This window comes from Dermacentor albipictus, chromosome 3, assembly GCF_038994185.2.
Source record: "Dermacentor albipictus isolate Rhodes 1998 colony chromosome 3, USDA_Dalb.pri_finalv2, whole genome shotgun sequence".
Taxonomy (NCBI): domain Eukaryota; kingdom Metazoa; phylum Arthropoda; class Arachnida; order Ixodida; family Ixodidae; genus Dermacentor; species Dermacentor albipictus.
In genome coordinates, this window is record NC_091823.1 from 192,594,142 (window position 1) to 192,738,320 (window position 144,179).

Below are 144,179 nucleotides of genomic sequence, written 5' to 3' on the forward strand. Positions count from 1 at the left end.
CTTGGTATGCGAGTTTAATACGAAGTGAAGAGTGCCTTAATTTCTTATGTCAGTGTCAGTGATTGCTTTAGAAAAACTATATTAGTGAGAAATGGAATGTAGTTGTTAGCGGGTACGAATACGGGCTGAAAATACCTGTTGAAAGTATTCGATATTACTGACGGATCACTGATGACGTGATTATCAATATTGAATTAGGTGGGTGAAGCATCGCGAGGTAAAATACAAGACCAAATTTGCAAGGGTTATTTCTTAACGGATGAGGCAGCTGAACGTGAAAAAAGAAATCTTTGGCCATTCGCACTTTCAAATTAACTTCATTTTTCACCTTGTGAAACCTGTCCAGGGTTATGCGATCATTGGTCGTTTAGAACGCCTAAGCCTACGGACACGACGAGATAAATGCAAGATGTCGCGAGTCATCCAGGGAATGTTGGCATTACTTTTCTTAGTTTTAAAGGAAACAAATTGTTGAATTACCGACTTGACAAGATCCTCAAAGTAATTAACAAGAAAATTCACATCTTGTCTGTCTGACAGAGAGCACACCGTATCGAAATGATCAGCTAAGAGATGAATAATGGAATTGTCGTCCTCACGAATGGATAGGCAAATTAGTAAACGAACAGGGGGATTGGAAGTCCGACAAGAGAGCGATAACAAAACACCTTTATGACCTCGCAGCTCGTTAATTTCTTTGAGAGAGAAGTCATTTTTCGCTAGATGAGCGCTTCAGAAAACCATGTCGACGAAGAAATTGAACCTAGTTGGACTAGAAACAACTTGAGTGAGCCAAAATACAAGTTAATATACAATAATTCATTACAAATTGCTACGTCATGACATACCGTATTTATTGGTGGCCAGTGAATACCAGGAGCATTCAAATTGCCTATGCAGACAAAACGTGATCAAGCAACGTTAGTGAGGCACATGAAATTTGCAATAGCATGGAGGACATCAAGGGAAGAACCGAGCGGACGATATATAACGCTAATTACAATACACTGATTATTCAAGAAAATTTTACACCACGCGGTTTCTGTGTCCAGAGGCGAGGTCAAAACTGAGAAATGAAGTTCCGAACGGAAAAGCAGTACGACGCCGCCGCCAGTGCCATGGATCCTGTCTACGCACACGACAAGAAAACCGGGTGGAGTAAACTCGCAGTCATAAATATTAATATGTAACCATGCCTCAGTGATGCTTATAAAGTGAGGGGAATAAATAGAAGTAAGAGCTAGTAAGCCTGGAAGTTTTTAACAATACTGCGAGCGTTAATGTTCAAAAGGACGAGGTTACCGATATAGCCAGAGCGATGTGAGGCAGTGATGAGCCGGGAGTAGAAGACACAGGCACGCAAGGCAATGGTCGAATAGGTACTTTTAGTGATATGTTAGAATTGTCGTTCCAGTTATAACGAATCTTATCAATGAATGCACGATTGTATTCTTACTTTGCAGCAGAGCCATTGGTAAGGAAACGAATTGATGCTTCCCAGATTTCTTTCCGAATCGATCTAAACCATGCAGAGAAGTCTTCTGTAATTAATATATTTGAGCTCTTGGGTTTGTAATTGTGTTTTAGAAGCACGGTTTTATCGTTGAAGTCAGAAAGTTTTAGAATAACAGCAGGAGCAGGACGAACGCGTGCTCTAGCAAGCCTGTGGACGCGTTGACTGTGAGAACAACTGAATTTGAAGGTCTTGATAAGTAGAGACGTAACGGTGGACGACAGTATGTCTGCGTTTTCTTTGAGGTTTTCCAAAATACCGTGTATTATAATATTATTCTTTCGTGAAAGATCTTCTAGGTCATCATTTTTTAAGACCACCTTGGTAATTTGAGAAGATAAGGAGGTGATTTCTGCACCCATTTTACAAATTGAACTAGAAACGTTAGATGAGGATTCAAATACACCAAAACACGACTCTAACACATCAATATGGCTGGCGACTGTCTGTTGAAATGACTTGATGTCATCAATGTCACAATGCAGCTTATTTTGCCCCATCAGTAATGTTGAGAACATTTCGGATACAGAAAGATCGTGAGTGTCATGGCATACAGGAGGAGAATGTGCATCAGCAACCTCGTCGACAGCGGAGTTGGAAGCAGTCGCACTCCGGGCTCCAGGTTTATTACCAGACTGATTGCTTTTACTTGTACAGGCTGACTTGGACTGGGGGCCCGGATTGAGTTCCAGATCACGGCTCACGATAACACGACTGTGCAATATAAAACGTGCAAACACCAGGGTGCAAGAGCATGTGGGCAAGAAAGCAATAGCAAAAAGCAATCAGATTGGATACATAGAGCGTGGGAGTATTAACGTACCTGCACGAAGAGCAAGCAATGGTTGACCATTGTACTGGGGTTGCTAAAACCTGGCCATTTGAAAAATGGATCGATCCGCAGGATCTTTACCTCATGGTGGCTTACGTCACAGACGGGCAGCTGTCGGTAATTGGCTGATCAAGAGGTAGGTCGCCGGTATGGCTTACATACAGACGTTTGAAAAATACACACTGGAACTATCACTTATCGCAGTGATAGGGTAGTCCCAGGGCAAGCACTCGGTAGAACTCACGTGCCCGTCCAGAAAAGACGGAGAGGTACAGTCAGAGGGTGGAGTAAAATGGTAGGAAGAGAGGGTTAAATAACTGCTTCGGCGCCTGTACAAGAAAACGCACCGTCTGAAGTGATTATTTCGGCAGTCATTTCACCCCTCGTCATTTCCCCCTTTTCTCCCCCCATCCCCCAAGTGCTGTACTTATATTCCCGTGATCTGAGCAACATACCTCGTTGTTAGTGCGCGCTCTGCGATGAGGCCTTCTTCCTTCCTTCACACAATTTGTGCACTAAAAAGCATTTTTACTTACCTAAAGAATGCTTTGGCGTCCAGCCACCATTTTGTAGGCGACAAAACCAGATTGGCCACGTAGGATCATGCAGAAGTATGCCCATATAATTTCAGCGCTCATACGATTGTACTGGGCGTACCGTATCAGCAAGGGCCTTCTAGAAGAGTCAGCACGTGAATTCAGTCATGCACGTACAACAGAGCAGTCGCTAAGCGCTCAGTACGGTATGAAATTAAGGCTGGAAAACAGGCCATCGGGATACTTTAATAAAACAGTGAATACAACGGGGGTCCGACAGCCAGCGACACTGGTTCGGGCATTCTTTGAGGGCCAGCGTTGTTCTGTGAACAACCTACAGAACGCAGGACTCCGAGGAGGTCAGAACATCCATCAGCCTTTCAGGAAGATATTGGCCGATGACAGAGATTCGGGGCGCTTGTATCAAGCAAAGCAGTGAGCGGAACACGAATACATGTATGCGTGAAAAATTTTCTATTCATCCCGCAGAGTTAGTAGAGTCTTTCAGGCCAGGATCGTTGCAGCAGCGACCCTGTAGTTCTTCCAACTTTTCACCAACGTGCGCTCGATGAGGGAACTTGCCCGTTTCCAATCACCAGAAAAATATGCCTCACGACAAGCCGCTATTGCGGTTTCTATATCTCTCAGCGAATGATGTGCATATGGTTCTCGAATGCGGTTGGCTGATGCGCGGACTGAAGGTCCCCGCGCCGATCTAGCAGCCATAGTTCAAAGACAGATTAAGTAGAGCCCGATGCGACAGTCTTTGCTTCAGAAAGCCCCGGCATTCATTGATGATTTCCACAGTAAGAGAAGTACTGATGTGAGATACAGCTAAATGCGTGTTCTGCTGTGGCCATCAGTACGTGGTTCACCTTGTATTCTGGTGTCTTCACGCCCGTCTTGTGGAAAAGGGGGAGAACGTCCTAGATGTACAGGCCCGTCCACTCTTAGGGTGAACACGGCTCACCGTGGCCGCGCTCCGCGGGGCGCCAGTGCGTCCGGCGCGGCGGCGCATCGAAGCAAAGCGGCGCAGGCGCACACGGACCCAGGGGAGGCGTTTCGCGTCGTCTGCTACAGCGCTGTAGCGCGCCGCTCTGGCTTTGCTGTAAAATACGCTTCGCTAAACCCAGGTGACTGAGCGACCGAGGCGGCGTGGCGGAAAGGCGCCCTTCACTTACTGGAGCATTTTCCAGCTAGTTCAGTCTACAGCTTGTGAACAGCCTGCTTAATCAATATACATTAACAGAAACAAGCCTATGACCACATAAATCACTTAGCATGTTTTTATAAGTGATGATGGTAAAATACAGTCATTTTTTCGAGCTCTTTATTAGGCTGGGGCGTAGAGGCGACGCTTGATAGTCGTGTCAGAGACGTCACCCAGCCAGAGGCTGTTCCTAATTCTTAATTTCCCGAGCGATAAAGGTCGGCTTTGCAGCAGCCGCCGCAACAATGGTCATGTATTCAGCTTCAGTGGTCAGTGTTTGCCGGGCTTTACGGGGAGCATCCGCAATTCTTCCATCCTTCTTGTAAGCCTGGACTATTCGATTCACAGTTTTCAGTGGCCTAGCAGTGGTCTAGCGAAGCGTACTTCACAGCAAAGCCAGAGCGGCGCGCTCCAGCGCTGTAGCAGACGACGCGAAGCGCCTCCCCGAGGTCCGTGTGCGCCTGCGCCGCTTCGCTTTGATGCGCCACCGCTCCGGACGCACTGGCGCCCCGCGGAGCGCGGCCACGGTGAGCCGTGTTCACCCTAAGAGTGGACGAGCCTGTACGTCTCGTAGGGTTCTGTTGGCGTCTAGACATGGGACTTCAGCTGCTTATTCATTGCGGCTTGTAGATGAACTAGCAAGCTGTGCAAGGTTTTGAAAAGTTTGTTTGCATTCCTCTTGCATGGTTAGCTTTTGAAGGTCCTAAGCGACACCTCTGTAATTCGAGTAGAAAATTATTTAGCGTGGAAGCTTGGGCTTGTTGGTGATTCAGTAGAAAAAGGACACCGCGCAAGAAAGACAAGGACACGCACACAACGCTGACTTACAACAGTTTATTCATGAAGCCATGAAGGAATAAATATATAGGGTGCTACCATGCGCAATATGTAAATGACCGACAAAAAACAAAAAATTCTTTGCAATGCTGATAATGATAGCCACGCACCTACAGAGCCTACGGAGTTCTTGCCATTCAAACCCTGTGAAGATACGCTGTTTCACGAGATGAAAGTGCAATCGAAGGAGAACTGACGCCCGAGCTATCGAACTTCCAAATGAAGTCTGCCTGAATGATTTCACCTGTCAGCTGTGAACTACGTTTAGCCAGCACTTCGCATTTTTTCCAAGTGGGGCTTACACCCATTGCCGTGGCAATGAATACCCAGATGGCCCTCTTCCTTGTTGTACACATTGTTATGGTGCTCCCTGAGAGGAACATTTGAGCACCTTCCTGTCTGCCCCGCGTATCTTTTCCACAAGAGAGAGGAATCACATACGCCATGCCAGTCATGCAGGCAATTTCTCATTGAATGTCTGGAGGAGGTGTTTGAGCACGCTGCAGGAAAAGTGTTATATATATTCAGAAAAAAACCTGCATCCGTTAGAGCTGACGCATGATCTACCCGAAAATATATTTTCGGGTAGCTCTTTGTTTATGTGTTTAAGTTGTTTAATGTTTAAGGCAAACCAACTGTTTAACGTTTCTGGACGTCGGGCTGTGCATGCCCAATAGACATTTGTGCTGGTCTTTCGAACCAAGTAGCGGGAAGCCGCTTTTTTCTATCCAGTCAGCAAATTTAAGATTAGTCAAAAAAGAAATCAATAATATGTGCCGCGTCAGTGCCTTCGGAAGGTCATGTCCGCATTCTGTGCAAAAAGGTTTTGATGCTTGGCTTGATCGCATGTTGTTTGCTAGATACAAAACGGCCTTAGTCAGCTGTAGAGGAAAAGTTTTTCAAGCACGTCAAGCATGGCGAAGCTGATTGAGCACCGCGAGCGCCAGTGGATTTACGGTACTTCCGTACATACCTGATGTCTCCCACGAACTGAAGAGGGTAGGGCAACGTGCTGGTGTCGTGTTGGTTTTCCCGCTCCGTAAAAACTAGCAAAGCTTTGCAAGTTTGCTTCACAAGCCAGGCGTGGACATTGTACCAGGAAACACGGGAATGGTTTAGTACCTTGCATCACGAGCGTGGTGTCTGCGATTCCTTTCTCTTGTGGAAAAAAGTACGTAGAGCAGACAGGAAAGTGCTTAAATGATCATCTCAGGGGGCACCATAAAAATGTTTACAACCTGGTACAGGGCCCTCCGGGTATTCATCGCCGCGAGCACGGGTGTAAACCTTACTTGGAAAAAAGCGAAGTGTTGGCTAAACACAGTTCACATCTTACAGGCGAAATCATTGAAGCAGATTTCATTACGAAATTTATTAGCTCATGCCTCAGTTCTTCTTCGATTGCATTTTCATCTAGATAAATTTGTATCTTGACAGCGTTTAAATGGAAAGTGTTCGGTGTGCTCTGTAGGCACGCGGCTATTATTATCAGCATTGTAAATGATGTTCGAGGTTTTTTGGCCTGTCATTCACATATTGCGAATGGTAGCACCGTATATATTTATTCCTTCATGGCTTCATGAGTACACTGTTGTAAGTCAGCGCGGTGGGCGTGCCGCTTTCTCGTGTCCTTGTCTTTTCTGCGCTGTTCCTTTTTCCATAGAAAATTATGTTGGACAATGTAACAATGTGATTCATGTGTTAATGCGTGCCGACGAGCTCATAAATCTGGCAGTGGCCCTCGATATCAACATTCTCGAATGCGTGTGTATGTGTCCCCTTCCGGTGTGTGTGCTTTCTCTGTGCCAACTCCTATCATTAGCAACACCGTGAGGGCCGGTAAGTGTCTCATGTTCCCCGGACTGAAATACGATGCTAGTCGGCATCATTTTAGCCGCCGCTAAATTGATTCCCTCGATTGGAATCGTTATGCTGTTCAAGCTACGATGCTGCACCCGAGTCTAAGCGTTCCATGAGAACCTAGCCAAGAGACATATCAGGTTACAAAGTACACAGGCATAGCAGGTGTCGTACCGTCGTCGTCTTCAGCACTAAGCTGGAGCTCTGTTCCGTACATTTCAGCTGCGGTTTAGCTGAAAGTGGCAAGGTAACAATTCATGAGGCCCTCCACTCTGTGAAGGTGGACGACCAGCGAAGCTGATGTCATTGCCGTTGAGCTTCGGAAGATGTGCCGGCAGAGCCGGCTTCACGTAACCTTTCGTGGTCGAGAAACGTGCAACCGCGCTCTTTAGCCGAGCCTCTGCACACGCGTTGTACTGAACCGCGACGTGTTACACTTTATCAGCGCCTCCTTACGCATGCCGCAGACTCGAAACTCCCCATGTTCTCGCCGGGAATGCACCGCGTCTGCACATCCACTGCCTCCTGATGTTGCTCTTCCGACCGTATGCCATTGATTTCCGAGAGGTCACTATCAAAGCATCGGCCATCACATAGCTGGCAGCTTGATCCGTAGTTGCAAACGAGACAGTTTCTTTGAAACTTTGCGTAGGCGCCGTAGGATACGAGCACCGGGCCCTCGTGACGTTGATGTCTCTTTGCGGCATTCTCAGCGTCGCGGTATACGTCGTTGGCTCTTGCACGTCGATTACGCATCCCAGCGCGTGCTCGCTCTTTTCCTCGGGCCGCCGGGTCGGCCAGACGTGTACGGCCCTTCTCCCAACGCTGCTCTCACTGTCGCTTCTCGTAGATACACTGCTCTTCAGGCGTATGATCACGCGTGGCCTTCCTACTTTCATAGCAGTGGTTGAGCGAAACGGTACCGAAAATTTCCCTTGGTCGCCTTTTCAGGCGCACACTACGTCGCACACTAAGTCGTGTACTACGTCATACATTCACCGAGACAAAGCTGCCATGAGGCGTCATTTTAGACACAAGTGGTCGTTAAACTGCGCTCCGACGTTACTGGTGATTAACGTTCGCTTTTGTTGCTGCCTCTTACGTTTTCACTTTTTAGGGGAGAGCTTTCAGGAGAGAGCTTTTCTGCACGGATGCCTTAAAATCCCGGATCCTAGCTTCGCTCTAAAATGAGAGGCATGAGAAGCTCGACTTCAGTAACAATTAGAGGAAGCTGTCAGACACCGGTGCCGCCGAATTCCTCGTAAAAACAGCGCCACCAAACAGAATTAAGCGAGAATCGCGTACATACAGCACATATAAACAACGATAGCGCCGCCTTGGTATACTCCACGTACTGCCCCGTCCAAAAGCGCAGCTTGTAGTCGTGAAGCAACGAGCCTTTCAGTCAATCTATTCTGAGGGCCAGAAAAAAGCTATATTGTCAGGATCAGAATCAGTTTCTTCACGGCAAAAATGGGGATAACTACAGGATAAGTATATACACAAGGAGGTCCCGTAATTAGAAACTGAAATGGGACCTCCTGTGCAGGAGGGCTACAATTAATAAAACAACAATGGCAACATGGGAAATTTCCGATAATAAAGGTTTCAGGAGACAAGGCATAAATGAACAGACAAGCAACAGATGACTGTATTAAGCAATAACAAGGCTTTTGATTAGCCAACAAAATGTGAATCTACAAAAAATAGCTTAAGAAAAAAAAGAAGTAAACAAAATGCGAGAGATATATAGAGAAACAAAGTGAAAGTTAAAAATATAACACATAGTACACTCAAATGGAAAAGTCGTAGGAAGCTAAAAGAAAATACTTAAGTTCTGTACGAAACCTGGGAGCTTTGAACAATTTTAAAGGGAATGGTATATGTTCCGCAGAGATAAAGCTGAAAAATGTAATGACTGCTTACCATAGTTGGCGCGAACGATGGGTCAAATGAAGTTCATATTTCCTGCAAATCTAGTATTATTTACATTAGTAAGGGATGTCTTTGGTATGATAGTTACGGGAATATCATCCTTTAATGACCTAAAAATAAATATGCGCAGGTTGTATTTAAGAAGATCAGTCGCATTCAAAATATTATGTGTATATACAGCTGATTTGCGTTAACGCTACGAGGTGAAAATGTTATTAGTCGAATAGCTCGATTCTGAATGACTTGCAATGAAGTTAGGTGACTGTTATAAGTGTTTCCCCATGATTCAATATTATAGTTAATATGAGAATGAACAAAAGCATAATAAAGCGACTTGAGAGTTTAAAGTGAGAAATATGGTCGTGCTTTGCTTAAACCGCGTATTCCGTATGCCATTTTCTTTTTCACATTAGCTATGTTAAGGTAAAATTTATTATGACGATCAAATTCCCCAGCTTAATAGGTGGGGAAACAGCGATGATCGACTTCATTGACTAGACGATTGTTGACGGAAATAGATTGATGGAGCTCAAGCGATCGCTTGATGTGAGGCAAAGACGACAAAATTGGTCTTTTTATGGTTAATCTGCAACTTGTTAAGTTGGCACCATGTGGAAATTTTCACGAGATCATCGTTTAGTTTACGTGTTACCGTTGATATTGTCACGTGGTGGTGACGTTGAATAACACAGTAGCAGTACTGTGAATGACAAAACTAACTTTTATTGGGCGAACCTGTGCGCCCAAAATAGACTACACTTATAGCACAACGATAGCGGCGAACACGCTCGGCGATCGTCGAAAATCTGATCAGCGGGTAAAGCGCGTCGGCTTTTATATATCAGCCGTCGAATGTTCCAGATTAACCGACGGGACCCGCGTGTCTTCCACAAAGTTCTAGACTATTCGCGTCACGCATACATGCAATCAGATTACGCTAGTTGCGGTGAACGACAGTGGACGGAACCATCGATAACATGCCAGAAACTTCTTTTACATGCAGGCGCGTCCTGCGCTGCACGATAACATTTGTTAGGCGGCCAAACGTGGTCGCCCGATGAAGATAAGTACACGTGTCATTACCCCCCTCTTAAAAAGCATCGACCCGATGCTGCAAACAAACGAAAGTAACAAATAAGCACTCGTAGCAAAGAAAACAACAAAATAAGGGAAGTTCGTTAGCGTCCGAAAAACGGTTTAAGATGCACCACGTGGACCACTTCAGGTCGTGCGCGGCGCCGCTGTGAATGCGAAATGCCGTCTGGCACGACCTTATAGTCCAGTGCGCCAATACGTCGGATGACCTTGTAGGGTCCGAAATAGCGTCGCAATAGTTTCTCACTCAGTCCTCGTCGGCGTATCGGGGTCCATACCCATACACGGTCGCCGGGCTGGTACTCGACGAAGCGTCGTCGGAGGTTGTAGTGTCGGCTGTCAGTACGCTGCTGGTTTTTGATCCGTAGGCGGGTGAGTTGTCGGGCTTCTTCGGCGCGCTGGAGATAGGTAGCGACGTCAAGATTCTCCTCGTCAGTGACGTGCGGCAACATGGCGTCGAGCGTCGTCGTCGGGTTCCTGCCGTAAACCAACTTGAGCGGCGTGATCTGTGTTGTTTCTTGCACCGCCGTGTTGTAAGCGAATGTTACGTACGGCAGGACGGCATCCCACGTCTTGTGTTCGACGTCGACGTACATCGCTAGCATGTCGGCGAGGGTCTTATTCAGCCGCTCCGTAAGACCATTCGTCTGCGGGTGGTACGCCGTTGTCCTCCTGTGCCGTGTCTGACTGTAGCTAAGAATGACTTGAGTGAGCTCCGCTGTAAAGGCCGTTCCTCTGTCGGTGATGAGGCCTTCTGGGGCGCCATGTCGCAGCAGGATGTTTTCGACAAAGAATTTCGCCACTTCGGCTGCGCTACCTTTCGGCAGTGCTTTAGTTTCTGCGAAGTGGGCGAGGTAGTCCGTCGCCACGACGATCCACTTATTTCCGGTTTTTGAAGTCGGAAAGGGTCCCAGCAATTCCATCCCGATCTGCTGGAATGGTCGGCAAGGCGGCTCGATTGGCTGTAGTAATCCGGCTGGCCTTGTCAGCGGTGTCTTGCGTCGCTGACAGTCTGGGCATGTTCTGACATAACGGGCGACGTCGGCGGTCAGGTGCGGCCAATAATACTTTTCTTGTATCCTCGATAGTGTCCGGGAAAATCCTAGGTGTCCAGCGGTCGGATAGTCATGTAGGGCGTGCAATACTTCTGGACGAAGTCCTGACGGGACAACAAGAAGGTAGTTGGCGCGGACTGGTGAAAAGTTCTTCTTCACGAGTAGATTGTTTTGAAGCGTGAAGATAATCCGCGCTTAAATGCCCTGGGGACAACGTCGGTGTGCCCTTCCAAATATTCGACGAGGTCTTTTAGCTCCGCGTCTGCCCGTTGCTGTGCAGCGAAGTTTTCCGCGCTTATCATTCCAAGGAAGGCGTCGTCATTCTCGTCGTCTTGCGGCGGCGGGTCAATGGGGGCGCGTGATAGGCAATCGGCATCGGAGGGTTTTCGTCCGGACTTGTAGGTGACAGTGATGTCTTATTCTTGTAGTGTGTGGCTCCACCGCGCTAGTCGTCCTGAAGGATCCTTTATATTCGCTAGCCAACACAACGCGTGATGGTCAATGACGACTTTGAATGGCCTGCCATAAAGATAAGGGCGAAATTTAGCTGTAGCCCAAACGATGGCGAGGCATTCCTTTTCGGTCGTAGAATAGTTGCCTTCCGCTTTTGACAGCGACCGGCTAGCGTAAGCTATCACCTGTTCGACTCCGTTTCTCCTCTGGACTAGAATGGCACCGAGGCCTAAGCTACTGGCGTCAGTATGGATTTCTGTATCGGCGTACTGGTCGAAGTGCGCAAGTACCGGCGGCGACTGCATGCGTCGTTTGAGTTCTTCAAATGCGTTGGCCTGCGGCGTTTCCCACTTGAACTCAACATCGCATTTAGTTAGACGTGTCAAAGTCTCGGCGATGCGTGAAAAGTCCTTGACAAAGCGCCTGTAGTAGGCACACATGCCAAGGAATCTACGCACTGCCTTCTTGTCGATGGGTTGCGGGAACTGTGCGATTGCAGCTGTCTTTTGCGGGTCTGGACGGACACCAGATTTGCTGATTACGTGGCCTAGGAACAGAAGCTCATCGTAAGCGAAGCGGCATTTTTCCGGCTTCAGAGTAAGCCCTGACGACTTGATGGCTTCTAGTACTGTCGCAAGGCGCTTGAGGTGATCGTCGAAATTTCCGGCGAAGACGGCGACGTCATCCAAGTAAACGAGACAGGTCTGCCACTTCAATCCTGCTAAAGCCGTGTCCATCACGCGCTGGAACGTTGCAGGCGCCGAGCACAGTCCGAATGGCATAACTTTGAACTCGTAGAGACCGTCTGGGGTGATGAAGGCCGTCTTCTCGCGATCTCTTTCGTCGACTTCTATTTGCGAATAGCCAGACTTGAGGTCCATCGATGAGAAGTATTTAGCATTAAGAAGCCGATCCAATGCGTCGTCTATCCGTGGGAGGGGGTATACGTCTTTCTTCGTGATTTTGTTCAATCGACGATAATCGACGCAGAAACGTAGGGTCCCGTCCTTTTTCTTAACTAAAGCTACTGGAGAGGCCCACGGGCTTTTCAACGGCTCGATGATGTCGTGGCGCAGCATTTCGTCGACTTGTTGCCTAATAGCTTCACGTTCTCGCGTCGAAACTCTGTAAGGGCTCTGGCGGAGTGGTCGAGCGCACTCTTCGGTTATTATGCGATGCTTTGCGTCTGGGGCTTGTCGAATCCTCGATGACATCGAAAAGCAGTCTTTATATCGTCGAAGCAGACTTCTGAGCTGTTGCTTCTTAATCACGGGGAGACTTGGATTTATGTCGAAGTCTGGCTCGGGAACTACGGTCGTCGGGGTAGATGCGACACAATCCGAGAGGACAAACGCATCGCTGGTTTCCTGAATTTCCTCGATATATGCGATCGTCGTGCCCTTGTTGATGTGCTTGAACTCCTGGCTGATGTTTGTCAGCAATACCTTCGTGTTTCTTCCGTGCAGTCGAGCGATCCCTCTTGTGACGCAAATTTCACGGTCGAGCAGTAGACGTTGGTCGCCTTCGAGGACGCCTTCTACGTCAGCGGGTGTTTCGGTGCCGACCGAAATGAAAATGCTAGAGCGAGGCGGGGTGCTCACTTGATCTTCGAGCACCCTCAAGGCGTGGTGACTACGAGGGCTCTCCCGCGGTATCGCTTGATCTTCCGACAGCGTTATTGACTTTGACTTCAGGTCGATGATTGCGCCGTGTTGGCTCAGGAAGTCCATGCCGAGAGTGACGTCTCGTGAACACTGTTGGAGGATAACGAAGGTGGCAGGGTAAGTCCGGTGATGAACGGTAATTCTTGCCGTGCAGAGTCCAGTCGGCGTAATGAGGTCTCCTCCAGCGGTTCGAATTTGAGGGCCTTCCCATGCAGTTTTAACTTTCTTCAAATGGGCGGCGATGTGTCCACTCATTACGGAATAATCGGCCCCTGTGTCCACTAAGGCGGTAAGTGCATAGCCGTCGAGAAGCACGTCGAGGTCGGTGGTTCTTCGTCTGGCGTTGCAGTTACGTTTTGGCGTCGGATCACGGCTGCATCGTGTTGAACTAAAGCTGGAACGGTGCGTCAAGTCGTCTTTCGTCGGTGTAGTCTTGGCTTCCTGACTTCGTCGGGACGGCGGCGTGTCGTTATTATGTCGTCGAGATGGTCTCTTCGTCGTCTTCGTCGGCGGCGGAGGATCTTCGTCAGTTCGACGAACAGCAACCGCACCTCCATCGGTTGCTGCTTTTAGTTTTCCGGATATGGGCTCGCAGAGCGGCCCCGGGCTGGGCCGCTGTATGGTCGGCGCTGCGGTGACAGGTAGCGGCCTGGTGACGGCGAACGGGATGGTCGTCGAGGGTTCCACTGGCGAGGTAGTGGGTGATATCGCGAGGTCGTTCGCCAATTTGTGGTCGCGGCGTGTTAACGGCGAACCCTCGGAGTCCCATATCCCGGTATGGGCATCGGCGGTAGATGTGCCCGGCTTCTCCGCAGTGATAGCAAAGGGGACGGTGGTCGGGGGCGCGCCAAACGTCAGTCTTCCTTGGAACGCCGCGTGAGGGGACGGCTTGGCGTGCTGGTGGCGGGGGTGGTGGTGGACGACGGAACTGTGCCGTCACTGGGCCCTGGCGTGGGCGCGGAGGGGGTACGTGGCGGCGGGCTACAGCGGCGTGTCATCGCTTGCGGCTGAGGTTGCGGCAATTCAGCGGCTACTCCGAGTTGTTGTTGGACCTCCTCAAGTACGGCGTTGGCAATCGACGCCACTTGAGGCTGTGATGACGGGAACAGCTTTTGCAGCTCCTCCCGCACGACCGCTCGGATAGCCTCGCGCAGGTCGTCGGTGGCCAGTGACTGAACTCCGGCGTAGTTTGTCGAGTTAGAACGGCGGTTGAATTGCCGGTTCCGCATTTCCAGTGTCTTCTCGATGCTGGTGGCCTCGCGAAGAAACTCTTCGACAGTCTGCGGTCGGCTCCGTACCATTCCGGCGAAAAGTTCCTCCTTTACACCACGCATCAGTAAGCGGACTTTGTTCTCCTCGGACATTTCCGGGTCGGCGTGGCGGAATAGGCGGTTCATTTCTTCGGTAAAAATTACTGTGGTCTCATTTGGTAGTTGCACCCGGGTTTCTAATAGCGCTTGGGCTCGTTCTCGGCGTACAACGCTTGCGAATGTCTGCAGGAAGCCGCTTCGGAACAGCTCCCAGGTCGTTAAGGTGGCTTCTCGGTTCTCGAACCACGTCCTGGCAGCGTCTTCCAATGCGAAGAAGACATGTCGCAGTTTGTCGTCGCTGTTCCAGTTGTTAAAAGCAGCGACCCTCTCGTATGTCTCAAGCCAGCTTTCCGGGTCCTCCAACAGAGTTGAACTACGGAACGTCGGAGGCTCCCTGGGCTGCTGCAGCACGATGGGGGATGCTGGGGCTGCCATTGGGGTGGACTTTGTGGTGATCTTCCTGGTCGTCTCGGGCAAAAGTCCGTGCTCCGGGGGCAGTGGTTGAAGACGGCGGCTAGCTCGATGGTCCGGGACTACGTTGGTGTTGTCTTTGCGTTCCGGGCTTGGATCTCGGCTTGTCGGGGGCGTCCGGTACATGAACCAAAAGCACCTCCACCAGATGTCACGTGGTGGTGACGTTGAATAACACAGTAGCAGTACTGTGAATGACAAAACTAACTTTTATTGGGTGAACCTGTGTCCACAAAACAGACTACACTTATAGCACAACGATAGCGGCGAACACGCTCGGCGATCGTCGAAAATCTGATCAGCGGTTCAAGCGCGTCGGCTTTTATAGATCAGCCATCGAATGTTCCAGATTAACCGATGGGACCCGCGTGTCTTCCACAAAGTTCTAGACTATTCGCGTCACGCATACATGCAATCAGATTACGCAAGTTGCGGTGAAAGACAGTGTACGGCACCATTGATAACATGCCAGAAACTTCTTTTACATGCAGGCGCGTCCTGAGCTGCACAATAACATTTGTTAGGCGGCCAAACATGGTCGCCCGATGAAGATAAGTACACGTGTCAATATACAATTGTTAGAATTAAATATAGTAGTATAATCAGCGTAAAGAATGCACTTCGATCAGGAGAGGCAACTAGGCAGATCATTAATATAAATTAGGAAAAGTAGAGGGCCTAATATGGACCCCTGTGGTACACCAATGTTAGCAGTACCTTCTTTAGAGTAGTACTCAGAAGTGCTAATGACTTGTTTTCCATCTTTTAAGTAACTGCGGATTAGAAGTAGAGGCGGACCTATTCCGATGGCCTCAAGTTTAGCACAAATAATTGTAGGATTAGGTGTGTCGAAGGCCGTGGATAGATTAACTAATATTGACGCTGCAAAATTACCATCGTCAATCGCTGTTTTAAGATAATCAGTAAGAGAAATAAGTGCTAGATTAGTTGAAAAGCCTGAACGAAGGCCAAACTGACAAGGGGAAAGAATATTGAATTTATCTAAATATTTTGTTAGACGCTTTTCGACACGTTTTTCAATAACTTTATTACAAAATTGAACGCAAATGGGTTTATAATTTTGTGTAAGCGCGCGATCACCTTTTTTGAAAACGGGAACGACTCGACCGCGTTTAGGTTCACGTGAAAAACACCGGTTTTAAAAATGAGGTTAATGATAGCTGAGAGGATGTTAGCGCTATGTGCCGCGATCATTCTAATGTGGTAGACATCAAGATTATCTAGGCCAGCACTAGTGGCTTTAGGGGATTAATTAATAATATTACTTCATCAAGTGTTGTTGCAAAAAGGAAGAATGAATGAGGTAAGCGCCTAAAGGACATGATACAGCATGAAGCGGAATGAGAGGTGTTGTTGAAGAAAGCATCGCAAAAGGCATTTGCAATATCAAGTGGATTAATGTACACCATGTCATTGTGAGTGATTCTCGAAATGACGTTCTGAGAATTACGGTTTCATAAGGTGTTAACTATTTCCCACTTTTTTCTAGTGTTATTACCACATTCTATAATTTTTTGTTCGCTCTAATTTCTCTTCGCACTTCTCAGCTGTGCAGAAAGTGAGTTAGAAATGTTTTTATAGCGGGCAAGTAATTTAGTATTCAAAGGTTGCTTCTTTGTTTTCTTATACAAATTTTCACGTGACCGCATTGCTTTCGGAACGCTATCTCTAAGCCACGGATTTTCTGGCGATGATACCTTCTTTCTGCATTTTATTTTATGAAAATGGCCGTTTAAATTCGATGAAACTGTCGTTAAATACTGCGAAAAAGCTTTTTGAGGTTAATTAGATGATACAACTTCCGACCAGTCAGTTTTAGTTACGCTAGCAAGGAACATTTATTTGTCAAGTATAACTCTGTAAAATGACGTGTTAGATATGGCTGAGCGATTGCGCAGGCGTAGAACGATGGGATAGTTATCGGTAATATCGGTGGTAATAATGCCAGCCTCTGGTGGATCTGTTAAGTTCGATAATGCGTAAATCAATTAAGGTGCCATCGGCAATGTAAGGACAACGAGCAGGGAGAGAAATTAAACATCCATACACAAAACTATGGAAGATGCTTGAATAACTAGAGGAATTAGATGAATTGGTATCTATGAGGTTAATGTTAATATCACCCATGATTATTGCGTCACGATTAGCGCATGATATTTTTTCCATGGTTTGATCAAGGGCACTACAGAAGTCAGTAACTACAGAAGGTGAGCGATAAATGCAGCCAAACACTAAGTTCTTTTTGTTATACTGAACACGGGGGAATCAAATTCAATAAACACAGATTCACATTAAGTAATATTCAACTATAAGTTAGGCCGTCGTTTATATGGAATGTTAGATTAGACAAATATAGCTGAATCGCCGTGATTACTCGTCTCCCTGTGAGAATACTCAGAAGTGTATGAGTTAAAGCAGAATAGGTCCTTGTCATTATTACTAAGCCATGTTTCAGATACACATATTGTGGAAAAGGCGTTATAAAGTGTCGAAAACAGGGGCTGAAAATCGCCGAAATGCTTGTGGAGACTTCTAGCATTGAAGCTAATAACTGAATGGTAGTGGCGTGACATGAATTTATTCAGCGCCGATGTTGAGAGGTAAGAATCGATGGTGGGTGTTAATGGCATTTTAATTCTAAATTAGGTTTTCTATTTTTGCACAAATATTGAATTATAATTTTAAAAACACGATACCTTCAGATTAATTGCAACTAGAAGACGATGTACCCGTGTATTTAGAGGAACGGACCCATAAGTGGCCACTTCTGATGACGACGACGTGCTTGGATGGAGGTTGCCTGCCTTGCATGTTCACCAGTGCTTTCTACCCTTGTAAATACACCCTGTAAATAGTTTCGCTACTGTGCTTTCACGAACATGTATTTGGTGGAGGTTAGGGGAACTTCTTCTCTTGCGGTAGTTTCGTAGCGTACACTACTTCGAATCTACCTCCTCGGCGGCATCCCTCGCTTCTGGTTTCTGACCCACAGGGACGACCTCACTAGCTGGGACACGTTCAAGCAGCAGCTCCGTAACCATTTCGGTATCCTGTTTGGTCGACAGCTTGGCCACAAAAAACAAATGGCGTTACGTACCCAGATGGTAGCTGAGCCTTACTTGTACAAGCAGGAGGTGCTGGCCTTGTGTCTACAAGCTTACCGGAATATATCGAAGGCTGACAAGGGCGCCCACATTTTGTAGGGTATTCCAAAGAACGCGTTCAATCTGTATTTCTTCACGAACTGATGACCGAGTAATTAAAAAGTGCCGTCTTCTGCAGGTGCATCTCGCCTCAGTTCGAGCATCTGCCGAATACAGCTGCAACGTCGTTTTGCGAGGCACCTCCTTGTCGACCCCCCACAACAGACGATGTAACGCGCATCGTCCACCAAAAACTCGAGGCCGCCCTATTCGGCTTCTTTTAAGCCTATGGTACCCGACACCTCTACGTCGGCTATTTCACTGATCCAGGCCGTTGGTCGCCAGCAATTTGCGAACCTTCGCCTCTGCTTTACTGTCTGAACACTCCTTACTGACCACCTCCAGTCTCCACGGACTGGCGTCGTCACGGACCGTGCACCCTTCATCGTTCCAGAAACCCGTCGGAATGGAGAACAGCCGATGATAGACCTATTTATTTCTGCTGTAGGCAAGCTGCACACATTGCTGCTTATTACCTCAGCCAGTGGCCTTCGCAGACCCCCAGCCGATCTTCTCTTACTCATGTCCTTTCAGTACTGCTAGCCACTATCCGCCCCGCACCAAACCGTCAGTGTCCACTGTCCCTGAGGAGGGTACCCGCTACGCCCAGACACCTTCGCCGTATCGCTGTCCAACCCGTTCTCCGACTCACCGCCACTCTCCTTCGCTGCCCTTTAGCCGTCGCTTCCACCAGAAAACTAGACGCACAGCTTTGCAGATAAAGCTCCACTGTCAACCTTGACCCAAAGGTCCTCAGCTCGCCTTACGTGTACACCTGAACAGTCTTGAAGTCTATATCGACGGCGTCCCTTTTAGAGCTTTGGTTGATACAGGGGCGAACGTCTATACTCTGAGTACCAGTTTACGTCATCGCATAAAGAAGGTCCTTACAAATCCTACGGGGCAGAAACCTTGAGGCTTACGAAAAGGGTTCTACTTAAATTGAGGACGACGCAACGAGCTATGGAAAGAAGAATAATGGGTGTATCGTTAAGGGATAAGAAAAGAGCAGATTGGGTGAGGGAACAAACTCGAGTTAATGACATCTTAGTTGAAATCAAGAAAAAGAAATGGGCTTGGGCAGGACATGTAATGAGAAGGGAAGATAACCGATAGTCATTAAGGGTTACGAAGTGGATTCCAAGGGAAGGGAAGCGTAGCAGGGGGAGGCGGAAAGTTAGGTGGGCGAATAAGATTAAGAAGTTTACAGGGACGACATGGCCACAATTAGTACATGACCGGGGTTGTTGGAGAAGAATGGGAGAGGCCTTTGCCCTGCAGTGGGCGTAACCAGGATGATGATGATGATGATGACGATGATGATGCAAATCCTACAACCCGAAGAATCGTACGTGTTGCTGACGGTGCAACGGTCGCTGCTGTTGGGATGTGTTCAGCTCGGGTTACCGTTGCTGACGACCAGGTGGTTGTTATATTTACGGTCATTGTACAGTGCTGTCATGAAGTCGTACTTGAACTTGATTTTCTTTCTGCCCATTACGCTCTGATTGATTGCTCCACCGGTATCCTCCGCCTTGAACTCCCTCGCTTCTTTGAACCCAGTGACCAAACTCCTGCGTCTCGCTTATATTGCAGTTATTTTCTTCGTCTACCTACTAAAACCATGACGTATGTCGCTAGCTGTTCCATTTGGCGACTACTGAGTGATCCTCTTAACGAATTCTTGCAGCACCCCATGACCTACATGGTCCTGAGCATTACGTCAAATACAACGCTTCTTGCGTTTGTGAATTTCAGCTTCATCAAGCAGGTACTTCCAGAGGGGCTTTCCGTAGCCCGTCTTTGCACCTGCAAAACTTTCAGCTAGAGGCTTTTGCAATAGATGCTACATGTCCTCCGAAGAGCACTGTGACATCAAAGTGTGGCAGCCGCGAAATTCGCAGCAAGATCGCCAATGATCTTTTGCCTTAGCGCAATGACATTCTCAATAATATCGAAAATTGTTCGGCTTTGAAAATCGGCCTTTGGGCCAGACGTCCGCTGTAGCGCATCGCATACACACAGGCAATACCAGCGTTGTTTACCAACGCCCCTATTTAATGTCTGCTTCTGAGCGAAGCATCATCCCGCAGGAAGTCCACAAGATGCTTACGAAGGACATCACTGAGCCATTCTCGAGTCCCTGGGCATCCCGTGTTTAGTGAAAAATAAGGATAAGTCGTGGCGCTTTTGTGTGGAGATTTGACATCTCAACAATATTACCAAGAAACGCGCTTACTCGTTACCGCGTATTGATGATGCCCTTGAATGCCTGTATGGTGGCGCTTACTTCTCTTCTATCGATCTTGGATCTGGATACTGGCATATTGGTGTGGACCCACTGGCCCAAGAGAAAATAGTTTTTGCTACTCCTTCTGAGCTTTACCAGTTTAAGGTAATGCCTTTCACTCGCTGTAATGCCCAAGCCACATTCGAGCAAACGATGGAATCTCTGCTTCGTTGGGTCAAGTGGTATATGTGCTTGTGTTATTTAGACGACGTAATTGTGTTTCGCCTATGTTTTGTACACACTTCGAATACCTCTCGCCGGTTTTTGGCGTGTTCCGTCGTGTAGTACTTCAGCTGAATTCATCGAAGTGCCGCTTTGGCCATCGTGGCATTATGATCCTTGGCTATATTTTGAATACTGCCGGAGGTAAACATGACGAGTAGAAATTTCTAACCGTGAAAAACTTCCCTGCGCCAGAGTTCGCCAAAGATGTTCGCAGCTATGTGGGGTTCTGTTCCGACTTTGGTAGATATGTCAAAAATTTTGCACTGATTGCGAAATCGCTCGCAGATCTTCTAAAACAGCGCGCTCCTTTTACCTGTGGTCCCGCACAAGCCGCCGCTTCCCCCCAGCTAACCAAAATCCTCACAACACCTCCCATTTTTACCCATTTTGACCCATCAGATCAAACCGAAGTCCGCCCTGATGTAAGTGGTTACGGAATAGGCGCTGTCTTGTCCCAACGCCAACGTGGAGCTACCATTGTAATCGCTTCTGCCAGCAGGCTGGTGACCACATCGGAGCGAAATTGCTCCATTACTCCTCGGGAGTGCCTCGCTCTGGTATGAGCAGTTCAAACATTTCGCCTTTATCTTTTTGGCCGACCATTCACGGTAGTTTCCGACCACCGTCTGTTGGCTTGCCTTTTTGAAAGACACTACAGACAGACTCGCTTGATGGGCACTGCACTTGCGAGAGTACACCTACACGGTAGTATACAAGACAGCGAGCCTGCACATGGATGCGGATTGTTTGTCCCGCTACGCTGTGATCGAACATGGTGCTTGGCGCACTCAATCCCTCCATTGCGTCTTTTCCGTGAGTTGTGGGGCACCCCGTGGCGGCCGTGGTATCTGTGCCATGTACGCAACCACAGCTTAATGTCAGCTCTCGGCCAATAGCAGCAATCTAAAAAATGACGAAATAAAGCGTCCTGAAGAGAGTGAGGACACGATCGATCTTCTGTTGAAAAGAGAGTGTGTGAGAGAAAGGTGACTTGGCGATCCGCTTGCGAGCTCCACGCACCGCGTACGTACCGCACCAAAACTTGGCTGAGATGTTCACAGCAGCGTATGCTACCCGAGGATTATGTTATTTCACCTAGCACGACAGCTGGCTCAGTGGCCTTTTAAGAGAAATAATCGAGTGCCTGGAGTCCTATCCTAGCGACGCCTGTGTGCGCACGTTACTCTGAAGAATATAACCTTGTATAATAGTATGTCTACCCTGACGATCCCGACCTGATACTCGTTATAAAATCAAACCTGTGCTCCATAGTTCTTCGTGAAATTCACAACGCCCAAACCACTGGTCACCTTTGTGTTCATGATCGCGTGCGCCGTCGCTCCTATTGGCATTGCCTAGCCTGTTCAGTCCAGCGCTATGTCAGCGCCTGCCAGCTCTGTCAACGCCGAACGAAACTGTCTACGCATCCTGCTGGGTACCCTCCACCTATCAGCGTCTCACTTGAGCCTTTCTTTCGAGTAGGTTTGCACTTTCTCGGACCCTTTCCTACATCTGCTGCAGGAAACAATTGGATTTGCGCATGACAATTTGATTGGACACGAACGCTAGCGACTAGTTGTGCCACAGGTGTGGCGGACTTCATCCGCGACGTCATTTTAGTACACGGTGCCCTACATAAATTTCTGAGGGACCGAGGCCATATGCTCCTGTTGAAAGCAATCGACAATATCCTGCACTGCTGCTCCGCGCAGCACATCACCACGTCGTACCATTCCCAGATGGATGGGCACGCCAAGCGCTTGCATCGGTCCTTAATAGACATGCTTTCAATCTACAGGTGCCGACAAAAGTTGTATACTCCACGCAGCGGGAGCCGGAAAAACGGCAAACTGCATCGCAACGCCATCTACAGGCAGCATCTGGGATCGAGTCTGCCAATGTGTGCCCTTTATTATCTGCAAGCATGTCTCTTGACTCGTGTCAATGTTTCATGCTTCAGCTCGCCAAAATGCCGAGCGACGCCGCTGCAATAGCAATCTGCGTGGAGTATACCACTTTTGTCGGCGCCTGTACGTGTGATCTGAACACTGCGATTTGGACCTTGCACTGCCATACGTGACATTCGCTGATAATTCCTCCCGCTATGACACTGCTAGATAGTCTCCCTTTTAGCTTTCGTTTGGGCGAGAACCAAATTTACCGCTTTCTTTCCCTGCGACTTCGACCAGTAAACACGCGGGCGACGCCCGGGCTCATTACACGCCGCATATAGCGCATGGGAGACTTGCTGCTTCCTGAGAGAACCAGAAGCACCTTCATGACTAGCGACACCACGACATACAATGTGATCCGGGTGCCCTCGCGCTACTTTTGGTCCCCCTCCCGAGGTACGTGTGGACCTTTTTGAAACGCTCCTTCCTCGCTATACGGGCCCATACCACTTCCTTCGACAAGTGACATTTCATTTCATTTCATTTCATTTTATTCGTGCCCATTTGCAAGCAAATAGAGGGGGCCAAGGTAAAAGCTGCTTATTGGCAGCTTGAGTGGTCCCTGGCTCCCTCTACATATTGGCAGAACGGTGGCAAAGAACACTTTCAGAAATGAAAAAAATAAAGAACAGTGGGTTACATCAAAATAAAAAACATTTCTTTCATTGAATGCATATGGTTTTACGAAATCATGGCGATTTAAATGGTAGTTTTCACCAGACAGATGAGCTCCGATGGTGTCAAGGCATGGATGTCAATGCCGCCTTCTAGGTAATAATTTAATAACCGTGGCAAGGTATTTGCGACCATTTGATGGCCGTAATTTGTCCTCGAGAAGGGTATGAGCCATTTTTCATGGCTGCGCGTCTCATATGTAGGTGTATTCTCTTTTAAGTTTGCTATATTTGTAATTAGGTTGCTTCTATTTTTTACCTGAAAGTAATAGGTGCGTAGGAGGGTTTGTAGAGATGGTGACTTTTTGTTATGTTGTACTTGGTAAAAAGATTCTCAGTGTGTGAGTTGTATGGCACATTTGCGATAGCGCGTATTATCTTACCAAATGAAAGCACGTATTATCATACGTGCTTTCATATTGCGAGATATTGATGGCACGGACAATCTATCTCGTGCGCCATGTTGCAAATGGACCGACGTGCGGCGCGACTACCTCGTTAATCTGGAGATGGCGAGAGCCAGTGCGTGCCCGACGCGTGGGCGTGATTTACAGCAGCCGGCGTCGACAGACCTTCAAGGCGGCGGGTGCTTCTCTGACACCATCTCGTAGCTGTCATCCCCGTAGTACTCCAATTTTATTCCCACGCTTGTGCCATACCCTCCTATGCTTTCCGCATCATGCGCCCGTTGCACCTTCTTCTGCGCTTTCCTTCTTGCGTCTTCAATTCCCCCGCGAAGCTGCGCGTTCGCTTTCATCTTTCGCTGTGCTCGTTCGCTCGGTTGCGCTGCCGCCGACGCCATCGCTTGCCGCAGGAACGGGTGCCTAAGAGCTGCGCTCAGAAAGCAAAATGAAAGGCGCATAATTTCGCCACCGGTGAGTGATAAACTCACAACCTCAGCATCACGAGTGCGATGCTGTACCAATTCAGCCAATGGTTGTCACTGCGTCCACTTTCTTCGGTATTTACGAAGGCATTTACATAGCTTGTGTGTAGGACACTCACTGAAAAATCAGAATGTCTTATTCGTGACGCGTGCGTTGCAGTCAAGGTGACTAAATTGGGGACAATGGATAAAATCCTAATTTTTTCTCATTGCACAAGTTGCTGAAATGTTCATGTAGGGCTTGCACTCTCATGCAAGAGTTGCGATGCAGCCGTCTGCTCAGCGATTAGCACCGATTGCGCCTGGCGACAATTTAACTCCTAAACGCGGAAGCGGCAAGTGCTTTACCATTGTACCTTGAAAGTTTCTCGCAATCCTATACAATTTTCGATCACATAGACCAGGCCGAAATACATGTCTGGAACTAAATTTGCTACATCTGTCATTTGATGGAATGTGTTTCGCTGGCAAAGTGCTCATGAGCAGTGTACTAAGATTTCGCTCTCTCATGTTCTCGCTTCCATACAGGAAGTCCCATGTCGCAGGGCGTAGGGCAAGGCGGAGCACGTGTGGCGCCAACTTCCGAAGAAGCGCATCTCATCCAGGTGACGTCGTTTTTCTGCTCCCTGATGCGACGAGGCATCCCTATACGACAAAAATGTTAGGTTCGACGGAACGCATTTTTTCTTCAATTCAAACAACCAAGAAACGTGTCAGCTCAGCCTGCTGGTCACGTTGATGAACCTCGCAGAGTCGATGTGTGGATTTTGAGCTTGTGTGTGTGTGTGTGTGCGCGCGCGCGCGCGCGTTTGTGTGTGTGTGTGTGTGTGTGTGTGTGTGTGTGTGTGTGCGTGTGTGTGCGTGTGTGTGTGCGTGCGTGCGTGCGTGCGTGCGCATAGTTGTGCCCATGCGTGTGTACGTGCATGTGTGTGTTTTAACTCTGGTGGGCATGCGTTTGCCGACAGGTACTCAGAGATGCAGCACGCCCATATTTTTGTATGGTATATACCACCCCAGCCTCCGTTTTTACAGCGAAGCTGTATATGGCTAGGACCTGAAAAAAAAAACATTCGTCCGAGATCTTGACAAAAACAAATTACTATGAGGACCGATCTGGTGACAGTGCAGAAAGCTGTCGAAGCTCAGTGGCACATAGCCCGGCAGGCTCGACCTGTAACGCGTCCTTGAACTACCCTTGTCACACGTGGGACCCAAGGAGGCCCCAGGCGCACGGGTAAGCACAGATATTTTTGAAAAAAAATGTTTTTACAACCTTTCAAAAAGGACTTTTAAAAATTATCGGCGCCATCCGCGCAAATGCGCTATACCTGGCGACAACTTTCTATGGCAGTGCAGCGAAGGCTACGTGGTCGGAGCCTGTACACACGTATTACTGCTCCAAGTTGTCTGAACCTGTCGCTCGAGGTTCGGGTTTCCGGTTGCGGTCTCCGATTGCGCCAGCGTTTTAAACATATAGGCATTTTTGATGAATGCTTTCGCGCATGCAGGAGGTGCACATACATTAGCCATGTTCATCATCAGCCTGGTTACGCCCACTGCCGGGCAAAGGCCTCTCCCATATTTCTCCAACAACCCCGGTCATGTACTAATTGTGGCCATGCCGTCGCTGCAAATTTCTTAATCTCATCCGCCCACCTAACTTTCTGCCGTCCCCTGCTACGCTTCCCTTCCCTTGGAATCCAGTCCGTAACCCTTAATGACCATCGGTTATCTTCCCTCGTCATTACATCTCCTGCCCATGCCCATTTCTTTTTCTTGGTTTCAACTAAGGTGTCATTAACTCGCGTTTGTTCCCTCACCCAATCTGCTCTTTTCTTATCCCTTAACGTTACACCTGTCATTCTTCTTTCCATAGCTCGTTGCGTCGTCCTCAATTTGAGTAGAACCCTTTTCGTAAGCCTCTAGGTTTCTGCCCCGTAGGTGAGTACTGGTAAGACACAGCTATTATACACTTTTCTTTTGAGGGATAATGGCAACCTGCTGTTCATGATCTGAGAATGCCTGCCAAACGCACCCCAGCCCATTCTTATTCTTCTGATTATTTCTGTCTCATGATCCGGATCTGCAGTCACTACCTGCCCTAAGTAGATGTATTCGCTTACGACTTCCAGTGCCTCGCTGCCTAATGTAAACTGCTGTTCTCTTCCGAGACTGTTAAACATTACTTTAGTTTTCTGCAGATTAATTTTTAGACCCACTCTTCTGCTTTGCCTCTCCAGGTCAGTGAGCATGCATTGCAGTTGGTCCCCTGAGTTACTAAGCAAGGCAATATCATCAGCGAATCGCAAGTTACTAAGGTATTCTCCATTAACTTTTATCCCCATTTCTTCCCAATCGAGGTCTCTGAATACCTCCTGTAAACACGCTGTGAATAGCATTGGAGAGATCGTATCTCCCTGCCTGATGCCTTTCTTTATTGGGATTTTGTTGCTTTCTTTATGGAGGACTACGGTGGCTGTGGAGCCGCTATAGATATTTTTCCAGTATTTTTACATATGGCTCGTCTACACCCTGATTCCGTAATGCCTCCATGACTGCTGAAGTTTCGACAGAATCAAATGCTTTCTCGTAATCAATGAAGGCTATATATAAGGGTTGGTTGTATTCCGCACATTTCTCTATCACCTGATTGATAGTGTGAATATGATCTATTGTTGAGTCGCCTTTACGGAATCCTGCCTGGTCCTTTGCTTGACAGAAGTCTAAGGTGTTCCTGATTCTATTCGCGATTATCTTAGTAAATACTTTGTAGGCAACGGACAGTAAGCTGATCAGTCTATAATTTTTCAAGTCTTTAGCGTCCCCTTTCTTATGGATTAGGATTATGTTAGCGTTTTTCCAAGATTCCGGTACGCTCGACGTTATGAGGCATTGCGTATACAGGGTGGCCAGTTTCTCTAGAACAATCTGCCCACCATCCTTCAGTAAATCTGCTGTTATCTGATCCTCCCCAGCTGCCTTCCCGCTTTGCATATCTCCCAAGGCTTTCTTTACTTCTTCCGGCGTTACCTGTGGGATTTCGAATTCCTCTACACTATGTTCTTTTTCATTAGCCATGTTAAGGCACTGTAAAGATGAACCATACATATATCGCCACATAATATTGGAAACTGATATATATATATATATATATATATATATATATATATATATATATATATATATATATATATATATATATATATATATATATATATATATGACTACTTGAAAATTGGTTGTTTCCCTCTCAACAATAAACTTTAAAGCGCCCCTTACCACGTCCCATAGCAAGTTTTGGCTATACGTTGGAAGTTGTTACGTGTCCTCTAGGGAGCGTTCTGCCGCAAAAATGTTTCAAATCAGCTCATTAATAGCCGAGACAAAAATGTTTCGGTGCCGCGAACCCATGACTTCAGTAGGCGGGCTCTGCTGTCAAAATGCCCTTCCACTCACCCCGTCTAGCCTTCGCAAGTGAAATTCCTTCTCTGCGTTTTCTCATACATGCCCTCGAGGTTACCATACCATACCATACCAGCCCTCCGGAAAAGGAAGCAAGGAGAAAAAAATGAAGGCCCCACCTTCATTTTTTTCTCCTCGCTTCCTTTTCCGGCGCTACGCATTTCCGCTGACGTCGTCGCGCGCGAGCTGATGTCTCGTTAGCGCAGCGCCAGGTTTTACGCGCTCTGCACAAGGAAACATGACTATACATAGTTTAGTAGAACTTGTTGTTGGGCGAGTTGGTAGGTATTAGCGAACATTGTTTAACTGCGCGAGCAAACGAACCACAAAGACAGCGAGGGACAAGGACGGGCGCAGATGTGTCGGGTGTGTATTTATATGTGTTTAAAAAAAATAAATAAAAAAAAAACTGCGCCCGTCCTTGTCCCTCGCTGTCTTTGTGGTTCGTTTGCTCGCGCAGTTAAACAATGTTCGCGAAACATGACTAGCGGTATAATTCGGTCCTACACGAATACAGAAGCAGAACAAGTGGATCACAGAGCATGATCACGTGCTGGAGAACGCTAGGAAATAGCATAGTTTCGGTACCAACGCCCGTGACCGCACGACCGTGGGGACAAGCAGACGAAGTGGAAGTACACTGTTCTTCTTGCGGTGCGAAGTAAAACAAAAAACACGCAGACATTTCGTTTGTGTTTTATTATTTCTATAAGCTTCAATTCAAGCAACAGATCACCCAGATAGCTGATGTTGGCTTGAATAATTATCGAAGTCACGTGTCACCACCAGGGACGTCACACTGCGGACACGACTACGCAGGAGCAGGGGCACGACTATGTCCGACTATGGCGGCGAGGAAAAGGAAAGAGGCGTTCGGTTTAAAATTTCAGGTATTTCGGTGACGCGTAGCGATGTTATACTTTGCAGGCACGATCGTCATCACTCAGTGTATGCTCTGCGCTTGTCAGCTCAATATGGCCCGACCTGGTGAGGGGCCCTTTTAAGAAATCGCCGTTGTAGCTACGTACGAACTCAGTTTAAGTTGAACTTATTTGCAAAATGCACTATTTCTGTAATTTTTCGAAAATGAATCCAACTATGTGATTTGCCGCGAATTATATATATACGATATTGTCACGGGTAAAAAACTATTTATACGTTGTACTTACAAGACGTAGATAAACAGCAGCTGAGAATCCCGAGAGTTTGTTGCCACTTCGTCCTCTTCATTGTCGGCGAGATTTTCCTCTTTTCCCACCGTAACACGACCCCCGGCAGAAAAAGCACTGTCCCGGTGCTTCAGGCTGGGCGGTCGGCAACGGCATAGTAAGGCTTAAGCCGAGACCGGGTGGCGTGACGGATGTCACGGGGATTATCTCGTAAGTGACATTGGCCACTTGACGTAGAACGTGGTAAGGGCCTTTGGAGCACGGAAGGAGTTTCTCGGAGAGCCCCACTCGGGGGCAAGGGGACCAAAGTAGCACGAGAGAGCCTGGTGAAAAGTATGTGTCACTACGGCGACGATTATAAACGTGCCGTTGAGTTTCCTGCGACACCAACAAACGAGTACGGGCAAGCTGGCGCGCATGGTCAGCATGGGCGATGGCGTCACAGGCTTACACTGTTCTTGAATTCCGTACCAAGGGGAGTGAAGTGTCCAATGGCAATACAGGGCCACGACCAAAGAGCAAGTAAAAGGGGGAATACCCAGCAATATCCTTGCGCGATGAATGATAGGCGAATGCGACGTAAGGCAGCGCCACATATTAGTCCTTGTGGTCGGGTGAAACGTGTTTCGATGGCATGTCAGTAATGGTCTGATTACATCCAAAGTGAGGCCATTGGTCTGGGGATTAAAGGAGGTAGCCAGTTTTTACCTGGTAAAATATGAGCGTAGGATATCGGCGATGACTTCGGAGACGAAAGTACGGCCTCGGCCGGTAAGAAGCTGTCGCGGGGCACCATGGACTAAGATGATATCCCGGAGTAGTAAATCTGCGACGTCGGTTGCGCAGCTCGCGGGAAGTGCCCGAGTGAAGGCATAACGAGTCGCGTAATCAGTAGCGACAGCGATCCGCTGTTGCTGGAGCTGGACTCGGCGAAAGGGCCAAAGAGATCCAAACCCACGCGAAACAATGGCTCAGGTGGATTGTCGATCGGCTGTAAGTACCCGGCAGGAAGCATTGCCCGCTTTTTCCGATGTTGACAGCGCTTGCAAGCAGCTACATAGCGCCGTACGGCGCGTGCAAAGCCGGGCAAGTAGAAGCGGTGGCGCATGTGGTCGTAAGTGCGAGTGACGCACTTACGCACATGGTGTCCGGCAGTTTGAAGCTCCTGAAGCACGAGTGGACGTGTTGAGGAACGACAAAGAAAAGGGGAGGTCCGTCAGGATGAAAATTGCGTCGGTAAAATATCCTGTCGTTGAGGATGAACCACTGTAACAATAGATCAGCAGGAGCAAATTTCAATCGGTCAGTGAAGGTGCTCAAAGTAGCGTCCAGGCGTTGCTCGTTGGCGATGTCCAAAAGCTGGGAAATGGAAAGAACACTTGCGGAAACGTCCATGTCAGCGTTGGCAGGCGTGTGTACAGGATAACGGGACAAGCAGTCGGTGTCCTTGTGTAGACGACCAGACCTATACACCACCGAATAAGAATAAAGCCCGTCATCCAAACCTCCCTGTGGGATCTTTTAAGGACGAAAGCCAACAGAGGGCGTGGTAGTCCGTTACAGTAGAAAAGGGCCTGCCGTGTAAATAGGGGTGGAATTTCGCTACTGCCCACACAACGGCCAAACATTCGCGCTCGGTAGTAGAGTAATACCGCTCCGCAGATGACAACAGACGCCTAGCGTACTCTATGACATGTTCCTGGCCGGGTTGAACTTGCGCCAAGACGGCACCAGTTGCGTGACCATGGCCATCTGTGTGCACCTCTGTAGGGGCTGAAGTAGCCAAATGTCCTGGAATCGGTGGGGTGGTGAGCATGGTGTTAAGGCGAGAAAAGGCGGCGGCCTGAGAGGATCCCTACGAAAACTGCACACTTTTCTTCAGGAGGTCTGTGAGAGGGCGTGCTATTGTGGCAAAATTTTTAACAAAGCGGCGGAAGTAAGAGCGAAGGCCCACTAAGCTTCGGACATGTATTACGGACTGTGAAACAGGGGACTGTTTCACGGCGCGAATTTTCTCCGGGTCCGGACGGATACCAGTTGTATCGACGACAAGTGCAAGAGCAGTAATCTCATGGTGGCCGAAGTTAAATTTCTTAGAGTTGAGCTGAAGACCTGCCTTGCGAAAAAATTCAAGTTTAGCTGAAAGGTGCTCTACGTATGTGCTCAATGAGGGCGAGTACACAATAACATCATGGAGGTAGCAGAGGCAAGTTGACCACTGCAATCCTTGTAGTAATGAGTCCATCATACGCTCAAAGGTAGCCGGAGCGTTGTACAGTCCAAAAGGCATAACATTGAAGCGGTAAAGACTATCAGGCATTATAAAGACGGTCTTTTCATGGTCGAGATCACAGCTATTCGTCAATATCCGCATCGTAGGGTTAATGGACGAAAAATATTGTGCCCCGTATAGGCATTCAAGGGCGGCATCGATACGAGGTAGTAGGTAGACGTCCTTTTTCGTGATGCGCTTGAGGTGGAGGTAGTCGACGTAGAATCTCCATGCGCCATCCTTCTTTTTCACCAGCGCTTCAAGTGACGCCCAAGGACTTGACGATGGCTGAGTGATGTCTTGCGCAAGCATCTCGTGTACTTCCGTTTTGATGACGTGGCGCTCCAAAGCTGAAACTCGGTAAGGTCGCCGATGGATGGGTGGATTATCGCCTTTATGTATGCGATGTTGGACAAGTGACGTCTGGTCTAAGGGTCGGTTGTTCAGGTCGAATATACCTTTGTATAGACTGCAGAGCTGTTCAGCCTCCGCAGGCGGTATATTCGGGGCGATTATTTTTAGAATGTCGTACTCGGTACAATTGACAGACCGGCAAGGCTCACAGGAAGCGTCGACAGGACAAGCCTCAACGCAGCTGACTTCTAAAGCAGTGATCGTAGCCAGGTTGATGTCTTTAGGCAAAAGTTGCTTAATAAACCCGAAATTCACCACAGGGAGATGCGTGTGATTGTCTGTGACCCTCGGTATTGTATACGGGACCGTAACGTTGTGGGTGAGAACGACGGCAGTTATAGGAGATGTAATAAGCATCGGGAACCGGCGCAGAAGGCGGCATTTCAATGAATGTCAACACCTGTGGTGGAACGTGAACAAAATTAGTCGGTCTTAGGCGAATTTCGTGTGGTGTTGCAGGAACGCCCCCTAGAGGCAGGTCAAGACGCAGAGTGCTTGAGGTACAATCGATGAGCGCTGAATGGGCACAGAGGAAGTCTAGGCCTCGTGTGAGTTCATGGGAGCGTTGGTCAAGCACAGTGAAAAAGCGACAGCATGGCGACTGGAAATGCTCACGCGTGCAGTACACATTCCAACCAAGTTCACCGTGCTACCGTCGGCAATTCGTACGCGCCGAGTAATGGCAGGTGTAACAGTTTTCCTTAAATGGCGGCATAAATGGCTGGTCATCACACACATGTGTGCTCCGGTATCTATGAGTGCTGTGACGGGTGTGCCATCAATTTAGATGTCAAGAAGGTTGTCTCGTAAACAGCGTCAAATAAGGATTTTGCGGTGAATCCGACATTGCAGCACCAACTCAACGTGACGCATTGCCTAGTTTTCCGGCTGGGACGATCCTGGATAGGTCGGCGAGGGTGAGCGGTGAAGCTGGGGTGGATGTGGCTGGCGACGTTGAGGCGAGGGCGAGCTAGCACAGCGGTGAGTCGAGGTAGCGCCGTCGGAAACATCATAGAAGCGACGGGGTGAGGAACTTCGGGGCAAACTTGAATTTCGGAAGGTCTTTTGAGGTGGCGACGGCCAACGGCTCCGGCTGCGGTGGGAAACGACCGAGTCAGCCGCAGCAGAAACAGATCGGCCTGTCATCAGGTGTACACCAGTCTGATGGATTCCGGCCAGTGTAGCGATAGCATGCACTGTAGGGTCGACTGCGATAGAACCGAAGTATAGGAGCAGGGCCGGTGTCAGGAAGCCTCAAGGAGCAGGCTCTTGGAAGACCCATATTAGCGATTTCCCGGCGAACAATTGACTGGATCAGCGATATCGCCTCAGCAGTGTTGTTTCAAGACGTCTGTTGAGGTGAGGCAGGATGCGCTGCTTCGAGTTCATGGGGTACAATGCGGGTTACGTTTTCGCTTCCTAGTAGCAAGCTAGATTGGTCGGTGGGGACGGTAAAAGAACAGGTCGCTGCAATGTTTGGAAGCCGTCAAACTGATTGTGTACACGGCGACTCTTCGCCTGCCCGAAATGGCGGCACTCCTTCATGATGGCGTCGACAGCCGATAAGTTCCTAGACCAGAAGGTTGAATGCGTCGTCCACACTGCCTTTGATAATGTATCCAACCTTGTCCACCTCTGGCATGGACGTGTCAATGTTATGACAGAGGGCGAGGATGTCCTGAATGTAGGAGACATACGAGTCAGTAGCTGTTTGGGCACACGTGGTGGTTTGTTGCTTGGCGGCTAGTTGTCGACCGGTCAGATTGCCAAAAACGTCGGACAGCTTCTCTTCAAACAAGTCCCAGCTGGTTAGCTCTTCCTCGTGCGTCTAAAACTACGCTCGCGGTATTCCGTCGAAATAGAACACCACAATCGCCAGCATTATGGTCGTATCCAACCTGCTCACCTAGCTGACGCGCTCATACATCTTCAATCATCCTTCTACGTCGACGCCACCGAGGCCGATGAACTTGCCGGGGTCTTGCGCCTGAGGTAGAGCCACGTGCTGGGTATGCGCAGTCGGCATTGCAGCTGCAGATGCGGTGCCTTCCACTGGAAGCAAGGTCCCAGGCCGCGTGAGACGTCTGCTGCGGAACGGCGTGGCGAAGACGTGTAACCAGCATGTGCACCAAAATGTCACAGGTATAAAACAACTTACGCGATGTATTTACAAGACGCACATAAACAGCAGCCGAGAATCCCGAGAAGTTGTTGCCACTTCTTCGAGTTCAATATATATATATATATATATATATATATATATATATATATATATATATATATATATATATATATATATATATATATATATATATATATATATATATATATATATATATATATATATAAAAGAGAAGGAAGGGGGTTAACCGAGGGACCCGATAGTTATTAGTCATATGATGAGAAGCCAGCAGACACTGACACCAAGTACAACATAGGGGAAATTGAATGTGCTTCATAATTGAAATAAAGTAATGATAAATTAATGGAAATTAAAGTGGATGAAAAAACAACTTGCCGCAGGTGGGAACCGAACCCACAACCTTCGCACGTCGCGTGCGATGCTCTACCAATTGAGCTACCGCGGCGGCGTTTCCCCATCCACTTTCTTGGGTATTTATGTGTACTAGTAGAACCCTGGGAGTGTTAGCCAGCGCCCCCACTCACAGACCTTGGCGGCGGACGTGGAACGTCTTTTTTGCCGCAGGCGTCACGGGAACGTGATCTTTTCGGGTGAAGGCAAGTGGTCAATAAACCCACATATGCTACCTGAAGGCATCAATGTTGCCGGATTCGAGACCCTCGTTATGTAATAAACGAGAAGGAAGGGGGTTAACCGAGGGACCCGATAATTATTAGTCATATAATGAGAAGCCAACAGACACTGACACCAAGTACAACATAGGGGAAATTGAATGTGCTTAATAATTGAAATAAAGTAATGATAAATTAATGGAAATTAAAGTGGATGAAAAAACAACTTGCCGCAGGTGGGAACCGAACCCACAACCTTCGCACGTCGCGTGCGATGCTCTACCAATTGAGCTACCGCGGTGGCGTTTCCCCATCCACTTTCTTGGGTATTTATGTGTACTAGTAGAACCCTGGGAGTTTCATCCACTTTAATTTCCATTAATTTATCATTACTTTATTTCAATTATTAAGCGCATTCAATTTCCCCTATGTTGTGCTTGGTGTCAGTGACTGTTGGCTTCTCATTATATGACTAATATATATATATATATATATATATATATATATATATATATATATATATATATATATATATATATATATATATATCACGTTCGCGTGTCCACCAGCGAAATGAAAGCACTAGATACCCTTTCCTCTCGCAAAGACATCGTCATTAAGCCTGCGGACAAAGGTGGTGCCGTTGTCATAATGAACAAGTCCGATTACGCCGCAGAGGCCCACAGACAGCTAGCAGACGCGACGTTCTATAAACGCCTTGATCATGACCCCACTGAGCAATATAAATCTCTGATCAAAAGCACAGTGCTAGATCTCGTCAAGAAGAAAAAGGTGCCTGACAATGCGGTTCATTCTCTAATTCCTGTTGCTGGTCGTTTCTACCTTTTACCTAAGATACATAAGATAAACAACCCAGGTCGTCCCATCATTTCTGGTATAGGTACAGTCACAGAAAATTTGTCCAGCTACGTTTTCCTCTTACGTAAGAGACACTACCCACATCCTGTCGGATATAATCGATCTCATTATTCCTCAAGGTTCTCTTTTGGTTACACTTGATGTAGCATCTTTGTATACTAACATTCCACATTCTGATGGCATCATGGCAGTCGTCAATTGCTACGAATGTGTATCACCCGAGACACTCATCGACAGCGACACATTGGCAAGTTTGCTAGCCCTTATTTTGGAACTAAATAACTTCGAATTTGAAGGACAACACTATGTGCAAATCAGTGGGACGTCTATGGGTACGCGAATTGGCCCGAACTACGCCAATATATTTATGGGTCAGCTAGAAGATAAATTTTTGCTAACCAGGTCCTTAAAACCTTTTTACTACAAACGTTACATTGACGATGTTTTTCTGATTTGGCCTCATGGGGAACAGGAACTGCTTTCTTTCGTATCTGACTTTAACAATGCCCATCCATCTATATCATTTTCTCACACGTATTCTGCATCTACTATTAACTTCCTTGACGTCAGCGTTTCAGTGCTAAATGACAAACTATCTACTGCCTTATACAAAAAGCCGACACATAGATGTCAATGTTTACACTTCGATAGCAGTCACGTTAAACATTGCAAGACCAGCATACCTTATAGCCAAGCCTTACGTTTTAAAAGAATTTGTTCTGAGCAGTCAGAGTTTCAAAAGAATTGTGGTACCCTAAAAAACACTTTAGCCAAACAAAATTACCCACCACAATTAATTGATGCAATAAAACGCGCAGACGTGCATGACCGAAGGACGCTTCTTTGCATTAAGAACAAACCGACTCCCTCACCCCAGGCAAATCTTGTCCTAACCCACACTGCGTCAGTCTCAAATGTTTCGCATGTATTAAAGAAACACCACAATATTCTAATGCAAAGTGAACGCCTCAAAAACATATTCTCTGATCCGCCTAAAGCAGTATACCGTAAAGCTAGAAATATTCGAGATATACTAGCATCATCATCTAAGACTGACTGCCCTGATGCCATCGGATGCCATCCTTGTCGAAAACCGCGATGTAAAGTATGTCCCTACATGGCCACATCGCAACAGGTTACTAGTACGTCTTCAAACTTTTGTTTGAAAATCAAGGGCGATTTCGACTGTGACACAAAAAACGTAATATATATGCTTGAATGTACGCTCTGCAAAAAACGGTACATCGGACAAACAGAAGGGCCTTTCAGATTCCGCTTTAACAATCATAAATCCCACGCTAACACGTTGCCCAACCTGCCCATCTCAAAACACGTACATCTTCCTGACCACTCATTTGATAAACTGAAAGTCACGTTGCTTGAATCTGGATTTCGCTCAAATTATGATAGAGAAGCCCGCGAATCCTTCCTTATCTATAAGTTTGATACTGTCGCGTGTGGTATGAATGAATGTGTAGGAAAATTGAGTTGCCTGTCTTTGTAGCCCGTCACTTGTCCCTTCTTTTACTAGTACGTCGCTATTCCCCTTTTTCTGTCTGTGTTTGCTTGATAACATAGCACATATTGAGCGCATATCGACGTTTTGTTGTCACGTGGCGATTGGTTTTTACAATTCATTTCGGTACGTTCTTATACTTTGTATCTTAGATTATATGTTTGCAATCGCCATCGGTCTATACACGTGTCAGCTATCCTTTGAACGATTCGGATGTATTTTGTTCGCCCATTTTATTCGTTTTTCATGTCAACGTATCTTCATTTGGTTAATAAGCACATGTATATTAACTGTACTGACACCATGCAATGTATTCTGATGAAGGCCGGACCCCGGCCGAAACGTCAATAAACCGCTTCATACGCGCGTCTACTTACTTCACTGTGAATATTCACCCGGACCCAGAACTGCTTTTTTTCTGGTATATATATATATATATATATATATATATATATATATATATATATATATATATATAGCTACTTCTAAGCTTTTCTGTGTCATCTGTACATAATCATCATCGCTTGTGGGGCTTGCTCTTGAGTGTGACCCGTGCTGTGGGTGTGGCCGGTTCGCCGCATCTTCGACGCGTAATAGACGTCGTGGTGATCGCTGCGTCACAAGTGGCGGAGTGTCGTCTTCGGTCCTCCGTCCTCTTACTCCCCGCTCAATCTCCTGGAGCTTCGATCAGGTCACCGATTGTCCCAGCTGTCCGCCAGCGTGTCGCAGGACGAGCCAACCGGAATTTCTACTTCAACCCTCGGCTACCTCGGCTACCACGGCCTCGGCTACCCCAGCCTCTACGTATTGGATTGTCAGTGGGCACCAGCGTGATCCCCATCTGTTTGCTGGTGTTCGCGGTGAAGAAGTCGAGGATTGACTGGACGACAACGGCATAGTGAGTTCAGCTAACCATTGGGACGATGTGTCCAAGCTATGTCAGGTCGCCTTTTATTTGACATGAGTAGCGAAGACTTGGTTTTTCAACCATGAGATTGAATTTAGGAACTGGGGTGCCTTCAAACAGCATCTCCACCAAATCTATATTGTTGTTCAATGTTTCTGTTCCAAATCAAGATATATTGTTGCGAATGAGATGGATTTATTTACGAAATGATTCAGGTGGCGTAGAGACGACATCTCAGGCTGCCGGGCGTTTTCTACATCGTGCGCAGTTCTTCCATCTCCTCTTCTTCGGCTCCGCCGCGCAGTGTAAGATCTTCCTCTGGCGCAGACAAAGCTCGTTCAGCGATTTACGGATACACATAATAGGTAGTTCTTGATTCGGGAGCCTTAAGATGGTAGTGCTTCAGCCGGGCCACATGAACGACTTGAGTCTTCCGCGACCGGCGATCATTGGCGGTCAGTTTTGCGATGACGTAGTTGACTGCACTTAAACGGCTGAGTATCACGAATGGACCGCTGTGCGTTGAGATGAACTCGCGATACAAGCCTTTCTTCCGGAGAGGTGTCCACAGTAACACATGATCACCAGGAGCGAAAGCGACATGTATATCCCGGGAGTCATAGCGTGCCTTGGTTGAAACGTGCGAAGATAGTGTTCTCAAGTGAGCGAGCCGTCGCGCTTCTTCGGCACGACACGTTGTCTGCGAAATGGATGTCTTCGTTCGGTGTAAAAGCAAAATTATGTCCAAGAACATTTGGAGACTGCGAGCGTTCAACTGATAGAAAAGCGCATACCCGGTTACTTCGCGCTTGGCTGTGTTGTATGCGTACGTGACAAAGGGCAGCACGGCCCCCCAATTCCTGTGATGAGCTGAGACGTACAGTGAGAACATGTTGCTAAGCGTACGATTCGTGCGTTCGGTGAGGCTATTTCTTTGTGGGTAGTACGACGTTGAATGGCGATAAGTAGAACCACAAAGGCGCAGCTGTTCTTCAACAACGTCGGCGGTGAATTGCGGTTAAGATCACCTATCAGAAGACGCGGAGCGCCGTGACTCAAGATGACAAAATGAAGCAGAAAGCACGACACATCGATGGCGGTAGCAAAGCTCAGCACCGCAGTCTCAGTATAGCGCGTCAAATAGTGGACGCACACAATAATCTAGCTACGGGTGGTAGAGCTCTTGGGAAGGGGGCTGAGAAAATCGATACCTAATTTTTCAAATGGTAAGGTAGGTGGTTTCACTGGTTGAAAAAATCCTACAGGAGGCGTGTCCGGCTTCGTACATCACTGACAACCAAGCCAACTTGTAATATGCTGTGTCGTGCTCTTCCATAGCTTCGGCCCTATGGACAACCAAGGGTTCATACGGCGACAGAGAAGACACATTACATACAGCTTATCGGACACATCGAGTCATACCTAACCACAGCAGGGATGAGGTGTGCCCCACACAAGTCGGAGTACCTTCAAGTCTGACCCAAGCAAACTAAGGGACATCGAGCCCCGCCAATACATCCCGAGTTTGCTGGGCAACCTATAAAGCGCGTCCCGACCGCACGCTTTCTAGGTATGCACGTCCAGGAGAACAACGGCATAAAGGTAGCATCAGAGAAATCCAATCACGTTATAAGAAGCATCGCATCACTCATCGCCAGAGTAGCGCGCAGCAAAGACGGTTTCACAGAGGACGGAACCTTAAGACTGGTACAATCCCTCGTCATCAGCCGTGTCACGTACGCACTCCCGTATCAAGTCAATCGCAAAAGCGTGACAGAGCGCATGGACACACTTATAAGAACGGCGTACAAAATCGTCTTACAGCTACCGTCAAGCACAAACAAAAATTACTAGCCCTAGGCGTATACAACACCTTTGAGGAACTAGAAAGTGCCACGCTCGTAGCGCAGAGAGGGCGTCTCAGCAATACTCAACAGGGAAGAGACCTTCTTCAACGGCTAGGGTACCCGCTGACAGTGCAGTACTGCAAAGAAGAAACACAACTCTTGCCTAACCACATTAGAGAGAACATTGGAGTAGAACCTATCCGCAAGAACATGGACCCCACCCACAATCAAGATAGAAGAGTAGCGCGTGCCCGCATGTTGCACAGACGTTGTTTCAGAGACCCAGATACATACTACAAGGACGCTAGCCCGTATCCCTCGTCGCCACGTTGCAGGCCCAAATACACACTCGCCGTTGTCAATCAGGGGAACCTGGTAGCCTCTGCCTCCATCCGCGCCACATGCAGCGCAGCAGGAGAAGCAGCAGCGATCGCTCTCGCACTTCGCGACGCCGAGAGCAACGGAAGGTCAGCCCGCGTCCTTACGGACTCACAAGCGGCGTGTCGTTTATACATGAATGGAACACTCCCTATACAAGCTATTCGAATTCTTGGTCGCTCACTAGAATGGACCCACGGTATCGTCTTGTGCCCGGGCACAAAGGCCTGCGGGGCAACGAAGAGGCAGACTGCTCAGCTCGAGGTCTCACTAGCTGAGCGGCAGACCGCACCGCTCTTCAGCCCTCGACAGACCCACGAGTTATTTAGGACAAGTCAACAAATGCTACAGGAGCAACGTCTCGGAAGAACACAATACGCTCCCCGACACAAAGCTCTCAATAAACTCCAGGCAAGGGACTGGCGCCGCCTACAAACTAACACATACCCACCCTCGTCTTTTCTACACGCAATCTCCCCAGTCAGTTGTACGTCCTGGACATGTCCCTGGTGTAGCAACCACACAGCGACACCGGCGCACATTACACACGAATGCACCGACTGTCCGGGCGACGCAATTTCGCCACGAGTCACTACACACACACTCACTACGTGGTCTTGGGAGGCGAGACTCTCTGAACTGGACCTGGGAAGCCAACTGGCGACCCTCGACTAGGCCCGGCTAGCCGCGATCGCCAGTGGAGCCCTGTCAGAGGGAACCACCCAGGAATAAACCGCGCAACTGTTTCAGCAATTATAACGTTCCTCCTCCTCCTCTGGTGAGCAAAGCCAAGGTGATCCGATGTGATGTCATCATGCATGGCACGAAGAGTAGCAGTACGCAGGCGTTCGGGAACGAAGGAAGCGCCTTCGCCAGAGTAATTCCTTTTTTTAAGCAGGCCGTTACACGACGTGAAGGGCGTTGTCTGACCTCCAAGTCTCAAATATGGGTATGAATGTAGGATCACGACGTGGTTCGCGTTTGTTCACGTTTCCTGAGCTCAGGAAACTCAGTAATGCTGACAAGATAGTCGTGGAAGTCGTCATCGTTAGCGGTGGAGTGTGACGACGAGAGACGAGACAAGCAGTCCGCATTGGTATGACACCGACCGCTCTTTTAGCGGACTGAAAATATATATTCTTGAAGGCGCAACGCCCAACGCGCCAGCTGTTCAAAAGGATCCCGCAGTCCAACAATCCAGCAAAGGAAATGATGATCCGTCACAATTTTGAAATGGCGACCGCACAGCTATGGCCGAAACTTTTTTATGGCGAAGACTGCTACCGGGCATTCCAATTCGGTGGCAGTTTAATTTCCCTCTGCTCTCGTCAGTGTCCGACTTGCGTACGCAATGACGTGCTGGCGCCCATGATGAAGCTGAAGGAGGTCGGCGCCAACGCCCACACCGCTAACTTCAGTGTTTAGCTCAGTCATGGCCTCGGGATCAAAATGGCGCAAGACAGGCCCAGAAGTTAGCAGATACTTCAGCTGATGGAACGCGTCTTCGCACCCTGTAGTCCATGCGTAGGTATTGTCTTTGTGAACGAGGCACGTGAGCGGATGAGGAAGCTGGGAAGTTCTTATAAACCGGCGGAAGTACGAACACAGACCAAGGAAACTACGGAGGCCTTTCGCTGCCATCGGTTGGCTAAAGTTCCGCACTGCAGCAATCTTTTCAGGGTCAGGTCGTATACCATCTTTGTCGACGAGAAAATCGAGAACGAGAGTCTGGCGCTAACCAAAATGACACTTGTTCGAGTTCAAAACCAGTCCACCGTTTTCCATGTGGTCCAGTACGACGCCAAGTCGCCGATTGTGCACCGCAAGTTTCGCACATATTTATCAAAAACATTGTGCAGTGTTTTGTGCTCTGTATAATATTAAATTTTACATGCTATTGTCTGTCCGAAAGCTTGTAGTACATGCTTATACTACACTGTAATCCGGTATGGGACATATGGTCATGGCACTCAACATTTGTAAACCAGGTTAATTCCGTCCTTCATGGTATTCTGAAGCATGTTGCATATGATGTCTCCCCCAAATCTGATGTGTTCAAAACATTGTATTTGCCTGATTTTAATTCCTTGCTGCTAGAAACTATTGTCTTAAAGCATTTTTGAATAAGCCAGTATGAAATTCCTTATGTGCCTGTTCGTTGCTTGAGACCAAAGAATCATTATGTTACACCCCGCTGTAAGACGAGATACGGTCGAAGACTCCGTAACTATTATGTCCCCGCAATGCTTAATTTACTTCCTCAAAGCATACAAGACTTAAAGACGAAATGTGGTCTCAGAAAGGCTCTTAGACACATTAATGCGTGATCGGTAGCCTGTCATGGGTGTGTGTGCGTTTTTTTTCGTTTTTTTTTTCACTGTTGTCTACAAACTAATACGTGTTACTGATGGCTATGTCGCTGTCTGCCAGGCACTGCCGTTCAAGCCCACTGCGGCTTTGGCATGCCCGATTCTTGTACTGTATTATACTCGAGTCATTAATAAAGTATTATTATTATTATAATTATTATTATTATGAATATTATTAAGCGTTTTGCCAAAAATGATTACACCGTGGAGGTAGCACACGCAGATCTCCCATTTCAATCCACACAGCACTGTGTCAATAAACATTTCAAAAGTTGGTGGTGCGTTGCATAAACCGAAAGGCATAACGTTAAACTCGAAGAGGCCATCTGGCGTCACAAACACAGTTTTCCCATTATCAGAATCAGAATCAGAATCCACTTTATTTCCAACACACTAGTTGGGGGCCCCCAGGCAAAAAGCTGTCGCAGACAGCTTGACGGGACCTGGGGGCCTACAGAGAGCAGCAGGCAGTGGATTTCACAAATTCTAACAATTGTAAATACATACAGACATTATGAAGAAGAAATAAACTTGTTTCATACAGATGCAGAATACAGATTATGACATTGCAGCATACAGATGCAGCATACAGATACAGACATTATGAAGAAGAAGAAATGAACTTATTTAATACAGATGCAGCATACAAGGTGAACACCATCACACAATGCATAAACAGTGCAGGAAATGTAGCAGCCAGGGGAAAAGAGAAAAAGTTCATTGCTTCATCAGGTAATCGCGCACCTCCGCTTTAAATGTGTCGAATGGGGCACTGAAATTAATGTGATTTTTTAAGAGGTTGTATAGTGTTGGTATGCAGTAATCCAGCCTAGATCTACCGTAATTTGTACGTGTACGCGGCACTGGTATTAGCCTGTTACGTATGCTGTAGTCATACGGGGAATGTTCTGTATAGTGTGGGAGTTTATTTTTATACATATAGAGAGATAGTTTATAGTCATATAACTTAGACGCTTTAAGCATATTGTGTTTAATGAACAGGGGATCAGTGGGTAATAGGCTGGGGTGTTCATTAAAGTTCTCAAAGATTCTTAATACCTTCTTTTGGAGCCGCTCCAATTTGTTATAGTTGGTGGTTGTTGTAGTGCCCCAAACTAAAGTGCAATATGAAAGACGTGAGTAAAAATTAGCATAATATATTGCATTCTTTAGTCTAATTGGAATTAGTTCCCTCAGTCTGTAGAGGCAACCAACTGCTTTGCCTAATTCACTCGTGAGCTTAGTAACGTGCATGTTCCAAGACATTGTTTCTTCGAACCAAACCCCCAAAAACTTTTCAGATGCAACGCGTTGTAGGGCCATTCCTTGAAAGTTTAGGGTGAGTTCGGAATCGCTTTGTTTGTTGAGAGGTTTAAAAATAATATATTTAGTTTTTTTAATATTTAAGGTTAATCTGTTAGAGTTCAACCACTGTTCAAGGTTAATTAGGTAATTGTTTATTGTTGTGTTTAGGTGGGCTAAAGTTGATGCGGAAAAGAAAATATTAGTATCATCAGCATACATGACCAGTTTGGGAGAATTAGGCACATCACATAAGTCATTGATATAAAGTATAAACAATAAGGGCCCTAGAATCGACCCCTGAGGCACTCCATGTTTAACCACAGTAGTCGGTGATGACAAGCCATCGACTTTCACACACTGCTTTCTATTGTAAAGATAGTTCTTTATGAGATCATGGGCGACGCCACGTATGCCGTAGTCATGCAGTTTGGATAGCAGAATATTATGGTTTACTCAATCAAATGCTTTTTTTAAATCAATGAACATTCCCACAGTAAAAAGTCTGTTTTCTATGTTGCTAAGAATTTCATTCTTTATTAGTAGTAGCGCCATTTCGGTAGATTTCCCTTTCTGGAAGCCGTATTGTGAATCATTCACAACGCGGTATTTAGTGAGAAAGTTTTCGAGCCGTGTATGAATGACATTCTCAAAAACTTTGGACAAGATGGGCAGAACAGATATTGGTCGGTAGTTTGCTATATCACTGACGGCTCCACCTTTGTGAACAGGGGTTATACGTGCCAGTTTAAGGTCAGAGGGAAATATACCAGTCTCTAACATTTCATTAATTATGAATGTCAGCGGTAAGGCTATAACAGACGCCACATGCTTAATAGGGACAGCACTCAGGCCATCCAACCCGGCGGCAACGTTGTTTTTAATTCTGGAAATGAAATTTGTGACTTCTTGTGCAGTAACCGGTGAAAGAATAATTGAATTAGCCAGTATTGTACGTGCAAACTGTGGCGTTTTAGTACAATCACTATGGCTATTCGGAGGCACGTAGTCGCCAACGTTGGAAAAAAATTCGTTCATTTCTGTTAGGGCGTCTTCATCCGTCTTGCCTTGAGCAAAAGCTGCAATATTAATTGAGCACTGAACCTTAGAGTTATTAGACAAATTATGGATTTCCTGCCATAATTTTCTTGGACTGTTGTATATTTTAGCAAACAGGGACTGATAGAAGCAGATCTTAGCCTTTTTTAAATCAGCGTTTAATTTATTACGATATGATTTGAATTCTGCGAGCAAGGCAGCATCACGTGATTGAACGAATCTATGGTACATTTTGTTTTTGGCTTTTATTCTTTTATGCAAGCAGTTTGTAATCCAAGCCTTGCGTATTCTTTTGCTTCGTTTTGTGTTATGTATCAAAGGGAAATGTTTTTCATAGCAGGCTATGATTTTCTTGAAAAAGATACGGTAGGCCTGATCGGGATCACTTTCGGTGTAAACATTGTCCCATACTATCATTCCAACATCAGAATAAAAATTGTTGAGCGAAACAGAGTTAATGTCGCGATAACTTGGGTTGTTATTTTTGTGCTTTTTGGGAGCTACTGGTATAAACGTGAAAATCGGGAGATGATCACTGATATCAAGGGAAAAAACACCTGTTAAGTACTGGTCGCAAGGAAGGCTGGCGATACTGATATCAAGAAGTGTGGCGCTAGTTCCAGTAATACGCGTGGGCAACGTAATCAGATTTGCGCAGGCAAAAGTACGAAGGATGTTTTGAAAATGTTCACTAGATGCGTCACCACTGAGCATATTGATGTTCACATCGCCCATTACTAAAAAGGATGTGCGCATTGAGTGTAGAGTAGGCAGCAAAGTTTCCATGAACTCAAAGAATTCGGACTTAAGTCCTAATGGTGGCCTATAAACTGCTGCAATAACAATATTCGTAAGTCTTACTACTAGACACTCTACATTGGCTGCAATACAAGTTAGCTCATCAACAACATCACAAGCAATAAAATTTTTGATGTACAGAGATATACCTCCTCCACGGTTAGTGGACCGCGTGATTCCGTGGTGATTATATCCTGGTATATTTGGTGGGTTATCGTTTGCAGAAAGCCAGGATTCTGTGAACAATATGGCATCAAATTTTATTGATAGGCTATCGAAAAACATGCGTAAGCTGTTCATTTTATTTTTAATGCTACGAGCGTTTAAATGGAATGCACTGAAGTAAGTAGACGACACGTCAGTGTTGAAGTTTTCAATGTCGTAGTATCTACATTCTGCCATGGTAGCCATGACTGTTAGGTTATACCCAAAAAAGAAATGTTATATCAACGCCAACCTTAACGTTGCATTTTATCCAGATCTTCTCGGCAGGCAATCTTTAATATGTCTGATGATTCTGATTTCCTTGCGAAGATTTTTCCGCCATGCGTCCAAACGAATTTCCATCCTACTTCTCGTTTTTTTGCATTTGCGGCTCCTAGTAACTGCTTGCCCTGCCTTGTTAGGTGCTCGTTGACATATATAGGGCCAGTTGTCCTAAAGCCAAGTACTGTCGTAGACAGGCGTGCCCTCTTCGCCTTGGCCAGCACAGCATTTCGCTTGTCCCGCCGCACAAAACGTACCACAATGTTCTTTACGCCAGTCTTATTTGTTCCAACTCTGTGGCAAATGTCAACCTCATCACGTGCCAACGGCTCACCCACGGCTACACAAATCTTTTGGACAGTATCAAAAGGCTCTCCCTCATCAGGCACACCTTTAATTTCAAGGTTGTTCGCCCGTGAGTATTGCTCCAATTCTTCAATTTTTGTCTGTAGTTGTTTATTTTCAGCAGCGAGTCTTTCGTTGCTGTTTCGCATTGCGACAAGTTCTTCACGTAAAGCCTTCATTTCCGAGGTGAGCGCATTGACACTGTCACAGCTTTCACTGCAATGTTCCACACTTTGTTTGAAGGAGCGAAGTTCAGCACGGATTTCACGTTTGAAATCCTCGAATGCTTTACCCAGATCCCTCCCGCTTGCCATGACAAAATATTCAAGGGAAACAATGTTACTCCTGTTTGGCAGCAGTGCATGCAGCAACAATGGCAGGACTTGAAAAGGTAATACGATCTTACCTGTACAGAAAAATGTCTGGTGAGTGTTGCAGAACCCACACGCACTGCTGCCAAACTGGAGGAAATACGCAGGGCAGTCAGTATATATAGGCAGCGTCCAGTAGCTTGGTGGGTCACAGCGCAGGCGCGGGGACGTCGACGTACACTAGCTGATCCTGGGGGATAGCAGTGCAGAGATAGCCGACGAAAACGGCGCCTGTCCTCGTCAGGTAACTGCCTTCCTTGCGCAGTTTCAGCCACGCAAAAGCCGATGGATCGCGCCGAGCAAGAGTGCACCTGTACAGAAAAATGTCTGGTGAGTGTTGCAGAACCCACACGCACTGCTGCCAAACTGTCGAGTGCATCGGTATTTGCCAGTATCCAGATCGTAAGCCAACGGAGAAGAAGTAGGAGGCTGCATGGAGGCAATCAATAGCATCGTCGATGCGTAGGAGAGGGTATACGTCCTTCTTTGTCGCTGCATTAGGTCTTCCGTAATCAACACAGAATCTCCAAGAATTGTCCTTTTCCTTGACTAATATCACTGGAGCTGCCCAGGGACTGGAAGACACCTGGACAACATGTTTCCGCAGCATTTCTTGGACTTGCTCAGGGATTACTTTTCGTGCTGTGGGAGAGACGCAGTACGCCTTCTGGCGAATAGGCGTCGCCCCGTGTTTATGCGGTGCTGCGTTCGCGAGTCAGGAAGCGAAATCGGACGCTCATCTTGTGCGAAATCGAATATTGGCGCATAGCGGACGAGCACCTTTTGCAATTCTTTCCGCTCTAATGATGACAGCGACTTGTTCGTCATGTGGTAGCATTCCATAGAGTAGTCACCATTAGCTAGCCCCGCGTCGGTAGAAGCGTCAACGGCGTCAATATTGGTGATCGCTTCTGAGTCAAAGGCAGCCAGCTTGAGTCCCGTCGGCAGTAAAAGTTGCTTTAAAGACGCGTTCACTGTCCACCGGTGAGCACGACCATCTAGACATTCTATAGCGGATCGAGGAACCAGGATATTTTTCTTCAACATTTTATGGGAGTGCGACTCAATTAAACCAGGATAGCGATGGCGAGGGCAATGCGTGGAAGTCACTGGAACAAATGCCGCAGTCTGAGCCGGTAAAAGGACATCGTGAGACCCAGAAAGTACACTCTGCTTGACCACGCCAGATACTGCTTGTGTAGGTGTTATCACATAACTTCGAAGAGATATTTCACCACCCCCACAATCTAACATTGTACCACATTCACCAAGAAAGTCAGTCCCAAGGATGATGGTGTGAGTGGTGTGCTCCAAAATGACAAATTCAGTTGGAAAATTTTGTCCACCCACACTCACTATAGCAGAACAAGCTCCAACGGCCCGCAGCGGTTTGCCCCCCACTCCACGAAAAATAGTATCTTGGTCCCACGCGAACACCACTTTGTGTCCAAGACAATTCTTAAACAAAACACCCATTACAGAAACTGTGGCACCGGTATCGACTAAGGCATCAGTATTTAAACCATCAGCACAAACACACACTTTGTTTTTGTGTATTGGGACAAGCGGAGGACTACTTGACTGTCCCTAGACCTCACCTCCATCGGTCGCGCCAACTAGTTTCCCTGCTGGAATGGTGGTACCGTTGTACCACATTCACCAAGAAAGTCAATCCCAAGGATGATGGTGTGAGTGGTGTGCTCCAAAATGACAAATTCAGTTGGAAAATTTTGTCCACCCACACTCACTATAGCAGAACAAGCTCCAACGGCCCGCAGCGGTTTGCCCCCAACTCCACGAAAAATAGTATCTTGGTCCCACGTGAACACCACTTTGTGTCCGAGACAATTCTTAAACAAAACACTCATTACAGAAACTGTGGCACCGATATCGACTAAGGCATCAGTATTTAAACCATCAACACAAACACACACTTTGTTTTTTGTATTGGGACAAGCGGAGGACTACTTGACTGTCCCTAGACCTCACCTCCATCAGTCGCGCCAACTAGTTTCCCTGCTGGAATGGTGGTGAGAGTGAGCGACGGCGAGGTGATGGCGAGAGGCGATAGCCGGTTGGATGAAGAGTAAGGCTGCGGTCAGAAGCTGGAGACCCACGCCTGGATCGACGTTCACGTGGCTGTAGTCGAAATGGCGCAGCGGTCTGCCAGGCCGCGCTGACTTGGCGTCCAGATTGATAATCGGGTATGCCCGAAACTTCCTGCTGCCGTCGGCGGCAATGCTTGGCGATATGTCCACGGATACCGGAGCTAAAGCAAATAGGTGGCTAACGGTACACATGATAGTCACAAAACTAGACCTCGGGCTGGTCTAATGGCGTTCAAAGGTATGCAAATCATGCCGGAACTCCGCCTTGTCGATGCGGACGCGTTCATCATGCAAATGCCGAATTTCGCTGTTAGTTGGCAGTTGGAAAAGCACCGGCTGTTCAGGACAGTGTACGTCAAGCGTGCATCGGGTTAATCCCGTCCGGAGTCTTTTCCTCCACTTTGTCCTTGAAAGTTTGCCGATTCTTCGTTAACAAGTTGACGTACTAGCAAGGCGATGTCGTGGGAAGAGACGTCCACGCTTGCGACCATGGTCACGTTGTCAAATCTACCAAACATTGGCAATACAAGACATGTTTTCAGTGCCTCAAAAGCACGCCAGTGACGTCATAGATCACAAGGAGTGCGCACCTGTTCTTTTGATATAAGAAAATTGTGGACATCTTCATTGATGCCCTTCAGCAGACGTCCAACCTTAACTTCATCCGACATGCCCGTGTTCACAATTCTGCATGGTTTCAATACTTGTTCCATGTAGGTTGTGAATGTTTCTCCGGGCAACTGTGCTCTACGCGAAAGCGTACGCTCAGCCTTTTCGTTTTGAAAGTGAGCCTCTGAAGCAGCTCTTCATTTCCACAACGAACCTTTCCCACGTTGTCATCGTGCTTTAGTTCAAGAAGCATTCAAAAAGCATTTAACGCTGCCAATAGATGGATGGGGGACCTCAACTGTTGGCTAAATTCAAATAGAATACAACTTAACTGCGAAAAAACAAAGTATGTCATATGTAGACTGAAAGAAAAGCAGCTGATTGGCCACTAGGAGTTAAAGTTTGGGGGGCGTATTATAGGAAATACGAACTGAGTTAAATTTTTAGGCGTGTGGTTTAACGAGAACCTGTATTGGTGCATTCATGTAGAGACTGTCAGAGCCGACATTCGTAGAGCGACGGGAATGATTAACATGTTAAAGTATCTTAGTCCAATTAATTTAATAAAACAGCTACATCACACTAATACACTCTCGTCTACAATATTCGATTATGGTTTGGGGAACCACTACCAAAACTAACCTTATGTCACTGTATAGGCTGCAAAAAAGAGGCGTCAGGGCAGTTTGTAACCTACCTGTTCTTGTATATTGACACGTGCACTTATCTTTATCGGGCGACCACGTTTCGCCGCTTGACAACTGTAATCGCACAGCGAGGGACGCGCCTGAATGTATCCGATGTTTCTGGAAAGTTATCGATGCTTCTACCCGGCTGTCTGTTGTCGCCGAACCTTGTGTTATCTGATTTCATCGCGTAACGCGAATGGTGTAGAACTTTGTGGAAGGCGCACGGGTCCGAACGATTAATCTGGAACATTCGACGACTGCTCTATAAAAGCCGACGCGCTTGAACCGCTGATCAGATTTTCGACGATCGCCGACTGTGTTCGCCGCTATCGTTGTGCTTTAAGTGTAGCCTGTTTTGTGGGCACAGGTTCGCCCAATAAAAGCTAGTTTTGCCTTTCACAGTACTGCTACTGTGTTCTCTCTTCACCGTCACTACCACGTGATATCTGGTGGAGGTGCTAGTGCGTTCATGTACCGAACGCCCCCGCAAAGCCGCGATCCAAGCCCGAAGCCCGAGGACCAAACTAACATCGCCGAAGACCAGCGTGCTAGCCGCAGACTGCAAGGACTGCCCCCAGAGCACGGACTTCTACCTGAGTCGACAAAGAAGATCGTGGTCAAAACAACTCCAATGGCTGCCCCAGCGTCCCCCGTTATCCTACAGCAACCTCGGGACCCACCAACTTTCCATGGAGCAGCAACTGAGGACCCGGAATACTGGCTGGAGACGTACGAGCGAATCGCGACTTTCAACAACTGGGACTCCGACGACAAGTTGCGGCACGTATACTTCGCCCTAGAAGACGCCGCCAGAACGTGGTTCGAGAACAGGGAGTCGACATTGACAACATGGGACCTGTTCCGTACCGGCTTCATGCGCACCTTTACAAGCGTCGTGCGCAAGGAAAGGGCCGAAGCCATGCTGGACGCCCGAGTGCAACTACCGAACGAGAACGTTGCCATCTTCACGGAGGAAATGAAGCGTCTCTTCCGCCACGCCGACCCGGATATGCCCGAGGAGAAGAAAGTCCGCCTTCTCATGCGTGGCGTGAAGGAAGAACTTTTCGGCGCAATGGTACGAATCCCTCCGAAGACCGTAGAAGAGTTCCTTCGCGAGGCAACCAGCATCGAGAAGACACTCGAGATGCGAAACCGGCAATTCAACCGCCGCACGAACGCGACAAACTACGCCGGACTTCAGTCACTGGCCACCGACGACCTGCGCGAGACTATCCGAGCTGTCGTGCGGGAGGAGCTACAAAAGCTGTTCCCGTCATCACAGCCTCAGGTGGCTTCCATTGCCGATGTCGTGCGTGAGGAACTCCAACAACAACTTGGAGTAGCCCCTGAATCGCCGCAGCCCGAGCCGCAAGCAATGACCTACGCCGCCGTAGCACGCCGTCAAGGCCCCCCTCCGCGACCGCGCCAGGGCCCTGTCACGCCACAGTTTCGTCGTCCGCCGCCGCCGCCGCCAGCGTGACCACCCGTCGCCCAGCGCACCTACGCGAGGAAGACGGACATCTGGCGTGCTCCTGACCACCGCCCGCTCTGCTACCACTGCGGAGAAGCGGGTCACGTCTACCGACGATGTCCGTACCGCGAGATGGGACTGCGAGGTTTCGCCGTCAACGCGCCGCGTCCACAGCTTGGCGAGCGCTCACGTGACATCGCCGATTACCTCGCCGCTACTCAGTGGAGCCCTCGACGGCCGTCCCGTTCGCCATCACCAGGCCGCTACCTGTCGCCGCAGCGCCGACCATACACTGGCCCAGCCCGGGGCCGGTCAGCGAGCCCATATCCGGAAAACTAAAAGCAGCAACCGATGGAGGTGCGGTTGCTGTTCGTCGAACTGACGAAGATCCTCCGCCGCCGACGAAGACGACGACGAAACGATCTCGACGACATAACAACGACACGCCGCCGTCCCGACGAAGTCAGGAAGGCAAGAGTACACCGACGAACGACGACTCGACGACGCGACGTTCCAACTTCAGTTCAACACGACGCAGCCGTGATCCGACGCCACGACCTAACTGCAACGCCAGACAAAGAACCACCGACCTCGACGTGCTTCTCGACGGCCACGCAGTCACTGCCTTAGTCGACACAGGGGCTGATTACTCCGTCATGAGTGGACACATCGCCGCCCAGTTGAAGAAAGTTAAGACTACGTGGGAAGGCCCTCAAATTCGAACCGCTGGAGGACACCTCATCACGCCGTCTGGAGTCTGCACGGCAAGAATTACCATTCATGACCGGACTTACCCTGCCACCTTCGTTATCCTCCAACAGTGTTCTCGAGACGTCATTCTCGGTATGGACTTCCTGAACCAACACGGCGCAGTCATCGACCTGAAGTCGAAGTCAATAACGCTGTCGGAAGATAAAGCGATACCGCCAGAGAGCCCTCGTAGTCACCACGCCTTGAGTGTGCTCGAAGACCAAGTGAGCATCCCGCCCCGCTCCAGCATTGTTATTTCGGTCGGCACCGAAATACCCGCTGACGTAGAAGGTGTCATCGAAGGCGACCAACGTCTCCTGCTAGACCGTGAAATTTGCATCGCAAGAGGGATCGCTCGACTGCATGGAGGGAAAACTGATGTGTTGCTGACAAACTTCAGCCCGGAGTTCAAGCACATCAACAAGGGCACGACGATCGCGTACATCGAGGAAATTCTGGAAACCGGTAATGCGTTTGTCCTCTCGGATTCCGCCACATCTACCCCGACGACCATGGTTCCCGAACCAGACTACGACATTAATCCAAGTCTCCCAGTGATTAAGCAACAGCAGCTCAGAAGTCTGCTTCGACGATACAAAGACTGCTTTTCGACGTCATCGAGGATTCGACAAACCCCAGTCGCAAAGCATCGCATAATAACCGAAGAGTGCGCTCGACCACTCCGCCAGAGCCCTTACCGAGTTTCGACGCGAGAACGCGAAGCTATAAGACACCAAGTCGACGAAATGCTGCGCGACGACATCATCCAGCCGTCGAAAAGCCCGTGGGCGTCTCCAGTTGTTTTAGTGAAGAAAAAGGACGGAACCCTACGTTTCTGCGTCGATTATCGTCGATTGAACAAAATCACGAAGAAAGACGTATACCCCCTCCCACGGATAGACGACGCATTGGATCGGCTCTGCAATGCTAAATACTTCTCATCGATGGACCTCAAGTCTGGCTACTGGCAAATAGAAGTCGACGAAAGGGATCGCGAAAAGACCGCCTTCATCACGCCAGACGGCCTCTACGAGTTCAAGGTTATGCCATTCGGGCTATGTTCGGCGCCTGCAACGTTCCAGCGCGTCATGGACACAGTATTAGCAGGATTGAAGTGGCAGACCTGTCTCGTTTACTTGGATGACGTCTTCGTCTTCGCCGGAAATTTCGACGATCACCTTAGGCGGCTTGCCACAGTACTAGAGGCCATCGAGTCATCAGGGCTCACTCTGAAGCCAGAAAAATGCCGCTTCGCTTACGACGAGCTTCTGTTCCTAGGCCACGTCATCAGTAAATCCGGAGTACGCCCCGACCCGCACAAAACAGCTGCCATCGCAAAGTTCCCGCAGCCCACCGACAAGAAGGCAGTGCGTAGATTCCTTGGCATGTGTGCCTACTACAGGCGCTTTGTCAAGGACTTTTCACGCATCGCCGAGCCGTTGACACGTCTAACTAAATGTGATGTTGAGTTCAAGTGGGAAACGCCGCAGGCCGACGCATTTGAAGAACTCAAACGACGCATGCAGTCGCCGCCGGTACTTGCGCACTTCGACGAGTACGCCGATACAGAAATCCATACTGACGCCAGTAGCCTAGGCCTCGGTGCCGTTCTAGTCCAGAGGAAAAACGGAGTCGAACAGGTGATATCTTACGCTAGCCGGTCGCTGTCAAAAGCGGAAGGCAACTATTCTACGACCGAAAAGGAATGCCTCGCCATCGTTTGGGCTACAGCTAAATTTCGCCCTTATCTTTATGGCAGGCCATTCAAAGTCGTCAGTGACCATCACGCTTTGTGTTGGCTAGCGAGTATAAAGGATACTTCAGGACGACTGGCGCGGTGGAGCCTCAGACTACAAGAATACGATATCACTGTAACCTACAAGTCCGGACGAAAACACTCCGATGCCGATTGCCTGTCGCGCGCCCCCATTGACCCGCCGCCGCAAGATGACGAAGATGACGATGCCTTCCTTGGCATGATAAGCGCGGAAGACTTCGCTGAACAGCAACGGGCAGACCCGGAGCTAAAAGGCCTGGTGGAATATTTGGAAGGGCACACCGACGTTGTCCCCAGGGCATTTAAGCGCGGACTATCTTCCTTCACGCTTCAAAACAGTCTCCTCGTGAAGAAGAACTTTTCACCAGTCCGCGCCAACTACCTTCTTGTTGTCCCGTCAGGACTTCATCCAGAAGTATTGCACGCCCTACATGACGATCCGACCGCTGGACACCTCGGTTTTTCCCGGACACTCTCGAGGATACAACAAAAGTATTATTGGCCGCGCCTCACCCCCGACGTCGCCCATTATGTCAGAACATGCCGAGACTGTCAGCGACGCAAGACACCGCCGACAAGGCCAGCCGGATTACTACAGCCAATCGAGCCTCCTTGTCGACCATTCCAGCAGATCGGGATGGACTTGCTGGGACCCTTTCCGACGTCAACAACCGGAAATAAGTGGATCGTCGTGGCGACAGACTACCTCACCCGCTTCGCTGAAACTAAAGCACTGCCGAAAGGTAGCGCAGCCGAAGTGGCGAAATTTTTTGTCGAAAACATCCTGCTTCGACATGGCGCCCCAGAAGTCCTCATCACCGACAGAGGAACGGCCTTTACAGCGGAGCTCACCCAAGCCATTCTGAAATACAGTCAGACAAGGCACAGGAGGACCACGGCCTACCACCCGCAGACGAATGGTCTTACGGAGCGGCTGAATAAGACCCTCGCCGACATGCTAGCGATGTACGTCGACGTCGAACACAAGACCTGGGATGCCGTCCTGCCGTACGTGACATTTGCTTACAACACGGCGGTGCAAGAAACAACACAGATCACGCCGTTTAAGCTGGTTTACGGCAGGAACCCGACGACGACGCTCGACGCCATGCTGCCCCACGTCACTGACGAAGAGAATGTTGACGTCGCTAGCTACCTCCAGCGCGCCGAAGAAGCCCGACAGCTCGCCCGCCTACGGATCAAGAACCAACAGAGGACCGACAGCCGACACTACAACCTCCGACGACGCTTTGTTGAGTACCAGCCCGGCGACCGTGTTTGGGTTTGGACACCGATACGCCGACGAGGACTCAGTGAGAAACTACTCCGACGCTATTTCGGACCCTACAAGGTCATCCGACGTATTGGCGCTCTGGACTATGAGGTCGTGCCAGACGGCATTTCGCATTCACAGCGGCGCCGCGCACGATCTGAAGTGGTCCACGTGGGGCGCCTTAAACCCTTTTACGGACGCTGACGAAATTCTTTATTTTTTTGTTGTTGTTTTCTTTGCTACGGGTGTTTTTATTTCGCTTGTATGTAGCATCGGGTCGATGCTTTTTAAGAGGGGGGTATTGACACGTGCACTTATCTTAATCGGGCGACCACGTTTCGCCGCTTGACAACTGTAATCGCACAGCGAGGGACGCGCCTGAATGTATCCGATGTTTCTGGAAAGTTATCGACGCTTCTACCCGGCTGTCTGTTGTCGCCGAACCTTGTGTTATCTGATTTCATCGCGTAACGCGAATGGTGTAGAACTTTGTGGAAGGCGCACGGGTCCGAACGATTAATCTGGAACATTCGACGACTGCTCTATAAAAGCCGACGCGCTTGAACCGCTGATCAGATTTTCGACGATCGCCGACTGTGTTCGCCGCTACTCAGTGGCTTTAAGTGTAGCCTGTTTTGTGGGCACAGGTTCGCCCAATAAAAGCTAGTTTTGTCTTTCACAGTACTGCTACTGTGTTCTCTCTTCACCGTCACTACCACGTGACAATATACTAAACCGTTTTTGATAAGCTTGGCATACTCCATATAGACCACCGGTTTTCGCATAAACTATCGCTCAAGGCGTTCCGTCTCCGTCAGGCTGGTCACACCTTCGCCACCAAAGAAACTCCGTATAATCTCAGACATGACACAATTTCTATACCACTTACTCACATGAACTATAGGAAACTATCATTAGACTTTCAGATAATGACGGTACTAATCAATAATCCCACAATCCTGGAACAATTGAAAACCTCGAAAACAAGCTTGAGGTTCAAGAAATCTGTTAAAACGTATTTTCTTCGCTGCTTTATTTTATAACTTCCTTATGTACCTCAATGTTATTGTTTTTTTTCCTTTTTAACATGTTCTGATTAAGATTTTAACCCTTCATTGTTTTGATATGTTATCATATTGTGAAAATTGTCACACTTGTTGTGCTATTGTTTGCTGCAGAGTGTCAGAGTGTCAACTGTACTGTACTGTTGTTTGCTGCAGAGTGATTCTTGTTGACAAAGGCTGCAGGTGCTGCAGCCTTTGTCAAGCAAGAATACTGCATTTTGCTGCCGCACCTGAGACAGCTATATGTCTCAATCAACAAATAAATTAAAATGAAATTAAATGAACCAGAGAAGTGCAGTTCCGGCGAGAAAGAAAACGACGTTAGCAAGTCGCGCCGTTGCGTTCTCTCCATTGTGACCGCTTACCCTAGGCCACACCATTGTGACCACTTACTTCTGCCACTCGTCGACATTCTCATCAGCTTTGCCGGAAAAGGTGAGCGGTTCTTTCTGAGGGATCCAGCAGATGATTTGCCTTGGGCGCTCACGGTCATCTTGCATGCTTGTGTCATGGCTGCCACCAGCTTCTTGAGGTTCGTTCACGTTCGTGTCTTCAGGCGGTAGCCCAAGCACACGCCGGCTTCGTCGAGTGGTGTGTAGAAGCAGGTTGTCCAGAGCGATTGCCCAGCACCTCCATCAATGTTGTTATGGATGAGATTTATTTATTTACAAAATGATCGAGGGGGCGTAGAGACAAGATCGCAGGCAGTCGGGCCTTTTCTACACCGGGCGCAATTCTTCCATCTCCTATTTTGTTATAGCGCAAGCTTGACAAGGACAAAAGAAGACCCATCAGACACACACACCGCCACTTTCAACAACAGGTTTATTTCTCGTTCTCGTCGCTATATATACACCCTCGACCCGTCATACACCACGTGTAACATTTTAGGAAAAATAAACAAAAGATATAAACTGGGAACCACACGTAGGCAGTTTCTTGATTCACATATTCAAAGAATGTACACGTTCAACGCGAACAAAGATAATTCAGCTCTTTTGATGATAATGAAATGGAAGTTTTACTGACGCATGCATCGCCGAATGTTGCTATGTGTCTGGCTTCTATTATCAAGCGCGTCATTTCACACCTACTTCTACTCATGATCACTGTTTCTTTAAATCTTGGTCTGCACTTGCATCTCTGGCAATGGATGGCAAGAAAGCCGTCAGCGGCCACGTTGTTAACTTTGTTACTATGTTCTCGTAGCCTGTCATTTATGCATCTACCTGTTTGACCGATGTAGGATTGTCCACAGCTGAGAGGAATACGGTATACCATGCCGGCGATGCAATCAACGAATTTGTTTTTATGTTCTTTTTCGCATGCGCTACGTGGGATTCTTTCCGGTCTTGTGGTTTTACAGAGGCTGACCAATTTATTAGGTGCCGAAAACACAACGTTAATGCCGCTCCTTAGAGCAATCTTCTTTATTCTATGGGAGAATAATAATATTTGGGGTTTTACGTGCCAAAACCACTACCTGATTATGAGGCACGCCGTAGTAGAGGACTCCGGAAATTTGGACCACCTGGGGTTCTTTAACGTGCACCTAAATCTAAGCACACGGGTGTTTTCGCATTTCGCCCCCATCGAAATGCGGCCGCCGTGGCCGGGATTCGATCCCGCGACCTCGTGCTCAGCAGCCCAACACCATAGCCACTGAGCAACCACGGCGGGTTATTCTATGGGAGAATCCGTGTATGTAGGGGATGACGGCAACCTTTCCTTTGCTCATGTCAGTGCTCGACACGTGCACCTGCTCCGAACTGCTTTGCTGCGCCTTCTTAAGCAGTCCTTCTGCGACTGACACAAGCACGTGGCTCGGGTAACCAGCGCATCTTAAACGCGAGGCTTGCGCTGGATTTTTAGGATCCTAAAAATCCAGCGCTCAGAATGGCTCCGACAGGCTAGACTTTTCAGAGCCTTTCTGGGGACGCAGCTGCGCAGCACCTATGAACCAGACACAGCGGAACTGTAAGTCCGAAAGCATCTACGGCTGGCAGACCAAATGACGGAGTTCCACTGGAATCTTCAGCTGAGGCATCTACGTGACTGGGTGAGCAAAGTGCGCGTAAATGCGACCTGCAACGTACATATACCCGAAGGACTCTGCCTCCCTGAACCTGTACGTGATGTCTTGGAGCTCGGACCAAAGTTTGCGCTGCAACCCCCGAAGAAAAAACCTGAACATTTATCTATTGTGCGTCAGGTTTCCCGACGTGCTCCAGAGGACGAGGCCACGAGGATCAACTCCGAAGGTGTCGACGCCTTAAAAAGCTGTAAGCCTCCACGTCAGAAATTACCTGTGAAACTAGTAGAATCATACTTGTTACAGCATGATCTGTGTGTGTTGCCAGCTGATAAAGAAGGTGGCTTCGAAGTTTTTTCGCATGAAGAGTTCAATGAGAAAGCTATAAATGCTATATCGGCAGTTTTTAACGAAAGAAATGACGTCTCTTGCAATAAGGTCGAGCAAAAGCAAAACAATTGTGTAAAAAGATGAATTTGCAAGGCGTGATGAACAGCATCAAAAAAAGCAAGAAGGATTGTCTGGAAGTATTTTTCAGCGCCAAGACTCACAAAGAAGGTGTACTGTTCAGGGTGATAGTTTCTGAGAGGGACACGTGGCAGAAATCTGTCGCCATGTACCTTCAAGAAAAACTAAACTTGTTAGACATCAGTGACCCTTTCCTGACAAAGAGTTCTGAGGAGGTTTTAAATTTTGTAAGAGCGCATGAAAATCAACGGTTAAAGGCCTTCTCTGCCGATGTTAAAGACCTTTATTATTCTCTGCCACAATCAGAGTTATTAACCTGTATTGACAGTTGCATAGATGCATATGGTGCCGTTAGGTTTATCACGGAAGCAGGTACATCCATTGACAATTTTTTAGAATTACTTAGGTTTTATTTGTCATCTACGTTTATCGAGAACGTTTATCATCTACGTTTATCATCTACGTTTATCGAGATTACTTAGCACCAGTGCTAAGTAATCTCTTTTTAGCCAAACTTGACAGAGACCTGTCACAGCGCCTTCACGAATTTAAGGTTGCAAAAGTTTTTAGATATGTTCACGACTTTTTAGTTTTCATTGACTGTTCATCTGCTTGTTTTACTAATGAATGTGCTCCTGTTTTTACCACTATTCGTGACTGTCTAAATCCACTAGAAGTGACCTTTGAAATGCCATGTGACGGGAGGATTAGATTCCTAGACATTAAGTTTGTGCTCACCGATAACGAAACCTGCTGGTGTTACGAACCTAGGGCAAGTAAGCCACTTTTACCGTTTCATTCCGCGCATACAAAGCATGTGAAGAGGGGAATCGCGAAGATGTGTTTCAGCGAAGCACTGAAAAAATCATGCCAACACCTAATGCACGATAGCTTCGAACGGCAAGCCTCGCGTTTAAGATGCGCTGGTTACCCGAGCCACGTGCTTGTGTCAGTCGCAGAAGGACTGCTTAAGAAGGCGCAGCAAAGCAGTTCGGAGCAGGTGCACCTGTCGAGCACTGACATGAACAAAGGAAAGGTTGCCGTCATCCCCTACATACACGGATTCTCCCATAGAATAAAGAAGATTGCTGGAAGGAGCGGCATTAACGTTGTGTTTTCGGCACCTAATAAATTGGTCAGCCTCTGTAAAACCACAAGACCGGAAAGAATCCCACGTAGCGCATGTGAAAAAGAACATAAAAACAAATTCGTTGATTGCATCGCCGGCGTGGTATACCGTATTCCTCTCAGCTGTGGACAATCCTTCATCGGTCAAACAGGTAGATGCATAAATGACAGGCTACGAGAACATAGTAACAAAGTTAACAACGTGGCCGCTGACGGCTTTCTTGCCATCCATTGCCAGAGATGCAAGTGCAGACCAAGATTTAAAGAAACAGTGATCATGAGTAGAAGCAGGTGTGAAATGACGCGCTTGATAATAGAAGCCAGACACATAGCAACATTCGGCAATGCATGCGTCAGTAAAACTTCCATTTCATTATCATCAAAAGAGCTGAATTATCTTTGTTCTCGTCGAACGTGTACATTCTTTGAATATGTGAATCAAGAAACTGCCTACGTGTGGTTCCCAGTTTATATCTTTTGTTTATTTTTCCAAAAATGGTACACGTGGTGTATGACGGGTCGAGGGTGTATATATAGCGACGAGAACGAGAAATAAACCTGTTGTTGAAAGTGGCGCTGTGTGTGTCTGATGTGTCTTCTTTTGTCCTTGTCAAGCTTGCGCTATAACAAAATAAGATATGCCGTACCAACAAGCCCCTATTGCTATCCTCATCGACTTCCATCTCCACTTCTTCGGCTCCGCCGCGCAGCGTAACAAAATGCATACAATGCGCGGCAAACCGCGTTGTGACATGCCATGCGATGTGTTTCAGTACAAGGAGCAAAGTCAACGACTATATTTATACAAATGCTTTTTTTCCAGATGATTGTAGCGTTCCAGAACTATTCATAACTACTCCAGCAACTATTATGTCCACCGTCTGCACCATCTGCATTATGTCCTGCACCCACCACGACTGCTTAGCAATTGTGCGCTGCTAAGCGCAAACTTACAGGTTCGATCACGGTGGCCAAATTTCCATGTGGGCAAAATGTAAAATCAAAGCGCCCATACATTAAAATATGGTGCACGTCTAAGGAAGCATTTGTTCACATATTTTTCACGCCCGCTTGGTTAAGCTTAAGGTGAAGCTTTCAAAATAAAAATAAAAAGATAAAGTGCCACACATTGTTCCCGGTTGAAGCTGTACGCTGTTCCTTGAGATCATACTGTCGTTTTGGCACTTAAAACATCACAGTCAATTATTTCACGTGCCGCGTTATTAGTAAAAGTTTGAGACAGAAGTTCAACTGCAAAACACCATGTTGACGAGACTTTCGCGACCAAGCCCGCATTCACGGCAGCTCTTCCATTTCGCTCATCTCACTATCACTCGCCTCACTCTCGCTGCTCGTGTCTGATACGAGTGGAATTTCATGCCTGCAGAGGCTTGCGTCAACGTGCCGTCACGCTACCAGAATTCCGCTCCCTATCCTCCGAACATAACAGCACGCCCGAAGCCACATGTCTGCTGTTACAACATCGATGCTATCCTGCAGCATCTTTCCGACAGCTGCAAGAGTTATTGCGGTTAGTTAGCCACTACGTAATCTTTCACCTGGCTCTAAATCAGTTCGATCGAATTCAACTCGCACTAGTATGGAGGAAGCCTCACGACGTCGCGACCGGCAGCCTTAGCAACACATCCACGCACTAGACCAGAAACATCTTGTGTTGGTTGACGATCTCCAGCAACTCTGGCTTTAACTGGCCATGAGAAAACGCAATGCCTTTCTCGGTTAGCCAAGACTGAATGTCAGCTTTTCGTGTTGATGCAGACGCTACTTTCTCGAGGTGAACACTGTGGTAGGCTGCATTTTCCATTACTAAAACGCTGTGTGGTTTGATATTTACTAGAAGCTGTTCACAGAACCACTTCTCGAGCCGTGGCCCATCCATTTTTTGGTGGTAGTCACCAACTCCTTCCACTTCACGGAAAACGAGGCAAGCACCATTTACGAAGCCACCCTCGCTACAGGCATGCTATCGGATCAGCCTGTCACCTTTGCCGCTGGGTTCACGAAGGCTTGTTGTGAGACCTTCCCGAAAAGCATCCACGTGTGTAACGACATTCACAACATTCCAGACCTTTTCCTTGGCATATCCAGCGTTGACCCAAGTTTCGTCAAGGAAGTATATGTGCCTGCAAAAAGAAAGGAACAAACAACGCACAGTATTAAAGCATGTCGCCAGGCATACGCAGATCGCAATTTCTCAAGACAGGCGAATGACCGAGTCAATTCGCACTGCTCAGCGATTATGGTTAAGCAATATCCAAGCGCCGCATGTTCGTGAGGCGCAATAAGCTATACATATTATTCTGCGTAGCGCACAAACGCTGGTCAAGTGATTGGCGTGAGCAGCACAGCAGGCATCAAAATGTGGTGACGCGCGACATACGACCACAAGAAACGCCACCACTTGCAACGCTAGCCTTAATGTCTATTCCGCGAACATGAACAACGCACCGAACTGTCAAGCAGTAACGCATCCGTTTGTGCTCACAGCGTTTTTGTGAGCAGTGAAAGCTTGGGCGCTACTACTTTTTATGCTAACAATTACAGCCAAACGCAGTTCGCGTCAATTGTGTCTCAGGAAAAAAATATTTTTTTACGGAGCAGAGGTTCAGGTTTAGGGGGTGATGAAAAAATCTCTTGTACGTCAGTACACTATAAAACTTAAAAAGGGTCGATTATCGGACATGCCGCTTTTGGGTGCGAAGTTGCCGGATGGTACGCAGGTCCTGCCGCCACGACAAGATGATGTCGTTTCTCTCGAGTAAAGCAGAGTTACTCTTTCGCTTGCGAAAGGAAATCCAATGTCGTCGAGCAGCCTTTGCATTGTGGGTACATGCATATTAGGCATATCCATGTCAGTATCACTGGCTACATCTTAATAATATTTGGAGTTTTACGTGCCAAAACCACTTTCTGATTATGAGGCACGCCGTAGTGGAGGACTCCGGAAATTTTGACCACCTGGGGTTCTTTAACGTGCACCTAAATCTAAGCACACGGGTGTTTTCGCATTTCGCCCCCATCGAAATGCGGCCGCCGTGGCCAGGATTCGATCCCGCGACCTCGTGCTCAGCAGCCCAACACCATAGCCACTGAGCTACCGCGGCGGGTAGGCTACATCTTGAGCATGTTTTGCGGCTTTCTGAGTTTCATCACGCAGGAAACACTGGTGCATATTTCTTCGTAGAGCGGCTAAGGAAAAACTGTCGTGAAGTTGCAGTCTCGTTCTTCCGGTTGTGGCATTGCTGTGTGCGGCTGGGAGACGCGGCCGTTTGCTCTTATGTGACCTCAGGCTGCCAGACTATACGTCGCGCCTAATACGGTGCACACTGCATTCGCTAACCCCAGTCAGCTCAATCGCCTTCTGACGTGCATTTGTGATAGCCAGCAGCGAGTTGCTTTTGCATACTTGTGTGTAAACGTTGTACACGACTGTTGTTGGCCTGCGTGGACAGCTCTTCCTTCGAAATATCTTGCCACAGGTGCACGGCGGCTGGGGCCACGAAACGCGGTGCACGTGCGTCGGCAGGCGACATTGACGTGCTGCCACTTGGGGAGGCAATATTCGTTTAAAGGTGATCAAAAAGAGATAGGGACGGCAGAAAACCGCAAAGCCAGGAATAGCATGAAACGAAATCCCTTCGACACCCCAACGTGTTTCTTGATTATTAAATTCTTAGCTTGCAACAAAGAGTGCAAGTTACCGCAACATGTATATTTCACTTGTCTAGCGTAAATATTATTTCGGTAGGGAACTACATGCAGGGGCGTATCAAAACAGGTGCGACTCGGGTCCGTAACATTGGCTGCACTGCAACAAAACGTTGTTGCCAGCCATAGTGCCACTGCTCGTGCTTTCGTCGTCGTCGTCTTCTTCCACAGCTGGCTCTGCTGTGCAAACAAGTATCATCCTCAGCAACGGCTCGAGCGTCGTCGTCTTCCACAGCGGGCTCCGTTGCCACTCATCATTCCAGCGTAGAATATCACTTTTGTCGTCGTAATGGGGATACCGCGTTTACGAACTAGTGACTCATTGCTTAAGGGGGTATGAGCCATCCATTGCCTTTCGTGACGGACACTTTTAATAACAGAGGTGATACGCGAATATGCGTGCGTACCTATATCACCACGATGACTACTGATTAGGATAATAAATATGGTCGTAGCTTTGTTCAATATTCTGGGTCACCTCTGTGTTCTGCGCTGAGCAGCTTCGTTGGTCATCCGCCTTCACAGAGTGGAACCGCTCATGAAATTTTTATCCATGTACGCGTCTATTCGCCTCACCTCTTTTATGTGACTAAATACGCGTGCATGAAGCGAGCTATTTTCGTGCTGTTCCTACAGTCATTCGACGTACTGGGCATGGCTACGACTAATATTGCGTATTGTGCTTTTTTAGAAACTCATATTCACGTTGTTCGCAGCTGCGGTACCCAACAGATGCATTGCATTTCTTTGTCTTTCATAACACAGTCGTGCGAATTTCTTAATTGTGTTGGGCCGTACAGGTCACTGCGAAGCCATGGGGCAATTATGACTCTATTTGGAATGTTAGTAGCATTCCAAATGAATAAATGAATTAACAACTCGACCAAAGTGGTGTCTAGCAAGCGTGCATTCTAGCCATCTCTTTCGACGAGGTTTTCCATGCGCGCCAAGAAGCTTGGTATGGTTATCTTAGCTCAATCTGGGCTCATGCCATAAACCAAGGTTACAAAAAGCGCCGACTGAAGCTTCTGCAAGCTCCGTTAGCCGTGTGCCGAATCCATAACCGATGTGACGCGCTCAGATCCGCCTCCACTTATCGCCTCCTCACGGCTGTGCATGCACTTCCCCTATTCCACCTGCAGTGCGCCCGGTGGTGGCCCTCTCAGCGTAGCGCTACGTCTTCATGAAACTAAAAACAGCAAGGACGGAGGAAGCGGCTTTTGTAGGCTAGAGCTTAAACTTATTCGGTGCGCCTCTTCCTGGCATAATTCGCGTTAAAATGTACACTTACAACAAGGCGCCGTCCAAACGGGCCGTTAACGCTATGCTGCAACCTGAAGAAGAACTTCATAGGAAGGCGACCACAGTGATTCGTGCGTTATTCGAAATACGTAAAGAGCGTCCGTAACCACTAGCAGCTGCAGAGTTAGTAACTGAGCAACTAACGATGAATTTGCTGAAGTTTCTGCTTCTGATTGTAATACGCTATCACAGCGTATTACAATGCATGATCAGTTAAGCAATTCTCAAGGCAGCACCAGCCATGGGCACCTCTTAAGACACTTCCGTTGTGAAGATAAACCGTGCAAAGAAGAAATATGTAACTGTAGACTAAAAGGCGAAATTTACGCTCAAAAAAAGAGGCGAAGGAAACTAGCACATATGAAATCTCTGGTTTCTTTTCCTTCAATGCAATCCCCTTCCCCATTCTCGCGCTCTTGGTCAACTGCTTATCCATTGTAAGCATCATTCATACATCTGCAGCCAAGAATTCGCACTTTCGCCCGTGGGGTGGGTGGGAGGGGGGCGAATCTTCGGCAAGGGTAACAATTTATAACGAAATGACAAGTATGGCTGGTATTGTTTTATGGGCCGTAAGAACTGTAAGAAACTTATTTCCTAAGCCTGAGTTTGGTCCCACGCTCCGAGGAACTCGCGCACAAAGCTCACTTGATGACCGCGCACAGTCACGATTGCAACATTGCAACCGATTGCAACCCGGGGGCGGGGCCGCCAAGCGTTTCGTGCTTCCGCTTTCCTAAGCAGATCACTTTGCCGCGTCTCCGAAATTTAGCAGATCACGTGACCTGCAAGCCCGGGTGTGTGATACCCTCTTCAAAGCACTAGCCTTTTCGGCTTAAAAGCTCGCTCTCGCTATGGCGGTCGCATGCCCGCCTCCCCCCCTCCCCCCTGCCTCCCACACCCAATAAGATCACACAATCTCCAACTCTAGTCGCGTGCGCCGTCTTACCTAGGCCACCTCTTACCCAATTTAATAAGTAGGTACAAGTAATAATGCTGCCCAAACAAATGAGTAAAATTATAAATTTTTCACAGCTTCACCGCAACTTCGTGAGCACCTGAATATTTGTAGTAAGTGCTAAGCACGCAAGTGTAACAAAAGAAAACAATAGCAAAACAATGATTAAGAATTATTGTCTGTCATAATTGCAATCCTAACAGCGCAAGAATGACAAAGACGGACCGAAAATGCCACTGCCTTGTGTTTATTTAGAGAAACTTCATGTTTTCTTATGGAGGTCATTGCGCGACGCAAGCAGGACGTCACATGATGACGTTGCAAAACAATCAATGTTATGTACTGTTTGTGTAATGAGGTACCTTAAGTATGCCCATGCTCACGAATTAAACAGGTGGAAGTTAGGGTCGTGTGTTGTCGTATCTTATATCAGCTGTTGTCATTAAAGCGCTTCTGGAGTTTCAAAAACTAATGACTTTTGGTAGCAAAAGGTTTTCCAATACGCTGATATATGTATCCATTAGGCAAAGTTACCGTAAATTTGGATATTTAAATTCAGTTCTAGTCGTCGCAATGTCCGTGTTAGCTTGGCGCCAAGCAACGGTTCTAACGAACGTCAAACTCTTCAATACATACGAACCGATCATGTGGTTCTGCTAAGATAGCGTTAGGTGCAATCAAGTCTCCTCGTAATACTAGTTTTAGCCACCTGAATCACCTGCCTAGGGAATATAACATGTCACTATTTCCACTCTGCTAAGATTAGCGACAGACTGACGCTGCTTAAACCGCTTCTTGTCTCTCTTCGCAGAAAGGTGAAATCCTAGTGACGACTGCGACAAACACCGGTTGGACTCCGTACTTTCCTCTGTTGGCTGGCGTTGTGACCGAGATTGGCGGTCCTCTGTGTCACGGTGAGGTTTTTCTTGGTTGGTGCCTTGTGGAATTATTTTAGACAATTATTACATCTGTGCGACAAGACAAGACAGGGTAGCCGTGAGCTACACACGGCACGCCGCTCGTATGCACGAGGTGTCCACGCCTCGTGCATACGTGCGCACTGCCCGTGCTATTTATTGTATTCACTTCAGGGCTGAGATTCTTGTTCTGGTTATTTCACTACACTTCAATCGGCTATCATCATGACACTAAAGTACTGCGTCAAATATTTTACTCTTTGCTCTTCCCCAAAAATAGATCTTAACGAGACACACGCAAGCAAACGAACCACAATAATTAAAGCCACGAATTAAACACTGTGTTTATGGTCGCATTGTTTTTAAGTATCGCTTAAGGCATCTTTGCTCACAGACCAATTTAGTTGCAAGACATTTGCATGCCTGCGTCGTTTAAAGCAGCACTCGACCTCGGTGTGTACATGATTCCACATAATATAATTAGTTAGCAACACACAGCAAGACCAGTAGAGAGCAGCATTCCGGGCAAGTTGGTAATCCATTGCTTAAATGATATTGCGCGACATAAAGTCGCGCAATATCATTTGTGTCGTCTTCTTTCACGTCCATGTCGTTTTTTATGTCGCGCAATATCATTTAAGCAAGACCAGTAGACTTCTCTGCAGAAACTTGCTTCTCAGACGGTGGCTCTGCGCCTAGGATGAGGGTTATTAATTTTTGCTGCCTAGAGCAGACAACCTAAGCATATAAATGGCTGAAATCCCTTTTTTGTTCGGTCGTTGTTTTATGGTTAATTAAATGATGACACCCTGAAATAATGTGCCCCGAAGGACCGGCTTTCTCAATATCACAAATAAAGTCCAACGACTAAGGACTGGTAAAAACAAAAAAAAAACGATATGAAATATAATAATTTGAATGGTAAAATACAAAATAACAATATAAAAAGAAACAGAGGCCATAAAAATAGATATGTGGTTAATGAAACATCGAATACTTGAATCATTGCTTGCTACACTATACGTATAGTAAAGGCGAGGTATGCCCTCAGACTTCCAAAGCCAATTCACCCACTGAGCGCCACCCATTCGACACCAAATTACCGACAAAACAACGTTCGTACTTTGCACCCACTTCCGCAGCAGCCGCGCAGTATGCTCGCGTAAAGAAATTGTTTGCGCACTTGTATTTGCTATTGCAAAATGGTTACGCCGACTATGCTGTGAATCACAATATTACAGTGTGCACGTATACACTGAAGGCGGTACACCTATGAAGTCTACTGGCTAGCGCACTGAGGCCATTTCGATGCCACCGTCGTTCCCGAACAAGCACCATACGGGACTAAATTTGCAAGTTCTGACAGTGTGGCAGGCATTCCTGCAGAACGTATACCTCCTAAACAAATTGTTACTTGCCGTGAAGCGTTATGATGTGCCAGTATTGAAGTAGGAGCGAAAACCTCTTGGCCCGTTTCTTGTCTTTTGCCAGGCGCCATTGTGGCCCGCGAGTACGGCTTGCCCTGCGTGGTAGGCATCGAGGGAATAACCACGATGATCGGCACTGGTATGTATTCGGCCACCCTGGAAAAATAAAACAGTAAAATTTCCAGAGAGCTTTAACAACTTCACTTCTTTTCGGACAAATCCCGTATTCGCGCTTCCATGCTGGTTTTGCTCTTACTTTATTTTCTGTTACCGCGCAACGGGAGGAGGGGGGGGGAGGGGAGGGGTGGACCTTTTTGTGCACGTTCGCCGCTTGATTTCGCAGTGATGCCATGCATCACTGCGAAATCATTGCCACTTGCGCCGAATTCAATGCTGTTCAATGACTTCCAAGTCAATGCTGTCAAGTGCTAACTTACATTTTGCATTATATGACCGGCGATATGACCAGAAAAGCTTTGGAAACTGCATGAGAAGACTCAGTGTTACAAGTCTCTTCGTGCAGACTCTGCCCTGAATCAGGGTGATACGGCGATTGAATGCGTAGTGTCTGGTGCAGTGCGTTATTAATGACTGCCATCTAGACAATCGGCGACAGTCGCGTAGCCAGAGAGTGTCACACCGGGCTTCAGAGTGCCTTATACAGTGCCGTCATTGATGTCTTTTCCCTTTCCTTGGCGCGAATTTTGTTGCTCTTGTGGTAGTCACCGTTGCAGGCGATCGGGACCACATTTATTGACAAGCCACGGAGTGGCACGGCAGGAGCAACTCTCCTTGCCGCTGGCTTGCTGACCTTTTTATTGCGATAGCAAATATAGGGACGCCTGAAATACATTCCCGACGTCGGCGCTGCCGTAATGCAGAAAGCGGTTGTCAAGAATGCATTACAAATTTGAATTTGTCCAACACATTTTTAGTGATGACAACGACGAGCACCGGTTGTCAATAGTACTCTTAAAGTGTGCACCATTATCAAAATTAATCCCGTCGATGACGGTAGCTATATGGGGTTATTCATATGGCATCGTCTACTGCGTTCTAGCACAGGCAAAACGCAGCGCCAGAATTTTGTATGCAAAAAAGCACAGTGCTTTCTGCCTGTGACAAAAAACAGTAAAATATTAACACCATGTTTAGACTAACGGTGCACTGCGCTTTCGCATTGGTTACAAAATATGTCCACATTCATTTTGTTCAAGTAAAGGGAAACCACTTCCACTCTCGCCACTTTGGCGTAACTTTTGTTACCTACTAGCAAAATTGCGTTTCCCTTACCATACTTTCGCCGCAATACTTTCGTCTGATTTCACTAAAGTGTTGATTGATTCAGTCTTCACTTTAATCACATTATTGTGAGTACCTTTAGATCTATATTCGCTAATCGCTCTTTCGCGAGTCAAATGGTTCGATCGTGCTGTTGATCTGAGTGCAAAAACGGTTATTAATCTGACGAAGCGTGCGCGCTTTGTGCCCCCCCCCCCCCGGTCACGTTGGCGAGAACAGTGCCTATACACTCTAAGAAAAGTGTACGGCCTTCGGAGTGCTCCTTCTGCCACACAACAATAATTGTCATCTGCCTGGATGCGTTTCCTTTCTTTAACGCTGCGAGCCCGGTACTCTCCAGTAACGAACGGCATGCGCGTTATCAGCATGATAGCATTCCCGACAGCAAAGTAGCAGGCGCGGCGTTTTCAAGAACGTAGACGCACCTTTTGGGTCGTATCTTGCCACACAACAATAATGGTCATCTGTCTTGCACGCATTTCCTTTCTTTACCACTGCGAGCCCAGAACTTCACGAATGGCTTGCGCGTTATCAGCTTGACATAGCATTTCCGACAGGAAAGTAGCGGGCGCGGTGTTTTCAAGAAAGGAAACGCATCAAGGCAGATGACGATTATTCTTACGTGGCAGATATACACCACAAGGGGTGTACCTTTCTCGAAGACGAGCAGTTCGACGCCCTGCCGCACTCACAATGCATTGCGCAAAGAAACAATTAACCGACTATAGCGATACTTCCTAATGCGCAATTTGAGCGCAGCTCTTTCGTGTTTTCGTTTCGCGATATATTGGCTGGCGCGTACAATCGTATAGTGCGGGACGTTGCAAACGAGCCGAGTGTGGCTCGACTCGACTGCCACGCTAATCTAGGGCGCTATTCTGGACATTCCGCCATTTTCTTCGATGCGTGACGTAGGCGCGACGCAAACAAAATGGTGCTGGTGGCCCTAGTTTGCTTGCGTAACGTGACGCCAACTTGACGTTTCGCGTAAGAAACTGAAATGAAGGCACTGAATGTAGCGTTATCGGTAAAGCAAAACAGTTTTCCTCCGCAGTGAAAATAAAGCAGCTATTTCAAAGCGTATGATTATTCCGTCGGAAACTCTTCTCGCTTTCGTCGTCTGCTGCGTCCAAGTCGTCGTCTGCTTCAACAGCTAGGATACGTGTCCCCGGACAATGGAATGAGTCATCACATATTGGTGCCAACGCGTTTGTTTTCTTGCTTGAGACAACATACGCGACATAGCAGTGGTGATGCGCGCACGTTCTAGGCCACGTTATCGCTATCTCGTGAAACGCAAGTGACTCAGCCCGACTCGGCAGGCTGAGAAACGGCCGAATATCACCGATAGCGTTGTGGGCGCCAGAGATATCCACTAGCGCGACGCAAGCGCCGGCGCTGCCATCTCTTGTTCATTTCGCTGGTTACTCGCACCGAGAGAGGAAACTTCAAGGCGCCGCCTTGCGTACATTTCTTTTTATAAATTAGAAAGAGGCCATTGTCATAACGTTTCATTGTGCGAAAAGGCATAATCTTGATTATAATACGAATGCAGCAGTGAAAAGTGGACAACATTGCCGAAAGTTTGCTATGTTCAACCAATATTATTTTGTATAAACGCGTTCTTTTAAAGAATGATGGCCCCAAACACAAATGCCAACACTATCCGAGAGCCATGCAAATACTACGAGCACGCGTCATGAACAAACGATTTTCGTGGCGCCAAACGACGGGGAAAATGTGGCGATACGCATTCCTCTCGGCTGCCATTGCATATGGCTGCTCATTAGCATAATTCGCGCGGCTCGTCGCAGCAAAAATTATGGCGGAAAATCTCAGCAATGGCGGCCCAGCGCAACGTCACGCATCGTCAAAATGACGTTTACGAAACAGCCCTTCCTGTGACGCTCCTCGCGAGATATTCCTTCAGCCAATCAGCAAGCTGGCATGGCGCATATCTTGAATCGCCACCACATATTCGCTCAATTGCAGATGCATTGCACTGGCTTCTGCACGCTACCGCTCACATTATTTTTGAAGCACTAACATCACAATATATCTGCCAAGGACCAAAAAAATGTATTAGTCCATAAAATTTGCAGCTCCACGTCACGTTTCGTCATCTTGATGAAAACGCAAAATGACATTTCGCAAAACTTCCGTTTCCCGGCAAAAATTTCAAGGCACGTGAGCTCGCCACAGCCAATCAGAGAGTCAACATGGCGGATAATGGTGGCCGTGCAGCCGCCATGCGTGTCGAGAATAGCGCCCCTAGGTATCGAGAGAGCCAGCGCATGAGCAGTTATCTAGTGGGGCTAGCGCATGAGTGACGTGTGGGCGCGAGTTACAGAAGCCGCTGCCGACAGACCCAGACGACGCGCGCTATTCTGGCACCGTCCCTTAGCCATCGCCAGAAAGCCCCTCGTGTGCGGCACTGCAATTTTCTTCTCACGCTTTCGCCATGCCCTCCTCCACTTTCCGTCTGTTGGAACCGCTGCACCCTCCTTTGCACTGTCCTCCTCGCTCCTCGCTGTTCTTGCTACTTTTTTTCCCCCGCTGCTGCGCGCCGCATTCGCTCTCATCTTTTCCTCCGCTCGTTCGGTCGGTTAGGGCCCGTACATGGTCAGTCCGTCCGTCCGTTCCGCCCTCGTCCGCTCGCGTGCTGATGGCTCTCTACTGTTGAGCGAGGACCGATCGCAACTTTCCCGTCCGCATGCCTGTTCGTCTCTCATTGGCTGGTCCGAGGCGGATGGTTCGGCTGTCGTCACAGCAAACATGGCACGTGCTCGAAGCGAAGCGAAGCGGGGACGTAAGGCCTAAGCTACAGCCGCGTCAGAAACAGTCTATGTTTTTGTCCTTTTTGTGATTTTTACTAGTTATCTGGCACCCACGGAGATAGTCATCGAAAGCAGCAAGCCGGTGTACCCTTCCAGATCTCATCAGTGCGTGCGATCGCCAACAGAAACAGAAGGAGCGCAGGAAGTGTGTGTTGTGTTTACGAGAGCGTCGGAAAAAATATTTGAAGCCGTCGACTTCGTGATTTTTTGTGCCATGCTTCGCGTGTGCGTCGCAGACGAGAACTCCATCACATACACGTGCATTCTGAGCAGCACACACGTTCAAGGCGTAGTGAAATAAGTAGCGTCCGATTGGCGCACCCACCGTACACGTTTGGTTTCTGCTCTGTGTATGCGGATCGTTGCCACGAAGTGGCGAACGCCAGCCCTTCGCAACTTTCAGAAGTAATGATACGATCAGTCGCGATAAGTTTTTATCGCCTCGTTATCGCTGCCATTCTGAGTGTGCTATACTGCGTGTGAGCCGTTTTGCCGGTTGCGACGCGTCGAGGTGACCACGACGTTCGAGCTGTGTTCTTGCTGTTATGAAGTGCGTTTGCAAGCTACAAGCCGTGATATATGTGTGCGATGTGTCGCAGCGTTGCGGGGTGTAGGAGTGTTCGTTCTACGCGATGTGCGTTTGCTCAGAAGTGAATTGTGCAGAAGTGTTGCCGATCGCGTTTTCATATTTAGTACCCTTACAGATAAGCCCTATCACACCGGCCTTTTGTGCTTCGTACATCTATCGTTTCTTTCAAAAGTTGTTACTGCACGGTTGGAGATGCTTATATCGGTGGGGGGAAATTAGGGACCATCCTAATAATTGCATACGTCAAGACGTTCAGCGCTTTCGCGAAAAAATGTGGACGCACCTGAGAGCACTAAAGTCATGAATGCAAATTTCTGGCAGCCTTGATTTTTATAATGTGGACACTAGTGTGAAGATCAAGAATTTCTAGATTTCACGAAGTAAATTGCTTTATATTTTGTGATGCAAGCGGCTTACATAGCCAAAAATCTGAGCTGCTTGTTTTTGACTAGTGACTAAGCACAGAACCTGTTTGTGAAGACACCAGTGGCACGGTAGATGAATACGTTATAGGTAAGAGCTGGATACTACCTTCTTATTAACTAAAAATTTCACGCTTGCTGACAAAAAGCAATATGAATGTAAAAATGAACACGTAGGACGAGTAGTAACAAGTAAGTAAGTGTCACAGGTATGGTGTTATATAATATTCTACTATCAGCCAGCAGAACTGCGTGAAAGAAATTTTGCCCAGAGTTCTTCCTCACTGGCCAGCCACGGTCACGTTACTAATGCAGGCAGAATTGGGTAAGCAAAAGATTGTGGTTACTTTCTTTATCCACCCTATTCCATTATCTGGTTCGTGTCGCCTGTTTTGGCACGAGCTTTCAGTTTAAAGTGAACAAAACCACAAGTACCCGTATTGTATGCCTGATAGGTGCTTTATTTTTTTCCTCATGTTCATTCTGCCAGCAGTCATTAGCATATAATGTGTATTAAACTGACTTGGGCCTTGGGTTTTCCAGTGGACTTTCATCTGCCAGTAAGTTTACTGCTACCTATCATTCGTGGGTACGGTATCTTGGACGCTATAAGTGGCTATATGACTGATCTTTATTTTGAGTAGGCCACAGTTCCACTCACTAACTGAACCGTTTTCAGCTGCGCTGCCAGACTGTAGAAAGGGGGACCTCGCCTCTTGTCATTCTTTAGCATGCTCATGGCCACAGTGCGTTGTCCCTGAGAATTCAGCTGCTATCACAATTTAAAAAGTGCCTATTGGCTGCTATGAGTTTATCCTGAGCACGAATTTTCACAGTTATGTAAGCATTATTTATGTGACCGAAGCCAGCCAATTAGCACGAACTGCTGGCAAAATTTTCAAGTGACTCTGCAGGCAGAGTGTCTGCTCCCTATATTATGTTAGCCACGCTGCTTTGTCAGTGTGCTGAATTGTTCTTTTTTGACTGAAATTTACTACCCAGCCAGACAAGATATTGTCACGTGGTAGTGACGGTAAAGAGAGAACACAGTAGCAGTACTGTGAAAGACAAAACTAGCTTTTATTGGGCGAACCTGTGCCCACAAAACAGGCTACACTTAAAGCACAACGATAGCGGCGAACACAGTCGGCGATCGCGAAAATCTGATCAGCGGATCAAGCGCGTCGGCTTTTATAGAGCAGTCATCGAATGTTCCAGACTAATCGTTCGGACCCGCATGCCTTCCACAAAGTTCGACACCATTCGCGTCAAGTGATGCAATCAGATAACATAACGTTCAGCGACAACAGACAGCAGATAGAAGCATCGATAACGTTCCAGAAACTTCGGTACATACAGGCGCGTCCCACGCTGTGCGATTACTTTTGTTAGGCTGCGTAACGTGGTTGCCCGATAAAGATAAGTATACGTGTCAATACCCCCCTCTTAAAAAGCATCGACCCGATGCTGCAAAGAAACGAAGGTAATGAACAAAAGCACTCGTAGCAAAGAAAAGAACAAAAATGGCGAAGTTTGTCAGCGTCCGTAAAAGGGTTTAAGGCGCACCACATGGACCACTTCAGATCGTGCGCGGCGCCGCTGTGAATGCGAAATGCCGTCTGGCACGACCTCATAGTCCAGAGCGCCAATGCGTCGGATGACCTTGTAGGGTCCGAAATAGCGTCGGAGTAGTTTCTCACTGAGTCCTCGTCGGTGTATCGGGGTCCATACCCAAACACGGTCGCCGGGCTGGTACTCGACGAAGCGTCGTCGGAGGTTGTAGTATCGGCTGTCGGTCCTCTGTTGGTCCTTGATCCGCAGGCGGGCGAGCTCTCGGGCTTCTTCGGTGCGCTGGAGATAGCTAGCGACGTCAACATTCTCTTCGTCAATGACGTGGGGCAGCATGGCGTCGAGCGTTGTCGTCGGGTTCCTGCCGTAAACCAGCTTAAACGGCGTGATCTGTGTTGTTTCTTGCACCGCCGTGTTGTAAGCGAAGGTTACATACGGCAGGACCGCGTCCCACGTCTTGTGCTCAACGTCGACGCACATCGCTAGCATGTCGGCGAGGGTCTTATTCAGGCGCTCCGTGAGACCATTCGTTTGCGGATGGTAGGCAGTTGTCCTCCTGTGGCTTGTCTGGCTATATTGCAGAATGGCTTGGGTGAGCTCTGCTGTAAAAGCCGTTCCTCTGTCGGTAATGAGGATTTTTGGGGCGCCATGTCGCAGCAGGATGTTCTCGACGAAAAATTTCGCCACTTCGGCTGCGCTGCCTTTCGGTAGAGCTTTTGTTTCAGCGAAGCGGGTGAGATAGTCCGTCGCCACGACGATCCACTTATTCCCGGATGTTGACGTCGGAAACGGCCCCAACAAATCCATCCCAATCTGCTCGAATGGTCGACGAGGAGGTTCGATCGGTTGTAGTAACCCCGCTGGCCTTGTCGGTGGTGTCTTGCGTCGTTGACAGTCTCGGCATGTCTTAACGTAACGGGCGACGTCGGCGGTCAGACGCGGCCAGTAATACCTTTCCTGTATTCTCGACAGTGTCCGGGAGAATCCGAGGTGCCCAGCGGTTGGATCGTCGTGTAAGGCGTGCAGTACTTCTGGACGCAGCGCCGACGGAACAACAAGAAGGTAGTTGGCGCGGACTGGTGAAAAGTTTTTCTTCACGAGTAAGTTGTTTTGAAACGTGAACGAAGATAGTCCACGCTTAAATGCCCTAGGGACAACGTCGGTGTGCCCTTCCAAATACTCGACAAGGGCTTTTAGCTCCGGGTCCCCTCGTTGTTGATCAGCGAAGTCTTCCGCGCTTATTATTCCAAGGAAGGCGTCGTCATCCTCGTTATCTTGCGGCGGCGGGTCAATGGGGGCGCGTGATAGGCAATCGGCATCTGAGTGTTTTCGTCCGGACTTGTATGTTACAGTAATGTCGTATTCTTGTAGTCTGAGGCTCCACCGTGCCAGCCGTCCTGAAGGGTCCTTTAAGTTAGCTAGCCAACACAACGCGTGATGGTCGCTGACCACTCTGAATGGCCTGCCATATAGGTAGGGGCGAAATTTCGCTGTAGCCCAAAAGATGGCGAGGCATTCCTTTTCCGTTGTGGAATAATTGCCTTCCGCTTTTGACAATTACCGGCTAGCGTAAGCTATCACGTGTTCATGTCCATCTTTTCTCTGGACGAGGACGGCACCGAGGCCTAGGCTACTGGCGTCAGTGTGAATTTCGGTATCGCCGTGCTCGTCGAAGTGCGCAAGTACGGGCGGAGTCTGCATGCGTCGTTTGAGTTCTTCAAATGCGTCGGCCTGCGGCGTTTCCCACTTGAACTCAATGTCACATTTAGTTAGCTGTGTCAGCGGCTCAGCGATGCGTGAAAAGTCCTTGACAAATCGCCTGTAGTAAGCACGCATGCCAAGAAATCTACGCACTGCCTTCTTGTCGGTGGGCTGCGGGAACATTGCGATGGCAGCTGTCTTCTGTGGGTCGGGGCGGACTCCAGACTTGCTGATGACGTGGCCTAGGAACAGAAGCTCATCGTAGGCGAAGCGGCACTTTTCTGGCTTCAGAGTGAGCCCTGATGACTTGATGGCCTCGAGTACTGTTGCAAGCCGCCTAAGGTGACCGTTGAAATTTTCGGCGAAGACAGCGACGTCATCCAAGTAAACGAGACAGGTCTGCCACTTCAATCCTGCTAAAACCGTGTCCATGACGCGCTGGAACGTTGCAGGTGCCGAGCACAGTCCAAATGGCATAACCTTGAACTCGTAGAGGCCGTCTGGGGTGATGAAGGCGTTTTTTTCGCGATCTCTTTCGTCGACTTCTATTTGCCAATAGCCAGATTTGAGGTCCATCGACGAGAAGTATTTAGCGTTGCACAGCCGATCCAATGCGTCGTCTATCCGTGGGAGGGGGTATACAACCTTCTTCGTGATCTTGTTCAGTCGACGATAATCGACACAGAAACGTAGGCTTCCGTCCTTTTTCTTTACCAGGACAACAGGGTATGCCCACGGGCTTTTCGACGGCTGGATGATGTCGTCGCGCAGCATTTCGTCGACTTGTTCTCTTATAGCTTCACGTTCCCGCGTCGAAACTCGGTAAGGGCTCTGGCGTAGTGGTCGAGCGCATTCTTCGGTTATTATGCGATGCTTTGCGACTGGTATTTGTCGAATCCTCGATGACGTCGAAAAGCAGCTTTTGTATCGTCGAAGCAGATTTCTCAGCTGTTGCTGCTTAATCACGGGGAGACTTGGACTTATGTCGAAGTCTGGCTCGGGAACTACAGTCGTCGGGGTAGATGCGACAGAATCCGAGAGGACAAAGGCATCGCTGGTTTCCACAATTTCCTCGATGTATGCGATGGTCGCTGGAACTCCTTGCTGAAGTTTTTCAGCAACACTTTCGTGTTTCCTCCGTGCAGTCGAGCGATCCCTCTTGCGACGCAAATTTCACGGTCGAGCAGAAGACGTTGGTCGCCTTCGATGACGCCTTCTACGTCAGCGGGTGTTTTGGTGCCGACCAAAATAACAATGCTGGAGTGAGGCGGGATGCTCACTTGATCTTCGAGCACACTCAAGGCATGGTGACTACGAGGGCTCTCCGGCGGTATCGCTTTATCTTCCGACAGCGTTATTGACTGTGACATCAGGTCGATGATTGCGCCGTGTTGGTTCAGGAAGTCGATACCGAGAATGACGTCTCGTGAACACTGTTGGAGGATAACGAAAGTGGCAGGGTAAGTTCGGTCATGAATGGTTATTCTTGCCGTGCAGATTCCAGTCGGCGTGATGAGGTGTCCTCCTGCGGTGCGAATTTGAGGGCCTTCCCATGCAGTCTTAACCTTCTTCAGCTGGGCGGCGATGTGTCCACTCATGACGGAGTAATCAGCCCCTGTGTCCACTAAGGCGGTAACCGCGTGTCCGTCGAGAAGCACGTCGAGGTCGGTGGTTCTTTGTCTGGCGTTGCAGTTGGGTCTTGGCGTCGGATCACGGCTGCGTCGTGTTAAACTGAAGCTTGAACGTCGCGTCGTCAAGTCGTCTTTCGTCGGTGTAGTTTTGGCTTCCTGACTTCGTCGGGACGGCGGCGTGTCGTCATTAGGTCGTCGAGATGGTTGCTTCGTCGTCTTCGTCGGCGGCGGAGGATCTTCGTTAGTTCGACGAACAGCAACCACACCTCCATCGGTTGCTGCTTTTAGTTTTCCGGATATGGGCTGAGGGACCGGCCGCGGGCTGGGCCAGTGTATGGTCGGCGCTGCGGCGACAGGTAGCGGCCTGGTGACGGCGAACGGGAAGCTCGTCGATGGCTCCACTGAGTGGCGGCGAGGTAGTCGGCGATATCGCGAGGTCGTTCGCCAATCTGTGGCCGCGGCGCGTTAACGGCGAAACCTCGCTGTCCCATCTCCCGGTATGGGCATCGGCGGTACACATGGCCGGCTTCCCCGCAGTGGTAGCAGAGCGGGCGGTGGTCAGGAGCGCGCCAAACGTCTGTCTTCCTCGGGTAGGTGCGCTGGGCGACGGGTGGTCGTGCTGGCGCCGGCGGCGGCGGACGACGAAACTGCGGCGTGACAGGGCCCTGGCGCGTTCGCGGAGGGGGGCCTTGAGGGCGTGTGACGGCGGCGTAGGTCATTGCTTGCGGCTCGGGCTGCGGCGATTCAGGGGCTACTCCAAGTTGTTGTTGGAGTTCCTCACGCACGACATCGGCAATCGAAGCCACCTGAGGCTGTGATGATGGGAACAGCTTTTGTAGCTCCTCCCGCACGACAGCTCTGATAGTCTCGCGCAGGTCGTCGGTGGCCAGTGACTGAAGTCCGGCGTAGTTTGTCGCGTTCGTGCGGCGGTCGAATTGCCGGTTTCGCATATCGAGTGTCTTCTCGATGCTGGTTGCCTCGCGAACGAACTCTTCTACGGTCTTCGGTGGGATTCGTACCATTGCGCCGAAAAGTTCTTCCTTCACACCACGCATGAGAAGGCGGACTTTCTTCTCCTCGGGCATATCCGGGTCAGCGTGGCGGAAGAGACGCTTCATTTCCTCCGTGAAGATGGCAACGTTCTCGTTCGGTAGTTGCACTCGGGCGTCCAGCATGGCTTCGGCCCTTTCCTTGCGCACGACGCATGAAGCCGGTACGGAACAGGTCCCATGTTGTCAATGTCGACTCCCTGTTCTCGAACCACGTTCTGGCGGCGTCTTCTAGGGCGAAGTATACGTGCCGCAACTTGTCGTCGGAGTCCCAGTTGTTGAAAGTCGCGATTCGCTCGTACGTCTCCAGCCAGTATTCCGGGTCCTCAGTTGCTGCTCCATGGAAAGTTGGTGGGTCCCGAGGTTGCTGTAGGATAACGGGGGACACTGGGGCAGCCATTTGGGTTGTCTTGATCACTATCTTCTTTGTCGTTTCAGGCAGAAGTCCGTGCTCTGGGGGCAGTCTTTGCAGTCTGCGGCTAGCAAGCTGGTCTTCGGCGATGTTAGTTTTGTCCTCGGGCTTTGGGCTTGGATCGCGACTTTGCGGGGGCGTTCGGTACATGAACGCACTAGCACCTCCATCAGATGTCACGTGGTAGTGTCGGTAAAGAGAGAACACAGTAGCAGTACTGTGAAAGACAAAACTAGCTTTTATTGGGCGAACCAGTGCCCACAAAACAGGCTACACTTAAAGCACAACGATAGCGGCGAACACAGTCGGCGATCGTCGAAAATCTGATCAGCGGGTCAAGCGCGTCGGCTTTTATAGAGCAGTCATCGAATGTTCCAGACTAATCGTTCGGACCGCATGCCTTCCACAAAGTTCGACACCATTCGCGTCAAGTGATGCAATCAGATAACATAACGTTCAGCGACAACAGACAGCAGATAGAAGCATCGATAACGTTCCAGAAACTTCGGTACATACAGGCGCGTCCCACGCTGTGCGATTACTTTTGTTAGGCTGCGAAACGTGGTTGCCCGATAAAGATAAGTATACGTGTCAATATTGCCAAACGATGAATTTTAAGCCTGTACACATGGTCCCTTCTTTATTTTATGATATTCTGGACATAACACCCATGTCTAGCTTACATTAGCAACATCAGCTTAACTTATGCATGGAGTTGAGTTGCTGAATGTGAGAAAAAAAGTCACTGCATTGCTAATAGGAATTAGACTGGTACGAAAAAATTATTTGTCTTTATGGCTTGTAGTATAAGTGGTGCTGTTCATTTGATGCACACAGTAACACGTGAACACAAATGTATGTGTACCTTGCATTTATGTGCATGTGTGTGTGAATAAAACAGCACAACTTCTAATATCAAGGCACGTTGTACCAACTATACCCATTAAAGATGTTCTATGTGGTATTCAGCCGATCTTATTGAAAGTTTATCACATGGTGCAGTTACATTTTATACCTGTATGTAAACAGATTTATCAAATATTCACTGCACATGAGAATGCATAATTTAAGCCAATGCAGTACCTGGGGTAGCAGCTTTTTAGTTAGCTTTTGCCACAGCTTATTAGAGGGATCTTGTTGATTATGCCACCGAAACAACTCGTATAAAGGTTTGTGTTTAGTATACCAGCAGTGAAATACTGAATGCAACTGCAATTCTTTGTATACTAGTGAGATCAATTCCACTGCTCATTGTTCTGTAACATGTTGTTCTTCAGTCACACGTAGTGACAGTATTTGGCGTCATGAGTTCTAGGCAAATTTTCACATGGGCCTTTCGATGAAGTGAAATATGCCTCTTCAACAGTCAGTTGAGTGTAAAGCCACCACTGAACCAATAGCTCAAAGACCAATTCGTGCATGCTTTTGGCCAATTGGATAGTGCGCGGAAACTATGTGTGATACATCACTTCAGCTACACCAATAATCACACAACTAAACCTGCCACATATAGTTAAGTCATTGATATAGGCAGAGGAAGATGATGTACGTATGTAACAGTTACTTATCCCTTGAAATGTGAATGACCCAAACCTTTGCCAGCATATCAGTCACAACCATCTAGCAGCACAAGTGGGAACACTTGTGCTATCACAAGCGAAAACAAGTAGAATAGTACCACCGTCTCAGCTGGTTTGTCGTGATTACTTTGCCTGCAAGTTCCTTGTTTATAATGGATAGGCTTCCTACTTTATAAATTAACAGCTTTCACAGCATTTACTGCGCTAATGAAGGCACAGCACAGATACCAGCACTGAAGGAGGTATATACAAGTAGGGCAGAGAACTTGCGGGTAAGTTCAAAAATAAACAGGTAAAACTATGTCGAAGAAACCATTTTTACATTAGAAGATATACCATCGGCAATTATAGCACATTCAGAACATGCAATAAGTGCCCTGTGTGGGAGATTGATACCTTTTATGCCAAAGACCTGTTTGCCTTTTAAATATTGACATAAAGAAAAATGCCAGTCTGTACTTCTGTGTCGGAGGATAGAATATCAAAGGAGAGGTGCAAAACGGATTTTGCATGTAGTAGTCCCTTATGAATGTGCTACTCAAGTTGTGCCAAGCATAGCTATCTGTGTGCAAAGCATTGGACAAGGTACCATATGTATGTCTGACACATTAAAAATCTTTTGCATTGAACATTCTGAGCTCTAAATGTTATGCATACTGTTTTCAGCTACAAATAGCGGGCATACATATTTGACCTGCACCACAAGGAGCTGATGTGACAAAAAAAAATGTGTACACCTTAGTGTTATGTTGCTTTTCATGGTGTCTCAGTTTACTTAATACAGTTTTGAATTTACAGATTGCTTCACATGTTTATAGCTAAAATCCGCAGAAAACTACTTGCATTGTGTCTGCGAGGTCACAACACGAGGATTCGTGTGGTATCCTTCCTGTTCGTCGGTGTGTGCTTGCACTATAAATGTAAAACGTCACACCTGCATACCTGAGCATCCACCCTTACATTTCAAACACTTTTTTGAATGCTTGGCAGTTATGCTTACAAGCACATTGTGACAGCAAATCTACACCACCTTAATTTAAGTGCGATGTAAAGGGTTGTTTGTGCATAGCCTAGCTGTTCTAGCGGGCCTGCAGGGATACAGCATTGTCCAGCGGCACCGTATAGTTCAGGCGTAACAGTGAACTAGTAAACAAAGCGGCTGATAATACTAAGCTGACCCATATGTAGGAGCATTGTATTATCTAACCCATACGCAACGTTGCTCTCAGTGTACTGAATAACCACCGCTTTGATTTACCAAGTTATATTGCTGCACACACACAGCACTGAAACAAAGTCTGTACAATGGTGAGAAATGCACCAAGGAATGAAAGATTACTTGTGATGTGTGGATTTAAATAGTAGATGTGAATGCATACCCAATTCACCAGTATGCATGTTTCCTTTTGGAACAATTTTACATTTGGCACAGAGGCTGAGCCACTATGGCCTCTTGACTGCATATTTCTGTGCTCTCACAGTGCTAATGGGAGTATAATTCATTTGGCTGCCCGAATAGTGAATAGGTAATAGAGCACTACAATCTTTCAGTTTTACACAGAACACCTTGTGCATTATTCACAAAACTGAACCTAAGGGACTATTCGCTGGTTTGTTATAGAAATAAAAAAATGGCAATGAATGTTTCCTCACTTTTTGTGTGGCCCTGTCTTTTGCCCTACGTGCCTTCATTTCATTGTCATGAGCATGTTAAAACAGCAACTTATTAAGAAAGACAAGCACAAAACTACTAACTACATCAACCTTTTCACAGCACAAGAGGTCACTGAACTCACTGCTAAGCTACACTTGATAATCTCGGTTTGCTTTCAAATAAATACAGGCACTGGCCTTCTGTTTATGTTATGCTATGCATTTTTCATTTTTCTAAAACATGGCTGTGCATGAGCTAGCTAGGTTGTTACTGCATAAACACATAAACATGCAGCCCATGCCCAACTAACTCATATAGCCTAAGTAGAGCTTATTTTTTATATGTAGAGCAATCAAAATAGAACACGCACGTATGATGCTGACAGTATCAAACAGTCTCAAGTCGAACATCCTTGTTTGGTGTCATGGGTGAGAGGGAGCATGCCTGTCAAGGTACTGCTGAATTTTGTGCGCTTTGGTAATGTTTGTACATTGTTTAAATGTTAAATTAGGTATGTTAAGTAGAGGAGGTGGCAGCATATTGGCCACCCAGGCTGGCATGAAAGAATGTAATTGTTCGATTTCACTCAAAATAAGTTTTCTTATCAGCAATGTAAGTTATATGCTTTCAAATAAGTACTCCCCTTGGAAACATCTCATGAGTACACATATATCTGCATAAGGTCACCGCTATACATACATATTGCTTTAAGCCAGTCATAGTGAATTGTACACTCACTGCCTAACTTTCAATTCCTTGCTGCATGAAGTTAACCACTTATGCACAACCTTCTTGCACATGGTGAGAACTTCATTCATCGCTCGGCACATCAAGTAAGGGTATATTTTGTTTAGAAAGTTTACAAGCAGCAAGTATTAAATTTCTAAGGTGCATGTTTCATGCCTCATCTTTGGTGCCTTTATATCTGTAAAAAAGGAAAAGGCATTCCGTGCATCCAACTACTTTAAGCACTCTCAAAAATTGGCAGATTGAAAAATAAAGCACGAGCAACCGTATCCTGTACTCGGAGCCTCATACGCGTGCTCAGTGGTAAAAAGGTGTGTGTTGGCGACCTACGCAAATGCATTCCGCGACAGATGTGCGTGTGTTCCGTATTCTTGCAAGCTGTCACTCGCACTACAGAAACCGCGCCGCCGCACTTCCGGCGACACTATCAGTTTCGCATGACGCAGAACGCTGCACGTTGGATAATTAGAGAGGTTTTGTTCAACCAGCATGGGCAGCGCGCACTGAAAGTAATCATCCGAGAATACGTCGCGTGCTGCGACGTGATGCGATTGCAGTACATCTGTAAACGGTGGCGCAGATAAGAGGACTGCGCAATGTTTCGAAAAAGGATGATGGTGCCAATGCAACATATACGACTGCAGAACAGAATGTGGCAGCCTAGAGTCGCAGTTTCACCGGGACGCGGAAACTTGAAATCCCACTGCCACATCGGCGAAAATATGCGAGTGTCGTCTGCTGTCAAAGGTCGTTGCCAACCTTGAACACCTTTGCTCCGCCGAACGGTTGCCAGCTGTCAACAGGCCGCGTCGCCCAATAGGAGTGCGCGTGTGATCCGCTCGTGCGGATTGAGCGTGCATCGAATTTGGCGACACCTTCCGCCTTTTGGGCTTCCGCACGCGGGCGGGCTAGGGCGGAACGGACGGGCGGACTGGCCATGTAGTACGGGCCCTTATGCCGGCAACGCCGACGCTCACCGCAAGGACCGGCGGCGCATTTACATTCGCACGCCCGTAGATGGATGGATGGGTGGATGTTAGGAGCATCCCCATTGGTGCGAGGGAGGGGGGGGGGTGTCGCGCCACCAAGCTCTTGCTATATAACTGCCTAATGTCCTACCTAGGTTAAGCAATAAAAAAAGAAAAAAAAACACTATTAACTACCACACCCAAATTTTCTGATCGCCTATTGCGAACCATGCTTTGGTGCGTCTCCGTTTTTTGTCGTTTCCCTACTTTTCTTCCACCAATGCTCCAATCACATTTTACTGATGCCTGTTGCGGACATGTTTATTTCTACATTGCTCCCGCTGAACCCAAGGGCTTCAAGGAGGCCAGTGGTGCCTAAATCGACCGCTGGGTAGACATCTTCGCATTCTAATAAAACATGCTCCATCATTTCCCTAAATTTACCACAGCAAGCACATGCTTCTTGTTCCTTCTTATATGTCGCTTTATAGTGGCATGTTTTAAGGCATTCAGATCTCGCTTCGGAATATAATGAACTTCTGTTTGAGTTGTCATAAATTATTTCTTTCCTGATTTCGTTTTTCTCTCTTAAGTAGTTAATCTTGGCAGTTTTCTTTTCCATTGCCGTCACCCATGAGATTATTTCATCCTCTCTGATTTTCCGCTTGACCTTCTTTGTTGCTCTGTCGCTCACCCTACATGCCGCATACTTGCTGGTAATCTTCCTAGTTCTTTTCCTCCATTGTGAGTCAATGTTTGTGCTGTACAGATACCTGAACACTCTCCCAGCCCATTTACTTTCTTCCATATTCCTCAGCCGTTCTTCATACTCAATTTCACTGCGAGCTTCCCTCACTTCAAATCTAGTCCAGCCCAAATCACCCTGCACAGCGTCATTTGTAGTACTCCCGTGAGCGCCCAATGCGAGGCGACCCACTGACTTGTGGTTCCCATCGAGTCCTTATTGGCATCATCATCATCATCAGCCTGGTTACGCCCACTGCAGGGCAAAGGGCTCTCCCATATTTCTCTAACAACCCCGGTCATGTACTAATTGTGGCCATGCCGTCCCTGCAAACTTCTTAATCTCATCCGCCCACCTAACTTTCTGCCGCCCCCTGCTGCGCTTCCCTTCCCTTGGAATCCAGTCCGTAACCCTTAATGACCATCGGTTATCTTCCCTCCTCATCACATGTCCTGCCCATGCCCATTTCTTCTTCTTGATTTCAACTAAGATGTCATTAACTCGCGTTTGTTCCCTCACCCAATCTGCTCTTTCCTTATCCCTTAACGTTACACCTATCATTCTTCTTTCCATAGCTCGTTGCGTCGTCCTCAATTTGAGTAGAACCCTTTTCGTAAGCCTCCAGGTTTCTGCCCCGTAGGTGAGCACTGGTAAGACACAGCTATTATACACTTTTCTCTTGAGGGATAATGGCAACCTGCTGTTCATGATCTGAGAATGCCTGCCAAACACACCCCAGCCCATTCTTATTCTTCTGATTATTTCCGTCTCAAGATCCGGATCCGCAGTCACTACCTGCCCTAAGTAGATGTATTCCCTTACTACTTCCAGTGCCTCGCTGCCTATTGTAAATTGCTGTTCTCTTCCGAGACTGTTAAGCATTACTTTAGTTTTCTGCAGCTTAATTTTTAGACGCACTCTTCTGCTTTGCCTTTCCAGGTCAGTGAGCATGCATTGCAGTTGGTCCCTTGAGTTACTAAGCAAGGCAATATCATCAGCGAATCTCAAGTTACTAAGGTATTCTCCATTCACTTTTATCCCCAATTCTTCCCAATCCAGATCTCTGAATACCTTCTGTAAACAGGCTGTGAATAGCATTGGAGAGATCATATCTCCCTGCCTGACGCCTTTCTTGCGCGCCTCCTTCTTTCAGCGACCGCACATGTTCAGCTGCCCGGTCATTCACGCATCTGCCCGTTTGGCCCACGTAGGTTCTCCCGCAGGTCAAAGGTATTTCATATACCACACCGGTGCAGCACTTTACAAACTGCTTTTCATGTTTTTCGGTGCAGTTGCTCCTCGTACCCTGGCTCGCGACGCAGGCGCAGAGTGGAGCTTGTTTTCGCCGTGTCTTTTTGCCACCTTTTTCTTATTGTGGGCTATCCTATGTAGATATGGAACCACTTCCGGCTTCACAGCTAGTTTTTCTTGTGCACACGGTTTCTTGACCATGACACCTTTGATTTTTTGCAAGATCGCTTCAGCCACTGCTGTGATAAACCTGCTTGGGAACCCCGCCGAAACCAACCTATCAACTTGCTTGTCAAAGCTCGCGCGCATAGCATGGTGACACGATTTTACGAGGGCAGACTCAAGACAAAGTTTAGCATACAGACAGAGAGACAATCAACTTTATTTGATCCTGAGGAGCTTCAGGGGAGGCCCCTATCGGGGACCCGCGGAAGCCGCTGGCTGCGTCCAAGTCGGGGCAGCAATACCGTGATGTTCCGCCCTTTCTCGGGCCCTCTGGATTGCCTCTAGTTGTGTCTGGATCGATGGGCTCCGGAGTGCCTCTTCCCAGTCGGCTTCGCTGGAGAGAGGGCCGTTAGGTAACGCGGGGCATTGTCAGAGCCTGTGCGCTAAGGAGCAATAGATCACATTACAGTCCGGACAGCTCGAATCAACGTCTGTGTAGATACGGCTGAGAAAGCCCAGCGAAGGGAATGAGCCCGTCTGGAGCATTCTAAGTAAAACTGACTGAGACCTTTCTAACTTCGGGTGAGGAAGAGGATAGGCCCTTCTGCTAAGCCGATAGTGCGATGTTATCTCGTGAAAAGTAAGGAGCGGATCGTTCTGCTGGATTTCATCCTGTCCCCATGAGGCCTCCATGCCGCCGTGGCGTGTTAGACCTCGCGCACAGTCATGGGCAAGCTGGTTGAGGTTAGGTATGTTCTGATGAACGTCCGCACCCATATGGGCGGGAAACCAAGAGATGAAGTGAGTGCCAGGGTTTGTTCTCTTTTCCAGAATGGAGGCAGCCTCGTGGGCTAGGTTACCCGATTCGAAAGCTTTGATGGCCGCTCGTGAGTGGGTGAAAACGTTGGTGCGCGATGGGTCGGTTATAGCTAGGGCGGGCTACGGCGACCTGTTTCGCGACTCCACTTGAAGCAAGCCTAACCGACGCCGAGGAGCGTAATTCTCCTTTGCCGTCAATGATTGCCAGCGCGAACGTGCTAGAGTTGCCGTACTGAGCCGCGTCGACAAAGTCGAATCTTGATTCTCGCTGGCCTTCTGTAAAATCGCCCGTGCTCGGGCTTTTCACCTCCCTACATTGTACTGCGGGTGCATATTCCGAGGGAATGGGCTGACCACAAAGGTTGCCCGTGCCTCCCTGGATAAGGTGATTTTCCGTTCATTGAGTATTCTTGGAGCCATGCAGGCCTCGTCTAGGATGCGTCTCCCTGCCCTGGTTGACGAAAGCCTGACTACCTGAGCGGGGACCTGCGCTTCGATCACTTCATCAATGTCGTTGTGCATACCGAGTTCGCTTAACCTGTCCGAGCAAATGATTACTGGTAACCCCAGTACCTTTTTTATGATCTTGCGCATGAGAATGTTCAGCTTATTCTTTTCGGTTTTGGTCCAGTTAAGGGCCGAGGCTACATAGTTGATGTGGCTCATTAGGAAAGCGTGATGGATCCTGAGGAGGTTGCCTTCACCTAGTCCCTTCTTTCGTCCGGATACTCTAGCAACTAGTCTCAGCATGCTCTCCGTTTTCGCCGTGATGCGCGGGAGCGTTTTGGCGTTACATCAACGCGCGTCAGTCAGTAATCCTAGGATTCGGATATATTCGACTTGAGGAATGGGCTGCCCGTTTCTTGCAAAGAGGGATATGGGAAGTTGGTTTAGGGGGGTGAGCCCCCGAACACCTTGCCTGGCAGGCCTGTAAAGTAACAATTCAGATTTGTTTGGCGATAGTTGGAGGCCTGTGTCTTCCAGGTAGGACTCCGTTGCGTCTAGGGCTGATTGTAGCGAGTGCTCTAACTCTGCGAGTGATCCTCCGGGGCACCAAATCGTGATGTCGTCTGCGTATAGCGAGTGGCTTATATTAGGAAGGGATCTGAGCCTTTCTGAGAAGCCCTTCATGACTATGTTGAACAGTAAGGGGGAGGTGACTGCTCCTTGGGGAGTGCCTCTGGCCCCTAGTGCAAACTCATCTGACTTGAGTTGTGCAATCCTTATGGTGACTGTTCTGTTCATGAAGAATGATCTAACAAAAGCCTGAAACCTTGCTCCCAGACCTAGGCTGGCCGTGGCCTGCAGGACAAATCCATGAGATACTGTGTCAAAGGCCTTGGTCAGGTCAAGGGCTAAGATGCCCCTAACATCCCTAGTGCTGTTATCGAAAATCTGCTTCTTAAGGAATAGCATTACATCCTGTGTGGAAAGACCGGGCCTGAAGCCGACCATGTTGTGCGGGAACAGTTCGTTGCGTCCTATGTAATCCGATATCCTGTGCAGGATCGCATGCTCCGCTACCTTGCCTACGCAAGAGGTTAGCGATATTGGCCTTAGGTTGTCAAGGTTTAGGGGCTTACCCGGTTTCGGGATAAGCACAACCGAGGCCGCTTTCCACTCGTCCGGGACGCACCCGTTCTCCCAAGTTTTGTTGACCTCTTTCGTTAGCAGCTCAATTTATCTATCATCCAGGTTCCTTAGCAGTCTGTTTGAGATGCCGTCCGGACCTGAGGCCGACCTGCTATTTAAGTTGTGAAGTACTGCTCTGATTTCGAACTCCGTGAAGGGGTAATCAAGCTCCTTTACCGTGTCACATTCGATGTTGGGATATTCCTTTGAGTGTGCTGCGCCTAGCGGGAGATATCTATTGGCTACCTCGTCTAAGAGCGTTTGTTCGGTTCCCCCTTCTTGTTTGTACCTATGAAGGAGGCGGCACAATGTCTGTCTTTGACTGCTATTGGTTTGCGTGTCATCTAGCATGTGCTTAAGGAGATTCCATTTTCCGCCTGTGCGCATACGCCCATCGACTGTTGAACAAATTTCATCCCATTGTAGACTAGCTACTTCGGTGCAGTACTGTTCAATCTCCCTGTTAAGTGCGGCAACCCTCTTTCGCAACCTCCGGTTAAGCCTTTGTGTTTTCCATCGCCTCAAAATAGAGGCTTTAGCTTCCAAGAGATGCGCGAGGTGCTGGTCCTTCCTGGAAACCTCGAGCTCGGTTCGAATAGTTTTTGTAGCCTTTTCAACGTCTGCTCTGAGTCTCTCGACGAGTTCGCTGAAGCTGGCGTATTCGCCAGTGTCCTCCTTTCCGAGCTTACGGAAAGCATCCCAGTCCGTCACTTTAAATTCCCTGGCCTGTGGGGCTCTGACCTGAAGGGTAACACTAATGATGAAGTGATCGCTGCCGAGGTTTTCTTGCTTGTTATCCCATGTTGTTTGCTCTACATTTATGATAACGGCAAGATCGGGGGTTGTGTCTCTAGCCACCTACGTGCCCAGTCTCGTGGGGAAACGGGGATCGGTGATGACTGTTAGCGCTATGTCATCGATGGCCCGCGCTAGATTGGTGCCCTTAACTGTCTGCCTGATGTACCCCCATGCGTTGTGTGGGGCGTTGAAGTCTCCCGCGATTACTAACGGTGACTCTCTAGCGAGCGAAGCCGCCTTCATAAACAGGGAGTGGAAAGACTGTCTCTGATCGGATGGTGGGCTGTAAACATTGAGGATAAACACGCTTTGTTTAAGCCAGCTGTTGTGGATAACCTCGACCAGAAGTGCCTCCATTCTGCTGCGACCTGGCTGAATGTCATGTTTAACGTATGCGAGCGTTTTGCTCACTAGCGTAGCTATACCTCTCTTGGACTCCCCCCTTGCCGCCACCGATTTGTAGCCTGAGAGGGTGGGTGTAACACACAGTGTCTCCTGTAGCAAAATTACTTGCGGCCTTTTGGCCTCCGCTGTAATGTACTGTTGCAGCGAAGTCTTGCGCCTTTGAAAGCTAGCGCAATTCCACTGCCAAATCACTACATCCTTTTGAGTGCCGGCCATTTTGCTAGTTTAGATTTTGATGACCCTTCGGGACCATCCCAGTACCGTCATTAGCTGCAGCGTGCCTACGAACCTTTGAATTGGCCTTTATAGCCATCTTGTTTTCAACTGCTACTACTTTATTCTCTATAGCTCCTACTTTACTTTCAAGTGCTCCCATGCGCTGCGCGAGCTGGTTAATGCTTGCCTGATTTTCTTTGGAAATCCCAAGTAACTCTTGGAGCATTTTGTTCTGCGAGCTTCGCGCCCCGGCCATCTCCGACTCGCTCATCTCCGAGTCGTCCTCAAGTGGAGGGGAGGGGGGGGCCTTACGTTTCGCTTTGCTGACCTCGACTTTGGTTTCCTGCGAGCTTTTCTGCACGGCATTATCCGCCGCTTTCGCACCCTCGACCCTGCTTTGAATGTCCTGCGCAACTTTCTGCTTGCATAGCTCTTCTTTCAGACTAGCAATCTCCTGACGTAGTAGTTGAATTTCCCGCTCTGCACTATGCTCTGGCGATACCGACCGCGTTACCTTTGGGTTCGGGCGTCTTCGCCACTCGATCCGCCCAGGTGACCTCCTCCTGAAATCTCGTTCGAGACGACCAGCGCCCTCTGGAACGGGAGCGGCTCCGCTTGGTGTAGCGCCGCCGCGTAGATGGCGTCCTGGAGCGACCTCTTCCGAGGGTGCTGGCGACGCTGGTACATACGCTGGAGTCGCGTGACTGCATTCCTCGGGCCAGCTGTGTCTTCTCGGCACGCCGGTGGCGTTGGCGTCTTCTCCTTCTGACGATGTAGGGGACGTGAAACCTGTGTTTGCATACTCTGTCCGCAGTGGGATGTGGACCTTCGCATAGCGAACACTTTGGAATGCACTCATGATCATCCGCTGGTGATTTCTCTCCGCACGTGCGGCACCACTTGCTGTTTGGATTAGGGCAAACGTCGGCACGATGTCCTAAACCTCCGCAGCCATAACAAACCTCCGTGTGTCTCCTGCATAGCGTGCAGCGAAACATGCTCGCGCCGCAAGACACATAACTGGGCACCTTCATACCCTTGAACAATACTACCACAGCCGTGGTGTTCTTGATTCTTTTGGCCTCGATGGCTCCTGGGTTGCAGCGGTTCACGATTCTTGCTCGCAGTTGAGCCTCGTTGACATCCACGTCGACACCCCGTATTACTCCTTTACACGTGTCGTCGGGGGGAGCCGGGTACACAGAGATCCGGTACGTGCTTTCGCCTAGTCGGACTTGCTGTGCCTTTACGCAGGCGCACGCATTTTTCTCGTAAGGAGTACACACCACTTAGATGTTTTCGGTACCGTTGGGGCAAAAGGTGTCCTCTTCAATTTCGGCTGGAGCCAGGGCCCCCACCATGGCTAGGGCTTGCTCGAAACGTATTTGGCTAAACTTGGTCACGTTCAGGCCGTCCCTTGGCCTGACGATGATGCGATACGTGTCCCACGGCAGTCGAGGGAGCCTTGAAGTGGCGACGATGCACTGGTACGCGCTCCGTGGGGCGGCAGTGCGGCCTCCGTCCTTTCGCTCGCCACGTCTTGGGTTGCCTTCGCGGGTAGTAGTCGCCACTCTCATCCCCTTGCAGTTCTTTCGGCCATATGCCGTCATCCAGCCAGGGCTGCTTGCTTCTTCTTGAGAGATGTCTTCTCCCTCCACGATCTCCATCCTGCGCTCCATCTTAGACCGTGGTCGCAGGGCTAGGCCCCGGCCTACCCGCGCTGCCTCGCCGAGGTTAGGCCTGGCTACCGCGCTAGGGTTGGCTGTGCCGCGGCGCAGTCGGAACTTCACACACTCGTAAAACGTCGAACAAATCACGCACCGTGAAACGTCCGGTAACGGTGAAGCCCTCACAACTTGCTGCGTCGATTAACGCATAATTTACTCGGTTTCGAGGAAGGAAACCAACCGAAATCATTGAAAAAAAAAACAGAAGCCGAAATCATCGCCGACGCATAAGGAAGAAGCTTCTTTGTGCTCGAGGTGCGTACTGCCAACATACATGATCTTCACCTAAGGTACTGTTAATGCCTAAAAATTGTAATCACCCCTGCAAGGGTAGCTCATGCGTGAAAACCAACCCCCGTCCCTCCTCTTTAAAGCTGTCTAGGACAGTGCTTACACCACCTGTGTAAGTCAACACGTTCAGTGCGTTAAAAACTATAAAAAAATCGTCAACATACCTGAACACTTTTAGTACACCCTTTTCTGTTAAAATTGGCTCCAAGGTGCTGTCAATACAGGTTAAGAAAATGTTAGTAAGCACCGGCGCTACCCAGGATCCAATACAAATCCCTTGTCTTTGTCGATAAAGCTTGTTCTCGAAAGTGAGAAACGTCACATCAAGGTAAAATTCTAGCATTATCATAAAATTGTGTATTGATACGCCAGAGGAGTTCCGGAACTCTACTGCCCCGTTACGTTCTATAGCATCTCTGACACAACGATATAAGGCATCATGGGGCACAGAGTAAAGCAAGTCTTCAACATCTACTGAAAGCACATAACCAATGGAGGTACTTCCATTAGTAAGAATAAGCCATTTTATTGAAGATACGAACTGGATGCATGCATGCACCCCGAAGTTTCATATCCCTCGGCCAACTCACTGTTAATTAAAACTGTTCAAGTAACCTCCTGCACAGTTTATTGATCATGGATTTCGCTTTATGATGCAAGAGTCTCGAAATCTCGCTCAAATGACGCATTGCAGGAAGGAAAACCTGTTCAGGAGTTCATTCATCAAGACCACAGGTTTTTTTTTTCAGCCGCCATCGTTGAAAAAGGTCCCATAAATTGAGAGGGACGTCAGAGAAAACGGCTATATTTTCCTGGCACCCTTAACTGCTTACTTGATAAGTACAAAATATTGGTACGTAAACAAGTTAATCTTGCGTTTGTCATGTCTATAAGTGCCTCTTTCGATGTTCGTGCCTGTATTGCCTTTTCAGCACCTCCAAATTCCCTTTTTCCTTATTTCTCATGGCTCCATTTTGGTTATGTTGTTGATATGGAAGCAAACAAACCGCTTCTTCATCTGAACAGTAATGACAAAATCAACATGTGGAGGCCTGCAAGGTCAAGTTAAGCTAACAGGAAATGTAAAATTAGTCATTCACCCGACTTTAGGAAACTGCTACAAAGGAAACCCACACAGGTTCCCGGGAACATCTTTGCAGACTGAACACATGCTTCAGACTGCCCCATGATTTATGAGTCTGGGATAAAATGAAAAACTAGGTTTGCACGTTGCAATATATCCTCTTCTTCATGAAGTCTTAATCCCAGGGACCAATGCCATGCCGTAACACTATAAGACCTGATAAAGGCTGCTATTATTCACTGGAGCCACCTTGCTGCTACCATTGCTCTTATCCCGGAATCTGTGAAATTAAAATCTGTTGTTTACACTGCCTTTTCTTGAACAAATTGCATATGCATCTTTTTCTCTCCTGCTCTTCTCTGTAAAGCCATCTGGCCTTGAGAGAATTTGAAATAAATTAATTTTATTTCGTCCAATTATTTAGTTTTCTCTTCAAGAATATTTAGCTTTCTCTGAAATACACCAATTGTTGCATCTTTCTTTCCCGCGGCTGCTGAGCACGAGGTCGGGGAATCGAATCCCGGCCACGGCGGCCGCATTTCGATGGGGGCGAAATGCGAAAACACCCGTGTACTTAGATTTAGGTGCACGTTAAAGAACCCCAGGTGGTCAAAATTTCCGGAGTCCTCCACTACGGCGTGCCTCATAATCAGAAAGTGGTTTTGGCACGTAAAACCCCCTAATTTAATTTTAATTTTTTCTTTCCCGCACTACCGACCGATATGCAAACGTCATCCCCGCGCTAGACAGTGTGGTCAGCAGGCTTTCCTTTTCTATGTCAACGAATCTGTCTCTGTCTCTCCACTTTTACAATGAATTAAGTCTGCCTGACCCTTAGCGTACTGTGTAGAACGACAACAAAGTTTTTAGAGGAAATAGACAAGCACTTGCATCTCTTCGAAAGGATGTCCAAGTAAAACTTTGAATTGCTGCAATCACAATGAGCATGCATGTATGTCCCAATTGTCACGTTTCTAATGCATGCCATTAGGAAAATTAACAAAAAACAGCTGCACTTTCAGACAGTACTTCTGGCTAAGGGAGCATATCAAGACATAATATCGTTGGTTTCTTTTTTTTTAACATTCAAGAAGCACTGTCAACACACCTCGCAAGTGTGAAGGGGCCATGTGTGAGCCTATTATGCTTCAGTGGCTCCCATGCCCAATTGCCCGAAAGAAGGCAGGCCTTGTATAAAATTATTTTTTTTGAAATTTGGTTTCTTATAGGTATTTTGTTTTGAAACACAGAAAGTAGCCTTAACTGCAAAAACATGAAACTTCTGGCAGTGTCTTGCAGAGCACAAAAACTAAGAAAATGCCAAATTGAAATGCCAACACTGCAGGTGGGTGCCAACAACGAAACATTGGCACCCACCTTGCAAGGGTCTGCGTCACTCTCTTCTGCAATGCAGAAGAGAGTGACACAGGACTCGGTAATCTGAAGCTTAGGCCCAGCTTATGCATAGTCTACTTGCTCAGAGCTGATGCCTTAAATTTAAATGGAACTGCAGGATGGCCTCCACTACTCTGCTGTGTCATCAAAGACCATTCCATATTCCCACAGACTCTTTATCCGCTACCTGAAAAAAAGACATCATCGCGTGAAGCTGAAAAAGCTGAGCTGCCATGGAGGAAAATTGGTCAGCCACCTTATTGGCTGGCCACTGTATCTCCACACGGCTCTGGCCAATACCTGTAATTACGGCAAATATACTATGTATTTGCAGTTTCCCACAACATCTTTGGTGATGGTACTGCGTCACAATATCTCACTAACAAATTCTGCTAATTATCGTTATTTTTCTAAAACGAACACTTTTTGTACCTGTTCGCAGTTTTCTTGTTTGGACATGTATATTCACCCAGCACTTCCACCAATGATGTTTGAGTACTTCATCAGCGGAGTACAAATGGCATCGTCGTTTTACCATTGACCACATGACAGAAACATACGTACAACGACGGCTGTACACACTGGCTGATCGCGTCACAAACGCACGCTCCTCTTGTTAACATCCGTTCAGCGCTTGTGTAGAACCAAACAATCGGTTCGCACAGCCGCAGTAGAAAACGATCGTCAAAAACGCGTCAAATATACAAGTCGCTTGACGCGAACACGTTGTTGCACCTTGTACCGCTTCGTTTGATTCCGAACAAAGCTAGGCGCGAAAAACGCATCACAAACACACACAAGTCGATTTACAGAAACACGTTGTTCTACCTTCTATCGCTTCGTTCGTCGTCGTGCTGTTTGCGCTCACAAACATGGCGTACACACAACTCTGCTTGCATAAACAGGCTGTTCCACGGCGCATTGCTTCGTTTGATTCCGAAACACTGCTAGGCGTTGCCTGGGCCGTGCGGGCGAAGTCAGCGGTGTTTCTCTGAGGATGGGCACTTGGGCGCTCAAATGACTCAACGGAGTTAGGTATGTTTCGCCCGACCTAGGATACCCTAGGAGGAAACGTACCTATATGAGCAGTTCCCGTAGGTGCCGCGCGGGGGCTCTGTAGTCAAACGTCTGTACAGGTAGAAACTGAACAGGTAGAAACAACGTAGAAAGTACAACAGCAGAGACTGACGCAAATAAAGTGGCCACTAGGAGTTCAAGAAAGCTACGAAAAACATATTTAACACCAGGATCAAGTACATAAACATGCAAGGCGGTAGAAATAGAGTGAAGTGGTTAGAAATAGAATAGCAGTTAAAGGACGAAGAAGTGGGTGTATACGCACTACGAGAAACACATCGCAGGGGTCTAGAAGACCAACTGTTTATTCAGGGCTACGTCTGGGAAGGGCGAAACAGAACAACAACGGAGAGGAAAGGAGGAGGAGCAGGTATGCTGATACATCAAGGAACAAATTGGCAAATAATAAAGTGAACTTGCAAAGAACGTGTCTGGGTGTCAAGTACAATTGCCGCTAAAAAGAAATGGCTAGGAGTAGTTTATTTAGGGGCAGGGGATAAATGCAGGCAAGAGAACAAATATCTAGTGAAGTGTCTCAATGACGATATTGACACGTGTAGTTATCTTTATCGTGCGACCACGTTTCGCCGCTTAACAAATGTTATCTCACGGCGCGGGACTTGCCTGCATGTATCCGAAGTTTCTGGAACGTTATCGATGCTTCTATCCGCTGTCGTCGCCGAACCTTGTGTTATCTGATTTCATCACTTGACGCGAATGGTGTAGAACATTGTGGAAGGCACGTGGGTCCCAACGATTAGTCTGGAACATTCGATGGCTACTGTATAAAAGCCGACGCGCTTGACCCACTGATCAGATTTTCGACGATCGCCGACCGTGTTCGCCGCTATCGTTGGGCTATAAGTGTAGCCAGTTTAGTGGGCACAGGGTCGCCCAATAAAAGTTACTTTTGTCGTTCACATTGCTACTGTGTTCTTCAACGTCACCACCACGTGACAATATAATGCAGTTTGGAGAAGGTGCCGATATTATTCTGCTAGGTGACATGAATGGCCACATAATTAATTTTTAATTATGGGGTTTTACGTGCCAAAACCACTTTCTGATTATGAGGCACGCCGTAGTGGAGGACTCCGGAAATTTCGACCACCTGGGGTTCTTTAACGTGCACTTAAATCTAAGTACACGGGTGTTTTCGAATTTCGCCCCCTTCGAAATGCGGCCGCCGTGGCTGGGATTCGATCCCGCGACCTCGTGCTCTGCAGCCTAACACCATAGCCACTGAGCAACCGCAGCGGGTGAATGGCCACATCGAGCATCTGGATGGATACACAGATTGTAACGGGAAGTTGATGCTAGACTTTTGTGAGCGACACAACCTAGTTATAGTAAATAAAGTACCTAAGTGTGGAGGGACAAATCACGTGGGAATCCCTAACAGCAAACGACCATTCCTTAAGGTCGCAGGGGATGTATAGCAAGCTCACAATAGTGGAATTAGACGAAGAGGGAAAGTACAGCCTCAGAAGTGATTAGTTATTAGAACTGATTAGCGTATTAGTCTATAGATGGGAGCCCTCCTCAAAATAGAAATGTAGGGAAGTCAAAAAGAGTACTCCAAGTTAAATGACGAAAAAATAGCGCAAATAGCGGCCGGGACAGAGGAAGCAATAGAAAAACATCCCATAGAAAAGTGGGATTAAAATGAGTTAGAACTACTCATTAGTACAAAAATAGCAGAAGTAAAAGGAGTAAACCGCTGCAGAGAAAAGCGGAAGCTACAATGTTGGTGGAATATGGAAATAAAGGAGGCCATCGAACAACGTGGTTGGCATCACGAGAACAAACAGGAGGAAAGAGGGCGCAGTTATCTGAAGAGAAAATAGGCCAGAAATAGGAATCTTATCGACAAAAGAAACAACAAGTGCATGTCCTCGTCCAGGCTAAAATGAAGCCGCCCTCTAATCGCTGGCGGGCTGAAGTCCGCGGTGCAACTAAAGAGGGTTCATCAAAAATCTGGAACCATATAGGCTGGCTGGGTAAAGCGAATCACGGACAGCAGAAACAGATTCATGATGCTGAGGGAAAACGTTTAGAGGGAGATGACCCTGTGAACTACATTGGTTCAGTTATGGCTGAGTCATTTAGGAAAGACGATAGGGCAATCGCCCCAAATGAGGGAGCAACACAGGATAGCACAATAGAAAACAGCTTAGAATTGACCAATCTTAACTGGTAAAAGGCGGAAGCAAATGTTCCAAAATGCACGTCCGCAGGGATCGACAAAATTCCAATCAAGTTAATTAATGAACTTGGCCCAAGAGACAAGGAAACGCTGGTAAAAGCATTGGAGGCAGTCATAACAAATAAGTGAATTCCGCATAGGTGGAAACAGAGTAAAATGAATTTGATAGTATAGTATTCTTCCGACCAATTACGATAACATCAGTTATATATAGGCTGGTGATGCAGGTGGTGAAATTAAGAATGCAGTCATGGGTAGAAATTAATAGAATACTCCGAGAACTTCAGAACGGGTTCAGAAGTAGTAGGCGCTTAGATGATATCTTGTTCGTGCTTACCCAGTGCATAGAAATAGCTAAGGCAGAAAATAGACCTCTGTATTTTGCCTTCCTGGACATAAGCGGTGCATACGACAACGTGAACAGGGAACTCCTGTGGAACACATTAAAAAAAGAAGGTATCGGTCATGAGATAAGATTTCCTACAGGAAATATATCGAGAAAATAATGTCGACATAACATGGGAAGGAATTAAGAGAACGAAAACCGTCGAGGTTCACAAAGGATTAAGGCAAGGTTGTTCTCTATCACTGCTGCTGTTCATACTTTATTCGATAAGTATGGAAAGAAGGCTACAAGGAAGCAATCTAGGTTGTAATCTGTCATACAGAATAGGCGGAAAGGCAGTAGGCAACGACAACCGGGTTTAATGTATGTGGACGATATTGTACTGTTAGCAGATAGCCAGGATGATTTGCAAACTCTGGTTAATTATTGTGGAGACGAAGGAGACAGTATAGCTTTCAGTTATGGCGCAGCTAAGGCTGGTGGGATGTTTTTCAACGATACAACTGATCAGGAGCTTACAACGCAAGGCCATGAAATACAAATATATTGAAGTACAAAAAACAAATACAAATGTTCTGGGGTATGGATAAACAAAGGGCAGATGTACACGGAAAAGCACGAACAGTCTCTCATAGCAAAAGGGCGAATAGATGCAGGGATAATACATAGGGCATTGTGGGGGTACAACAGGTATGAAGTACTGAGAGGTATTTGGAAAAGAATAATGATGCCGGGGCTTACGTTCGGGGATGCGGCCTTGTGCTTAAAGGCAGAAGTTCAGTCGAAAGTAGAAGTAAATCAGAGAGCTGTCGGAAGATTAGCACTAGCTGCCCACGGGAAAACCACGAACGAGGAAGTACAGGAGGATGTGGGCTGAGCGTCGCTCGAAGCACGGATAGCTCAGAGTAAAATCCTGAACGAAAACCGTCTGAGGAAATTCGACAATAACAGGTGGGCAGCTAAGGTGTTTAAATATCTATACAGAAAGAGCACTGGCTCACAATGGCGGAAAACAGCTAGGAAGCTAACCAGTAAGTATGCCAGAGACGAGGACGGAGAAAGACAGAGCATTAAATGACAGGTTGAAAACGCGGAAGGTAAATATTGGATAAATTCAATGTAAAAGAAGCTTAGTGTTGAACTATACCGATACTGGAAACAGCAGATCAGGAAAAAAGCGTTTCATGGTAACTCAAGAAACAGTGCCCTACTCTTTTCAACCTAGGTCAGGATGTCTTAGAACGCTATAAAAAAATTTACGAATAAGAAGACACATGTACCGTGTGTGGTAAATCTGTAGAAACAATTGAACACCTCATACTAAAATGTGATGGCATCCATCGCGATGTCGATGCGGGTGCAGTCACGCTTCCTCAGGCCCTAGGGTTTAGAGACAACAATAGCCATCTAAATAAATATGAAGTGGAAATAATCCAAAAGCGATTGGAAGATTGGTGGCTCAAAGCAGAGAGGTGACATAAAGTTAAAAGTGTAGGAAAAAGTGTTTAAAGAAAATGGCGAATTCTAATGTCTTACAACACAGTTAAACAAAAATAGAAGCTGAGCATGGTGGCAACTGCCATCACCACGTTTCAAAAGGGACGCTCCAACCTTCCATCCATCCATGTACGAGCGTGCGACGATAAATGCGCGGACCGGTCAGCTGCGCTCCAAAAACGGCGCAAACGGCGTCGGCGGCCGCCTCTTTGAACGGCGGCCGCCGACGGCCGCCGTTCAAAGAGGCGCGTGGGTCCTTCGGAGGGAACAGCCGATGGCGCGCGCGTCGACGCATAGACAGGGTATCGAGGGGATGGAATTTGGGCTCGCGCAGCGCAAGCGGCGTAGCGTTAGCGGCCGCAAGGGGCGCTTGCGCGTGGGCCGGAAACTTCGGACTATAAACGCGCCCTAACTGGTATTCTGACAGTTCAAATCATTGTCTTCTCTATAGCAAGCTTCTTACTTGCTCCTTTGTGGAGACCTTATTATTCATCTTCAAGGCGAATGCTTGCGGTCCTTCGCGAAGTAAAACTCCTAGCTGCACTTGAGCTTGCTCACTGTGCTCCGCAGTATGTATTGCACTTTTGCTGTCTTGGCGTATTTTTGCTGCGTCGTTATTCCTCGCCAGATGGTGCTTCGTTCTTTCGACGAGCGTGGGCCTTAGTCATGACAACAATTCGCTCGCACAGCTGAAACCTAGGAGCCGTGAATGTTCATTGTTACTGCAGAGAGGGGGCGCTGTTGTTCCCCACAGAACTGCGGCACGTACCGTCCGTAGAAACTGGTAAAGGAAAGAACAGGTTCCAAAGGACGGACTTTCCACGGACCTTTCACACAAGTTACAAAGGATTCCCGGTGTTTCCTGCCAAATCCACGTGGCATGTGTGCTAAACAGCATTCATTCTCGGCACAAGCCCGACACTTTCAAAGAAATTGCTGGTGAATGGAGAGTAAATACCGGTACGCGTATGCTACGTAGAGGTGACGAGAAGCACTGGGAACCCTTTGTAATTTGTATAGGTTTGGCGTACTCTCTTTCGTTGTAGAAAAGAGTGCGTCGCCCAGACGGGTACATTTCTTAATGAGCGGTGACGGAAGCACCAGAATACCCTTCGCAAACTGATCATTGTGCTTGGCTGGTCACCATGCCACACATTGCGCGTGCTGCGTATGTGAAACTTTGTTCTGTACAAAACAAGTGCTGCTTAAAATCCTGGTCACATGAATGAGGAATTTGTAGAAGCTGTAGAGATCCACAACAAACGTGGAAATTTATTAATTCAATGAAATAATAAATAATTAATTTACCCTACAGGTTCGGAGGAGCATTCGGTACAGGGTTACAAAGAAATGACAATAATAAGGGCAAAAAAGGAACTACATAGTAAGAGCAACAAATAAGTTTTTACATTGAAAGGTAAAAGAACACTTGTAAACATTGAAAAAAGAACAAAGTCAAGGGAATACCATGCAATACAAAGTCGTAAAGCATAGTCAAGAGAACATCTGAGGTTGCAATTGTTAACGAAATTTGGCAGGATATTTTAATGAAGCAATCATTTGCCAGGATATGCATTTTTGTCAGAAAAAGAAATATTGTTTCCGTCATTTTTGAGAGTGGCATGGGACGGAAGGTCTCCCCTGGTTTAAAGTGTTTATGCGTTTTTACTTTTTTTACTTTTTTTAGTGCGACGACATGAATTTGACGTAATGTCATATAATACAATCAGTGCCATCGGTCTTCCATCGCCTTGTATGTTTCCGTTCGCGCTCAACTGCACATGACAGCGCGGGGTTGGGATGTTTCTTCATCACCCACCACATTGCTCATTGATTCGTCAACTGACCATAAGTGCACGTCATTCCTTCCCTCTCTCTGCGTGCGTGGGTACGTGTACGTGCTTGCGTTTGTGTGTGTGTATTTTACCAGATAATCAGATGTTTGAACAAGCCGGCAGCGAAATTGGGCAACGTTCAATATAATCAAACAAAACAAAAGCGTCAAACTGCAACGTATTTGTCTCTCGTAACCTTTGTCCCGTGCTTTAAGTTCACTCGTTCAATTTCATTTTAGGTATACACCACCTAGATCAGCCGAAAAGTATTTTGGCGATAACCCCATACTTCATTGCTGCATCAAGCTGGTCTTCTTTCTGTTTCCAGGCCAGCCATGGAGAAGTGCCGCAACTTGCTCTTTTTATCGCGACAATTTAACATAGAATGTAATGTTAAGAAACACAGTGTTGGAAGTGGCACCTGGAGCTTTCAAAAAATACTCAATCCACTACGCATCCGTCCATTGTGATGCGTGATGTTTTTTTTTTAGTGCTGTATTTTTCTTTCTTTGCAGGTGATTTTCTTCAGCTGGATGGAAACACGGGTGTTTTGAGAAAAGTTTTAGTTCCCCGTGTCCAAGATGACTGAAGTCCCCTGCACAACAGCGGCACAAATACGATTCACTTTCACAAATGCTTCTGCATGCAAACGCTGCAGAATCGAGCATCTGGACTGTGTACACCAATCAACCATTCATTCAGCTTTATTAAAGGAGTGTTTGACCATTTTCGGATTATTGTTTTTTTTCTGCAAAGGTGCTTACAGTCAGACAACGGCAGATCCCCATGCTTGTTAGCTCCTCTTAGGCTATGTGTATGGTCATCACAGACGCCGGCATCCGGATGCACGCTCTCACCGACGTTCTAGTGCGTGGTTCAGAATCCGCCGCCCTCGTGTAGCGTGCATTCGGCACACATTAAAGAACTACAGTTGATCAGAATTAATCCGGAGTGCCCGGCTACGGCGTATCTGACAATCAGAGCGTGGTTTCAGCACATAAAAGCGGAGGATGTAATTTTATGTTCTTTAACGTGCCGCCAACGAGGCACTGAAGTGCTATTGTGGGCATGCCAAAGGACTCTCATGAAACTAACTGAAAGATAATGAACAGAACAATAACAGTTTTAAATAATGCCAGAGGCATATTTGATGGAATAGGTAAGACACAGGGAGATCGAACTAATTATAGACTAACTATGGAGGCTTCATATGCAAATCTCCATAATGCGTTCTTTTTTTTTTTGCTGTCTGACCTGTTCAGACCTTACTTCAGCTTCCAGTACTGATCTTCAATTTTTTTGGTGTCCCATCATGCCGTAACAAGGAGTGTCCATTTTACGTTAGCCAGAGGCCGGAACTAGTCGTTAAACCACGCCACCTTCATCGATCAGTAGTTTTCCCAGATGCCTTCAATCCTTCGCATTCTAACACGAGGTGGTGATCACTACGAGTTAATTTCTTTGCGAACGCATGTACAAGGGAGGCAACGGCTGTCGGGGTTGTTGCTTTACCGTGGAAACTGACGTAAGTCGATGACGTTGTCTGTCGTGGCACACCCTGCTCTGGTGTTATTTCAAAAGGATTTGTGTTTTTGAGGGATTCCTCTGTGAAGATGTTCTTCTGGATCAGTGACTACAGCCAGGAGGTCATTTCGGCGGCGTTCCTGGTGGTGTGTGTGTGTGAAAACATTTATTGTAATGAGGCCCGGAGGGTCGACTTCTTAAGCCCACATTGGCACTGTCAGGCCAAGCCTTTCAGCGACATCATGGGCCCTCTGGACGACCCTTAGTTGGTCCTGAAACAATGGGCTTTGAATCCTTTTTTCCCACTGTGAACATTCTTCAACGAGGTTGGGGAGAGTCGCGGGACACCCCGCCAGCATATGTCTGATTTCTATGATGCCATTACAATCGTTTCAGTCCATCTTAATCACCCTCTCTGGATATATTTTATTAATGGTGTACCGTGGTACGGTGCAGGATATGTACCTGTTTGCAATAAGCGCAGTGAAACTGCCTGAGCCCTGTTCAGTTTTGAATGTGGCAATGGGAATTGCCTGCGTCCTAAATAGTAGTGTTTGGTAATGTCATTGTATGTTATTAACTGATCTCTAGATTCCCTGGCTTGATGGTGAACGGCTCGGTTGTGACTGCCATGGTTAGCAAGTCCTCGTGCCAAGTCATGAGCAACCTCATTGAGGCTTATGCGAGTCTTGTCCACTTTCCCCATATGCGCAGGAAACCATCGGATTTCAGTTCTCATTATCCCAATGTTTTCGAAAAGTTTAGCTCCAACACCAGCTACGTAGCCTTTATCAAAACACTTTTCGGCGGATTTCGAATCACTGTAAATGCAGGCCCACTTATTACTCCTGATGGCTAGAGCAATTGCCACTTGTTGCGCCACCATGGGGTCCTTGGTAAAAATAGTGATAGCTTCCTGCACCTTCCCTTGATAATTTGAGACAATGGCCGTATATGCTTCTTTACTTTTCACCCAGGCTGCATCAACTGTAGCTGCAAATTGGTTCTGCAGTTCTATTTCCTGCAAGAGTGCTTCAGCTCTTGCCTTTCTCCTTTCGACATTATATTCTGGATGCATGTTTCTGAGGAGAAGGTTGGTTCTGATCTTGTTCGTAACGTCAGTCCTTAGTTCTACTTCAGCCTCTATTGGGCTCCTTGATGTATTCAGTTCTGAACCTATTGCATGTAATATGTTCCTGCCAGTAGAGCGGCCCACATTGACACGTATACGCGTTTATCTTTTTCGAATGGCCGCTTTTCACCGGCTAACACATATCAAACGTTATCGCTCAGCGATGGACGCGCCTGTATGTATAGAAAATTTCGCGAATGTTATTTTTTTTTAATTCGAAAGCATGCCCTTAGGCATAATACAAAAGATGTTAGAAATACACGAACAGATTCGACTCTTGCAAAAAATCTAGGAGTGAACGATGATGGGGTCCATGAATCCAACGTTCAAGGTCGGGTGGGCGGCCAGGCCGAAGGCCTGTTGCCCGGAGATGGCGGAGACGGCTTAGATGAAGCCCTGGGCACGTCCATAATAGGTGTGTCACTGTCACATTTTGGATTCCTGTGTTGCAAAATGGGCACGATGAGCCGTAAGGACCATGGTATTGTTGTGGCCAGAGAGCGGTCATAGACGGGGTGAGCGCGACCCCGACACGTAGCCTCCTTAACGTAACCTCCTCTCGGCGGGTTAACCCGCCAGGGAGGTCTGACCCACACGGAGGTATGAGAGCTCTGTCGGAGGTTTTCCTTTTCCCGGATCAGTCGTCCACAGGCGTCTTCAGGAAAATGTGGAAGTGGGTATGTTGTAATCTGAGGGTGGGTCGCCATATCTGCTTCAAGGAGACCCGGCAGAGCTGCTCGAAGCACCCACTGGACGCGTATGAGGATATTCGTAGTGGCAGCAAGACGGTGAATGCTATCTGACAATAGGGTGGACCGAGATACCCTACGTATGTCGTGGATGGCTTGAGTCGAGTCTGTGCGAATGATGAGTTGAGAGTATCGAGCATCTTGAACAGTAGGTAGCAACGCGGCCAAGCCGTCTCGTATGGCAGCAAGCTCGGCAAGGTAGGCCGGTGGTGCAGGATCGGCAACGTACGAGCACGTTTGGCCTGCCTCTGGTATCAATGGACACACGAGAGCTGTGTGAATCATGGTGCCATTAACACTGGCATCAGTGTATGCTACAAGAGTCGTATCATCTTGGTTGTCATCGGCGCGATGAAGGCGGGAAACATGGGCATTCGCCTGACGAGGAACCGGGCTAAACAGACGACCAAGAGGCTTATTGTCACTTAATTGTACCCTTTCCCACGGAGCTACATCGGGTCTCGTAGATGCTGGATTGTCTATTTCGTGTCCCATGTACCGGGCCAGTGAAGCAGCCGAGCCGAAATATGATGGCTTTAGGGCGCGCGCGCATCGACGTTGGTGTACGAGTTCGTCAATAGTGTTGAGTTGGGACTCAGCCTGTAGAGTTGGCAACGGAGTGAGACGTGGTAGTCCCGTTATGGCCCGCATAGCTTCATTATTAATGGCCTCAAGGCGAGCCCATTGTGCCTTCGTGAGATGATGAAACTGGGCTCTGTAGACGAGTCGTGGTTTCAATACAGAACGGACCAGAAGGCGAGCCATGTTGGTGCTCGCTCCGCCAGATTTCTTCGCAATCCGACGTATCAACTGTATCGTTTCTGCGGCCTGTCGCTTTGCATTCTTGACCCATGGTCCCACAGATCCGGAGGAATCCATTTCAATGCCGAGTACACGGAGAGTTGAAGCCTCGTGTAATGGTTGCTGATCCAGAGTTAACTGAAGAGGCCGGAGTGCCAGTAGACGGCGCCCATACTTGTTCGCTACTGACATGTACGTCGTCTTGTCCTTGGAAATGTCAAGGCCTATCTGAGCACACCAGTTGTGTGTCATGTTTAGGGCCTCTTGGAGCGCTTGTTCTTGGTGGTAGATTTCAGGAGCAACCGACCAGACAGTGATGTCATCTGCGTACATTATGTACTGTGCGTTATGTATCGTGGCTAGCTTCCAGTCTAGTGGAAGGAGAGCAATATTGAAAAGGACTGGTGCGAGCACAGATCCTTGTGGGACACGCCGATGAGTGACGAACTGACCTACTGCTTGGCCAGCCAGGCGAATGGAGCAGGTGCGAGCGCACAGGAAGGCTTCGACGAATGTGCAGACACGGCTAGGGAATTGAAGCCAATGGAGGATTCTGACAATTGCTTCGTGACTCACATGGTCGTATGCTTTACGAATATCCATTGCCAGAATCGTTCGAATTCTTCGGGAGCGGCCTCCGATGAGAACCATAGAAGATAGGTACGCAAGGCCATCCTCTGCGCCTAGATGAGCACGGAACCCGATTTGGCCAGGATGATACCATGAGTACCGCTCGAGCCACCATGTAATACGTGTCGCGAGCATACGCTCCATCAGCTTGCCTAACGTTGAGGTTAGTGCTATTGGGCGCATATGAGCGATATTATCTTTGGGGTTTTCCGGGTTTGGGAATAGGGACCATTTCTGCATGCCGCCAAGAATCGGGAATGACTCCTGTAGGCCAAGCTTCGTTTATGGCCCCCAACAGCACTTGGAGAACCTTGCCTTCCGTGTTTTTATAAAGTTCATACGGTATGCCATCCGGTCCTGGTGCCTTGCATGGCTTCGACAGGTCAATTGCCGCTAAAAATTCCGCCATAGTGAAAGGAGCTTGTATACCCTCGATGTCAGAGAGCGTAGGTGGCGTGGCTGCGTCCGCCGGAAGGCAGTTTTGAACAACGAAGGGAGGCGGTGCTGTGTCCAAAGCCGGAAAAAAGGTGTGGGCGACAGTTTCTGCGAATACTGCTGGTGTCTGGCCCGATGCTAACAGGGCGCAGGCTGCGGGCTCTGGAGGGCGCCGACCACGTTCCATTACTCGGAAGGTGCGCCAAATGGAGGCATTGGACGACGAAGGTCCGAGAGAAGAGCACCAGTCCATCCAGCGGCCACGTTCTAAGCGGTGTTCATGGCGCCGAGCTACTGCAGTAAGGTGTTGGGCCTCTAAGCGAAGGGTATTTGACGCAGGGTCACGTTCTGATGCAAGTTCTGCTTGGCGGCGCGACGCCCAGAGACGCAGAAGTTGCAAATCAGGAGCGGTTCGCGATATATCAACCCACGACGTACGTGTCGCCTCAACCAATGCCGCCTTAAGACAATGGGACGGGTCCACCATGAAGTTGGATACATTGCTTTCTGATACCACCCTGTATCGATCCCAGTCCACCACTCGACATAGTCGGCGGAGGCGGCTTGTTCCGCCCGAAGATAAGCCAAGGTGAATCGGATGATGGTCGCTACCCCAGCAGTCGGGTTCACATGACCACGAGACGGTCGTCCTTCCTAGCCACCAAGATAAGTCCGGTGAGTGTGGCGGCACGCAAGGGTGGTCTCGCCGACGAGTAGGCACTGACACATTATTAAGGAGAGTGAATTGGGCGTCCATAAATGTGTCCAGCACACATGTACCACGCGCACTGGAAATAGCTTATCCCCATGTGGTGTGGGGCGCGTTAAAATCTCCTGCGACCATAATGGGGCAACCAGGATGTTTCTGTCGTAGGTGCGCCAGCCAGCCGAGACACAACCGAGCCGCACGACCGCTGTAAGGGCGGGCATAGTATGAAACGATGATAACGTCCGTGCGTTGGAGACGAACCAATACGGCCACGACTTCTTGCCATAGAGTACACCACCGTGAAAGATCCACACGAGTCTGATGAAGAGTGCATCTTACATACGCTGCAACCTTTCCTGCGTAGCACTCCTACGATCCAACATTGAAGGCGATGAGTATGCCACAAATCCTGGAATGGGGGGCAGGCCGTTGGATTCCTGAAGCAGTAGAGCCCAAGCACGCAGCTTCCCATATCTGAGACGCTGACGCAGCTCTCCGACCTTCCCCGCGATGCCGCCACAGTTCCACTGTAAGATGCCTTCTGGCACTCTTGAAGACGTAGCAGCCATCATAGATTAAGATTGGCCAGTAGAACCGAGGTGAGATGCTGGAGCTGCTGCGCAACGAAGCGCAGGAGTTCTTGGGGTGAAAGAGGCTTCGACACAGATGCCGGGTTAGCCATATGAGCAGGACTAGACGACGACGGCGAATGCGACGGCCGCGCTCCGTCATGACGACGCCGGAGCACTGTACGGCGTTCCTTGAGACGTTGGATCTCCCTTTCAAGGTTGGCGAGGCGAGCGTCGATCTCGAGCTCTTCGTCTGCCAAAGGAAGCGGCGTGTCTTCTATCGATTGAGATGCCCGTTGCGGTCGTGAAGTGGACGACCTAGCAGCTGCGCTATAGGTACGAGTGGCAGCATCACTTGTCTCTGTACTTGCTTTTGTCACCTGGCTAGTGTCCTCTTCCAGCGAGGCCAGAACGGCGTAACGGTTGTACACAGGGACTTGTTTCATTGATGAATCTCGAGGAGTCCTTGCTGGCTGTCGAGAATGGCGTTGTCGAGCCTTCTTAGTGGCCTTCAACTTCGTAGGACACGTCGTGGAAGTGATCTCATGATCGTTTGTTTGGCATAGGCCGCATCTAAACGATGCCGACGGTTCAGGCTCCATGGTGTCGTCCTTAGGTGGGTAGGGGCAGGATGATTCCATGTGTCCCTGTCTAAAGCAAGAGTAGCAGTACACAACGGAAGGCTTGAACGGACGCGGGCGCAGTACGCAGCCGTAATACAGGATGCGTTCAGGTAGGGAATTAGGACCTTGAAGCGTGATTAGGCACGTACGACCGCTGCCTAGGTAGCGAGCAGCCACGACCTTGTGTGTGGGACACGATAGTTCCTGCAGGAGCCTCTCGGGTTCTTCGTCAAGGTCAACGCCATTAACCACGTAGCGTCCTAAATCTGTACCACTGGCGAGGTACGCCTGGACTGGAAGGACACACTCTTCCGAGACTTGTATTTGTTGCAGTTCTTCGAGTTTATAAACTAGTGCCATAGCAGACACCCATACTGAGACCGTATTAGTGGGTTTGTGTAGAGCAAAACCTTGGAATCGGGAAGTCTCGAGGCAGGCGTCCAGGGCCGCTTGAATGATACGGTTGTGCAGAGTGGACATGTCATATCTAGCACGAGGCTTGATAACCACTTTGTACCACGATGTCGTTGGTGACTCCGGAGACGTGCGTGTCGGTCGTGCAGGCAGGCCTTGTGATGAGCGAGGTCTTTTCGGGGCTGCTGGAGCTACATTTTCATCCGATGGAAGGCCAGTAGCTTCCTTCGTCCTCTTGGCTGAGGTGTGCGTCACGACATCAGGGCTGTTCTGCTCCATGTTGGTGGTATCCATGCTCAGGGCGCCGCCTTCACCCGTTGCACTTGTCGCCACGGAGGAGACGTTCCTGGCTTGGATGGCAGTTGCATCGGTAATGTTCCGCTCCCTCGACGCAGCGGACAGCAGCTTGGATGCTCCGCGCCGGCGCGGCGAGTGCCGCGGGGGCACTCGCACTCGCGAAGCCGCACAAGAACTCGAGCTCGACGGCGCAGCAGGAGGGTGTAGATGACGACGTACCTTGTAGATAGGCGCCAGTAGTAATTACGAACCGCCAAAGCGATCCATAAACAACAGAGTTCCAGTAGCGGGGAAAAGAAACCAGCAAACGGGGCGAAAATCCGGAGCTACGGAAAAACACGTCCGTGCGGAACGAGCGCTGGAAACGCCCCCGCGAATGTTATCGATGCTTCTGTTTTCTGTTGTCACCGAACCTTGTGATCTGATTGCACGCGCGATGCGAATTGTGTGGTACTCGCCGGAAGACACGTGGATATCAGCGATTACTCTGGAGCCTTCAACCACACATGTAAAAAGCTGACGCGCTTTACCTACTGATCACATTTTTGATGATCACCGACTGTGTTCGCCGCTATCGTTGTGCTTCGAGTGTCACTTGCTTTTAGGAGCACAAACAAGGTATGTGTAAACTTGTAGCGAAGCTTTCACAGGAGCCCACATGTGGAGAAAATGGTGGCGTGTGGCAGCTCTTGCCATCATTTTGTCGTGGCGTGAACTTGTGTAAAAAAGAAATAAAGGCAAAAATTCACAGCGATTCCACTCTGTGAAGGTGGATGACCAGCGGAGCTGTATATATGGTGATAAATATGTCGCTAATGAATGCGTTTATTCAAAATAATAGACACATACCGAAAAAAATTTCTTTTTCTAACGATTTGTTTGTTGTCTTATTAAATTGCGCACTCAGTGATTTTTTTTTAATTTTTTACGTGTATTTGTTTGCTTTCCGTATTTATTATTAGGTCACCAAAATGACCATCACTTTGATATCGCTATGATACACGGCCAGTTGCTCTGTGGTGACACTGGAAAGGTTCTTGGCCAATGTAAGGTCCATACACCATTGATGACGCGTCGTGGGCACACTGATGTTGGTGTAACGGTGAATGCCTAACTTCCCCAATAGAAACTTCTCGAACCAGTTTCCATCTGGCCGAGACACGCCTATGTTGAAATCACATACAATTGCGACGGGAGTGGAGTCGGTAGGGCTGATCCAACAAAAGGTGCATACGCTTGGCGTTTGCAACACGATCTTTATCCGTATTACGTGCCACCCGTCGTCGCGGCGTACATTCCCGCTTCTGTTCACGACGGTGTTCTTCATAGGCGCACTGATCTTCCGCAGTCCTCACTGCACGCAGCCTACCCATCGCATGGGTGGAAGGGAAATTAGATAAATTTGCGTGGTTCGCTTATAAAGCCCGTGACGTCAAAGCGCAATCCACACTAAACAGTGTCTACTGCAGTTTCACTTTTTTATTAGAAATTTTTTTTGTTACAATACCTGTTGGCGCCTCTCACAATTAAACGCAGCTGGGGCATACCAAGCGATGCGCGTTTGCTTTATGCTTTAGCTATTTTAGCTGTAGGGTGGCCACCACCTTCTCTTTTTTTTTACCTACACACACAAAACGCCAGAATCTACCGTATAACAGCTCCACTGCAAAAGTTCTACGTCACACAGGGCAATGGAAGTGGTCGAGATATTATGCTGCTTGGCTAGATTGTTTGTCTTAAGCGTCCGGCGTTCCTACCATAAAGCCAGCAGCTATTTTTTTTTTGCTTTTGAGGGTGAGGCGAGCTTGCAACTCGCCTAAGCCGACGTGCCAGGATAGCACTAAGCTATAGGAGTGGCGTATGTCTTAGTGTTAACATAACTAGGTTGTTGTTGAGGGCCATTGCTCAAGTAGGATCCTCAAGAAAGTGAGCGAATAGGATGGAAATAAGTGACAGCGGCACAGAGGCGTGAAAGCCAGCTTCACTTTTTATTGTTCTAGAATGATTGAAATAATACACTTGACTAAACAATTCCATGCCGATACCATCTATTGACATCCAACAGTTATGAGACAGGACAACAACGCACCACATTATCTTTTATAAAACATTCCTCTTAGCAGTTTAGTTGACTGTAGGACACGGAGAGTGAACAAACACAGCGCACCGTTTCTACGCGGAGCGCTCCGCATTTATCGTCACGACGAGACACAGCGTGTCGGATGCCGCAGCACGATAACAAAGAGGCTGCCCTCAAACCATCCGTAAATAAATGCGGCACGCTAGGCCACGCAAAATTTGAAATGAAGCGCAAGCCTTACTTTGACCAAACATGCAAGGCAACAAGAGAAACTGGCGAAACCGCGGCGTTCAAGTGAGAAACGCCATTCCGCCAGACATAGCTGGCATGCGCAGGCCAGCTATTTCTTACACCAAGATCACTTCTTGTAAGGGTCATGAAGTACGTATTAATAAATTGTAAAATAGAAATAATCAGCATTTATTGTTTTAGTAAAGCAAAAACTTTCAGCTGGATATTTACTCGTATGACAGTATTGTGACTAAAAATGTTCGAAAAAAAATGTTTACATACGTTTTCTAAATTCAGTGTTTATCCCCTCCAACTCACCTACTTGAAGGACCTTGGCATAAGTTCGCCCAATCAACAGCTAGTTTCAACTTTCGTAGTATTGCTACTGTGTTCTCGACTGTCACTACAACTTGACATACCCGCCGTGGTTGCTCAGTGGCTATGGTGTTGGGCTGCTGAGCACGAGGTCGCGGGATCGAATCCCGGCCACGGCGACCACATTTCGATGGGGGCGAAATGCGACAACACACGTGCACATAGATTTAGGTGCACGTTAAAGAACCCGAGGTGGTCAAAATTTCCAGAGTCCCCCACTGCGGCGTGCCTCATAATCTGAAAATGGTTTGAGCACGTAAAACCCCATAATTTATTTTTACAACTTCACATCTGCGAACGCCGTCGGTGATCATAGAAAATCTGACAGCGGGTCAAGCGCGAATTGTCGAAGGTTCCAGAGTATTCGCTGGAGCCCGCATGTTTTCCAGAAAGTACTGCACAATTCTCGTTGTGTATACGATCAGGTTACACAAGGTTCAATGGCAATACAGCCATCGTTAACATTCGAGAAACTTTGGATACATGCATGGGCGTCCTGCGCTGAGTGAGGACGTATGACATTTATTATCCTGAGTAAACTGGTCACGCCAGAAAGGTAAACAAGTACATGTGTCAAAGAGTCAGCATTCGACATCACGCCAGCACCATGATTTCCGTCGGGGTAGAAGCAGCCGAAGACACAGAAGCCATTGTCGAGAGGCACCAACCCCTGCTACTCGACTGCAAAATCGGTGTTCCGAGCGGTATCGTCCAGCTGCACGGGGGAAAAGCGCAGACAGTGCTGACGAACTTCAGCGAACGTTGAAGAAGTTGTAGTTGTCAGCGATGAATTTGTCCTTTCCGACTCTACGGAACCTAGAATGACTGTGCGTGTTCCCCAGCCAACCTTCGATGTTATTCCGAGTCTTCCTAGGGATAAGCAACAACAGCTCAAGGGTCACCTCAAGCAATACACGCACTGTTCGTTGTCGTCATCACGGATTCGACAAACACCAGTTGCTAAGCACCACGTACTGGACTGGAAAACTTTATCATGGTCGTTCAGGACGCGCTTAGCGCGTAGCGAGCGGCTCCCACGTAGAGACCAACATGGAGTACCTGGCGGCTGCTTCCCGGGTCTGCTGGATTGCTGGTCGCCGAGTAGTGAACTTCTGAGGGACCTCTCCCACTTGTCCGAGGCATAGTGAGGAACAGTGTTTCTACACTCCCAGAGCATGTGTTCGAGTGTCGTCGTATCTCCAAATGAGGGGCACGTATCGTAGGGTTCGCATCGGAATTGAAAACGTAATTTGGCGGGGTTTGGGTACATGTCAGTCTGTAGCATCCGTAGAGCTATCGCCTGCGGCCTGTTAAGTTTGGGGTGTTGCCGCAGAAACATGCGGCGCCCCAGGTAGAAGTATTTTGTAATTTGCCTGTACGCAATGGGCGCGTCCCGCTTGTCCTCTAACTCGATGAGATGGGGTTGCCCGGTGACCACGCGGTCGGTAAGCGCGCACGCTGCGTCGTGGGCGATTTCCTTGAAGTTGGGCGGGGCACCCGACACTCGACCGAGATGGGCGTGGAACTAGATGAGAGTGTGGTGATTGAGTGTGCGCGGATCCGCGCTATGGAGGATACGTAACGCCAGGTCAGAGATGACACCTCGTCTGAAGGCTTTGATGGCCGAGCTGGAGCCGTTGTAGATCACTTCCCGTTTGCCGTCCAGCATGGCCAGGGCTATAGCTACTTGCTCCGCCACCCCGGGGTCTCGGGTGAGGATCGTGGCGGAGTTGAGGGTCCGCTGCATGGATGGCACCGCGAGCTCGGCGACGGCTCGCTTTTTGCGGTAGGCGGCGGCGTCCACGGACGTGACGTCATCCGCTTTCATGTCTGTGCTCTGGAGAAATGCGGTCGCCCGGGGAAGGCGCCTGCCTCTGTTGTGGTTCGGATGTACGTTTCGCGGAATAGGAGCCATCGCGATGAGTCCTCGGATCCCGCGGGGAGATACCGTTAACATCGGTGGATCCCTGCTCGTCGAGGAGAAGGAGCTGAGCTCGCGCAGATTGTGGTGATCCGTTTTGGTGGTCATGAGTCCGATCACCTGCGTCCACTTCTGAGCCTCGGCGATCTCTTCTAGCGTGTTGTGCCCGCCGAACTCGAGTGGTTTTAGTGTGGAAGTGGTGATCGGAAGACCGAGGGCCCGTTTTACAACCTTCCGAATGAGGGCGTTGAGTTTATTGCGCTCAGAGCGTAGCCATTTGTGCATTGCTGCGACGTAGGTGAAGTGGCAGTGAACAAACGCCTGTACTCGACGTAGGAGGTTGTCTTCTTTGAGGCCGTGGTGACAGTTAGCCACTATGCATACAAGTCGTATCGCGTTCTCCGTCTTGGCCTTTGGCTTCTGCACCGTTTGGGTGTTGTTTCCGCTGGACTTGATGATCATGACCAGGACCTTGATGGAGTATAACTTCAGGACGGTACGGCCATCCATTGTGCGGAGGGTGATGTTGCGTACGGCGCGAGTTTCCAGCCTCTGGGCTTGGCACCCCGTAGTTTGGGTGAGTACAGCAACAGTTCCGACTTGGTAGGGGAGCACTTGAGACCAGTGTGTTTTAGGTAAGACTCGGCGGTTTCAACGGCCTCCTGCAGAGCAGATTTGATGAAGGCATCCGACCCTGCGGAGCACCAGGTGCTTATGCAATCCGCGTAAATGGTGTGGTTTAGCCCGTCGATCTTTGAGAGTCGTTCAAAGAGCCTGGTCATCGCGAGATTAAAGAGTGTCGGCGAGAGGACTGATCACTGGGGGGTGTCCCGCTGTCCTAACTCGACTGCTTCTGACAGAAGGTCTCCTGCGCATAGGATAGTCTTGCGCCGGGCAAGGAAGGAGCGGACAAAGTAGTCATAGAACTAACGCCCGAGCCCAACGTCTGTGATCGCCTTCACGATGAACGAGTGCGCGATGTTATCGAATGCCTTTTTCAAATCTAGGTCGAGTATGGCACGGGTGTGAGGTGTCTTCCCGCCGTCAAGATTCTGACGCTTTAGTAGTAACATGGCGTCTTGTGCAGATAACCCAGGTCGGAAGCGGATCATGTGGTGCAGAAACCATTTGTGGCCCTCCAGGTACTGACCGACCCTATTGAGGACAACGTGTTCGGCCACCTTACCCATACACGACGTGAGCGAGATGGGGCGGAGGTGACCTAGGCTAGGCGCCTTGTCCGGTTTTGGAGTGAAGATCGCGTGGGCGAGTTTCCAGGCGTTCGCTAGCTCACCTTTCCTCCACCCTTCGTCGATGCTGTCGGTGAGGTAAATGACGGAGGGGTCATCCAGGTTGCGCAGAGCTTGTTGGTAATGCCATCGGGACCGGGGCACCGCGTAATCACTCAAGAATCCGCTCAGCCGCACCGTCAGCGCCCGTACCGAGTTTCGACGCGGGAACGAGAACCAAAAAGCAGCAAGTCGATGAAAGGCTGCTCGACGAAATTGTTCAGCCACCGAAGAGTCCGTGGTCTTAGTGAAGGACAGAACTCTGCACTTCCTCGTAGATTAACGCCGCTTGTACAAAATGGCAAAGGACAGATACTGTATTTAGTTGATTGTAAGACGAGATTATTTTTTTTCACGGATTTCGTTGCTTGAACTTGACATTGGAGCGCACTTTTTTGTAATAAACGCAAAATTTACGAGTTTAACACACGCATTCTAAATTCCGCGGCTTTTTGCCTACCCATATTTTTACATCTCGCTTCAATTGATAGACAAATCCACCGACGTGAAAACTTCTTTTTTTTGGTTGGAATCGGCGCCATTTCAGCTGCACTTTGACAATGGAGGTTAAAGGAAAACTGGTGGAGTGGAGGGAGCACCCTTCAAGTGATGCCGCCATGTCGCCATTTTTCGGGGGCAAAAGCACGCCAGTGGCCGCAGCTTATGTGTTTTGGATCGTCGTATCTTGCCGTGCGCTGAGTTACGCGGATCCTAAAATGTGCTAATGCGCTAGGGTGCTTTTGGGAAAGTTAACATACAAGCAGTTCACATGTTAGCTTATCCTTGTCATTTAAATAAGGTTGAAGATTAGCACCGCTTCCTCTAAAAGAAAAATTTATATTTAAGTCTGAAAGAAAAGGGCGGCCACCAAAGTTATGAGACCCGCTATTCAATGAGGATTCTAAAGCACCGGCGACACCTGATGATATTGAAAACTGACACGTGCACTTGTTTTGGCTTTTTCGGGTGACAACTTTTTGCTGTTTAACAAATGTTATCTCTCAGCATGGGACGCGCCTACAGGTATCGGAAGTTTATCGAATGTTGTCCATGGTTATTTTCCCTGTCTGGTTGCCACTGAATTTTGTTGAAGCGGTCTGCTCCAGAAGAGTCATAGAAGACGATGAAGAGGTATAAGAAGAGGAGGAAGAAGAAGCTACTAGGGCGGAGGAGATTAAAATGGGGGACGATAGCCGTCTCTTTACATATGTGTCTAAGTGAATCACTTTGAGAACGCTACATTTTGGCACAGCTGTCGAAGCGTACATGTGGGCAACCTTCTTCATTGACGCAAATTCACGACCCGGCATATCCTTTAGCCATTACCAAGTGCAAGGTAAGCCAGCGAAAGACCTTGCCCGGGATGTCGCAACGGCTAACCTCGTCGAAGTGGTGCTGGAACAAGCTTCTATGCGTTACGAAGAACTTCTGCAGACGGGATCCTTTAAAGTGGACCTGCAGCTGCAGGAGCTTGTGGACTTCGTCCTGGAGCCTTCGACCCTACGCACCATTAAGCAGGAAACATCGGCACAGGTGAACCTTATTTTGAATGTCATCGAGCAGCAGGAACGACATATGTCGCATCGGAGCGAACTTACACCAACTCTACTCAGGTTGCATAACCTCGATCGGAACATTGTGGAACCGGATGTATTCGAGGAAATCTCCTCGAGTCCCAACTACTGGCTTTGCCTTTACGAATATTCATGTGAGACGAATGCGTGGCTCTCTGACGATGAGAAGATTCAGAACATGCGTGACTACCTTGGTGACAATTTAAAAAGCGGTATGACATGCAGTTTTTGGATAAGCTACCAGCTTGCTGGAGCAATTGGAAAATAATTTTTTTGGCGGCTTTCCATGAAAATCTTCTTGAAAGTTGGGATGCGGCTCTGCGCTTTACATACCAAAGTGGTTCTTTACCAGAGTACTTGCTCAAAAAACGCTGTTTGTTGTAGAAAGCGGAACCTAAGCTTGCCTCGTCGGCCGTTACAACATTAATTAAACAAGGGCAATCTGTAGATGTGCGAAACCAAGTTCAGGTAAAAGCACCAGTGACATTTGAAAACCTTCTGCAGTGCACACAATTCTTACCGGGTTGCTGGTACCGAATACATTTGACTACCCCCAAGAAATAATTCACAAGAAGCTTTTGGAGGGCACTGAAGAAGTTAAGTTTATCGATGGCAAATATCGTGTTCCAGCCACAATGATGCCCAAAATACTGCATCTCTATCATGACGCCCTAGAATCCGCTGGGCATGATGGTTTCTGGCGCCCATACAATAAACTGCTCAAGAGATTTACGTGAGGAGTTATGAAGGATGATAGCACAAAATACATCCGAATGTATCACCTGTTCCAGGCGAATAAAGTCAAGTTCAGGCAGTGCACAAATATAAATGATAACTACAGAGCACTCAAGTATACCGTTTGAAGTCGTTGATTTGGATTTCGCGGAGCCCAGAAACAAATGGGAAGGGGTCAGGAAAATACAAGCTTTCCTACTGGGTAGAAGGGTTGAAATCTGGGCCAGTTGGTACATACTTGTACGAAAAAACCAGTCAAAAACACAAAGGACAAGAGGAGAGGTTCACACCACAATGGCTGGACCATCAACTGAGGTTTATCAGAATCGGTGTAGTGCCAGCAAGGCCAGCAGAGCATGCGCAACTGCATCATCGCTAATCACATTGCATTAAAAGATAAGAAACGCTTCTATTGTTACCGACTTAGAAATTCAAATTCTTTTTCAAGTAGGTGATGGCGATGCTGAAGTAGGTGTTAGGTGATGACTGCGTTAGTACAACCTCAGTGCGCTTGCTTGAAAAAGAATTTGAATTTCTAAGTCGGTCATGATAGAAGAATTTCTTGTCTTTTCATGCTAAGTGATTAGCGATGATGCAGTTGCGCATGCTCCGCTGGCCTTGCTGGGACTACACCGATTCTAATAAACCTCAGTTGATAGTCCACTCGTTGTGGTGTGAACCTCTCCTCTTGTCCTTTGTGTTTTTGACTGTTTTTTTCTTTCTTACTGGGCATTGATGGATGTACAAGGATGGTTATGGCCAGGGTAGGAAAGGAAAACGCCAACAGCGTCATCGCTCTTTATAAGGTTGGGTGTTTTCGAGACACAAAGATCTTAGTGTGTGATGGTGGACCTGCTTTTCGGAGCAAAAAGCTTGCAAAGTGGGCTCGACGTAAAGGAATGACAATCAAGTTTTCTTTACGATATAACTCAGCTGCTAGTGACCTTGCCGAACGTGCTGTACGAGACACGAAACAGCACATAAAAATGTACCCTAACGTTGCAGGTGCTTGGAAGTGCTGCCTCCAAGGCGCTGTGAGACATCACAACCGTTCTTGCACAAGTGGCTTTGGATGCTGCTCTCTTTCCGCTGCTTCAGGGACTGTGCCTATACATCCAGCAGATCACGAACTGGGCCTTCTTAATAACCTAAAGCTTTCTGAGAGCAGAAAAAGTGTGAAACAAAAAGCATATAAAGACTGACGCAAGACGCAGCAGCGACATATCAAAAAGACAACCTGGCGACGGCGCTTTAGTACCGAAGGCAGGGGCACTTCCAATGACAAGTTTTATGCACCCTTTCAAGTAATCAAGACGGCCTCGCTGCGTGGTAGATCATCTGGTAGTTGGGAGTCTATGGGCAAAGGGAGTGCACCTCCACCAGCAATGTGTTCAAATATTATACCAGGAGGTGTAAACGATGCAGTGCGGAGGAGTGAAGTGGTCTGCTCCAGAAGAGTCATAAAAGACAATGAAGAGGAATAAAAAGACGATGAAGAAGAAGATACTAGGGCGAAGAAGATTAGAATGGTGGACGACGCCTGTCTCCTTACTTATGTGTCTAAGGGAATCACATTAGGGACGTTACATTTATATAATCTGATTTCATGTATGCGCGATGCTAATGGTGTAGACCTTTTTGGGAGACACGCGAGCACCACTCTGGAACCTTCAATGACTGATATATAAAAACAAACATGCTTCACCCATCATCATCATCATCATCAGCCTGGTTACGCCCACTGCAGGGCAAAGGCCGCTCCCATGCTTCTCCAACAACCCCGGTCATGTACTAATTGTGGCCATGTCGTGTCTGGAAACTTCTTAATCTCATCCGTCCACCTAACTTTCTGCCACCCCCTGCTACGCTTCCCTTCCCTTGGAATCCAGTCCGTAACCCTTAATGACCATCGGTTATCTTCCCTCGTCATTACATGTCCTGCCCATGCCCATTTCTTTTTCTTGATTTCAACTAAGATGTCATTAACTCGCATTTGTTCCCTTACCCAACCTGCTCTATTCTTATCCCTTAATGTTACACCCATCGTTCTTCTTTGCATAGCTCGTTGCGTCATCCTCAAGGCCAGCAGAGCATGCGTCGTAAGTAGAAGTTAAGTAGAAGTAGAACCCTTATCGTAGAAGTAGAACCCTTATTTAAGTAGAACCCTTATTTCATTTCATTTCATTTATTTTCACCTTAAAGGCCCGGAGGCATTACATAAGGGAGGGCTTTAATCCTTGTAACAATGTTAGAAGAAATGTACAGAACAGTAAAGAAACAACAATAAACAAATACAAGCCAGGAACAATTGTGAAAAAAAAGGAACTTCGTGTTAGAGTAAGGGTCGGTGGGATCAGTAATTAAGCGGTGTGGTTATTTAACATTTCGCGGAACGTTTCACGGTCAGTGCATGACACGATATCTTCTGGGAGATGGTTCCAATGGGTTATAGCGTCGGGAAAGAATGAAGTGTTCATGGCAGACGATCGGGTATTCATGTTTGCTATGGGACGACTGTGGCTTAAGCGAGAGGATGTACGTAAGGGTGGATTTAACAGGGAATGCCTGGAGTGTGGATGGTAATAAAAGGTGTGAAGCAAGCAGACACGAGAGATGATCCGGCGGGAAGCAAGTGATGGTAGTTTAGGTGTACGTTTTAGTGCGGTTATGCTGGTATCACGAGAGTAATTGGAAGTTATAAACCGAGTAGCGCGATTTTGTATTGCTTCTATGTCATAGGTTAGATATGATTGGGAAGGGTGCCAGATAGATGACGCATATTCTAACTGAGGACGTACGAATGTTAGATATGCTAGCTTTTTTATTTCTGGTGATGCGGCTTTCAGGTTGCGTTTGAAATATCCAAGGGTGCGTGAAGCATTAGAACAGATGATGTCAATATGAGTTGCCCATGATAGTGTCGATGTCATGTGAACGCCGAGATATTTGTAAGACGGGGCATGATTGATAGAAGCTGAATTTATTGTGTAGGTGTGACTGGTTAAGCTGTGGTTGCGGGTGAATGACAGAGCTTTGCATTTAGTAAGGTTAAGTGGCATGTACCATTTCTCGCACCATACTGCGATAGAATCGAGATCTTGTTGTAGTGCGGCGATTTCATTCGAGCTTTTGATTGGGGAATATAGGACACAGTCATCCGCGAAAAGACGCAATTTATTCTTAACGTTAGCAGGGAAGTCATTGATGTAGATGAGGAATAGTAGAGGCGATAAACCAGCACCCTGTGGTACACCCGATGTTACGCTGCTAAGAGATGAATTATGGTTATTTGCAGAGGTAAACTGTGTGCGCCCTTTTAAAAAGTGTTCAAGCCAGGTAAGCAAGCTATTTGAGATTCCGATAGATGCGAGTTTTTGAAGTATGTGATTGTGGGAAACGCGGTCGAATGCCTTTGAATAATCCAAGAAAATGGCATCAATCTGCAAATGAAGGTCCATGAAATGTAGAATGTCATGGGTGAACTCGGCGAGTTGGGTCTCGCATGAAAATAGTTTTCTGAAGCCGTGCTGGTGAGGGTAAAAGAAGTTAATAGATTCCAGGTGAGACATTAGGCTGGATGAGATAATATGTTCTAGAAGTTTAGAAGGAATGCTGGTCAGAGAAATTGGGCGATAATTTATAGCACGCGAGCGGTCGCCACTCTTGAAGATTGGTACGACATGGGCTTTCTTCCAGTCGTTGGGCAAGCTTTCAGTCTTTAAAGATTGTGTAAATATTAGATGTAGTACCTGGCTAGAAATGTTACTGGTGTTAACTAGTATTTTGGCGTTGATTCCATCACACCCGGCTGAGGTGGTTAGTTTGAGTGAATTAATGAGGCTACATATGCCATCAGGGTTGATCTTGATGTCTGACATTAATTTTACTGGGAGTGGTGGTATTGGTTCCATGGGAGTGTCATTAGTGATGGAGAAAACTGAGGTAAAGTAGTCGTTAAGAGCTGACGCGCATTTCTCAGAATTAATGAGATTACCATCCGGATCTGTTAGTTCAATCTGTCTAGAATGTGTCTTTACTGAAAGTAAGCGCCAGAATTTGTTGGGGTTTGATCGTAGAATCGTCAGAAGGTCATGATTAAAAAAGTTATCTTTGGCTATCGTCAGCTCCTGAATATATTGGTTAGCGCACAGTTCGTATTTTCCCCATGTTTCTGAGTTATTTGTAAGTTTGGCTTTTCGGTAAAGCCTTTTCTTTTTAGCAAGGAGAGCTTTCAGTCGTTTATTAAACCATTCATTGTTAGAGTCAGATTTCACGAGAACTGTTGGTATGTATCTAGCTTCCAGGTTGAGCAATACATTCTTATAAAGTTCCCAGTTGCTATCAACAGTTCTTGATAAATAAGACTGCTGAAAATCATTTAAAAAATTTTGGAGTTCCTTATTTTTGGCGTGAAAGTCCGCCCTTTTGTAATCTTTTATTATTTTTGTTGTGGGTGACGTTTTCTTCAGTGCTATTGTCATGCAGATATGGATGAGGTTGTGATCGCTAAGACCAGGTAGTGTGGTGACGCTCCTTACGCTATCAGGGCAAGATGTGAGCATAAGGTCAAGGGTGTTATCTCCTCTTGTAGGGCGTGATATCACCTGATGTAGGTTTAAGTCTAGCATAAGATCAATTAATTGTTTAGCTTCGGATAACGGTGCCCTGTTGGTTACAGAAAGCAGAGGCCAGTTAATGTTAGGGTAATTGAAATCGCCAAAGAGGTGAATAGGTGCGTTAGGGAATTTGTCAGTGATGTCGGTAAGTGCTTTACGGAGTGAATCGCAGAATGACGGATGGCTGTCCGGCGGCCTGTAGCACACGCCAAAAATTTTCTTTCCAGCACCGTTGTAAGCGCAAATCCACAATAGTTCGATGTTATCATCCCGACTGATCAGTGAAGATGAGTAGGTGTTTCTGATAGCTAATAGAACACCCCCTCCTCTCCGGGTGCTCCGATCATGGCGATACACAACATAGCCGGAATTAGGAGGGAAAATTTCGCTATCTCTTACGTCTCCGTTTAGCCACGTTTCAGTTAGTACTATGATGTCGGCATCGATGTCGTGAGTGAAGCTGCGAAGTTGTTCTCGTTTGGGTAGCAAACTGCGCATGTTAGTGAAGGCTATGTTAAGGAGAGGTAAAGATGAGGGACGATTGCGGGATGAGGTTGATGTGATAGGCTTCGTTGTCCGTCATTGCACGTTTTTGTGTCTTGTTATTTGGGCTGTGCTGTTTCCGTGTGCCTTTATGAATGGTCTCGTAGTCTCAATCACACTGTCAGAAGTAGGGTCGAAGTGATAGCGCTTATTGTTGACGAGCAACTTGTCTATGTGCAGTCTGAACGCACATTTTTGTGGTCGGATGAAACCTAACAATTTAGAACGTGCGATGCGAGTAGCAGGAGCGAAACCTTCACGTATAGCGAAGTTTGTTGCCTTTAGTTTCCGCCCACAGGCCAGAATGTTTTCCTTTGACTTGAAATTAGTCAACTTCATAATTATCGGGCGCTTTCTTTCAGGTCGGTATTTGCCTATGCGATGGGCACGTTCAATAGCGTCTGGTTCAAGATGAATTTCCAGCTTGCTAGCGCAGAAGTTGATTATTTTTTCCTCAGACTCCTTCCATGTTTCTTTTTCGTTGTCTTCCAAACCGAGGAAAAGCAAGTTATTACGTCGCATTCTGTTGTTTGTGTCAGTGCTCTCGGCTTTTAGCAGCGCTATCTCTTTGATGGCATCATTATGCCGAGTCGCAATTACTTCGTCCTGATGGTCGTTTTCTAGCACAGAAATACGCTTTGTCAGTGCAGAAATTGTGTTGTCTTTGAGAACGTTGGCTTCTCTGAGCTCCTTTATATTGGTACGTATTTCTGAAATTATTTCGTCTAGTTCTTTGATCGTCTGGGAAAGGGAAGAAACTGTCTCTCTGTCGGGGCCTGGGTTAAGTTCAACATCTCTGGAGAGCAAGAGGATTAGATCGGACAGAAACGCAAAGGCAACGGCTTCATAGTACAGACGCACAATTCTACACCATTTCAAGTCGCAGGGGCACGACACCGCGAAGACGCAACGATTGTCGCTACGAAATTCCTTAGTATTTTGTAAGTAACTAACCTGGATGGTTAGGAAAGCGATGAGCATCCTGCGTGCAACGGTGTCGTACCCCAGCTGATCAGCATTGCCACGCCGATTAAATACGGCTTGGCTTGACCATGTGACTGGTGACGTCGCCTTCGTAGGGTGTTGCCAGGTGAAAGAAGCTTCTGCCGCTAAAACCGGACTTGTCTCCACGGCTTCGGTGATGAAAGGCGGACGGGTAGCCCAGGGTTGTGGTGGCTTCAAGGAAGGCGATCCGGTTTGCAGAAGGGGTTCCGGGGTAGGGCATGTACCAGCACAAAACCAGTACGGCAGCATCTGGAAGGTTAGGAAAGCGATGAGCATCCTGCGTGCAACGGTGTCGTGCCCCGTAAGCCTCCAAGTTTATTCCCCGTAGGTGAGTACTGATAAGACCTAGCTATTACACACTTTTCTCTTGAGGGGTAATGGAAACCTGCTGTTCATGATCTGAGAATGCCTGCCAAACGCAACAAGCCCATTCTTCTTCTGATTATTTCCGCCTCAAGATCCGGATCCGCCGTCACTACCTGCCCTAAGTAGATGTATTCCCTTACCACTTCCAGTGCCTCGCTACATATTTTAAATTGCTCTTCTCTTCCGGGACTGTGAAACATTACTTCAGTTCTCTGCAGATTAATTTTTAGACCCACTCTTCTGCTTTGCTTTTCCAAGTCAGTGAGCATGCATTGCAATTGCTCCCCTGAGTTACTAAGCAAAGCAATATCATCGGCGAATCGCAAGTTACTAAGGTATTCTCCAATAACGTTTTTACCCAATTCTTCCCAATCCAGGTCACTGAATACCTCCTTTAAACACGCTGTGAATAGCATTGGAGAGATCGTATATCCCTGCCTGACGCCTTCCTTTATTGGGATTTTGTTTCTTTCTTTATGGAGCACTATGGTGGCTGTTGAGCCGCTATAGCTATGTTTCAGTATTTTTACATATGGCTCGTCTACACCCTGATTCCGCAATGCCTCCACGACTGCTGAGGTTTCGACAGAATCAAACGCTTTGTCGTAATCTATGAAAGCTCTATATAAGGGTTGATTATATTCCGCACATTCCTCTATCACCCGATTGATAGTGGGAATAGGGTCTGTTGTTGAGAAGCCATTACGGCATCCTGCCTGGTCCTTAGCTTTACAAAAGTCTAAGGTGTTCGTGATTCTGTTAGCGATTACCTTAGTAAATAGTTTGTAGGCGAGTGGCAGTAAGCTGATCGGTCTATAATTTTTCAAGTCTTTGGTGTCCCCTTTCTTATGGATTAGGATTAGGTTAGCGTTCTTCCATTACTCCGGTACGCTCGAGGTCACGAGGCATTGCGTATACCGGGTGGCCAGTTTCTCTAGAACAATCTGCCCACCATCCTTCAACAAATCTGCTGTTACCTGATCCTCCCCAGCTGCCTTCCCTCTTTGCATAGTTCCCAAGGCTTTCTTTACTTCTTCCGGCATTACCTGTGGAATTTCGAATTCCTCTAGACTATTTTCCCTTCCATTATCGTCGTGGGTGCCACTGGTACTGTATAAATCTCTATTAAACTCCTCAGCCACTTCAACTATGTCATCCATATTAGTAATGACATTGCCGGCATTATCTCTTAACGCATACATCTGATTCATGCCAATTACTAGTTTCTTCTTGACTGCTTTTAGGCTTCCTCCGTTCCTGAGAGCATGTTCAATTCTATCCATTTAATACTTCCTTATGTCAGCTGTCTTACGCTTGTTCATTACCTTGGAAAGTTCTGCCAGTTCTATTCTAGCTTAGGATTAGAGGCTTTCATACATTGACGTTTCTTCATCAGATCTTTCGTCTCCTGCGATAGCTTACTGGTATCCTGTCTAATCGAGTTACCTGCGACTTCTATTGCACACTCCTTAATGGTGCCCACAAAATTGTCGTTCATTGCTTGAACACTAAGGCCCTCTTCCTGAGTTAACGCCGAATACCTGTTCTGTAGCTTGATCTGTTATTCCTCTATTTTCCCTCTTACCGCTAACTTCTTGATCGGCTTCTTACGTGCCAGTTTCTCTCCGTTCACTCGTCAGGTCTAGGCTAATTCGAGTTCTTACCATCCTATTGTCACTGCCGCGCACCTTGCTGAGTACGTCCACATTTTGTATGTTGCCAGGGTTAGTGCCGAGTATGACGTCAAGTTCATTTCTAGTCTTGCCATTCGGGCTCCTCCCCTCCACTTTCGTCTATGCCGCTTACGGAAGAAGGTATTCATTATCCGCATATTATTCTGTTCCACAAACTCTACTAATAGCTCTCCCCTGCTATTCCTAGCACCTATGCCATATTCCCCCACTGCCTTGTCTCCAGCCTCCTTCCTGCCTGCCTTGGCATTGAAGTCGCCCATCAGTATAGTGTATTTCTTTTTCACTCTACCCATCGCAGATTCCACGTCTTCATAGAAGCTTTTGAGTTCCTGGTCATCATGACTGGATGTAGGTGCGTAGACCTGTCCGACCTTCAACTTCTACCCCTGCAACCAGACCTGCCACCCTCTCGTTAATGCTATGGAATTCCTGTATGTTATCAGCTATATTCTTATTAATCAGTAATCCGACTCCTAGTTCTCGTCTCTCAGCTAAGCCCCGGTAGCGCAGCACATGCCCGCTTTTTAGCACTGTATATGCTTCTTTTGTCCTCCTAGCTTCACTGAGCCCTATTATATCCTTTTTACTGCTTTCTAATTTCTCCAATACCACTGCTAGGCTCGCCTCACTAGATAAGGTTAAACGTTACCAGGTTCGTATTCCAATGGCGGCCTGTCCGGAGCCAGGGATTCTTAGAACTCTCTCCTGCGTCGCAGGTGTGATTGCCGCCGTGGTAAGTTGCTTCGCTGCTGCTGGGGACTGAGGGCCGGGGTTTGATTGTTGCGTTCATGTAGGAGGTTGTGGCCAAGTACTGCACCAGGGTGCCCAATCCTGCTCTGGTGAGGGAGTGCGTTATCGGTTCTGGTGACCAGGATCAGGCCACTGTCCAGGCCAGATTATGCAATTTTATCAACCCGCGGATTTTTTTTAATCCGGTGGAAAATTGCGCGGCACCGGGATTCGGACCATGGACCTCTTGCACGCGAGGCGAGTGTTCTACCTTTACGCCACAGCTGCACTTTGTACGCTTGACCCGCTGATCAGATAGTCGACAATCGTCGACTGTGTTCGCTCTTTGAGTGTAGCCTGTTTATAAGGGCAAAAGTTCGCCCAATAAAACGCGAGTTTCGTCATTCCCAGCACTGCTGTTTTCTTGACCGTCACTACTATGTGACATCAGGTGGAAGTGCTAGTGCGTTCATGTACCGAAAGTCCCCGAAAAGCCGCGATCCAAGCACGAAACTCGAAGACAACACCAGCATCGCCCAAGACCAGAGAGGTAGCCGCGGACTGCGAGGACTGCTCCTGGAGCACGTACTTCTGTCTGACACGACCAGGAAGACCGCAGCGAGCTCAACAACCGCAATGGCAGCCCCAGCGTGACCGATTGTGCTTCGACAACACAGACAGCCCCCTACCTTCCGTGGAGCTACGTCGGAGGAAGCGAAAACCTAGCTCTAAATCTTGGAAAGGATCTCGACCTTCAACAACTGGACCTCTGAGGATGCGCTACTCCTTGTGTACTTCTTGTAAGATGCCGCGAGGACTTGGTTGCAGTACCGGGAATCCACCCTTATGACGTGGGAACTGTTCCGCAGTAACTTCCTGAGGTCCTTCACGAGCGTTGTCTGAACAGAAAGGGCCAAGCTCTGCTGGTAATTCGAAGTTGAGAACCTAATGAGGCAATCGCCATCTTCATGGAAGGGATGACCCGTGTTTTCGGGCACGCTGACCAGGCAATGTCTGAAAAGAAAATAGTCCGTTCCTAATGCGTTGTGTAAAGCAAGAACCTTTCGCCGGACTCGTACGCAACCAGCCGAAGAGAGTAGCTGAGTTCTTGACAGAGCGAACGCCGATTTAGAAAGCTCTGGAAGTGAGCGTTATGCAATATAACGGCCAAGTGCTCGCGCCACAGTGCGCCATTCAGGTACTGGGCTCCGGTGACATCCAAGAGACCAACAGGGCCATTCTGCGCGAAAAGCTGCGCAAAATGTTACGCTCGCCGCAACCTCAGGTGTCCTCGATCCCTGACATGGTCAAAGACGAACTTCGATGGTCATTGGACATTTCCGAAGTGCAGGCCGAATCGCCACCTCCCGTGCCGGAAGCGATGACCTACGCCGCCTCGCCCACCGTCAAGGTCCCCTCTGCGCTTGCCCCAGAGCCTTGCAAAACTGCAATTCCATCATCCACTATCGCCGCCGCCAGCACACCCTCCCGTCACTTAGCGCAGCTACGCGAGGAAGACGGATATTTCGTGAGCCCCCAACCACAGCTCTCTCTGATATCATTGCGAAAAAAGCCGGCCATGCGTTTCGCTGATCCCCATACCGCGACTTCGGACTGAGAGAGTTCGTCCTCAAGGCACCACGTCCACAGCTCCACTTACTCGACTTCACGGAGGGAAAGCGAATGTAATGCTGACAAACTTCAGCAAGAAGTTCAAGCACAAAAACGTGGGTACGACGATCGCGTACATTGAGAAAATTGTGGAAACCGGCAAGGCGTTTGTCCTGTCGGATGCTGCGGCATAAACCCCGACGACCATAGCTCGCGAATCTGACTTCCACAACAATCCAAGTCTCCCGATGATTAAGCAGTAACAGCTCAGAAGTCTGCTCCGACGACACAAAGACTGCTTTTCGACGTCATCGAGGAGTCGTCAAACAGCAGTCGCAAAGCATCCCATAATAACCGAAGAACCATTCCGGCAGAGCCCTTATAGAGTTTCAACGCGAGAATGTGAAGCCATTAGGCAACAAGTCGAAGAAATGCTGCACGACGACACCATGCAGCTGTCAAAAAGCCCGTCGGCATCTGCTGTATTCTTGGTGAAGAAAAGGGACGGAACCCTACGTTAATGCGTCGATTATCGCCGACTTAACAAGATCACGAAGAAGGATGTATACGCCTTCCCACGGACAGAAGATGCAATGGATCGGCTCTGTAACACTAAACACTTCTCGTCGATGGACCTCAAGTCTGGCTTCTGGCAAATAGAAGTCGACGAGGGAGATCGCAAAAAGACCGCTTCAATCATGCCGGACTGCCTCTATGAGTTCAAGGTTATGCCATTTGGAGTGCGCTCGGCGTCTGCAACGTTCCAAGGCATGATGGACATGGTTCATGCAGGATTGAGGTGGCAGACATGTGTTGCTGATTTGAATCACTTCATCGTATTCGCCGGAAATTCCGACGATCACACTAGGCGGCTTGCGAAGGTACTAGAGGGCATCAAAACATCAGGGCTCATTCTGAAGGCGGAGAAGTGCCGCTTCGCTTATGATGAGCCTCTGTTTCTAGACCACGTGACCAGCAAATCTGGAGTCGGTCCCCATACACAGACGATAGCTGCCATCGCAAAGCTCCTGCAGCCCATTGGCAAGAAGGCAATGTGTATATTCCTTGGCATGTCTGCCTACTACAGACGCTTTGTCAAGGACCTTTCGCGCATCGCTGAGCCGCTGACACATCTTACTAAACGTCATCTCGAGTTCAAGGTGCAAACGCTGCAGGACGATGCATTTCAAGAATTGAAAAGCTGCATGCAGTCGCCTCCGGTACTTGCGCGCTTTGATGAGTACGCCGATACCGAAAGTCACACTGATGCCTGCAGTCTAGGCGACGATGCCGTCCTAGTCCGGGGGAAAGACGCACTTGAACGTGTGATAGCTTACACTAGCCGTTCGCTGTTAAAAGCGGAAGCAAATTATTCTACGGCCAAAAAGGAATGCTTCGCTATTATTTCGTTTTTTTTTATTGCCACACATCGTGCTTCGCAAGGTCACCATCATCGAAAGTGCAATGAGTGGTTCATTTTGTTATTCCAGCGGGTCCATCAAAGTCTTTCTGAATTATGTTACGCATTTGTGTTATTGTAATGCATTAATCATAGTATGTATGACTCGGTTGTGCACTGTAGTTACCAAGTGACACACCGAGGCTGCACATTTCGTTTATATAAATCCAGGGACGCATTTTTTAACCAAATGGGAAGTCGGAGATAAACTGCTGCTTACGCGCTGTGCTGCGAGAGAGAAAGTACGTCACTATCGGTGTAGCCAATGGCCCACCGCACCTTTGCTGCGATATAATTATTACATCATGATCTTGTCTTGATCTTGATGATCTTGATTACGGAATCAGGATGTAGACGAGCCATATGTAAAAATACTGAAAGATACATATAGCGGCTCCACAGCCACCACAGTCCTCCATAATGAAAGCAAGAAAATACCAATAAAGAAAGGTGTCAGGGAAGGAGATACGATCTCTCCAATGCTATTCACAGGGTGTTTACAGTAGGTATTTAGAGACCAGGATTGGGAAGAATTGGGCATAAGAGTTAATGGAGAATATCTCAGTAACTTGCGATTCGCTGATGATATTGCCTTGCTTAGTAACTCAGGGAACCAATTGCAATGCATGCTCACTGACCTGGAGAGGCAAAGCAGAATAGTGGGTCTAAAAATTAATCTGCAGAAAACTAAAGTATGTTTAACACTCTCGAAAGAGTACAGCAGTTTACTACACGTACAGGTAGCGAGGCACTGGAAGTGCTAAGGAAATACATCTACTAAGGACAGGTAGTGACTCCGTATCCGGAACATGAGACTGAAATAATCAGAAGAGTAAGAATGGGCTGGAGTGCGTTTGGCAGGCATTATCAGATCATGAACAGCAGGTTGCCATTATCCCTCTAGAGAAAGTGTATAATAGCTGCGTCTTACCCGTATTCACCTACGGGGCAGAAACCTCGAGGCTTACGAAAAAGGTTCTACTTAAACTGAGGACGACGCAGCGTGCTATGGAAAGAAGAATGATGGGCGTAACCTTAAGGGATAAGAAAAGAGCTGATTGGGTGAAGGAACAAACGCGATTTAATGACATCATAGTTGAAATCAAAAAAAAGAAATGGGCATGGGCAGGACATGTAATGAGGAAGGAAGATAACCCATGGTCATTAGTGGTTACGGACTGGATTCCAAGGGAGGGGAATCAAAGCAGGGAGCGGCAGACACTTAAGTTCGCGGATGAGATTAAGAAGTTTGCAGGGACAATGTGGCCACAATTAGTACATGACCGGGATAGTTATAGAAGTATGGAAGAGGCCTTTGCCCTGCAGTGGGCGTAACCAGGCTGATTGTGATGATGATGATGATGATGATGATCTTGTCTTAACCCAGTCCCCCTCTTACCCAGTCCCCCTCTTACCCAGTCCCCCTCTTGCTTAACCCAGTCCCCCATTACGGAAAGAGAATGCCTGGCTCTTGTCTGGGTGGTTGCGAAGTTCCGTCCTTACCTCTACGGTCGCCCTTTTTCCGTAGTCACTGACCATCATGCTCTCTGCTGGCTCTATTCGCTGAAAGATCCTACAGGCCGGCTTGGTCGATGGGCTTTGACGCTACAAGAATTTTCATATTCTGTGGTGCACAAGTCTGGCCGCCTGCACCAAGACGCTGTCAGCTTGTCGCGTTACCCTGTTGACGACTCTGACTCCTCTAACATTGCCAGTTCTTCTTGCGTATTCTCTGTATCACAGCTGCTTCATTTCGCCGACGAGCAACGCCGTGGCGCCTACATCAGAGCACTCATCGACCATTTGGGATCTCTCCGGCCATTGCTACCCTACACCCCTTCGTCCTCCGCGACGGTACTCTGTACCGTCGTAACCTTCATTCGGACGGCTCTGAGTTCCTACTTGGAATACCTAAACACCTCCGCTCCACCGTTATCGAAGAGTTCCACGACGCACCAACGGCAGGGCATCTCGGCGTATCTCGAACCTATGACCGTGTACGTCGCAGTTTTTTCTGGCCGGGTCTTGCCCGTTCCGTACGACGTTACGTCGCCGCTTGTGAAGTTTGCCAACGACGCAAGAAGCTTTCCCAGCTCCCCGCTGGTTACCTGCAGCCGCTCGACACCCCTGCCGAGCCCTTTCGTCGTGTCGGCTTAGACCTTCTCGGCCCATTTCCGGAATCTACATCAGGAAACAAGTGGGTTGCAGTCTCGGTGGACTACGCGACCCGCTACGCCGTAACCCGTGCTCTCCCGACCAGTTGCGCAACTGATGTTGCGGAATTCCTCCTACATGATATTATTTTGATGCATGGTGCTCCGCGTCAATTGCTAACAGACCATGGCCGTACGTTTTTGGCCAAAGTCACCGACGACATCATGCGTGCCTGCTCAACACGGCATAAACTTACCACATCCTACCATCCCCAGACGAAAGGCCTCACTGAGCGCTTGAACCGCCCCCTTACACGCATGCTATACAAATACGTTTCCGACGCCCACCGTGACTGGGACCTGGCTCTACCTTACATTACCTTTGCATACAATTCTTCCCGTCTCGAAACTGCTGGCTTTTCCCCGTTTTAACTCTTGTATGGCCGCGAACCAACGCTACCACTGGACACTGTGCTTCTGTCCGCCACAGCTTCAACTAGCGATTATGCCCGTGATGCAATCGCCCATGCTGACCATGCTCGCCAACTTGCGCCGCTCGTCTACAGGTGTCTCAAGACATGCAGAAGCAAACCTACGACCTCCGACACCGTGATGTCCATATTGTGCCCGGCAGCCTCGTATTGCTTTGGTCACCTTCGCGTAAAGTTGGCCTATGTGAAAAACTCCTTTCTTGTTACACAGGCCCATATCGCGTGCTCCACAAAGTGGGCGATGTCAGCTATGAAATCGTTCTAGCCGCGCCAACTACGTCCTCCGCTGTGACAACCAGTGACATTGTCCACGTCGCCCGACTCAAGCCCTACAACTTTCCACGCGCCTTGGATATTTAACAGCACCGTGACGGTGCTTTTGCCACCGGGGGGGGGGGGGGGGGGTAGTATTACGGTATGATCGAGCGATGCTCAAGAAACGAGCCGCAGCAAGAACGACGATGAAGTTCGGCGGTGCGCTTGGCGCGAGCGAGTGTTGGCCTGGCTGCCTAGCTCCAGTGTAAATAGCCTGTAAATAGCGTCTACTGTCTGTGTCTTTCCAGACGCAATAATATATATATATATATATATATATATATATATATATTTGTATGTGTCCTTCTTGCACTACTCCACCACTTATGAATAGCAAATCAGATATCTTTATTCTCTTAATAATGCTTTAAAGCATGTATTCATTATGAGACAGCTCACACTTAGTTCGTTTAGATTTTAACAAGCCCTTGGTCAGTGGCGACACATATGTTTGGGACTCGGAAGCAACTGTCCAGTGCGTGTCTTTCATTTCTTTACAGAGTCAGACTATAGTCAAGCTCAACAGAGTCTTCTTTCCCCGCTGATTTTGCCAAGCCCGTTCCCTTGGCTGTGGATTCCCTAAATAGTAGATAGGAACAGCGTAAATCTCGTTAATGACAAACGAAACCTTTGTCTTCTGCAAGTGTGGAAACTGACAGCCTGTGTAAGGCAACCACACACCCATAACACTTATACAAACCTGTCATTCTTATACACTAAGCAGAAATGTTGAAATCCAGGCCAGTTGGTTCGTATTGAATACATATTCCTAAAAGGAATATGTATTGGCTATAGTGTTGCTGCAGTGTTTTCCCAGATTTTTTAGCAATATTTGACATGACACTTCAAGACTTCCTTCAAGACAAGCGTGTGTGCAAAGCTTTTAGGTATCTGGACAATTTTTTAGTACATTTAGAGGGTTTACCTAATGACACTTTGCCGCAGCAGTAGACGACGTATTGACTGATCCTAAAGCTTCTTCACGCACTCTTAATTTCACTCTTGAACTTCTTAGCAATCATTATGTCAGGTTTCTGGAACTCCAACTAGCATTCTTTGACGATGGGCATGCTGGATGTTTTCACCTAGAAATAAGAAAGCTCTTTTACCATTTGACTCTGCACATTTAAAGATTATAAAAAGAGAGATTGCAATGAATTGTTTCTGCAATCCACTCGAAAAAAACTTCCACCACCCTGTTAAAAGTAGCTTTGACGTACAATTAGAACGTTTGGAAGCAACATGGTTGCCTCGTTATGCAAAAAACAGGTAAGGCGTGCAGACAGGGCATGAGTAGAGAAGTGGACAACACGAACGCCGACTATCAATTGAAGGGAGCACTGAGGCGAAAAAAGAAAGAAGACACAAAATTCATCTGCGCAAGCTCAGGAATTGTAATACCACGTGTCAGTCGGGTACACATGCAGGTCTACGTGAGAGATAACTGGTAAGGCACTTAATCTCTTCCTTATATAAAGTAATCGCCGGCGGACTCACGCACGCACTTCCACCATCATAGATATGCCACGCCTCTACCATAAGACGCGTATCTTCATTCTTATGCCTTTACAATATCGCGCATTCACCTAACTCTGGCGTGCAGTTACAATCTCGGCAATGTAGCGAAAGATTAGTAGGCCATCCACCGGTTAATGACCTTTTATGTTCCATTAGCCTCTGATCGATACACCGTCCCGTTTGCCCTACGTAGAACAGGCTACAGCAAAGGGGAATTTTGTAAACCACACACGTACGACAGTCAGTAAAAATTTTGTTCTTGTTGTGCTTCACTGGAAAAATATCTGTTCTTTTTTTGCTTTTTACCTGCTCCTTCTTTCCTCTGTGCGGCAGCGCATATCTTACATAGCTAAGTGGGAGCAGTGAAAGCAACATTAACATCATATCTACTTGCAACTTTTTTAAGCCTGTGCGACACTAAATGAATGTACGGAATAGCCACTACTCTTTTTTTGCTATTACTGCTTTCTGTAATCCCGTCCGTCCCCCTCGAAACCGATTTCTTTAGGCGTTCAGCCACAGTGGCCAATGCTACACTAGAATAACCTGCTTCTAATAGGCGCCGGATCTGCGCATTGAAACCGGCGCTCATTTTGTGCGCGCAGGATCTGGTGAGAGAAGATTAAGGCATGACATGACAATTCCGATTTTTACTAATTTGGAATGCTTGGATGGAAAGTTTAGCAACGGCTTCGGAGATCTTGGGGAGTACTGCCAACAAATCCACACATGCTACCTCAAGGCTTCAATGTTGCCAGATTTGACACACTCGTTATGTAATAATATCGTGGGATCGTTCCCCACCTGCGGCAAGTTTTTTTTTTTTCACCCACTTTCATTTCCGGTAATTTATCGTTTCTTCATTACATTTATTAAGCACAAGTAATTTTCTCTATGTTGTCGCCGGTGTCAATGTTTCTTGGCTTCGGCAAGCGATGTGAAATACTGCCAAACGTGCAGTGACTGGTACGTCACTTCACATTTATTCTGCAGTATTCTGCTATATCATGTGCAGGTTGCCAATAATTAAACATTACTAGAAGGAACTACTCGAATGGCGTTCACTGTACCTTGATGGGTGTTGTTCGTGGCATTTTCTTCTCTTCATTGTTCAAGAACATGTTTCACTAACTAAATTTTAAAATTTACCTAATCGATGAGATGTCAGTGAAAACATTTTGTATGACTGTTACAAATGACCAATAACAGCATTTAAAACAACCTAGGATTTGTGAAGACTTCCTTTATCGAGAAAGAAAGTACATGAAGTAAATTAAAAGTAAAAATAAACGCTTTTAGCATGACAATGCTTATGCGCAGCACCGAATAATGCATCAAACTTTCTGCAAACTTCTTCAAATAGGGGCACTGGGAATGAGCGGCTGCTCTTTTTGTCTCGACATTTAAGCAGTTTTTGGCGTGCATATATGGTGCCTACCAAACGCGAAGTGGCGGGATTTTGGTAACAGCTCGCTTTACGAACTTTAACAACACCGTGCCCCAGAGTTTGCACATTCGTAGCATACACACTGTACTGATGAGAATGTTTACGTCTGAGACCACTTACATTACTGGTGCATGGATGCGTTAACACTTTAATTTTTTAAAAAGTTTCTCAGGCTTTGTATTCTTTTTTTTCTCGGAAAAAAGGACTATACTTGAGCTAGGTCGTTATATACGCTGTTATTGGTCATTTATCGGTGTATTCCAGAACCTTTCTAGTGGCACCGTTATGAATGAGTAAGGCAATAAACGTTAGTTTTTTATAATTACCTATTAGTTGCTTGTTCAAACTTTAAAAAGAAACTTGACTAGCGCTAACAAAAGCCTATCAACATGGAGTGGGTGCTGTTCACGGAGAGACCTCATTAATATTTTTTCTTGGTCCCACTTAGTTGCCATATCCGGTATGTAATTTCATGGTGGTTTCTGACAAACCTGTACGTGTTTTCTTCGTAGCTTCATGCTAAGGTCAGGTGGGTGACCATTTTTCCGTGTCCTAAGTTTTACTCGCCTTGTACGCTTCTGCATAACTGAGCTTGCCATAATCAAACAGTGCTCTGCAAAGAAAAAGAACACATTTTCTTCATATGCCTGTATTTCACTCATTTGCCATTACCAAGCTGCTCCAAAACATGTATTTACTGCTTCAAAACAGACAATTAGTGTCCAATGTGCCATTGCTGCCCCAAGAGCTGCTCCAAAATTTCTTTCACCGGTTCCATCCCTGTATGAGCGAGCACCTCATATAATGTTTAACCATATTATCATTGACATCACAGACACTTCGACATGTCCACATCCATCTGGCAGAGTGCCTACATCTCAACATAATGGTTAGAACTAATAACTTTATTTGTTACAGGACTGAAGCTTCCTTGATATGTAAAATAATACATTGGATACTACTTGCGGGATTATGAATGACTACCTGAACACTGCTTGAAGTGGCGATCTCTACAGCAACACTTATGCAGCTTTGCATGCGTTGGCATGGGAGTTCCAAGCACTGCGACAATGGCCGGAAAGGTGAGCAACGCATCCACAACAGAAGCAGATACGCCTGTCATTGGAAGTGCGCCATTCTGGGGAATTCTGATAACGAGGACGAACAGTTGGGCGTCTGTGTAACTCAGGTGCAGTGGGAGGGCGGTAGTCAGATCCGTTGACTGGGCAAAGTGTCTGTAATCCTGCGTTTGCTAGTTCTTGACGCACAACGGTTTGCATAAGGGAAATGGTTGCATGAGACTCGTCAGCGTTACGCACCAGACAGGGAACTCAGGAGGCAGCCTAAATCTCCCGGCGGATGATGCGCACAATATTGTCGGATGCAGCAGCAACGGGTGGAATGGGTGCGAGATGGAGGTTCTCGCACGTAGACGTCACAGCAGTGCTTGGAAGACGTGTGCAGTTAGGAGTAACGCGGCGACTTTTTGCTTCTTCGTAGAGTCATCATTAATAATGATGTCTTGCCCTATGGATGAGCTCTTAAAAGCAAGAAGTGTAAGCGCGTTATCTACGATACCTTTGAAGATATGCGCAGCATTTTCCATTTCCGGCATCGTGTCATCAAATTTGGGACAAAGCGCGACCAGGTCCTGGATGTAGTTCACATAAGTCTGAGCTCGGCATGCGAGTTCTTTCTGCGCAGCACGACGACGTCCGATGGGCTTGCTGAACAGATCAACGAGATTTTGCTTACATACCTCCCAGCTCGTACGTTCCTGTTCATGGTTCAGAAACCACACTTGTGCCACGCCCGCCAGGTAAAATATGATGTTCGCTAGCATCAGGGTCGGGTCCCAGTTGTTGCTAGTGCTCACCCGTTCGTACAGTTCAAGCCAATCTTCGACGTCGGTGTTGTCCGCGCTGGAAAAGGTACCGGTGTCATGCAGTTGTGTGAAGACGACGGGGAGGTTGGCCACGGATGGTTGAGGCACGGTTGGTGGTCTGCCCGAAGCATTCTCGTCCTGCCTTGCGCTGGCATTGAAGATGCAACCAAGGAGCGTCCGCTTTGTAAATCCGTCTTGCAACTTCGAAACCCCGCACACTCCATCAGAAAGACGATTGGCCATATAGTTATAAGATATATACAACGGGCAGAAGACTGGCATACAAGATGGAGCGTGTGTACACTATCATCGGCGATCGTTGCCTTCGTCAATCCTCTCAACATCGTTCACGCCGGCAGCGCCTCGTCGCAATACGTACTCTTGAAGCCGCAATGCCTACTGTCCAAGGCGTCCCGTGGGATTTTTGAGAGAGGACAGCCAGAAGAGAGCGTGATGGTCAGTGACCACGATAAATGACCTGCCATACATATCAAGGTGAAATTTCGCGATGGCCCAAGCTCTCTCGGTAATCGAATTAACCAGCCCAGCGGCTGAAAGGAGGCTGCTGACATGCGCAGTGACACAGTCCTGACCGCGCCGACATTAAGCTGGAACAGCGCCGGTGCCATGACCACTGCCGTCTGTGCGTAGTTCCGAGTGAGAAGAAACATGAATGTGAGCCATGTGAAAGGGACCTGCGAAAAGACAGACGCTTGGGCAGGACCCAAGGTAAAAGGAACGTTTTTCTTGAGCAGGCATGTAACAGGTAGTGCTATTTTTGCAGACTTTCACTAGGCGATGAAAGTAAGAGCAGAGACAAAAAACGAGGGGGTATCTTGGAATGAGCGGAGCGTTGGAAAATTGGTAACAGGGCGCACTTCGGCATGGCCAGTTCGTATACCGGCCAAATCAACAAGATAGCCAAGTACGGTGTTGTCTCTTTGTCCGAAACGGCATTTGGCGGAGTTTTGTTGAAGCGGGGCGTCGAGAAATAGCTGTAAAACAGCCGATACTCGTTGCAGATGAATGGGGAATGTATGCGAAAAAACTAAGACGATTTTAAGGTAGCATAAGCAGGTAAACCACTCGAACCAGTAAAGGAGGGAGGCCATCATTCATTCAAATGTCGCTGTAGCATCACACAACCCAAAGTACACGGCTTTGTACACCTTGTACTAGTCGAGCCCATCGGGCCTAACGAAAGCCGTCTTTTCGCGATCCTGTCCAACAACAGCAATTTTCCTCTACCTGGACCGAATATCTATGGCTCGCTAAAGGTAATTAATTTCCAACTGTAAAAATACTAAACCAATTATTTCAGTGTATATAATTATGATGTCTTTACTTTCGCTCGAAACAGAAATTTTGCCAGGCGACTGCAACGTGTAAAAGGTCATTCGGGTCAACAAATCAGGTAACAAACAATGCCCTTTAACTACCGTCCCATTTCACTAAAGAGCGTCCCATTCAAAATCATAGAACAGGTCAAATGCTCTCACATAATGCACTTCCAGGAAACGAAATATTTTTTTTTCATTGTTCCCAGCATTGCTTTCGTAAATCTTTATCCTGTGCAACTCAACTGGCAATATTTATTCATAACTTACATTCCAATCTCAACCTTCAGACTGATGTAATATTCCTAGACTTCACTAATGCGCTCGACAAAATACCACAATAAAGCTTTCCCAGTTGAACTTACACCCTCAGATTCTCGAATGGATTTTAGAATTTTTCACCAACCGTTCTCAGTTCGTCTTTATTAAAAATAACCTTTCTATCACCCTCTCAGTAACATTGGGCGTCCCCCGAAGGTCTGTCTTCACACCCTTTCTCTTCCTAATATTTAACAAGGACCTACCCAACCATGAATCTTCTCATATCCACACGTTTGCCGGCGTTTGCGCCATCTATCGCACCTCTGTTTACTATCGCCTCTGATTGCTTCAGAAGTTTTTTTCACAGCCTCCTCAATCGCGCGCCGTACATCATCCATGGCATCATCCATGGATATATGCGCCATCATCCATGGCGCATATATCCCATCGCACTACCCATCTGTATCAAATTGCACGCTAACGTGCTCGCACAACCAACTTCGCTGCCGCATTTTGTCTTCGTACAGCAGTGGACTGGAATGGCCTTCCCCGAGACATTGCAGCCATCACGTGCCCATCAAGTTTTGCAGAAAACGTCACAGCACACTATTCCGCATAAAGACCTATTTATAACATTTATTTGTTAGCACACCCCTTAAGTAATACCCCCTAAACAGGGTCTTTCAGGTATGATGTGATGCAATGTGAAGAAAAAAATTACCGACGATTACGTTACTTCCTAATGCGAAATTTGAGCGCAGCAAATAAGCTGTTTCACCTTTTCGATAGATTGAGGCAAAAAAATCGAGCAACACATGTATGCGCTATCACAGAATTTTTTTTTATTTTTCACACGTATTCCTTTAACAAAGACTCCACTAACAGTTCTTGACAGTCATGAAGGAAGCTTTGTGGTCGGACAAATATACTGATATATGTTCGACTTGGTACACCAATGCTTGATTCTCAAAGACGAGATCTATACAAGTGCCTCGCGAGGTTGTCACAGCCGTGGGACGCGTTACGAGCGAGAGGAACGGGATGTTCTCCCGCATAAGTGTTAGGAAATTGCTGTTTGTCTTTATGTCAACATTAAAGTCCCCCACTACTAACATCGGTGTGGATCGATGGACGGTTAATGCGAGCTGCAGGAGGTGCACGACGTCTTTCGTGAGTGCGGTAGGGGCGAAGTAGGCAGCTACTACCAGCAAGCCGTTGGGCAACTTTGCGGCGCACAGTTCGCCAACTTCAAAGTTCGAGCCGGCGCTTTGACAACCGGAAACTCGCAGGAAGAGGTGGGAAGGGGGCGGCGTGTACACCCAGCGGCAAACGATGGGGGCAGAAGCGCGTGCAGCAAGCGGACAACACGATAAAGGGAGGAGGGAAGAGATAGCAGCGACTGACTGATGCCGCTGACGCCGATAGTGAGTCAACCCCAGCTGCGGAGTTGGTTTCAGGGACAACGCCGCCGATGCCGACACAAACAATATGATACCCTCGCTTCCGCAGCGCTAAGAACCAGGGGGGGGGGACCCTTTCCTCCTCTTTCTGCATGGCGGCGACGGCGTTCTATGCAGTCACGTTATCTTCACTCTCTAGCGGCGTCAGCGGCATCCAGCGGTATCAGTCGGTCGCTGCTAGCGCTGGGGGGATGAAAGGGGGGCGGAGCTGGTTACGAGGCCGACGACGACGACGACGACGACGACGACGACGCGAAACCCAGGAACGGACGCCAAAGAGCTGCGCTCTAAAATACCTTGCGCCATGCAGATAGTCGAGTGCATCGTGTATTTGCGGAAAAGGGTAGACGCCCGTTTTGTCAATCTTGCTCAGGAATCGATAGTCGATACAGAACCTCCAGGTGTTGTCTTTTTTTTTCTGGCAAGCACCACAGGCAACTTGTGTTTGGATGACACGGCATTCCGACGCAGACACTCGGTAAGGACCCCTGTTCATGGGATTAGCATCCCCTATATCGATGCCATTGGTTGAAAGTGATGTCTGGCCATGACGAGGCGAAGAAAAATAAAAAGAAACATGCGGATATAGTACTAGATATAGCAAAGTATGACAGGCAGTTTAGTGCAACTAAATCTAAGGCAATGCTAAACTGGCAATCTCTTCAGCACCGAAGAGCGTCATTTCGACTAAAGCTTTTGCACACCATATATCACTCTCATACTCGAATTCCGCGTGACGTGTACACAAGCCAGCCTCACTACACATCAGCACGCAAAGATCATGAGCAGAAGGTAAGAGAATACAAATGTAATACATCGGCCTTTAGCAGCTCGTTTTTCCCAAGGACCATCAGTCAGTGGAACCGACTTCCTTCCTCAATTGTAGGAATTTCTTGTCCAAACAAGTTCTTTTCTGCATTAAAAGCAATAGAGTCTTTTGATCCCTAAGGCTTGGTAAATATCCCGCGTACGCCTAGCAATCTTGACCTATACACAATCCCAGCTGCAAATGACATTTTCTTTTAGTGCCTCTTTTTTCTTTTTCTCTTTTTTTTCTTTTTTTCCACCTTGTCGCACTGTATCTTAATCACTGCATTGTTTTTTTTTTCCAACTTATTATTCGATTTGTTTCTTTTTTTGCTTTTTCATTATGAGTCTCTGTAATCATTGTGCTTTATGTACTCTATTTTTTTTTTCAAATGTGACTGTGACATCTGCAACGTGCCTGTTTCCGACATGGCTGTGTGCAACTTAGCTGTGTGCTTTTCTTTTTTTTTCTTTTTTTTGTCGGCCTATAATAATGTGTTGTTGACTAACAAAAATTTATGCAAATCTGCAATTTTGATGCTTTTATTTCATCTGTACCCTCCCCCCCCCCACTGTAATGCCTGAATGGGCGCTGTGGGTACCAAATAAATAAATAAATAAATAAATAAATAAGATGCTAACACTCTGCGAAGATCTTCGGACTGAGAAGGGCACAGGTCAGGGGCAGTCACATCGTGAAGTGGGTCGTCAATTGCTGTACTCATGTCCCGGCTTGCAGGTGACAACTGGGGAACTGCCTTCGGGCAGAAATTGTGGGGTCCGTCCAATGTTAGGAATAGGTAAACACGCCGGGTTATTCTCAACAGTAACAACAGAGTGAGGAAGCGCAACGCACCGCGTCAAACGCATCGAGAGAAGGGAAGATCACATAGTCACCGTCACAAACAGCTGGCTACGAGGTCAACGTGGCATACGTCGTGGGAGCTGGCCGCAGACAAAAGCTAGCTCCAGCTCTAAAAAGGCCAGATGAGCAATCAATGAGGGTAGAATGGGTGCTGAGAAAGTCATGGCCGAGGATGACGTGATGGTGACACAGTTGTATAATGGCGAATAGAACTAAGGTCTGGTGGCCAGTGAAGCTCATGCGCGCATGCCAACGATGGAAGGTGTGTCGGCACCGGCGACGCGAACGACAGGCTACGTGGCGGGCGTAAAGAACCTCGCGGAGACGACGACAAAGGCGATCGCTCATCGCAGACATCACATCGCAATGAGCGCCGAAACAGGCGCGCCGTCCTTTTATACGTCCAAGTGGTTTTGTCGTTACGCCAGGGTGAACAGAGGATTTCCGGATCGGTTGGACAATGCAGCGTTACCTCTGGCAGCTGCACTGGTCAGTTTTCCGAATATGGATAACGAGGGTATGGTGACGGCGAACGACGGGGTAGCGGAGAGCGAAAACGCCAGTTCTTCGGAGATGGCGAGCGGCCGTAGCGTGTAGTCGCGACCGAAACACATGGGTGTGGGGGCTCATCGCGAGCTCAACACGAAGAGGATCGACTGTCCTCCGGGAAGAAAGTATATGCGAAACGAGGTGATGAAGGCCAGAAATAACGACAATGGGGGGAAATATGACCTATCCCATTGCAGCTGAAGCACGTTGGTTTGTTGTCACGCATGCTCCACTGACTTCGATCGAGGTATGCGGGATAGGTCGATTGTGGGCAGGGATATCGAAAGAAGTTGCTTACCGCAGGGCAACTTACAACACAGATGGGATGAATGCCTGTATTTGCTAACTCTTCAAGCATGACGCCTTGGATGAACGATGACAAGACGCCAGATGCTGGACAAGACGGAGCAGGCTTTCGGTACTATGTGACTCGACTACCTCTCACATTGACATAACAGCAGCGTTAGGGAGCGGCAAGAATTGTTGCGAGACACAACCGCTCTTCGCTTCCTCATCCTTTATGACGTCGTCGACGGTCGAGCAGTCCTTACATGTAAGTAACTAAAAGGCGTTCGTGGTGATGCATTTATGTCGCTGACTTCGTCAGCTTTAGGCATTTTGTCGTCAACCCGCCGACACAAAGCTAACACGTCCTGATTGTGCACGACATATGGCTGCACTGATGTTTGGGGCCGGATCTAAAGTTCCTTATTAGCGCCTCACTGGCTTCCGACTAGCTTCCCGAAGAGCTCCAGTAGTTCTTTGCTTGCAGGTGTCCCAACTACTCAATTCCGCCTCAAGTGTTTGGAACCAAACGCGTTCCGTTCTTTTGAGGCAGTAGACAACGTTAGCCAGCATGATGGTTGAGTTCCGCCGATTTTTCTTGTTGGCTCGATCGTATTCGGTCAACCGGTCTTCAACGTCCTTGGAATAAGTACCGGAGAAGGTACCAGGGTCTCGCAGTTTCGTTAGGAAACC

The 144,179-nt window shown here is 47.8% G+C and overlaps 1 protein-coding gene across 8 annotated transcripts; it reads left to right on the forward strand.

Moving 5' to 3' along the window:
* The first annotated feature begins 45,756 nt into the window (after nucleotides 1-45,756).
* LOC135908716 (rifampicin phosphotransferase-like) lies at nucleotides 45,757-102,717 on the forward strand. 8 transcript variants are annotated; one of them, XM_070536409.1, is made up of 6 exons: nucleotides 45,757-46,049; nucleotides 46,616-46,680; nucleotides 66,520-66,622; nucleotides 68,117-68,191; nucleotides 73,746-73,762; nucleotides 102,518-102,717. In XM_070536409.1, the coding sequence occupies exons 1-6, from the start codon at nucleotides 45,896-45,898 to the stop codon at nucleotides 102,554-102,556; spliced, it is 453 nt and encodes a 150-aa protein (XP_070392510.1). In that variant the 5' UTR covers nucleotides 45,757-45,895; the 3' UTR covers nucleotides 102,557-102,717. The 8 variants fall into 8 exon arrangements, 4 of the variants coding, with proteins under 4 accessions (XP_070392510.1, XP_070392509.1, XP_065296648.2 ...); XM_070536408.1 differs by lacking the exon at nucleotides 73,746-73,762; XR_011512989.1 differs by lacking the exons at nucleotides 45,757-46,049; nucleotides 46,616-46,680; nucleotides 73,746-73,762 and adding exons at nucleotides 58,038-58,150; nucleotides 58,304-58,373.
* Nucleotides 102,718-144,179: the final 41,462 nt, after the last annotated feature.

Coding starts and splice junctions, on each gene's coding strand:
- LOC135908716 (XM_070536408.1), top strand. CDS start 45,896: ATGTTCTTTACGCCAGTCTTATTTGTTCCAACTCTGTGGCAAATGTCA. Junction 46,050..46,615: donor AATTTCAAGGTTGTTCGCCC/GTGAGTATTGCT, acceptor TTCCTTGCGCAG/TTTCAGCCACGCAAAAGCCG. Junction 66,623..68,116: donor TGGCGGTCCTCTGTGTCACG/GTGAGGTTTTTC, acceptor GTCTTTTGCCAG/GCGCCATTGTGGCCCGCGAG.